Genomic DNA, 144,179 nt, shown 5'->3' with positions numbered 1-144,179 from the left:
GTCTTTGCACCTCTGCAGGCTTGTGTCGGCCGGAAAGAGAGACACCACATAGGCTTTAAACCTAGGATCAAGCACGGTGGCCAAAATGTAGTGGTCTGATTTCAACAGATTGACCACCCTGGAATCCTGGCAAAGCGAATGAAGGGCTTCATCCACAAGTCCCACATGCCGAGCGGAATCGCTCCGTCTTAGCTCCTCCTTCACTTTCTCCAGCTGCTTCTGCAAAAGCCTGATGAGGGGAATGACCTGACTCAAGCTGGCTGTGTCTGAACTGACTTCACGTGTGGCAAGTTCGAAGGGCTGGAGAACCTTGCACAACACGGAAATCATTCTCCACTGCGCTTGAGTCAGGTGCATACCCCCTCCTTTGCCTATGTCATAGGTGGATGTATAGGCTTGTATGGCCTTTTGCTGCTCCTCCATCCTCTGAAGCATATAGAGGGTTGAGTTCCACCGCGTCACAACCTCTTGCTTCAGGTGATGGCGGGGCAGGTTCAAGAGTGTTTGCTGGCGCTCCAGTCTTCGGCACGCAGTCGCTGAATGGCGAAAGTAGCCAGAAATTTTTCGGGCCACCCAAAGCGTCTCCTGCACGCCCCTGTCGCTTTTCAGAAAATTCTGCACCACCAAGTTTATTGTGTGAGCAAAACATGGGACGTGCTGGAATTTGCCCAGATGTAATGCCCGCACAATATTGGTGGCGTTGTCAGATATCACAAATCCCCAGGAGAGTCTAAGTGGGGTAAGCCACTGGGCGATGATTTCCCTCAGTTTCTCTAAGAGGTTGTCGGCGGTGTGCCTCTTACTGAAACCGGTGATACACAGCGTAGCCTGCCTTGTAACGAGCTGGCGTTTCTGAGATGCTGCTACTGGTGACGCTGCTGCTGTTGCTGCGTAAGGTGATACATCTACCCAGTGGGCTGTCACAGTCATATAGTCCTTAGTCTGCCCTGTTCCACTTGTCCACATGTCCGTGGTTAAGTGGACATTGTGTACAACGGCATTTTTCAGGACACTGAGGACACTTTTTCTGACGTTTCTGTACAGTCTCGGTATCGCCTGCCTAGTGAAGTGGAATCTAGACGGGATTTGGAACCGGGGACACACTACCTCCATCAATTGTCTAAATCCCACTGCACTAATGGCGGATACCGGATGCATGTCTAACACCAACATAGCAGTCAAGGCCTCAGTTATACGTTTTGATTCAGGATGACTGCTGTCGTACTTCATCCTCCTCGCTAAGGACTGTTGGAGGGTCAATTGTTTAGTAAAAGTAGTGGTGTTCCTACTTCCTCTCTGGGATGATGAACGACTCCCAGCAGCAGCAACAGCAGCAGCGGCAGCAGTAGGCGTAGCAATGCAGGATCCTCCAGAGGAATCCCGGATAGGAGAGTCAGTCATGCCAGTGACATGGCCTGCAGGACTACTTCCGATACTGACTAAGGAGGAAATTGACGAGGAGGGAGTTGACGGTGTGGTTTGCAGGCGCTTGGATACAACAGGACAACGGGATTTAGGTGTCCCTGGACTGCTTACGGTCTTATCCAAAGTTTCTGAACTTGACAGTAACTTTTTATGAACGCGCTGCAGGTGCCATATAAGGGAGGATGTTCCTAGGTGGTTGACGTCCCTACCCCTACTTATTTCACCTTTACATATGGTACATATGGCAAGACAGTTGTTGTCCGGATTTGGATAGAAATATTGCCAGACCAAAGAGGTGGAATGTTTGGTCTTCTGCCCAGGCATGACTGTGATGGGCTTTTTCATCCCACGGACAACAACTGTCTCCCCCGGAGCCTGATTTAAACAAACCACATCACCATCAGAATCCTCCTCGCCAACTTCCTCCTCAGCGCCAGCTACACCAGTATCCTCATCCTGTTGTACTTCAACAGTGACATCTTCAATTTGCATATCAGCAAGTGGACTGTGGGTGCTCCTTTCAGCACTTGCAGGGGGCGTGCAAATGGTGGAAAGAGCCACCTCTTCCCGTCCAGTGCTGGGAAGGTCAGGCATCGCAACCACCACCACACTTGGACTCTCCTTGGGGATTTGTGATATCTTCTTAGAAAGCACAGTTCTTCGCTGTGCTTTTGCCAGCTTAACTCTTTTGATTTTTTTAGTGGGAGGAGGGCTTCCATCGTCATGTGAAGCTGAACCACTAGTCATGAACATACTAGGGATCGACCTTAGCCGTTCCTTGCCACTCCGTGTCGTAAATGGCATATTGGCAAGTTTACGTTTCTCTTCAGCTGATTTAAATGTCTTTTTCAAGGTCATTTTCCTGAACTTTGCCATTTGGGATTGTATGTGCCCTCTACTATGACATTGGGCATCGGCCTTGGCAGACGACGTTGATGGCATGTTATCGTCTATGTCATGACTAGTGGCAGCAGCTTCAGCACTAGGAGGAAGTGGTTCTTGATCTTTCTCTATTTTATTTTTATCGGAGAAAGTTTGGTCCTCCATTTATGTTATATCGATTTGATATATACGTGCGGCTAAACACAGAAAATAATTTTTTTTTGGTTTGGACTGGAGTGTACTTTGGGGGTTACAGCACCCTTTAATGGTCAAGCCAGAAGGCCCTTTACTTATGACACAGGCGCTACTCTTGGCACTACTTTGTTGATGCACGTGCGGCTACTGCGCACACAATTCACAAACAAAGAAAATAATTTTTTTTTTGGTTTGGACTGGAGTGTACTTTCGGGGGTTACAGCACCCTTTAACGGTCAAGCCAGCCGGCCCTTTACTTATGACACAGGCGCACGCTTGGCACTAATTTGTTGATGCACGTGCGGCTACTGCGCACACAATTCACAAACACAGAAAATAATTTTTTTTTTGGTTTGGACTGGAGTGTACTTTGGGGGTTACAGCACCCTTTAACGGTCAAGCCAGCCGGCCCTTTACTTATGACACAGGCGCACGCTTGGCACTACTTTGTTGATGCACGTGCGGCTACTGCGCACACAATTCACAAACACAGAAAATAATTTTTTTTTTGGTTTGGACTGGAGTGTACTCTCGGGGGTTACAGCACCCTTAACGGTCAAGCCAGCCGGCCCTTTACTTATGACACAGGCGCACGCTTGGCACTACTTTGTTGATGCACGTGCGGCTACTGCGCACACAATTCACAAACACAGAAAATAATTTTTTTTTTGGTTTGGACTGGAGTGTACTTTGGGGGTTACAGCACCCTTTAACGGTCAAGCCAGCCGGCCCTTTACTTATGACACAGGCGCACGCTTGGCACTACTTTGTTGATGCAAGTGCGGCTACTGCGCACACAATTCACAAACACAGAAAATAATTTTTTTTTTGGTTTGGACTGGAGTGTACTTTCGGGGGTTACAGCACCCTTAACGGTCAAGCCAGCCGGCCCTTTACTTATGACACAGGCGCACGCTTGGCACTACTTTGTTGATGCACGTGCGGCTACTGCGCACACAATTCACAAACACACAAAATAATTTTTTTTTTGGTTTGGACTGGAGTGTACTCTCGGAAGTTACAGCACCCTTAACGGTCAAGCCAGCCGGCCCTTTACTTATGACACAGGCGCACGCTTGGCACTACTTTGTTGATGCACGTGCAGCTACTGCGCACACAATTCACAAACACAGAAAATAATTTTTTTTTTGGTTTGGACTGGAGTGTACTTTGGGGGTTACAGCACCCTTTAACAGTCAAGCCAGCCGGCCCTTTACTTATGACACAGGCGCACGCTTGGCACTACTTTGTTGATGCACGTGCGGCTACTGCGCACACAATTCACAAACACAGAAAATAATTTTTTTTTTGGTTTGGACTGGAGTGTACTTTCGGGGGTTACAGCACCCTTAACGGTCAAGCCAGCCGGCCCTTTACTTATGACACAGGCGCACGCTTGGCACTACTTTGTTGATGCACGTGCGGCTACTGCGCACACAATTCACAAACACAGAAAATAATTTTTTTTTTGGTTTGGACTGGAGTGTACTCTCGGGGGTTACAGCACCCTTAACGGTCAAGCCAGCCGGCCCTTTACTTATGACACAGGCGCACGCTTGGCACTACTTTGTTGATGCACGTGCGGCTACTGCGCACACAATTCACAAACACAGAAAATAATTTTTTTTTTGGTTTGGACTGGAGTGTACTTTCGGGGGTTACAGCACCCTTAACGGTCAAGCCAGCCGGCCCTTTACTTATGACACAGGCGCACGCTTGGCACTACTTTGTTGATGCACGTGCGGCTACTGCGCACACAATTCACAAAAACAGAAAATAATTTTTTTTTTGGTTTGGACTGGAGTGTACTCTCGGGGGTTACAGCACCCTTAACGGTCAAGCCAGCCAGCCCTTTACTTATGACACAGGTGCACGCTTGGCACTACTTTGTTGATGCACGTGCAGCTACTGCGCACACAATTCACAAACACAGAAAATAATTTTTTTTTTGGTTTGGACTGGAGTGTACTCTCGGGGGTTACAGCACCCTTAACGGTCAAGCCAGCCGGCCCTTTACTTATGACACAGGCGAATGCTTGGCACTACTTTGTTGATGCACGTGCGGCTACTGCGCACACAATTCACAAACACAGAAAATAATTTTTTTTTGGTTTGGACTGGAGTGTACTTTCGGGGGTTACAGCACCCTTTAACGGTCAAGCCAGCCGGCCCTTTACTTATGACACAGGCGCACGCTTGGCACTACTTTGTTGATGCACGTGCGGCTACTGTGCACACAATTCACAAACACAGAAAATAATTTTTTTTTGGTTTGGACTGGAGTGTACTTTCAGGGGTTACAGCACCCTTTAACGGTCAAGCCAGCCGGCCCTTTACTTATGACACAGGAGCACGCTTGGCACTACTTTGTTGATGCACGTGCGGCTACTGCGCACACAATTCACAAACACAGAAAATAATTTTTTTTTTGGTTTGGACTGGAGTGTACTTTCGGGGGTTACAGCACCCTTAACGGTCAAGCCAGCCGGCCCTTTACTTATGACACAGGCGCACGCTTGGCACTACTTTGTTGATGCACGTGCGGCTACTGCGCACACAATTCACAAACACACAAAATAATTTTTTTTTTGGTTTGGACTGGAGTGTACTCTCGGAAGTTACAGCACCCTTAACGGTCAAGCCAGCCGGCCCTTTACTTATGACACAGGCGCACGCTTGGCACTACTTTGTTGATGCACGTGCGGCTACTGCGCACACAATTCACAAACACAGAAAATAATTTTTTTTTTGGTTTGGACTGGAGTGTACTTTGGGGGTTACAGCACCCTTTAACGGTCAAGCCAGCCGGCCCTTTACTTATGACACAGGCGCACGCTTGGCTCTACTTTGTTGATGCACGTGCGGCTACTGCGCACACAATTCACAAACACAGAAAATAATTTTTTTTTTGGTTTGGACTGGAGTGTACTTTCGGGGGTTACAGCACCCTTAACGGTCAAGCCAGCCGGCCCTTTACTTATGACACAGGCGCACGCTTGGCACTACTTTGTAGATGCACGTGCGGCTACTGCGCACACAATTCACAAACACAGAAAATAATTTTTTTTTTGGTTTGGACTGGAGTGTACTCTCGGGGGTTACAGCACCCTTAACGGTCAAGCCAGCCGGCCCTTTACTTATGACACAGGCGCACGCTTGGCACTACTTTGTTGATGCACGTGCGGCTACTGCGCACACAATTCACAAACACAGAAAATAATTTTTTTTTTGGTTTGGACTGGAGTGTACTTTCGGGGGTTACAGCACCCTTAACGGTCAAGCCAGCCGGCCCTTTACTTATGACACAGGCGCACGCTTGGCACTACTTTGTTGATGCACGTGCGGCTACTGCGCACACAATTCACAAAAACAGAAAATAATTTTTTTTTTGGTTTGGACTGGAGTGTACTCTCGGGGGTTACAGCACCCTTAACGGTCAAGCCAGCCAGCCCTTTACTTATGACACAGGTGCACGCTTGGCACTACTTTGTTGATGCACGTGCAGCTACTGCGCACACAATTCACAAACACAGAAAATAATTTTTTTTTTGGTTTGGACTGGAGAGTACTCTCGGGGGTTACAGCACCCTTAACGGTCAAGCCAGCCGGCCCTTTACTTATGACACAGGCGAATGCATGGCACTACTTTGTTGATGCACGTGCGGCTACTGCGCACACAATTCACAAACACAGAAAATAATTTTTTTTTGGTTTGGACTGGAGTGTACTTTCGGGGGTTACAGCACCCTTTAACGGTCAAGCCAGCCGGCCCTTTACTTATGACACAGGCGCACGCTTGGCACTACTTTGTTGATGCACGTGCGGCTACTGTGCACACAATTCACAAACACAGAAAATATTTTTTTTTTGGTTTGGACTGGAGTGTACTTTCAGGGGTTACAGCACCCTTTAACGGTCGAGCCAGCCGGCCCTTTACTTATGACACAGGAGCACGCTTGGCACTACTTTGTTGATGCACGTGCGGCTACTGCGCACACAATTCACAAACACAGAAAATAATTTTTTTTTTGGTTTGGACTGGAGTGTACTTTGGGGGTTACAGCACCCTTTAACGGTCAAGCCAGCTGGCCCTTTACTTATGACACAGGCGCACGCTTGGCACTACTTTGTTGATGCACATGCGGCTACTGCGCACACAACTCACAAACACAGAAAATAATTTTTTTTTGGCTTGGACTGGAGTGTACTTTTGGGGGCTACAGCACCCTTTAACGGTCAAGCCAGCCGGCCCTTTACTTATGACACAGGCGCACGCTTGGCACTACTTTGTTGATGCACGTGCGGCTACTGCGCACACAATTCACAAACACAGAAAATATTTTTTTTTTTGGTTTGGACTGGAGTGTACTTTGGGGGTTACAGCACCCTTTAACGGTCAAGCCAGCCGGCCCTTTACTTATGACACAGGCACACGCTTGGCACTACTTTGTTGATGCACGTGCGGCTACTGCGCACACAATTCACAAACACAGAAAATAATTTTTTTTTTGGTTTGGACTGGAGTGTACTTTCGGCGGTTACAGCACCCCTAATGGTCAAGCCAGCCGGCCCTTTACTTATGACACAGGCGCACGCTTGGCACTACTTTGTTGATGCACGTACGGCTACTGCGCACACAATTCACAAACACAGAAAATAATTTTTTTTTTGGTTTGGACTGGAGTGTACTTTCGGGGGTTACAGCACCCTTAACGGTCAAGCCAGCCGGCCCTTTACTTATGACACAGGCGCACGCTTGGCACTACTTTGTTGATGCACGTGCGGCTACTGCGCACACAATTCACAAACACAGAAAATAATTTTTTTTTTGGTTTGGACTGGAGTGTACTTTCGGGGGTTACAGTACCCTTAACGGTCAAGCCAGCCGGACCTTTACTTATGACACAGGCGCACGTTTGGCACTACTTTGTTGATGCACGTGCGGCTACTGCGCACACAATTCACAAACACAGAAAATATTTTTTTTTTTGGTTTGGACTGGAGTGTACTTTCGGGGGTTACAGCACCCTTAACGGTCAAGCCAGCCGGACCTTTACTTATGACACAGCCGCATGCTTGGCACTACTTTGTTGATGCACGTGCGGCTACTGCGCACACAATTCACAAACACAGAAAATAATTTTTTTTTTGGTTTGGACTGGAGTGTACTTTCGGGGGTTACAGCACCCTTAACGGTCAAGCCAGCCGGCCCTTTACTTATGACACAGGCGCACGCTTGGCACTACTTTGTTGATGCACGTGCGGCTACTGCGCACACAATTCACAAACACTGAAAATAATTTTTTTTTTGGTTTGGACTGGAGTGTACTTCTGGGGTTACAGCACCCTTAACGGTCAAGCCAGCCGGCCCTTTACTTATGACACAGGCGCACGCTTGGCACTACTTTGTTGATGCACGTGCGGCTACTGCGCACACAATTCACAAACACAGAAAATAATTTTTTTTTGGTTTGGAGTGGAGTGTACTTTCGTTGGTTACAGCACCCTTTAACGGTCAAGCCAGCCGGCCCTTTACTTATGACACAGGCGCACGCTTGGCACTACTTTGTTGATGCACGTGCGGCTACTGCGCACACAATTCACAAACACAGAAAATATATTATTTTTTTAGCACTTGGGGGGAGCACCCCTGATGGACAGAGCACCCCCTGGACAACACTACAGCACTCCTTTAGGACTGGGACACTGCACAGGACTTTGGAGTGGACACAGCCCCTATGGAGAACTGACTGCACAACACAGTCCAGCCAGCCCCTATGGACTTTGAAGTAGTGGACACAGCCCCTATTAACAACAGCAGCACAGCACAACACAGCCAGCCCCTATGGACTTTGAAGTAGTGGACAACAGCAGCACTACACTACACTACACTACACAGCCCTAACTCCCACCCTCCCTCTTCACTGTCCACAGCCGAGTGAGAAAATGGCGCCGACGCGGGTAACTTATATAGGATCCAAAACCCGCGAGACTCGGAAGGCGGGATGATGACGTTTTGCCTCGATTTCAGATCCGAGTCAGGCGGGAAAAGTCGAGCCTGACTCGGATCAGACTCGGATCGGGGGGGCTCGGGGGGGTTCGGATTTCAGAAATCCGAACCCGCTCACCCCTAGTTAGAACACACAGGCATGCCCGCCTTCACACAACCACACCCCTGTTTACATAGACCATCCCCAGACACCACTCACAAACGGCACTATCTGTCACTCAAAGTAGCGCTCAGTCTGTGTACTTCGAGCTCCCGATTGCTAAGACTGGCTTGCACATACGCACTGTGGCATATTCTCATGCGCACAGAGCAAAAATCAGCAAGTTATGAGCGAATGCTGTGTTGCATCTGGGTCTGAATGAGCTCCTAAATGTCTTCATTTACATCTGATGCAAAGTTGACTGAGTGCTGCGCTATTGCCATTTGTAATGTATGTGTATATATATATATATATATATTAGGGGTGAGCGGGTTCGGATTTCTGAAATCCGAACCCCCCCGAGCCCCCCCGATCCGAGTCCGATCCGAATCAGGCTCGACTTTTCCCGCCTGACTCGGATCTGAAATCGAGGCAAAACGTCATCATCCCGCCTTCCGAGTCTCGCGGGTTTTGGATCCTATATAAGGTACCCACGTCGGCGCCATTTTCTCACTCGGCTGTGGACAGTGAAGAGGGAGGGTGGGAGTTAGGGCTGTGTAGTGTAGTGTAGTGTAGTGCTGCTGTTGTCCACTACTTCAAAATCCATAGGGGCTGGCTGTGTTGTGCTGTGCTGCTGTTGTTAATAGGGGCTGTGTCCACTACTTCAAAGTCCATAGGGGCTGGCTGGACTGTGTTGTGCAGTCAGTTCTCCATAGGGGCTGTGTCCACTCCAAAGTCCTGTGCAGTGTCCCAGTCCTAAAGAGGTGCTGTAGTGTTGTCCAGGGGGTGCTCTGTCCATCAGGGGTGCTCCCCCCAAGTGCTAAAAAAATAATATATTTTCTGTGTTTGTGAATTGTGTGCGCAGTAGCCGCACGTGCATCAACAAAGTAGTGCCAAGCGTGCGCCTGTGTCATAAGTAAAGGGCCGGCTGGCTTGACCATTAAAGGGTGCTGTAACCCCCGAAAGTACACTCCAGTCCAAACCAAAAAAAAATTATTTTCTGTGTTTGTGAATTGTGTGCGCAGTAGCCGCACGTGCATCAACAAAGTAGTGCCAAGCGTGCGCCTGTGTCATAAGTAAAGGGCCGGCTGGCTTGACCGTTAAGGGAGCTGTAACCCCCGAAAGTACACTCCAGTCCAAACCAAAAAAAAAATTATTTTCGGTGTTTGTGAATTGTGTGCGCAGTAGCCGCACGTGCATCAACAAAGTAGTGCCAAGCGTGCGCCTGTGTCATAAGTAAAGGGCCGGCTGGCTTGACCGTTAAGGGTGCTGTAACCCCCGAAAGTACACTCCAGTCCAAACCAAAAAAAAAATTATTTTCTGTGTTTGTGAATTGTGTGTGCAGTAGCCGCACGTGCATCAACAAAGTAGTGCCAAGCGTGCGCCTGTGTCATAAGTAAAGGGCCGGCTGGCTTGACCGTTAAGGGTGCTGTAACCCCCGAAAGTACACTCCAGTCCAAACCAAAAAAAAAATTATTTTGTGTGTTTGTGAATTGTGTGCGCAGTAGCCGCACGTGCATCAACAAAGTAGTGCCAAGCGTGCGCCTGTGTCATAAGTAAAGGGCCGGCTGGCTTGACCGTTAAAGGGTGCTGTAACCCCCAAAGTACACTCCAGTCCAAACCAAAAAAAAAATTATTTTCTGTGTTTGTGAATTGTGTGCGCAGTAGCCGCATGTGCATCAACAAAGTAGTGCCAAGCGTGGGCCTGTGTCATAAGTAAAGGGCCAGCTGGCTTGACCGTTAAAGGGTGCTGTAACCCCCAAAGTACACTCCAGTCCAAACCAAAAAAAAAATTATTTTCGGTGTTTGTGAATTGTGTGCGCAGTAGCCGCACGTGCATCAACAAAGTAGTGCCAAGCGTGCGCCTGTGTCATAAGTAAAGGGCCGGCTGGCTTGAACGTTAAAGGGTGCTGTAACCCCCGAAAGTACACTCCAGTCCAAACCAAAAAAAAAATTATTTTCTGTGTTTGTGAATTGTGTGCGCAGTAGCCGCACGTGCATCAACAAAGTAGTGCCAAGCGTGTGCCTGTGTCATAAGTAAAGGGCCGGCTGGCTTGACCGTTAAAGGGTGCTGTAACCCCCAAAGTACACTCCAGTCCAAACCGAAAAAAAATTATTTTCTGTGTTTGTGAATTGTGTGCGCAGTAGCCGCACGTGCATCAACAAAGTAGTGCCAAGCGTGCTCCTGTGTCATAAGTAAAGGGCCGGCTGGCTTGACCATTAAAGGGTTCTGTAACCCCCAAAGTACACTCCAAACCAAAAAAATATATATTTTCTGTGTTTGTGACTTGTGTGCACTGTGGCTGCACGTGCATCAACAAAGGAGCAGCGCCAAGCGTGCGCCTGTGTCCCATAAGTGAAGAGCCGGCTGGCTCATTTCTTAAAGGGTGGTGTAACCCACAAAGTGCACTACTCTCCAGCAAAAATAAAAAAATATTTTCTGTGTTTGTGTGCGCTTTAGCCGCACGTATATATATCAATATAACATAAATGGAGGACCAAACTTTCTCTGATAAAAATAAAATAGGGAAAGATCAAGAACCACTTCCTACTAGTGCTGTTGCTGCTGCTGGGAGTTGTTCATCATCCCAGAGAGGAAGTAGGAACATCACTACTTTTACTAAACAATTGACCCTCCAACAGTCCCTAGCGATGAGGATGAAGTACGACAGCAGTCATCCTGAAGCAAAACATATAACTGAGGCCTTGACTGCTATGTTGGTGTTAGACGTGCGTCCGGTATCCGACATTAGTGCAGTGGGATTTAGACAATTGATGGAGGTAGTGTGTCCTCGGTTCCAAATCCCATCTAGATTCCACCTGCATCCTCAAAGCAGCAGCGACAAGCGTGCGTCTGTCTGTTAAAGGGTGGTGACACCCTCAAAGTGTGCTACACAAACAATTAAAATATTCTTCTTTTTTTTTCTGTCTTTGTGAAATGTGTGGGCTGTAGCTGCACCTGCATCCTTAAAGCAGCAGCGACAAGTGTGCGTCTGTCTGTTAAAGGGTGGTGACACCCTCAAAGTGTGCTACACAAACAATTAAAATATTGTTCTTTTTTTTTCTGTCTTTGTGAATTGTGTGGGCTGTAGCCGCACTTGCATCCTCAAAGCAGCAGCGACAAGCGTGCGTCTGTCTGTTAAAGGGTGTTGTAACTCTCAAAGTGCTCCAAAAAATAAAAAAATTTTTTTTAATGTGTTTGTGACTTTTGTGCGATGTAGCCACACTTGCATCCTCAAAGCAGCAGCGACAAGCGTGCGTCTGTCTGTTAAAGGGTGGTGACACCCTCAAAGTGTGCTACACAAACAATAAAAATATTCTTCTTCTTTTTTCTGTCTTTGTGAATTGTGTGGGCTGTAGCCGCACCTGCATCCTTAAAGCAGCAGCGACAAGCGTGCGTCTGTCTGTTAAAGGGTGGTGTAACTCACGAAGTGCTCCAAAAAATAAAAAACTATTTTTTTAATGTGTTTGTTACTTGTGTGCGATGTAGCCGCACTTGCATCCTCAAAGCAGCAGCGACAAGCGTGCGTCTGTCTGTTAAAGGGTGGTGACACCCTCAAAGTGTGCTACACAAACAATAAAAATATTCTTCTTTTTTCTGTCTTTGTGAATTGTGTGGGCTGTAGCCGCACCTGCATCCTTAAAGCAGCAGCGACAAGCGTGCGTCTGTCTGTTAAAGGGTGGTGACACCCTCAAAGTGTGCTACACAAACAATTAAAATATTGTTCTTTTTTCTGTCTTTGTGAATTGTGTGGGCTGTAGCCGCACCTGCATCCTTAAAGCAGCTGTGACAAGCGTGTGTCTGTCTGTTAAAGGGTGGTGACACCCTCAAAGTGTGCTACACAAACAATTAAAATATTGTTCTTTTTTTTTCGGTCTTTGTGAAATGTGTGGGCTGTAGCCGCACCTGCATCCTTAAAGCAGCAGCGACAAGCGTGCGTCTGTCTGTTAAAGGGTGGTGACACCCTCAAAGTGTGCTACACAAACAATAAAAATATTCTTCTTATTTTATCTATGTGAATTGTGTGGGCTGTAGCCGCACCTGCATCCTTAAAGCAGCAGCGACAAGCGTGCGTCTGTCTGTTAAAGGGTGGTGACACCCTCAAAGTGTTCTACACAAATAATTAAAATATTGTTCTTTTTTTTCGGTCTTTGTGAAATGTGTGGGCTGTAGCCGCACCTGCATCCTTAAAGCAGCAGCGACAAGCGTGCGTCTGTCTGTTAAAGGGTGGTGTAACTCTCAAAGTGCTCCAAAAAATAAAAAACTATTTTTTTTATGTGTTTGTGACTTGTGTGCGATGTAGCCGCACTTGCATCCTCAAAGCAGCAGCAACAAGCGTGCGTCTGTCTGTTAAAGGGTGGTGACACCCTCAAAGTGTGCTACACAAACAATAAAAATATTCTTCTTTTTTCTGTCTTTGTGAATTGTGTGGGCTGTAGCCGCACCTGCATCCTTAAAGCAGCAGCGACAAGCGTGTGTCTGTCTGTTAAAGGGTGGTGACACCCTCAAAGTGTGCTACACAAACAATTAAAATATTGTTCTTTTTTTTTCGGTCTTTGTGAAATGTGTGGGCTGTAGCCGCACCTGCATCCTTAAAGCAGCAGCGACAAGCGTGCGTCTGTCTGTTAAAGGGTGGTGACACCCTCAAAGTGTGCTACACAAAGAATAAAAATATTCTTCTTCTTTTTTCTGTCTTTGTGAATTGTGTGGGCTGTAGCCGCACTTGCATCCTCAAAGCAGCACCGACAAGCGTGCGTCTGTCTGTTAGAGGGTGGTGTAACCCTCAAAGTGTGCTCCACAAACAATAAAAATATTCTTTTTTTTTTTCTGTCTTTGTGAATTGTGTGGGCTGTAGCCGCACTTGAATCCTCAAAGCAGCAGCGACAAGCGTGCGTCTGTCTGTTAAAGGATTACATCGGTGACAGCATCCAAGTAGGCATGTCAGACAGTCCGTACCTGTACTGGCAGGAAAAAGAAGCAATTTGGAGGTCCCTGTACAAACTGGCTCTATTTTACCTGAGTTGCCCCCCCTCCAGTGTGTACTCCGAAAGAGTGTTTAGTGCAGCCGGGAACCTTGTTAGCGAAAGGCGTAGGAGGTTGCTTCCACAAAATGTGGAGAAGATGATGTTCATAAAATGAATGATCAACTCTTCCAGGGAGACCAGCCTCCAGAACGTACAGAGGGACCTGTGGTTCCAGCAGGGACGAATTAATACTCTGTAAGGATGAGGATGTACATAACACTGAAGAGGGTGAGGAATCTGTGGATGAGGAGGATGAGGACGACTTCTTGCCTCCGTAGAGCCAGTTTGTGCAGGGACAGATTAAGTGCCAGCTTGTTTTGTGGGGGCCCAAACGAACCAATCATTTCAGCCACAGTTGTGTGGCAGACCCTGGCGCTGAAATGATTGGTTTGTTAAAGTGTGCATGTCCTGTTTATACAACATAAGGGTGGGTGGGAGGGCCCAAGGACAATTCCATCTTGCACCTCTTTTTTTTCTTTGCATTATGTACAGTTTGGGGCCTAGTTTTTCAATGCCATCCTGTCTGCCACTGCAGTTTCACGCCTAGATGGGTCACGTGTTTGTGCCGCCCACTCGTGTCGCTTAGCATAGTCATCCAGCTACCTCGGTGCAACCTTTTGGACATAAAAACACTATTGTGAGGTGTGAGGTATTCAGAATAGACTGGAAATGAGTGGAAATTAAGGTTATTGAGGTTAATAATAGCATAGGAGCAGAAAAACCTACAAATTCTGTGATTTTAGCTGTTTTTATGCTTTTTTTCAAAAAAATACAGATCCAAAACACAAAACCCAGAACCCAAAACACGGAAGGGTGGTTTTGGCAAAACCAATCCAGATCCAAAACACGAAGAAAGATCCAGATCCAAAACCAAAACACAAAACACGAAAAGTGGCCGGTGCACACCCCTAATATATATATATATATATATATATATATATATATATAGCTGAAACATCAGGTATATGCAGTATATTTATGTGGGCACCGAGCCAAGACAATACCTCTGGATGTATCTGTCTATATATATTTATATATATATATATATATATACTGTATAGAAATATCCAATAGTTGGCACTCTCCCATCTTCACTACATGCCAAGGTGCTTGCTTCAATTATACTATACAAATGGCAATAGCACGGCACTCAGTGGACTTTGCATCAGCTGTAAATGAAGACACTTAGGGACTGATTCACTACGGATTGCAATTCTGCTTATACACATGCAATGCAATTGCTTATATCAGTGATATATAAATGTTATATAAATGTTTGCATTCGCAATGCGATCACAGCCTAATATAAGGATGCCCACTTCCCCTTATTCACATCCATATATTTTGTCAAAATAGCGAAACAATCAGTAACATCGAGTAACATCGGAAGGAAGGTCAACCTCACTCAGGAACTGCTTACTTCAGCACACACTATGAGGCCTCAGACTGATGGTATTGCAGTGGCTAATTTATGCACGGCCCTACAACGCCGCCTCGTCACCACCCGCAAATGGCACTTCCTGTCAATTACTCTGCCATGGGCCTGCAAACACACTGCAATCTCATTCCTGAACGCAGTGGCTAATTCGCACACTGCGATGCATACACATGCGCAATACGCAACAATCGACTGATTGTGTACGTCTTAGCACTTGCAATCCTTGCTGAATCAGGTCCTTAGTTCATAGCTCCTGCAACATTTTGAGGTTTATTCCTCATCTTCAGGAAGTAAATACAAAATGCAAGTAGAAATAAGTTTACCTATTTGTAGACACCCTGTGAATGTGAGACGCTGCTCAGCTACTGGCGCCTTTGATTGTGACTGTCGGACTTCCAGCTGGGAAACCAGCCCCGCCCACATAGCAACAATCCCGTCGTAACCATGGCCACAGAGCATCAACAAAACAAAGTGAAAAACCCACCACTGCTAGACAGGCCCGTCGAGAGCCACGGCGGGCCCGGGTAAAGGGTACGTGGCATAGTTGCGGAGGCATGACCATACCCCCTTTGAGGTAAAAAAAAAACAGTGGGGGGCGCGATCAGCTTGATTGCTCCCCCCACAACTGTCACAACATATCATAGTGTAACAGAATGGTATTGTGCTCAATATTTCAAGGATCAATATAGAGCCATTTACTGTAGACACATCACAATAACAGATCACCACACTCCATATATTACAGGATCAGCATAAGAGAATGAAATCATACAGTCATTAGTGCTGATTCATCTATTCATCATTGTAAACAACAAGTTAATGTACTACCACAATTTATAGAGGTAAATGAATCATATAAGGTTAAAACTATGGTTGTGCGCCGACCCCCGTGTTTTGGTTTGGGTTTTGAATCTGTATCTCCTTCAAGGATTTGGATCTGGATTTGGTTTTGCAAACCACCCTCAAGGGTTTTGGTTTTGTATCTGGATTTTTAAAATAAAAATTAGATAAAAAGTTTTACAAACAGCTAAATTCATGTAATTTATGCAATCCAAAACCCGAAATTCGGATTTAAAATCCGAATTCCGAACCGCAAAAAGATCAGAACCATTTACCCGGATCTCCTCGGGAGATTAGAACCACGACTCAAATTTACCTGGATTTACGAAATTCTGGTGGATTCGGATTTCTGGAGAACCGAACCGCACATCTCTAGTTAAAACTATTATCTATCTTAATGTTGTAACGGTTACTAAAATTTACAGGGCACTTTCGCAGCCGTCAGGGGCAGGGTATGCAAATACAATGATCGCACGGCAAGGCTTAAGGACACCCGCTATGTCTTAGAGAGCGACAGCAGAGTGAACGCACGCCGGTCTAAAGACACCCCCTTTTCCTTCGCAGCACACGTCATCTCCAAGAAGTGTACGTAATATCAGTAACATCAAGAGCCATCGGAGCTGCTCGTAGCCTCGAGGTAGACCTTACCCTGCCGCAAGCACTGCATGCTGAAATACAACTAGATGATGTGTACAATGACGCCTCCATGCTAATTATGCACGCCCATGAAACGCCGTTAGAACACACCGGCATACCCGCATTCACACAACCACACCCCTGTTTACATAGACCTTCCCCAGACACCACTCACAAACGGCACTATCTGTCACTCAAAGTAGCGCTCAGTCTGTGTACTTCGAGCTCCCGATTCCCGATTGCTAAGACTGGCTTGCACATGCGCACTGTGGCATATTCTCATGCGCACAGAGCAAAAATCAGCAAGTTACGAGCGAATGCTGTGTTGCATCTGGGTCTGAATGAGCTCCTAAATGTCTTCATTTACATCTGATGCAAAGTTGACTGAGTGCTGCGCTATTGCCATTTGTAATGTATGTGTATATATATATATAATATATATATACACACGCACAGAGTTGCGGTCCGGCACTCCTTCTTTCTGGAAACAGCTGGCTCCGGTGCCCTCAGCGACTGATGAATGTAAAAGGAAGCAAAAAAGGCTGCTGCACTCAGAGACTAGTTGTAAAGCAAATATATTAAATGGTGTAACATTATCAAAAAAACAACGTTTCAGAGCACTGAGGGTCTCATTCAGAGCCAGACGCTATTTGCGCTCGCTCGTCCAGAAAAAGGGGCTGGCTATTTAAATTGATTGTTCGCTGTTTGCGGTCTGTTGATGCCTCTATGTCTGAACGAGCGAACAAAACATGCGGACGTTTTTTTGTAAAAAACGCCCCCTGGCCGCTCGCATCATACATCATCTCCGCTATTTATTAGATTAATCGAGTACATCGAAAGGCGAATGAACTGCTCGCTATTCTTGTGGTTGCATTTTCCTACCGCAATCATGCGAGCAGTTCTGGATAAAAGACACCCAACTGACGTGGTTGATGACGCTGCTTTGTTAATTATGCACTCCCATTAAACGCCCGTTTTGACCGTTTGGCACGCCTGCGTTCAGATCTCCACTCCCCGTTTTCAAGCACCTTCCCCTGTTACCACCCACAAACGCCTCACCCTGTCACTCAAATTAGCAGGCATTCGCTATATTGCGAGCACACGATTTCTGACGGCACTGACTGGTTCGCGCATGCATACTAAAACCCATACGCATGCGCAGATGTGTGAACATCGCTCGGAACGAACAAGCGGCCGCTTACGAGCGGCTCTGAATCAGTCCCTGAGCTCCTTTGTCAAGTCTCACACATTGACTAAGGAGCTCAGTGCTCGGAAACGTTGTTTTTTTGATAATGTGACACCATTTAATATATTTGCTTTACAACTAGTCTCTGGGTGCCGCAGCCTTTTTTGCTTCAATATATATATATATATATATATATATATATATATATATATATATATATATAATGTAAAACATGTAGCTAGTTTAGACATCAAGTGACAAAAAAGTCCCAAACTAAGGGCCTGCTTCATAAAGGATCACTATAGCTATTTCAGCTCCGTAATCGCACGCAGGTCTGCTGCGAAAATATGCTAATGAATGCTATCGCAATGCTTTCACACTGCCAGCATAGATTTGCCCACTGCCTCCCACTACCACTATCTCACATCCGTAATACCTTGCAAACCTCTATAAACATCGGTAACATCGAGTACCATTGGTCCCTCATGCAGAATTACAGCAGCCCTGACCTTACTTAGAAATTGCTAACCTCGTTGCACGCAGTAAGTACTCAAGCTGCATATGCAATCGCACTGGATAATTTATGCACACCAATGCAACGGCATTGAAATGGACAGGCATGCATGCCTGTGTTTCGCTGCCCACCCCCATCCCCACCTCCAAATGCTCACTGCCTGTAAATCACTCTGCGATGGCTCTCCGTGGTCAATGCGATTACAGTGGTGCCTTCATGCACTGCAACTGCTGTCTGTGTATGCTTTAGCAATAGCAATCCTTAATGAATCAGGCCCTAAGTCTAAATAATAAAGAAATATTATTTTATGCCTACTGGGCTTTTCAAAAAGCGTCAGCATCTTCGTATATGACCCCACAGCCAATCAGTATAAAAATTAGAGATGTGCGCTGACCCCCGGGTTTTGGTTTTGGATCTGGATCTCCCCTGATTTTGGATCTGGATTGGTTTGCCAAAATCTCACCTTCGTGTTTTGTTTTCGTGTTTTGGTTTTGGATCTGGATTTTTTTTTTTTTTTAAAGTAAAAAATACTGCTAAAATCACATAAAATGGGCATTTTTTGTTCCTACAGTATTAATAACCTCAATAACATTTATTTCCACTCGTTTCCAGTCAATTTTGACCACCTCACAGCTCACAATATTGATTTTTTTCATCTAGTTAAAGGGACAAAAGGTTCTATCCAGCTTTCTGGCTCAAAACTGATTGATATAATTATTAATAGAGTTGAGGACTGTGCAAATATGATGGTTGGGATACCCTTGAGGATTGAAGAATTAATAGTTGATAGTTGGAGCAGTTCCTGGCTGTAAAATTGATAATAAATTAATTTAAAAACAATTCATTTGTGCAGCCTCGAGCTGAATAATAAATAATAATTTAATTAAAACAGTAAAAAACAATTCATTGGATGCAGCCCCTGGCTGTAAAATTGATAATAAAAAAATAATTAAAAACTATTCATTGGGTGAAGCCCCTGACTGAATAATTATTAAAAAGAAATTCATTGGTGCAGCCCCTGGCTGTAAAATTGATATTAAATAAATTAAAAAACAATTCATTGGTGCAGCCCTGGGCTGAATAATTAATAACAATTAATTAAAAAATTAAAATACAATTCATTGGGTGCAGCCCCTGGCTGAATAATTAATAAAAATAAATTAATTGGTTTAGCCCCTGGCTGTAAAATTGATAATAATTTAATTTAAAAACAAATCATTGGTTCTTAAACCAACCATAACATTAATTTTAGATGTCAGGCAGTAATGCCCTAACCAGCACATAATGGAATGAAAAAATGTGCAAGATGGAATAGTCCTTGGGCCCTACCACCCACCCTCATGTTGTATACAAAAGAGGACATTCACAGTTTAACAAACCAATCATTTCAGCGACAAGGACTGCCAATTGTGGCTGAAATGATTGGTTTGTTTGGACCCCATAAAACAAGCTGCCAATGTGATATGGACATGGAAATGAAAATGATCCCATACACAAACTGGCTTACATTACTGGTTGTTGTCATCCCCATCAGTGTGTACATCCTCTTCTTCACACAATATTAATTTGTCCCCGCTGTAATCCACCATAGACATCTCTGTAATTTTTTTATGTAATTGTTGGTAGAGGTCTTCCTCGTGGAATTTGTAATTCATTTCAATGAACATCATCTTTTCCACATTTTGAGGTAGTAATCTCCTATGCCGATCACTGACAAGGTTGCCAGCTGCACTGGAAACTCTTTCGGAGTACACACTGGAGGGTGGGCAACTTAAGTAATGCAAAGCCAGTTTGTGTATGGGCCTACAAATTGCCTCTTTTTCCAACCAGTACTGAAAGGGACTGTCTGACATGCCTATTAGGATGTTATCTCTGAAATAGTCCTCCACAATTCTGTGAATGGAGACCACATCACACATAGTCACAGTAGAAGACATGTCACTATTAGGCAGTTCTTTCAGGCCCGACCAGATGTCATTTTTTGGTGAACGATCTGCGTGACTAGCAGGCAATCTGTAAGGAAAATTGAGTCTTTTCCTGGCAGCTGCAGAAACTGAAGGAGAAGATGATGGTGCTTCACGTGCGGCTGCAGCTGACAATTTTTTTACCAACATCTCTTTGCACAGTTTTAGATTTCGGTCTGTTGGAAAGAAACTCACAAGGTAGGACTTAAATGTAGGATCCAGAATGGTCACCAAAATATATTTTTCAGATTTCAATAGATTGATGACTCTTGGATCCTGGTGAAGTGAATCAAGGGCTTGATCCACCAGTCCAACATACTTTGTGCAATCACTCCATTTCACCTCCTCCTTCAGTTTCTCCAGCTGTATTTGCAAAAGTCTGATGAGGGGAATGACCTGACTCAAGCTGGCAGTGTCTGAACTAACTTAATGTGTGGCAAGTTCAAAGGGTTTGAGGACTTTGCACAACACAGAAATTATTCTCCACTGCTCTTGACTAAGGTGCATTCCCCCTCCACGGCCTATGTCATAGGCCGTTGTACAGCCCCTGATGGCCTTTTGCTGTTCCTTCATCCGCTGAAGCATATAGAGAGTAGAATTCCGTCAAGTTACTACCTCTTTCTTCAGCTGATGGGACGGCAAATTTAACTGTACCTGCTGGTCATGCAATCTTCAACAAGCGGTCACCAAATGTCTAAAATGTCCAGATAATTTGCAGGCCACGGAGAGCATCTCCTGCATGCCCCTGTAATTTTTAAAAAATGTTGCACCACCAAATTAAATGTGTGAGCAAAACATGGGACATGTTGGAATTCGCCGAGATTATTATTATTATTATCCTTTATTTATATGGCACCACAAGTGTTCCGCAGTGCCTTACATAGTACATAGACCTAACAAGTGAACAAGAAACAAGTAACTTACAGTACATTACAGTGGAGGACAAGGACACAATATATATACATTGCTGCAATAGCAGTTAGACACTCACAATAAGCAGCAGGGAGTTGGCAGTCATGTTAGGTGCCCTAATGGGGAGAAAAGAGTTGAAGAAAATGTAAAGAGAAGCACATGAGGGAAGAGGTCCCTGCTCATGAGAGCTTACATTTTAAAGGGGAGAGCAGACAGACAGACATGACACAGAAGGGGAAGATAGAGAGGAACGAGCATGAGGTGAGTTAGGATGAGAACTGGAAGGCCTCGATGAAGTAGTGGGTCTTGAGAGCCCGTTTGAAGATTTGTAGAGAGGTGGAGAGTCTGATAGGGAGAGGGAGAGCATTCCAAAGGTAGGGAGCAACATGGGCAAAATCTTGGATACGGTAGTGGGAGGAAGTAATCAGTTGGCAAGAGAGGTGGCATGCATTAGATGAGCGAAGTGGACGGGCGGGAGTGTGAGGGGAGAGAAGATCAGAAATGTATGTGGGAGAGGATTTGGTGAGGGCTTTGTAGGTGAGTGTAAGAACCATGAATTGGTATCTGAAGGGGAAGGGGAGCCAGTGTATTGCTTGAAGGAGAGGGGAAGCAGATGTAGAATGTCTGGAGAGGAAGATGAGCCGAGCAGCAGCATTGAGAACTGATTGTAGTGGAGAGAGGTGAGATACTGGGAGGCCAGCTAGGAGAAGATTGCAGTAGTCCAATCTGGAGATGACCAGTGAGTGGATGAGGGTTTTAGTGGCATCCTGGGTGAGGAAGGGTCTAATCTTGGAGACATTTTTTAGGCGGAGATGGCAGGACTGCGAGAGGTGCTGAATGTGTGGTTTAAATGAGAGGGAGGAGTCTAGGATAACTCCAAAGCAGCGCACTTTGGGGCTAGAGGAGATAGTTGTGCCATCAATAGATAATGAAATTGTGTGAAGTGCGGTAGTGGAAGAGGGTGGGAAGATGATCAGCTCATTCTTAGACATGTTAAGTTTAAGAAAGCGCTGGGGCATCCATGAAGAGACAGCAGAGAGACAATTGGAGATATGGGTAAGGAGCGAGGGGGAGAGCTCAGGGGTGGAAAGGTAAATTTGAGTATCATCAGCATATAGATGATATTGGAGGTCAAAGGAGTTGATGAGTTCACCTAAAGAGGATGTGTATAGGAAGAAAATTAGAGGTCCAAGAACAGAACCTTGGGGAACTCCTACTGTTAGTGGAAGTGGGGGGAAGAGGAGTCATGAGAGGACACAGAGAAGGAATGAACAAGGAGGTAGGAGGAAAGCCAGGAAAGGTCAGTGCCACGTAAACCAAGAGAGTGAAGGATTTGTAGGAGGAGAGGGTGATCTACAGTGTCAAATGCAGCAGAGAGGTCAAGGAGAATGAGCAGAGAGTAGTGGCCCTTGGATTTGGCAGCAAGAAGGTCATTGCTGACTTTTGTGAGGGCAGTTTCAGTGGAGTGGAGAGAATGGAAGCCAGATTGAAATGAGTCAAGGAGGGAGTGGGAGGAAAGGAAAGTGGTAAGGCCATTGTAAACAATACGCTCAAGTAGTTTGGAAGCAAAATGGAGAAGAGAGATGGGTCGGTAGTTGGAAAGTATGTTAGGATCAAGGGTAGGTTTTTAAAGAATGGGGGAGACAAGGGCATGTTTCAATGCAGAAGGGACAGTGCCAGATGATAGGGAGAGGTTAAGTAGGTGAGCAAGATGGGAACAGGCAGAAGGAGACAGGTAACAGAGGACACGGGAAGGGATAGGGTCAAGAGGGGAGGTGAAAGGAGGGGAGGACCTGATTTGGGCCATGACTTCCTCTCCAGAAACAGGGGAGAAGGATGTCAGGGTTGGTGAGGCAGTATTGGAGGGGTGGTTAGGGAAAGGAGGGGGAGGAGTGCTGAGAGTCTGTTGGAATATGATGTCCTTACATATGGAGTCAATTCAAGATGTAAAGTAGGTGGCAAAGTCAAGGGCGGAGAGTGAGGAGGGGAGGCGAGGAGGGGAAGGGCAGAGGAGGGAGTTGAAAGTGGTGCCGGGGGTTTGAGGACTGGGAGGAGATGAGGTTCTTGAAATATGTTTGTTTGGAGAGGGACAGGGCAGCACTGTAGGATGAGAGAATAAATTTGAAATGGAGGAAGTCAGCCTTAGAGCGTGATTTTCTCCACTGATGCTCGGCAATTCTTGAACACTTTTGCAGGTACCTGGTGCATTTGGAATGCCAGAGTTGTGTTGTGGACCTGCGTGGGTGAGTAGTTGTTGCCGGAGCAACAGAGTCAAGAGCAGAAGTAAGGGAGGAATTGTACAGGGAAGTAGCTTGTTCAGGACAGGAGAGAGAAAGGATAGGGGAGTCTAGCAGGGAGGAAAAAGCAACAGTGTCAATAGTCTCAATGTTCCACTTAGTAATGGTGGCCTTAGGAGGTAAAGGAGGGGTAGAAGAGAGGGCTAGGTTAAAAGAGAGAAGGTTATGATCAGAGAGGGGGCATGGGTAATTGGAGTTATCAGAAATATCACAATGGTGAGTAAAGACCAAATCAAGTCCAAATGTAATGCTCTCACAATATTGGTGCCATTGTCCGAAATCACAAATCCTGAGGAGAGTCCAAGTGGGGTATGCCATTTAGCAATGATTTCCCTGAGTTTTTCTAAGAGGATCTCAGCGGTATGCCTCTTAGTGAAACCAGTTATACAAAGAGTAGCCTGCCTCTCTATCACCTGACTTATGGTAGATGTTGCTGCTGCTGTTGCTGTTGTAGGCAATACACCTACCCAGTGGGCTGTCACAGTCATGCAATCCTTAGCTTGCCCTGTCCCACTTGTCCACATATCAGTGGTCAAGTGGACAGTGGGTACAACGGCATTTCTAAGGACATTAATAAGGTTTTTTTTAATGTCCTTGTACATGTGATATTCTGGTTTTGTTGTGGGCACGGGGTGGTGATAGGAGCAAACACAGAAGCAGATTTAAAACAAAACATGGAACTTTTAATGAGTGGTTTGGCAGACATGAACAATGGGAGAAAATAAAGTCCAGGGATGGTACTAAAGTGCAAATGGGAACTGAGGTGAAGCAATGAGTAAAAGTCCAGGTAGTGGCAGATAGGAGCAGTCCAGTAATCCGGGTCTTGTGAGGCTGTAATGAATTGCAGGTTTGAAGTGAATTGCAGACTGTAGTGAATTGCAGACTGAAGTGAATTGCAGGCAGAAGTAAATTGATAATGTCCTGGGGATTAGCAAGTGGAGGCAGGGTGCAGGGCAACAGCTGACACAGGTACCCAGGCAAGGGAGAGGCAATAGGAGGAGGCTGAGGATTCCAGCAGGGTATGAAGCAGGTCAGGTAAGCAGGCTAAGGCAAAGATCCATCAGGCAGTAAGTGAGCACAGGAACTCTCTCTCAGCGGTGGCTGAGAAACACATTGTACTGGCAATGAAAGAGAGCTCTCAACTCCCTTAAATAACCAGTACTCCGCTGTGACAGGCCAGAGAGAGCATGTGACCCACCAGGATTGGGTGATTAGATCACATGGCTAGAGGCAAGATGGCAGTGCCCATTCTGGAGTGGACGGAAACACTGCCAGACCAAACAAGCCCAGAGTGACATTATGCCACGCAAGATCATGCACAACCAATGCTCCCCACTAGGCACAAGCACCACCGCCAAACACCCCCCATCAGTCCTAGCGACCTCACAGGTAACACCCGCTGAGCGCTATGCCGAGAAACCCTGGTAATGACAGTACAGACTTGGAATTGCTGTTCTATCAAAGTGGAATCTAGAAGGGATCTGGTAGCGAGGACACATGACCTCAATTAACTGTTGAAACCCCACTGTGGTAATGGCGGATACTGGATGCACATCTAATACCAGCATAGCTATTTTGGCATCAGTAATCCGCTGTGCAACTGTGTGATTGCTGTCATACTTGTTTGCCCTTGCAAACAATTGTTTGATAGTTAATTGTTTTTGGGAAGATACACTACAAGTAGTCTTCCTCCTGTTCCCCTTCTGGGATGAAGATCCACTGACAGCAACAGCAGCAGCAGCAGCAGCAACAGGCATAGTCATCAAGAATCCTTCTGAAGAATTACAGATAAGAGAGGAGTCAATCATACTTCCAATAACAACACGGGATGCAGCAGGACTAATCCTGATGATGAATGAGGATGTTGATGATGGAGGTGTTGGTGTTGGAGATCAAAGGCACTTGGATACCACAGAGAGGGAGAAGGTAGGTGACACTGGACTTGTTACATTTTGAGTTTTGGAACTTGGCGATGTACACTTTGATATTTGATGAATGCGCTCCAAGTGACGTAACAAGGAAGAGGTACCTAGGTGGTTTAGGTCCCTCCCTCTACTCACTTTTGCTAATCAATGGTTACATATGGCTTGACAACTGTTGTCCGGATTGGGGTGGAAATAATTCCACACGTGAGAAGTGGATTGTTTGTCTTTTGCACCGGCATGACAACAATGGGCTTTGGCTATTTAAATCCATGGGCAACAGCTGTTGCCTTACTTACACAAAGGACATCCTCGGCATCAACATCCTCATCACCACCATCTTCATCATCAACATCCTCCTCATCTTTAGCACCTTCAACTACCAAAATATCCTCCTCCTCCGTGTGCAATTCCACTGAAGCATCCTCAATGACTACATGTGCAAGATGTTGACTGCCCTTCCCCACATTTACTGAAGGCACACAAATGTTGAAACTTGGAGGATCCTCCAGTACACTAGTATTTAGGTCTGGCTCACACATGGCAACCACGGACACACTTGCACTCTCCTCAGGGATTTGTGATTTCAATTTCTCAAGGCACACAGTTGGTTTTTCTATAGCTGTCTTAAAATTTTTTAAATTTTTAATTGGACCACCACCACTACTACTACAAGCAGAAGGGCTATTAGAATCAGCAGTCTTCATAAAGAAAGGCCAAGGCCTTATCCTTTCCTTGCCACTTCGTGTAGTGAATAGCATATTTCCAATTTTTTGTTTATCCAAAGGCAAATTTCCTTTCAATTTATTTTTCTTAACTTCAGTAAAACTTGCTTTACCTTATCGATGGCATGACTTAAGCCCTGGGGCATGGGCGTTCATAGAGGACGAGGAAGTTGACAGCCTTGCACTGCTGGCAACAGCTACAACATGTGGTTCTTGTACTGGCTCTCCTGTAATGTGACAGCCCTCCATATTTTCTCCTGTCTTGAAGCAGTATCACAAGCACCAATAGTGTAGCTGAGGTACGGTTACAAAATTCACACACATGCAGTCGTGCAGCACTAGGTTGCAACTTGCATTGCTGGCTGTATCTTATGCAGTTAAGCCTAACACGCGCACACACACACACACAAAGACCAAAAAAAATACTATTTTTTTTTTCAGCTCCAGAACTTGGGCCCAGAGCACCGATTGATGATGACTGGAGTTGGGCAGCACTAGGTTGCAACTTGCATTGCTGGCTATATCTTGTGTGGTTAAGCCTATCATGCACACACACACAAAGACCAAAAAAAGGGAATTTATTTTTATTTTTTTCAGCTCCAGAACTTGGGCCCAGAGCACCGATTGATGACAACTGGAGTCAGGCAGCACTAAGTTGCAACTTGCATTGCTGGCTCTATCTTATGTGGTTAAGCCTATCACTTACACACAAACAGAAAATAAATTTACAAAAAAATATATATTTTTTTCAGGTCCAGAATTTGGGCCCAGAGCACCAATTGATGATGACTGGAGTTGGGCAGCACTAGGTTGCAACTTGCGTTGCAGGCTGTATCTTGTGCGGTTAAGCCTAACATGCATACACACACAGAAAAAGATTACACATAAACAGACACTTTTAAAAACAAAAATGTTCAGCTCCAGAACTTGGGCCCAGAGCACCGATTGATGACGACTGGAGTCGGGCAGCACTAGCTTGCGTTGCCGACTTGCTTGATCTTGTGCGGCTAAGCCTTACATGCACAGATACACAGACAAGAAAAAAAAAGACAAGATTTAAAAAAAAAATTTCAGCAGCAGAACTTGGGCCCAGAGTACAGATGGATGACGACTGGAGTCGAGCCACGCTAGCTTGCATTGCTGACTTGCTGTATTTTGTGCGGTTAAGCCTAACGTGCACAAAGACAATTATATATTACACAAAAAAATACACTTTATTTGGGTCCAGAACTTGGGCCCAGATGGATGCAACAGACAACACAGCAGACAGCACCAGCCCAGATGGATCAGCAACAGCCCAGATGGACACAGCAGACAGCACAACACCAGCCCAGAATGGATCAGCACCAGCCCAAGACACAGCAAACAGAACAGGACACAGCAAACACAACAGGACACAGCAGACAGAACAGCACAGCACCTCTTCCCAGCCCTACACTACCCACCCTCCCTGTTCAGTCTCCACAGCTGGAGTGAAATGGCGCCCGCCATGTCCCTTATATATAGAGACGAAAGCTCGAGAGCCGTGAGATTTCATCTCTATGGTTTTGACTCGATGTCAGAGAAACGAGTAAGGTGGGAAAATCCGAGCCGGCTTGGATCCGACTTGGATCCCCTTAGTTCGGGTGGGTTTGGATCTCTTAGATCCAAACCCGCTCATCTCTAATAAAAATCTGTATAAAAATATGTTTAATGCCTAACATCACCACCAAGAGTGTATAAATGAAATAGTGAATTGGCCCTCTACCAAAAATTCAAAGAAAATCAAGACATCTGAACTACTGAGTATTAGTTCATCTGTCTCGGTAAATGCCAGGATTTGAAATGTCAAACATTTCTTCTTCACATACATCTCTAAAGAGAAGAATATAACAGAACCATAGTCTAGTACATTCCAAAGCAATTATATTTTATATATTTATTGAAGTAATATAATACACTAACATAAGAACAAATAAAAAGCTCTTACCTGGTAGCAAATCAGAAGACATGCCAGGGAATCTCAGCAAAGAACACTAAATGATTATATAGACAGTACAAGCCCGAAGTGTGCCTGTTGGCTCTTCTCATTCACCTCAGCATGACAAGGTTTATAGTTATAGGCTTGCAATTAATGTGCAGCTTTATACTGTACCTCAGTGGATGATCCATGACCTGTATGCGTCATAAATTGTTGTGAGTGCGTAAGTTAAATGCTTTGTAGCCACTACACACATTTATGCTTTAGCAGAGTAAAAATATAGTCTGTTTTGTATTTCAATAAATGGTTGCCACCAAGTTCATTGAAATGTTTTAAATTTATAGATAACCTATTACAAGTTGAAACAACAAAAGATTTGTCATAAAACTTAAATATATATATATATATATATATATATATATAAATATTATAAGGGCACAGTTGTGACCTTATATTAAGGCTGCATCTAAAAAAATGGATTTCTCCATAGAGAATTCGGAAGGGGGGGGGCATGGTGTTCAAGGGGCTACACGTCAAAAGCTATAGGAGGTACGGATCTGAAATTTGGCAGAACTGTAACTCGGCTCTGCATGCCAAATTTCAGGGCATAAACATAAAAAATGAGGACATGGGAGTAATCTAAAGCTCCAACTGTCAGATTTTTCTAACATTCTCAATTAGGACAACTTCTCTGCGGAAGTCTATGGGGGATTTTTGGGAAGGCAAAACTCAGGGTAGGGATGGAATTTAGACTTAGGGCTTGTTTTATTAGGTAGCTTTTGTGCCAGGGTATGTGCTTTTGGGGTTCAGGTAAATTAGAAAGTGACAGTTTTTAAACTATTAACTCAAGAAGGCGCCATTATAAAGATAGGACTTTTCAACTTGTTGCGCAGCCGCAGTAGGAGCTTCCAGCAGGTGTAGTCATAGTGGCTTCACTTGAGTGCAGCAAGATGGCTGTCGTTTGTGGCTGGTAGCAGGCAAAGCTGCGGCGGGGGACGTGGGTGACGGCGGAGGTCGAGGTGTTGGCGGTGGAGGGTCCGGCGGTGGCGGAGGGTCCGGTGGTGGCGGAGGGTCCAGTGGTGGTGAGGGTGTTGGCAGCAGGCCTGAACCAGAGAGGATTCAGACCCCTACCGCCATTATGCTGAATACAGCAGCGTCCATTTCAAAAATGGCGCCTCAGCGCTGTTTTTGAAATTCAAAGATGGCCACCGCTAGCCAATCACGGCTCGCGGTGGCCATCTTTGATTTTTAAAATGGGTTCTGCTGCCGCCGATGATGACATAGCGATCCGTAATTGGCTCACTGCGAGTCAATCGCGACTCATGACGTAATTGAAGGCGGAAGCACCTGCAGAGGACCATAGATGCCCTAGGGAGGTGGCAGCCACCCCTCATGTGAAGACGCCAGAAGTCCTGGTGGGTGGGTGCCCACCAGGTCAAGATGCTGAAGCCCAGGTGGGTTGGCGCCCACAAGGCAAAGACACCAAAGCCCTGGAGGGTTGCCGCCCGCCGGGCGAAGGCACAGAAAGTCCTAGTGGGTGGCGGCCATGAAAAAGAGCTGACACATGCTGCCGCCCACTAGGTGAAGAAGCCAGAAGCCCTGGCGGGTGGGCGCCCACCAGGCAAAGATGCCGAAGCCCTGGCGGGTTGCCGCCCGCTGGGCAAAGACACCGGAAGTCCTAGAGGGCAGCGGCCATGCAAAAGAGCTAACACAGGCTGCCGCCCACTAGGTGAAGAGGCCAAAGCGCTGGCAGGTTGGCGCCTGAGGCAAAAACGCAGAAGCCCTGGCAGGTTGGCGCCCGGCCAGTGAAGACACCATAAGTCCTAGTGGGCAGTGGCCATGCAAAAGAGCTGACACAGGCTGCCGCCCACTAGTTGAAGATGTGGAAGCCCTGGCGGGTTGCCATCCACTAGGTGAAGAAGCCAGAAGCCCTGGCAGGTGGGCGCCCACCAGGCGAAGACGCCGAAGCCCTGGCAGGTTGCCGCCCGCCGGGCGAAGACACTGGAAGTCCTGGTGGGCGGCAGCCATGCAAAAGAGCTGACACAAGCTGCCACCCACTAGGTGAAGAGGCCAAAGCCCTGGCAGGTTGGCACCTGAGGCAAAAATGCCGAAGCCCTGGCGAGTTGGCGCCCGCCTGGTGAAGACACCGTAAGTCCTAGTGGGTGGCGGCCATGCAAAAGAGCTGACACATGCTGCCGCCCACTAGGTGAAGAAGCCAGAAGCCCTGGCGGGTTGGCGCCTGCCAGGCAAAGATGCTGAAGCCCTGGTGGGTTGGTGCCTGCCGGGTGAAGACACTGGAAGTCCAAGTGGGCGGAGGCCAAGCAAAAGAGCTGACACAGGCTGCCACCCACTAGGTGAAGAGGCCGAAGCCCTGGTGGGTTGGTGCGCACCAGGTGAAAACGCCGTAGCCCTGGCGGGTTGCTGCCCGCTGGGCGAAGACACCGGAAGTCCTAGTGGGTGGCGGCCATGCAAAAGAGCTGACACAGGCTGTTACCCACTAGGTGAAGATGTCAAAGCCCTGGCGGGTTGGTTCCCACCAGGTGAAGACGCCGAAGCCCTGGCGGGTTGGCGCCCACCAGGTGAAGACACCAGAAGTCCTAGTGGGAGGCAGCCACAAAAAAGAGCTATCACAGGCTGCCGCCCACTAGGCGAAGACACCGAAGCCCTGGAGGGTTGGCGCCCACCAGGCGAAGACGCTGGAAGTCCTAGTGGGCGGCAGCCACGAAAAATAGCTATCACAGGCTGCTGCCCACTAGGTAAAGTCGTCATAGCCCTGGCGGGTTGGTGCCCGCCAGGCGAATATGCCGAAGCCCTGGCAGGTTGGCGCCCACCAGGCGAAGATGCCTAAGTCCTGGGGTGGCAGCGGCCATGCAAAAGAGCTTAAAAGCCGCCATCCCCCAGGTGAAGACCTGTAAAATAAAATATCACAATATTAAAGTGTGTAGTGTTATTTTAATAATTTTTTTTACAGGTGGACTAAAGGTGGCAGTGGGCCCTAGTGCCCAGCATGCTGGTACTTGTGGTTTTCCAAGTACGAGCATGCAGGGAGACGTGCTGGGACCTATAGTTCACCTGCAAAAGAAAAAAATCTTTAAAATGCACCACACAACACAATCAACCCAGCACCCACCGCCCAGGGGTGCTGGGGATAGTACTTGTGGCTTTCCAAGTACCAGCATGCAGGGTCCCCCAGCCACAGCATCACCCCTGACCGCTAGTCTGCCCAGGCTGGGGATCCCTGGGAAGTCGGGGACTCCCCCAATAAAGTGGTCCCCCTCCTCAGGGCACCCCAGGCCCAGACTGATCGGGGCTATCCCCGGCACCCCTGGGCGGTGGGTGCCGGGTTAATGATGTATAGTGTGGTGTATAGTGTGGTCTATGCATTTATTCCCCCCAGTATTTCCAGAACCAGGTCCGGCTCAGAGCCCTGTGCTGGTTACACCAAATACGGGGGACCCCTATGTCATTTGTCACCCGTATTTTGGCAACCAGGACAGGATCTCAAAAGCCTGGTGCTGGTTGTGCTTAATACGGGGGACCCCTACGTCGTTTGTCCCCTGTATTTAGCACAACCAGTACGGGGGCTCCAAAGCTCAGGGCTGGTTGTTTTCTGTGGGGGGTGGCTATGCTTTTTTTATTTTTTTACACATTCAATTTTTAACATAAATGCGTAGATCTCACTGCTGCATTTGTCCATCTGTGACTTATTGATTTGATTTTCTCAGATGCATACTCACTACCAGTGAGCCCTCTGTCACCCACTGATGCCCCTTTTGCACTGTACCATTGTCACTGCTCTGCACCACTGCTGCTGCCGCTACCCCATGCGCCTACAGCCATCTCGCACTCTGCACCTCCCAAACCCATATATCCCAAACCCATATATCCCAGCATTTAAAGATGTTGAGGAGGTAGAGGTCGCGCGCCCGAAAAGTGGGCTTGGCTTGCTGTAAAAGGGGCGGATACTTGTGGCTTCCCCTGTTTTCGTCACTTTGGGGGCATGCCCAGCACTCTCCGAGACACTGGCCAGACCCCAGGCTCTCCTACACAAAAGAACAGATGCTGTGTGGATGCGCACAGCATCTGTTCTCCTTCTGCACACCCTCTTGCTGTAAAAGGGGCGGAGCCTCTCAGCTTCCCCATTTTTGTCACTTTGGGGGCCCCCAGGCTCTCCCTACACAAGAGAACAGATGTGCACGGCATGTTCTCCTCCTGCACACCCGTTGGTGAGAGCACACCGGTTTGTGCTCCCACCAACTTCCCCGGCACACAGGCGGGACAGTCCCAGAAAAACAGGACTGTTCTGCTGGAAGCAGGACAGTTGGGGGTATGCAAACCTACAGTTGGGAGGTATGCAAACCAACCTCTCGTCAGCCTTAATGATCATAATTTCATTGCTTTTTAGAGTTTGAGTGGCAGAAAATCAATAGGTTTTGTGAATTTTCAGATCATGTCTAAGCAGCCTTAATGGGACATATGAAACCGTAAGGTTTTTTGTCTATGGAATATATATATATATATATATATATATATATATACTCACACTGTATATATGATTCGTCACCAGGCATTTGATAAGTAACCAAAAAGTTTTCTTTTTCTGCATTTGGTTCCTGTTATTTGATCTACATCTGGTGATTATACTTGTATTGCGGAGCATGGCTATTTTTTAAATAATATATATTATTACCTTTTGAAAAAACTCCTGTTATAATAGAGAAAAGTGTCATGGATCACAGTGGACTGCTTTAAACCTTAATATCCGCTTCCCATCCTTTGTGTGATTGCTAGCAACATTTCAATATCACCTCTACCAGCACATGAACCTGTGTCAGTTGTTACTGAGCCATCAATCGCAGGCGTTCATCTCCCCCACCCTGCTGTAGCGGCGTGAATCTAGGGAGACGATACAATGTTTACCTCACCATTACAGGGGAGATGTGGGATTACGGATTCGGTCAGGAGACCTTCCATTGTTCAGCTCATTGTTCATTGTTCAGCTCATTGCAATTAGCGCTGTGAGCACACACAACCTGGCTATCGGGGAAGCTACCTTCTGCTATTGGGGTTCTAAATGATGACTATAGACCTCTGAAGTTATTGTTTGAAGTCTATACTATATACCATTGTTTTTATTACCCTCAAAAAACACAGAGGGGATCAATCATCCACATTCATTTTCAACACCTGATTGTGTTACATTAGAGACACAATATGTCTTAATTTGAATTATTGCACTAGATTCTAGTTACATTCTGTCAATGTTTATACTCCAGAGATTATCTAATATGTGATGAGTACTCATGCTTTTATGTTGAACTGCAGTTCATTTATTTATATGTGTAATAAATTTATATGATAAAATATTCAACAGCCTTGGTATCTGTGTATTGATACTCGCGCAGACACCTTTCTCTATACATGAACGTTTTTGTGAGGGTATTCTGCAGAAATCTCTCTGGTGTCAGCAGCAAGTGTCTACACTAAACAGTATTTAATTTTTTCCTTCATATGGTATTATATCATATCATAGTATGATATGGTATTATAGCAGCAATAAGCCCGGTCATAGTAAGATTTTGTTGGGTTATAATCATAACGGATTGCGGAGTCATTTGAGTCATTTAAGTCATACTGCACAGCTCAGCCGCAGCGCAGTCCTTACCTTACGGTGGGGGTGGGTCCACCTGTGGTCGGGTCTGGAGTCGCCAGGACAGAGGCAGTGGCTGGCAAAGGAGTATCCTGAGGAGGCTGAGACCGGGACGGGTCCTCTGGGCCCGGGACTCGAGTCTACGTGGCAGCGGCTGAGTGACACATACACCAGCAGCCAGCAGCAGGTCTCAAGGTAAGGCGATGCCCATTCTGCCTGGCCTGGGCAGAGCTGCTGTTGCTCATCAACCAGTCAACAGTCGTCTCTCACATGACAGAGAGACTCTGTCTGACTGGTCTGAAGCCAGCAGATGAAGTGGACCTGGGACTGAGGTGAGTATTCATTACACGGAGGGGGGGAATCAGAACCGCGCCAGTGGCCGGCTTTTAAAATATAAAAAATTTACCAACTGGCCGCGGCTACAGGGGGGCGGGTTGGCGGACCCCTAGAAGCTTCGGGCCCTTGGGCAACTGCCCAACAAGCCCAATGGAAGAGAGAGCCCTGCTTGGAAAGAGTATTCAGCACAGCAAGGAACCTTGTCATCAATTGGTGTAGGAGTCTACTTCCTGTCACAAGCAACCACACTGTGTATGCAGGGCAAGGCGAACGCTGGGCGAGCATTCGCTGAAACTCCTCGTATCTCCTGTGCATCATGCTGGGATCGATCTGGATTGGCTCCTGCTTCTATTTCCTCCTGGTGTGAACACTGCTCCGATGCCGGTGATAGCATTCACGTGTGTACAGGTTCTGGCATTGACTCCTGTTATCCAGTCGAGTATCCAGTCCTCCTGCTTATTCTGTATTTCTGCCATTTGTGTCATCTGGGTGGCATGGTTCACATATCATCTACCTGCCGTTTGTGTCATCCGGGAGGCACGGTCCACACTCCATCATCTGCTGCTAGTGTCAACCCGGCGGCACAAGCCGCACTCCAGCATTCTCAGTGTGCAAGCCAGCATGCTCGTGCTTGTGTCAACCCAGAGGCACATGTCGCACTCCAGTGTACTCACACCTTTGTCAACCCAGCGGCATGGGCTGCACTACAGAGTCAGCTGCTTGTGTCAACCAGGCAGCACAGCTTGCACTCCAGCATCCAACATTCGCAGTCCAGCATGCCACTGCTTGTGTCATTCAGGTGGCACAGGCTGTTCTCCAGCATATCATCGCTTGTGTCAACCCAGCGGCACAGGTCATAGCCTGCCAAAGTTGCTACATGGCCCAAAGGCAGCATCAAATCCTATGGCCCTCAGGCCACAGTCTGCCAAGGCTGCACATGGCCCAGAGGCCACATCTAATTCTTTGACCCTCAGGCCACAGTCTGTCAAGGCTGCTACACGCCCCAAGGCTGCATCTTGTTCTAAGACCCTCAGGCCTCATCCCACCAAGGATGCTACATGTCCCAAAGGTCACATCACATTCTACAGCCCTCAGGCCACAGCCAGCCAAGGCTGCTACATGTCCCAAAGGCCGCATCTTGTTCTACGGCCCTCAGGCCACAGCCTGCAAAGGCTGAGACATGGCCAAAAGGCCGCATCTCCTTCTATGGCCCACAGGCCACTATCAGCCCTCAAGGCAGCTCCACAGCCGCAGCTAGCCAAGTATTCCAGTCCACAAGGCTGTAGCAGGAATTTATTATACTTCGGAGCATAACACCTTTTTGACTAAACTACGATTCGTAACACCTCCTTAAAATGTGGAAAAGATGATGTCCATCAAAATGAACTGTAAATTCCATGAGGATGACCTTTAACATCAATCATACCAAAATAGAAAGACTTCTGTAATGGTTAATTCCAGCGGAGATGAATTAATATTGTGTGAAGATGATGTAAACACTGATGAAGGTGAAGATGGCAATGACGGTGACATCTTGCCACTGTAGAGCTGTTACCTTAAACTGATTGGTAGCTTGGTTTGTGGAGGCCCAAACAAACCAAGCACTTCAGCCACAAAAGTGTCAGTTCCTGTAGCTGAAGTGCTTGGTTTATTAAAGTGTGCATGTTCTTTTTAATATCCACCATAAGATGGGAGGGCCCAAGGACAATTCCATCTTGCATTACCTTTCATTTCTGCCACTGCTGTGTGGGGAATGGGTATGATATACCGCCGGCCGCATGGCCGGCGGTTCGATTCCCGTCAGCGTCAGCCCGACAGGAGCAGAGTTAGAAGCAGCGGAAGCCCGACAGCACTGGATATCCCGATCGTTGATAGGTAAGTATCCACTAACCTAACCCCCCTAACCCTAACCCTCCTTAGGGGTGCCTAACCCTAACTTCCCCCCCAAGTGCCTAATCCTAATCCCCCCTCTAAGTGCCTAACCCTAACCACCCCCTTCCCCGCTGCCTAAACCTAAGTCCCCACCGGGGGTGCCTAACCCTAACCCTCCCTCCCCCTAGCCTAACCCTAACCCTCCCAGGGAGGTGCCTAACCCTAAGTCCCCCCTGGGAGCCCTAAACCTAACCCTCCCCCCCCACGGCTGTCCGCTCGTGGCGCCCGGCATCACTACGATCGTGATGCCGGGTGCCGGTCTCCCGGCATCAGGGAAATGAGGGCGTCTACATCTAGACGCCCGGCATTTCACCCTTGCTGGGATAAGACAGTCGGGAAGCAGGCTGCCGGTATATAGGCAGTCGGGTTCGTGATTGCATCCCCTGTGTGGCCATGTTTTATAGATGTGCTTTAAACTGTGGTGTCTTTGCCGCTGCTCAGTCGTTTGATAACCAGCCAGCTCACTGCAGCCTTTGGACAATAATGGTGAAAACAAGTAGATATGAATTAATATTGTGTGAAGATGATGTAAACACTGATGAGGGTGAGGTTGATAATGATGACATCATTAACAACAACACTGTTAGCTGCTTTAATCCCATCATTAACAACACTGTGAGCTGCCCATTGGTATCTTGATTTGAGGGGGCCCAAACAAACTTTAGCCACGAAAGTGGCAGTTCCTGTCAATAAAGTGATTAGTTTGTTACACTGTGCATACCCTTTTTAATATACAACATAAGGGTGGGTGGGAGGGAGGGCCCAAGGACAATTCCATCTTACACCTATTTTCTTTGCATTTTCCGATGTTTGGGGCATTGATGACTGTCTTTTTGCATAGGCGACAAATATTTTTAACGTTTATTAAACTGCCATCCTGTCTGCCTCTGCTGTGTGGTAATGTTTCATAGATGTCCTATATTCTTTTAACTGCCGTGTGTTTTTGCCGCTGCTCTGTCAATTACTTTAGCGAGCCAGCTCGCTGCGGCCTTTGGCCTATATTGGTGAAAAATGAAAACAATTTTGTAAGCTGTGAGGTGGTCAAACATTACTGGAAATGACTGCAAAATAATGTTATTGAGGTTAATAATACTGGAAATTATGTGATTTTTGTTAAAACCAAAACGCAAACGATGAATTAGAACCAAAAACAACTCCACATCTCTAGTTCTTATTTATAGTCTGCTGCTGTACCTGCCCATACTCTTTGTCCACAATCCCAAATCTGCAGGTCCTTACATTCATTCCCTAAAAAAATGGCAACATCCAGGGTTGAACTGGCCCACAGGGATACAGGAGGAATCCCCAGTGTACCCCCACTGCCTGAGGGCCCCTATCACTGCATTCTCCATTGTGCCCTTCATGCAGTGGTAGCGAACCCTAGCACTTCAGCTGCTGTGGGACTACAAATCCCAGTATGCACTGCCAGAGTTTTGCTATTAGGGAATGCTAAAATTGTGGCAGGGCATGCTGGGATATGTAGTCTCAGAGCAGCTGGAGTGCCAAGGTCCATAACCACTGACTAACAATGGTAGCAGCCATGCAAAGAGAAGGGCACTAGAGATTTGAGATGATCCCATAATAGAAATAACTGTGACCCTTTATATCTAGCACAGTATTAAAAGACAGGTCAAATGTGCACCTTAGCAGATAAACTTAGACTTTGTCACCTAATATGATTATCTCATGCCAGTTGGACTATGGATGCTGAGTTTAATCTATCTCAATTTGAGTATATTAAATTGTCCAGATTTGCGCTGCCTACTAAGAGAAATAATACATATGCTGTATGTAAAATCAGATTTTATTATAGGTTGAGTCTCCCATATCCAAATATTCCGAAATACGGAATATTCCAAATACGGAATATTTTTTGCATGACTGAGAAAGTGAAACCTTTGCTTTCTGATGGTTCAATGTACACAAACTTTGTTTAAAGCAGAAATTATTAAAAATATTGTATAAAATAGCCTTGAGGTAGCGTGTATAAGGTGTATATGAAACATAAATTCATTTCATGTATGTAAACAAACTTTTTTGATGCACAAAATTATTAAAAATATTGTATAAAATGACCTTCAGACTGTGTGTATAAGGTGTATATAACATATAAATGCATTATGTGTTTAGATTTGGGTCCCATTCCCAAACTATTTCATTTTTTTATGCACATATTCCAAAATACGGAATATTCCGAAATCCAAAATACCCCTGATCCCAAACATTTTGGATAGGGGAGACTCAACCTGTATTATTAATTTTATCATCATCATCATCATCATCATCATTTGGCACTTGCACCTTCTTATGTCTGGAGAGCCAGGAATGGGAGTGTAGGGGTGGTGAGACATATACCGAGTACAGTAAGGTAGTGTTCACACCAATGCTGCTTTTGCAGACTTGCAGGTACTGTACACACATGCTGTAGAACAAAGCCTGGTGTATTACGAGGAGTACGTATATTTTGCATCTGCTAGGGGGTAGGTGGAAATACTCACTGATGACTTGTCATAAACTAAGGGCTTATGCTACCACTAATAGCACTGCATATGGGTGCTACAGTATTTTTTAGTGTCATTTACACCCATTTTTCCCTTCAGTTAAGAATGTGGAAGTCCACAACTATCTTTGAGTTTTAGGGTTAATCAGGAAAGTGTTCACCTACAGTACACACTAACTATGAAGACAATGGTTATTTATGAAAGGGCAACAAGCACAGTGCAAATGGCCCTTTGTGACCGATGCACTAATTACTTCATACAAAAATGGAGCCTGGGGTGCTAAAGTTTGCATTAGCTTTGGAGAATTCGGGCAAGTTTAACATTTTCTGACTTGTATATTAGAGCTGGTCAGGCTGTAAAATGAATGTTTACGGATACATTTCCTCCCTGCAAAATGAATTACATTTGCAAATAGGTCAGAGCTAATAGAAACAACACATTGGGGGATATTTAATAAAGCTTGGAGAGAGATAAAATTGGAGATAAATATGAATAACCAATCATCTCCTGTCACTTTACAGGCTGTGTTTGAAAAATGACAGTGAGGAGCTGATTGGTTGGTGCTGTTTATCTCTTATTTCCTCCTTAAGCCCTATCATGTTACATAACTTCCAACTGTCATGATTTTGGATTAAATGGTGTCACACTCAGCATTTAAAAGGAATGGAGCACAATAGAGGCCGTCAAGGGCATTGTAAGAATTGGTCATGCCCCTGTGCTACCTCACCATACCCTTTGATGCAAGGGCATACCCTGTGAAGCAGGACGGTACCCTGTGAAGCAGGACGGTACCCTGTGATGCACGGCAATACCCTGTGAATCAGGATGGTACCCTGTGATGCACGGCAATACCCTGTGAAGCAGGACGGTACCCAGTGAAGCACGGCAATACCCTGTGAAGCAGGACGGTACCCTGTGATGCATGGCAATACCCTGTGAAGCAGGACGGTACCCTGTGATGCACGGCAATACCCTGTGAAGCAGGACGGTACCCTGTGATGCATGGCAATACCCTGTGATAAGCAGCTATGTCCCCTTATCGATCAGGAAATATTAAGACCACATGTCAGGAGGTATGCTTTAATGGGTGCATGTTACACCTACCCAGAAGACTGAACTGTTATACTGTAACTGCCACTGAGTGTATGCAGTTTAAAAATACATATGATTCTCTAAATGGTTACTGTAATGAATCAATCCAGCTGGGCAACTGCCAATTGTTATACAACATAACCAATGTGGTAACAAAGGATTTAATATAATTCTCTAAGGCATATGAGCTTCAGCATGATCAATACTGTTATTTGCACTCTTGTCTGTCTGTGAATAATGATGTGTGTGATCTGGTTAGACAATGTGCTAAAGGGAAAAACATCAATAAGCGCATTCACAGAACCTCTGATTTCCAGAATAATGCTGAGTCACAGAGCAACATGAAATACACAAACACACCATGTAATATCTTCCTACCCGCAGGCAACTAAGTATCTCTGAGTGGAACAGAACACTACTAGAAAAATATTTAATGAATTTGCAGTAACTTCTGTATGGACATGCAGATAACAATACTGCCAAAAAGAAAATGTTTTTAAAAAAATGTAGATTACAATCAGAATGCTTATTGTTAACACACTTTATAGCTAATTGTGTTCAGCTGGAAAGGTTCAAACATCTTTTTTTCACTATATTTCTCTGTACGTCAAGCACCTCCTTAACAGATTAGTTACTGGTGACATGGAGCATACAGTACTATAACTTGTTAAATACTTTCCCCTAAATGAATTGTTCGAAATACACCCCTCCCCTCAGTGGCATGAAAGGGACTAGGAGCCTTATTCAGTAAGGATTGCTATTGCGTTTGCATTTGCAGAGAGGAGCAGATGGCTGCAGTCACAGCAGGAGCGGGGATTAAGGTAAGTTTTTTTTTCTTTGTGTGTAAGGCAGCGCTACAGGGGGCACTACTAATAGGGTCATACTACTATGGGGACTACTAAGAGGGGCACAACTACTGGGGACACTTCTAATGGGGGCATACTGCTAGGGGCACTTCTAATGGGAGCATACTACTAGGGACATACTAGGGGCACTACTGCTGGGGGCATACTACTGGGGGAACTACTAGCAGGGGCATACTACTAGGAACACTACTACTGGGGGCATACTACTGGGGGCATACTACTAGGGGCACTGCTACTGAGGAAATACTACTAGGACACTACTACTGGGGGCATACTACTGGGGGGCATACTACTAGGACACTACTAATGGGGGCATACTACTGAGGGTACAGCATAGGGTGTACTACTACTGAGGGGATTGTGTAAGGGACACCACTGCTGGGGGAATTGTGTAAGGGACACTATTGCTGTGGACATTGTATAAGGGTCACTACTAATGTGGACATTGGGTCTCATTCAGACCCGCTCGCAAGCGCCTGAGCGCTCGCAAGCGGGTCGATGTTTGGCTGTGTGCATGCGCAATCCCCGGAGCAAGAGCAAAATTCTCTTCAGCTCCGGGGCTCACTACAAAAGGGGCGGCTGTCGATGTTGATCGACAGCTCGCCCCATTTTGTAGACATGGCGGGGGGTGGTTTCACAAATGGAGGTGTTCCCAAGCGAACGCTTGCCATTTGTGGGCGGCCCCACTGACATCACCAGTGATGTCAGTGGGAGAGCTTCTGGCTCTATTAGAGCCAAAAGCTCTCTGGGGCTTGCGGCAGACGAGATCCAATCACAAGGGTCTCGTCGCAAGCCCCGATGGTCTTGACCATTGTGACCATCATTCTGATCGCTCGTTAAGGCTGTGGGTGGTAACCCATAGCCTAGCGAAAAGCAAGGAGGCCGGATCATTTTTTAGATACGGCCGCCCTCATTCAGAGCGAGCGCCAAAATTTGGCGAGCGGCTCCTAATGAGGTCCTTTGTGTATAAGGGGCACTATTGTGGTTATTGTGTAAAAGGGGCACTACTGTGTGTTGGAACATAAATAAGAGACACTACTTTATGGTGTAATGTGAATCAGGGGCACTATGTGCGGTGTAATGTGAATAAGATTGTGCACCGGTACTCCTTAGGCTAAAGCCCACTGTGTAAACAAGTACTGTGACTCTGCTGGCCGTACCCCACTGGGTGGGTGGGAGGACCCAAGGACCATTCCATCTAGCACTACCTTTAATTTCTGCCACTGCTGTGTGGCAATGTTTCATAAATGTGCTTTAAACTGTAGGGTCTGCGCCGCTGCTCTGTCGCTTCGTAACCAGTCAGCTCAATGCAACCTTTGGCCAATAATGGTAAAAACAATATTATAAGCTGTGAGGTTTCTAAATTGACTGTAAATGACTGGAAATTAATGTTATTGAGGTTAATAATACTGTTGGAAGAAAAAAAAGCTCAATTTATGATGTGATTTTAGCTTTTTTTTGTAAGTTTTTGTAAAAAATCCAAATCCAGATCCAAAGCCAGTCACTGCAGTTTGCAAATCCAATTCCAAATCCAAAACCAGACGACGAATTAGAACCAAATCCAAATCCGGGCAAACATGGTCCGGCGCACATCCCTACTAATTAGTGGATTAAAATAAGAATTGTGGGCCTGATTCTGATTTGGGAGAGAAGCAAAAAAATTCAAAAAGTCCTGCACCTTGTCAAAACCGTGTTGCACAGCAGGTGGAGCACATGTAAAATGTACAGAGAGATTTAGATGTGAGAGGGGTGTGTCCAAACTCAAATGTAAATTGCAGTGTAACAATAAAGCTGTCCAGTATATTTGGGCTACATGCAAAACCAACCAGTATTCACCCTGCATGCAAAGAAAATAAATGTACCCTCCCCTTCCTCCTTAAAGTGCTGCATGGTTTGTCAAGGTGAAATGTTACTTGCTTTTTTTCAATTACTCTCAAGTCATAAGCAGCACTTTTGTGTCTATTCCCAATTGAGAAGGGAGCTACATATTTTTTCTTGCTCTCATGCCAGCACTGTCAGTCATTATGACACTGCAATATGTATTCTTTGTGTGGACATTCGGAATGTCAACATGGTTATAATGTTGACAGACTGTTGACAGTCCATTTTAGTGTTAGGGTTAAAGTAAGGGTTAGGCTGCAGTTAGGTATAGGGTTAGGCTGCAGGTTATGGATAGGGTTAGGGCTACGTGCAACTGAAAATACCAAGGGGTCTATTTACTAAGCAGTGTTAGGAGACAGAGTGAAAAGTGATAAGGGCCAGCCAATCAGCTCCTAACTGCCATCTCACAGGCTGTGTTTGAAAATGACAGCTGGGAGCTGATTGGCTGGCACCTTATCACTTTTCACTCTGTCTCCTAACACTGCTTAGTAAATAGACCCCTATGTCAACATGCCAACTGTCGACATACAAACCGTCGACATGTCAATATCAACATTGTGATTGTTGACATTTTTGCCGACATTCAGATCATATTGACATTCTGGTGTGAATATTCTGAATGTTAACATTTTGTACTATACCTGACACTGCTGGTTCACAGAAGGGCAAGCACAAGCATACAGTATAATAAGTACATGTATTAAGTAGTGGTTGGGTGGGAAAGAAGCACTGCTAATTTGCTATTTGACATGACAGGACCCATATAACCATTTTTTTACATCATGTGGAAAACACCCACACTTAGGGGTTATGAGTCAAATCAAGCCAGGGCACGGGTTTTCCCACCTTGTTCAGATCTCAAAACGAGGCAAAAGGTCATCGTCCCAGAGTCAGATCTTGCGTGTTTTGGATTGTATATTAAACTCCCTCCCTCACGATCGGGCATCATTTCACACTGGAGAATGGAGGGAGAGGGAGTGGGTAGTATAAGAACCCTTTGTTTGTACTAAATATAAAAATGATTAGGAGCACTGAAGGCAGGTGCGCTGTATACTGTGGATTGACTGCAGCACTTTGTGATGTACAAAAACCAATATAGGAGTAGAGTGCATCAATATGTTGTTGTTGGGTACTTCTGAAAAAAAGATTAGGAGCACTGTGTTTAATGGACACTGTAGAGGTACAGTGGCCCCGATTCATCACAGAACGATACTGTGATTGCAACTGCTAAAACAGCATAGAGACGCCCACTACCACTTTCTCACATCCGTAAGACCTCGCAGTCCTGCATATACATCGGTAACATCGGACCCTCATGCAGAATTACAGCAGGTCTGACCTGTCTCAAAAATTGCTACTGCCATCGCAGTGGCTGATTTATGCCTGCCCAGAAAATGGCGTTCAAATGAACAGGCATGCCTGAGTTTCTCCAACAACTCCCCCATCACCAACCCTCAAATGCTGACATCCCGTCACTCACTCTGTGATGGCTTTGTATCTGCATACAAGATCGCAGTGCAATCGCAAGACTGGCCTGAGCACACATACTGCGCTGCATATGCATGCACCATCGGCCGATCTGCATACGAGATTGCAATTGCAATACCTAATGAGTCAGGCCGTTGCAGCACTGTGAGACACAATAAAACACCATAGGAATGGACTGCAGCACTGTAGGGTAGATGTATGACCCACCGTAGTGCTATCAGCGCACATTAGGTGCGCTGATACTGTTTCCCTCATGTATAATTGAGAGGCTGTGTGGTAAATGACAGGGGCGCTATGCAATCATGGCAGCACTTCAACATCTACTAAAGGTGGTCCAGGGGAAATAAAGATTAAGAAAGGGCACCTGAAATCTAAACAATATTTCACAATGTTAAAGAAAACATCACCCACAGCTTTGCGAGCAGGCTGGAGGAGGTAAACAAAAAACACCCTGATTCAGAGCGAGCGCTCGACAGCAGCAAGTGGCTTTGAATCAGGCCCATAGTCAGGGATCTTCTTCTAATGCAACACCTTTTCACTCTAAAGGCCCCCATACACGGTGCGATATAACAGCCGATTAAACTGATTTGCATGATATTGCTGCTATATCAAACCATGTATGGGCATGATATCGGCCTAGTGTGCTTTCCCGTGGGTGGGGGAAGGGGGTGCCGGCATATCAGGCGGTCGGCCTCCCGATCGCTTTGCGTGTGGGGACCACCCAATACGTCGGCTGTCGGATCCCAAGTCGCATCACAAGGTGCATATTGCAAGGTGCATTTCACATATTGCAAGTCTTCATGTGTCACCTTTGAAACAGGCAAATCAGATCACCAAAACAAAACTAAGGCTGAAGAAAAAAATGTTCACAAACTTCACAAATCCCTGAGGAGAGTCAGTGGCAGCAGTTTTTGTCCTTGATAAAAAGAAGGCCATTGTCATGCCTGGGCAAAAGAACAAATAAATCCACCTCTTTTGTGTGGAATTACTTTTACTCAATTCTGACATTTGTCAAGCCATTTGTACCATTTTTGAAGCCAAAGTAAGTAGAGGTAGGGATGTTAACCATCTTGGAATCTCCACCCTGTTATGTCATTTGCAGCAAGTTCATGCAATGTTTTTTGAAAAATCTGAAAAATCTGGTAAAACAATAACAAACAGTCCAGCATGTTAGTTTCCAGCTGTATCCCAGCTCAGGCAATCTCCACCGCCACCACCTGCATCATCAATCTCTTTAATGATCAGAGGTAGTCCTCTTGCATCCAATTTGACTCCTCCCCTATCCAGGATACCCCAGAATAATCCTTGCATGCTAGGGCTGCTGCTGGGGGTGAATCTTCATCCAAGAAGACGAGTTTCAAACAACAACTGACTGTGAAACAAGCCTTTGCAAGAGGAAGCAAGTATGAAAGTTGCCATGCAGTTGCACATATGTGTCCAATATCCACCATCAATGTATGTGGTTTAAAGCAGTTAATTGAAGTCCCTGTGTCCATGCTACCAAATTCCACCTCAAATATAATTTAAAAAAACAGCACTTCCTCATCTGTATAGGGACATTAAAAAAAACTAGTTCTTGGTCTAGAAAATGCCATAATGCCAACTATCCACTTAACCACAGATATGTGCACATGTGGCACTAGTCAAACAAAACATTGTGACTGCCCTCTGGGTGGGTGTATCACCTACAGCAACAGTAGCATCTAACACACAATGCCAGCTCATTCACAAGCAGGCTAGTCTCTTTATCACCTGCTTCACTAAGAGGTATACCAGTGTCAACCTGTTAGAAAAACTCAGATGTCATAGCAAAACAGCTTACCCCTCCAGGACTCTTCTTAGGATTTGTCATTTCCAATCACGCATGTAACATTGTGAGAGCATTATAATTGGGTGAAATTGAACATGACCCATGTTTTTTCCACACAATAAACTCGGTGGCTCAATTTTTTTTTTAATGAAAGAGGCATGCAGGAGATGCTGTCTTTGGCTCGAAAAATTTCTGGACATTTTTGGCATTCAGCAACTGCATGTAGAAGATTGCAGCAGCTGTAAGAACAGTTCAAATTGCCATACATCAACAGAAGCATGAGGTAGTGACTAGTTTGAATTCCATCCTCTATATGCTTCAGCGAATGGAGGAACAGCTCCAAGCCATCCATACCTACACATCAAGCCATAACCTAGGGAAAGGAGTGGGAATGTACATTAGTCCAGCACATTGGAGAATACTCTCTGTTTTATGAAAGCTACTGAAACTATTTGAACTAGTAACTAATTAAGTGAATTCAGACACTTCCAGCTAGAGTCAGACGATTCCCTTAATAAAACTACTGTGAAAGCAGCTAGACAAACTGAAGGATGAGATGAAACAAAATGATTCCGCTAAGTATGCTTGGCTATATTAACAACAAAATTGTATATTTATATGAGCTTTCTCTTAACAGTTGCTGCAAAACTGATCTCTCAAGGCCACATTTCATGTTCTTAATTAATCAATCAAACAATCAACCAACCAATGCTTTACCTGCCTTCCACTACATACTCCACCTCCATTTCCATGTACTGTCCTTAGGCCTCTGAGAAGGTTCCCCCAATACTCAGACTCTCTGGTACACCTCATTAATGTACTACAGGGTTTGTTACCCAATTAATAAGGATGGAGGGGGGTAGTATGGATAGTTTCTCTTGCAACCCTTATTAGGAATCCACAACAACATTGTATTCTTTTATGACCTTTTTTCTTCTTTGTTGCGGGAAAACAGATCTTGTAAGGACATGTCTCAATTAAATTTTCTTAATTAATCAATCAACCAATGCTTTACCTGCCTTCCACTATATACTCCGCCTTCATTTCCTTGTGCTGCCCTCGGGCCAAAACCAAAACGCGGGGTTCATGCACATGCACATGTTCGAGCATGTGCACTGATGCTTTATGGTGAATTCACTAACTGTAACAGTAACAAACACCTGACAACCTCCATAGTGCCCAATGGTAACAGTGAAATGGTTAATGTAAATATTGCTCAGCTCATCTATTATTATATTGATGCTTTAGTTATTCTTAGGAAAATTCTATTTTTTATTATGGAATAAGTTAAATAAAGCTTGCTGACAATTCACTTCCTCCTAAAAAACTTGTGTACCAGATATTCCCAAAATACATCTTCTAATGTGTCCATTTACTTTTAGCTGACATTAAGCCATGGCATTTTTACAAGCTTTTCTAGTAATGCAAACTCTGCTTTACTTGATTGAACCTTTTTATATTCCTTATGTTGTAATGATTATTGAGGAATATTACTGCAAAAGCATAAGTTCCGAATGGAAATGTAATAGGTTGCAGTTTTAGCTGTTTAACCTAAAATGTAATTATTTCTAGTCTGTGCATAAAACAAAGCATTCATTATTCCAAGCTAATGCTATTTGCCTTCTACAGAAAGTAAGAGGTAATTTAAAGGCTAGGCACACAATACAGACAACGGGCTGGATTATATTACAAAAGATACATTTATCTCAATATCTTTCTGTTTTATTATTAGATTTCACTTAGATTATTCAGATATTTCTTTGAGATAAATAAGTAAAATATATATTATACTATACAGTAATACACATCATTACAGTGATGATTATCTAAATGATAGATGTACAGAATTGGCTCAAACACCTATTTAGTTACTTACTGTCTTAAATTAAGAAATTAATACATGGTCCATTAGCTGTGTATAAATATAATTTATCCAGCTGCGAGGAAAATGTATAAAGTGTTTTGTGCAGCAGCTTAAGAGACACAGTTTTTTGTATCGGCAAAGAAGGAAAAAAAAAGAAGAAAAAAAAAGTTGAATAGTATCTGAATATCTATTAAAATTACAGCTTATCTTATGCTTCTCCAAAATGGGTGTCACTGTTCACCCTGTAACTAAAGAAAAGCAACAAATATAATTAAAGAGCTCATACAACTATTACCAGTGTTATACCAATAAAAATATATTTTTTAATTAAGAGTCTAATAAACACAGAAACAATTTAACCTAATAAAACTTATCACAGAAAAAAATCTGCTACTCATTTCTCAGCATATGTCTGTCCGTGATTTCTCTGCAAAAAGAAATATTAACGCACTATATTGCAACTCTGTTTAAGTTGAAATGCAGTGAAATAAATAAGACATTGTGAATATACTATTTAGGTCAATTAAGTAATATGGTGTTGATATCTACTTTAACTACACCAAGGAACATGCAGCTGATTTGCTGCTTATAATTGTCACCAGGGACCTCTCTGAGGACCAGTAGCTAGATATTGTTTTTATAACCACGGGTTGTATTGGGAATTAATAGACTGAAACCAGATCTGATCACCTTGATAAGGGACATTTTCATTGTTTTGGAATATATAGCAATATGATTTATATTTTCTCAGTCAATTGGTCCACACAAGAGACTGCCAAGCTTCAAGTTATTCACTGCTTATTGTTGCAGCTTTTTGTCATTTTTTGTGACAGGTTTTATTAGTTTAGATGGGTTGTGTTATTATTGGTCTGTCTTAATTAATACATATTTTAATTTTGTATAATATGGGCAGTATTTGGCTCTCCAGCTATTGTGTATCTAAAAATATTACCTATTTTCCATTGTAATCCATGAAAAATCCTAAACTTTCTGCTGGAAGGTGTTTAAATGGCCCAGGGTAGAAGTTGATGATGATGACTGATAGATCCATGGTTTGGATGCATCTATACCATAATTTAAGTTTGAATGTATCTTAAAATATGTGCAACTCACAATACAGAGAAAAGTTGATTATTATGACTTCTGTATTTTTTTCCAGATATACCTTTAATATTGGTTTAAGGCTGCATATACCATAAGATATGTACACAATGAAAAATTTATTTGTTCAAGACAGGGCTCGACAATTTCTTGTAAAATCTAGGAGCCAGCTTAAAAGATTAGGAACCAGACCACTGTCCACTACCAAAATATATGAAAACTTGTATAGACCACCACACATGCCCCTTCAGTGCCCCTCAACCTCCTCACATGCCAGCATGCCTGCACCAATTCATATTATGCCACACACTATGCCCTAAATTTATATTGTGCCACACACAGTTGTAAATTCATAACATGCCACACACTGTCACAAATCACTGAAGCCTATTCACAATACTACACACAGCACAGACCTGTTCCATGAATTAATAAAGTGCCCCCAGCTAGAGGAGCACTAGCAATGGTTTATCTATCAGTCACTGGCTAGCTACAGGGGTAGGCAACATAAGACTTGCTAGCTGCTGTGGAACTACGCAAACCAGCATGCCGTGCAACAATTTGGCTGCTAGGGCATGCTGGGAAGTGTAGTTCCATGTCAGATGGAATGCGACAGGTTCCCTACCACTGGTCTAGCACATCATGGAGATTACACTTTGAGTTAGCTGGATGACAGGTCTCAGTACAAAGGTGGGGGTGGCAGATAGTCCATGTAACCCCCTCCTCCAGATTGAGGCCAGGCTTCTTCATACACAATACTGCAAGACAGAGGGGCATATTGGTGAATAGCATGTATACTGCTGAGGGGGGCAGTTTTTGATGAGTGACGTATATACAGTGGGGGCAGTTATTGGCAAGTGATATATATACCCAATAAAATAATGGGGGCATATATATGGGGGGGCAGTTATTTGTGAGTGGCGTATATACAGTTATTGGCGAGTGATATATATACCTAATAAAAGAATGCCGCCCCACCCTTCAGCAACCTGCAACACAACTCACCCAGCTGCCAATCTGCAGTGGAACTAATGGCAGGTTCCTCCACCACCACCATAGGGACTTTCCCCTTATAGTCAATGCACCAGACTGGGGAAGCCTGTAGTCTACAAGTCTACCATGCACTGTAAGAGCCCCAGGACGGGGTTACAGGCCAATCTACTCTACGATGTGGTAGCTAGGAAGCGGTATCAGACAGCGAACCCTGGCCTCTTACCTTCAAACTCATCCCTGTTGGACCAAGTCTCTCTGTCAAAGTTAACTCTGCAGGTGTGAGGCTGGGGAGCCGCAGTGGCCGGGTCTCCTTCAGGATGGTGAAGTAGTGCACCCTGCCCGACAAACTCCTCCAGGTCCTGAGGCCTCTGACAGAGGCAGGCCCACCAAGAGCCTCGCCAGGCCCCAATAAAAAAAGAGGGCATGATCTAATTGCGGGAGGCATGGCCACGTCTCCTTAGGTTAAAAAAAAAGGTTTTGCAGCAATGCGCTGGTGAGGGGGGCACAGTGAGTCCTCTCAGCCCGGCGCATAAACAGTGGAGGGTGCTATCATCTTGATTGCTCCCCCCACAGGCATAGGAGACCGCTCTGGCTGCCTCTTAGCAGCTGCAAGCAGTCTCCCAGTGCAACCCAGCACACAGCAGCATGTGCTGGGCTGCTGTCATGTAAGAGGGTGGGGAGCAGTGCTGGACCGGGCCCCTCCAGCAAGCCCGGGCCCAGGTGATTAGTACCCACTCCCCCCCTCAGCGCCCTTGGTCAGAGGACCTCGACCATGTAGCCTTGCAGCAATGTCATCAGGCTGGGCGGAATCTTGATACTCCTCTGCGGGTCTCTGTCCCCTCTGGCTGGCACTCACAGCACGGTTATGTGACCCGGGAGAGAGTTATTAGTTTGTCCTTTGATTCCCCCTCTACATGTTGCAGCCACTGCGGGGAAGCAGAGGTGGCTCCGGCTTCTCCAGCACCTCACACAGTCACATGCTGGTAGCACATGGAGCCACACTGATTGAATGTGGTTAGTACGCACTACAACCTACCTATTTGTTCTTTTGTAGTGTACCTGGCTTTAATAAAACCTAATCGACAGGACTAGAATCTTGGTCACCATGGCGACCCGGCCCCCGGGATTTGTCGAGCCCTGGTTCAAGAGCATATTTTTACATTTATTAATTTAGAGTAAGGAGTAGAACCATCTGTAAGGATACATTTTACACCTTGTCAAAACTGTGCCGCACTGCAGGGAGTGGTTGAAATTTTAGCACAACTCTAAATTGCTAAAAATAATGCTGCTTGTTATTTATGGGCTGCAAGGAAAAACAGGCAAATTAACTATATATGTAGAAAATGGATTGACTGGAAGGCGACTAGGTTGCTAAAATGTGCTCATATCATGGCTGTTAACCAATTAATACATATACATACCCATGATTCAATTCATAGAAATAAAGTGCTCGTGCATATAGATGTGTAAATTAATAATAAACAATTTATTGAGAGACACAATTCATAAAAAGGGGAGGGGAGGGGCTATGGGGATGAGGAAATGGGGAATACACAAGATAAACCAATAAAACAGAGTAAAAGCGAATCAGGATAAAAAATATTTAATGCCATTTAAAAAAGGAAACATTCCTTTCTAAAAATTGTAAATAATTTAGCAGCTTATATGAGAGGAGTAAGTGGAGATGAATTGTTTCATATGTCTGGGAGTGACCAGACCTTGCCTCTTGGACATATGAAATGACTGACACCGGGATGTGAGCGTCATCAATGCCAGCCTTACATGCCAGGTGGCATCATGTGCACAGTGATGCTCCGGCCATGCTGATGAAGTCATCCACCCAGGACAGGCAGGATGGGCGAACACAGCACTTCACCTCACGAACGCAGTCCTATAAAGGTATGTACGTTGCATTTCCTCTGTGTTCTTGATAAAAGTCTTCATTGACTGAAACGTTGACTCCACCACACCACTTTGTACTGAAGCCCTGATTCAGAGCCGGACGCTCTGACAGAGCACTCGCTCTGAATCAGGGCTTTTTTTTTTTGTGTGGCCTCCTGGCCACTTGCATAGCTGTGGGTGACCACACACAGCTACAGCGAGCGGTCAGGTTGATGGTTGTGATGGTCAAGACCATCGCGACCATCACGCTTGCGACGAGTCCCTTGTGGTAGGATCTCGTGGCCGCAAGCCCCAGAGAGATTTCGGCTCTAACAGAGCTGGAATCTCTCCACTGACATCACTCATGATGTCAGTGGGGCCACCCCCAAACAGCAGGTGTTCACATGGGAACACCTCAGTTTGGGCAGCCACCCCACCAGCCCACCCACCAAAGAGGGCGAGCTGTCACTCAACATCGACAGCTCTCCCCCTTTGGTGCGAGACCCGGAGCGACGGATTGCCCATTGCTAGCCAGGTCTCGCGCATGCGCGCAACGGAGCCGGCTCCGTCATGCGCATGCGCTGTGGGCCACCATCGACCCGGTTGCGAGCACTCAGCGCTTGCGACCGGGTCTGAATCAGGCCCTGAGTCTACTTTTGGAAGTCACTCGAGTGCCCCTGTTCTTTTTAATATATATATATATATATATACACTGTATATAGGTATAGATATGCAGAGAAGAAATAACAGGGCACTCGCCAGCTATTTTGCACATAAAAACAAATCAGTGTTGTTTTATTTCTTACGTTAATCAACAATCCATTGTCTCAAACATTTTCGGCCCCTACGAGACCATCATCAGGAGACACAGCAATGTAAACAGAGCTCAATATACACCTCACCAAACCCAGCAACAAGTAGGACCATGCGCCCCTGGCCATCTATATACCCATGCCACTAAAATGGTGCCAAAATGCCACTACCATTTGTGACCTCACTTACTGGGCGGATCCTCATAGGTCACACATACAGTTACATATGGGTGACAGCTTGTTTGAGCTGAATAAATCCAATCTTAAAGTGCATGTGCAAAGAAAAGCACAGTACTTAGTACTTAAAAAAAGACTGTACTTAGAAGCTCATTCAAACCCTCTTGCTAAATGCATTCGCTCGCAGCCTGCGTATGCAAATCCAGTGTACGCTCAGCAAGGCAGGGCACTATATGTATGCAGAGGCCCACTTGCGCATGTCATCTCCTGGAAGTGCATGAAAACATTGGTACATCGAGCACCATCAGATGCGATTGGAGCGCTTGAGGTTAACTATACCCTGCTGCAAGCGCTGCGATCACTTCAGTGTGAAATCCCTCCAAGTGACGTGTACTATGATGCTGCCTTTTAATTAGGTATGCCTCTGAAATGGCATTGTAACACACAGGCACGCCTGCGTTTGCATGTCCACTCCCCTGTTTCTAGTGGACTGCGCCTGTCACCAGCCGCAAACGGCCTCTCCTGTTACTCATTCAGATGGATTGTCTATGCTGGGTGAGCAAACGCTTCCCAATCTTTTGCAGTGGTTCGTGCACGTGCATTGCGATGCATATGCATGCGCAGATTGCAAATATAGGCCAGCTATAAGCGTTCGCATCATAGCGAGAGGTTCTGAATGAGTTCCTTAGTCTTAAATAAACATGTGCCACAGCATGTATTTCATATATGAAAAAATGTGAATGTAAACAGTATGTAACACCAAATATGTTTTCTCTAAAAATACTCCACTGCAAAGATGGCAACTTCAGAGACCCATAAAAATAGAATTAAAGAAGTCAAATTTACAAAAAGTTGATTAACCCCAGCGAGTCTTTAAGACCCCTGGGACGCAGAGTGTCCAAGCAAAAAATCCAACATGATTCTAATTGCAATAGTTTCTTTGCTCTATTACCCCCCACTCCCCACAAGGATTCAGGCACATTATCAGTAAATCTAGGGATCCTTGGAGGTAAGTGTATATATATATATATATATATATATATGTCACTGTGTGGTTATATCACTTTTTTCTGTCCTGAAGAAATGGAGCATGGTTCCAAAACATTGACAAAGTAAAGTACACGTTTGGTTTCACCACTACTACAGTCTCGGAGTGCCGCCTGTTTTGAATGTATCTACACTTGGAGTGCTGTCCCATTAGGGAGGCACCAGAGCAATGAACCTCCGGGGACCGAAGTGACAGAGTTTTTTGGATGCAATATAATATCTATAGATATATATATATATATTATATAGATAGATAGATAGATAGATAGATAGATAGGCACTCATTCTAATTAGTTCCACTGCCTAGGTGTCCTCTGTACACCACATAATATAGTCTTCCAATGGCGCAGACACTTATATCAACATCTAAAAAGTCTTAACATAATATGTTTAACCTTCATGAGGGGTGAATTCCCATAGTTCTTTGATTCTGGACTTAATTCCTCCTTTATTGGTATGGTCACTTTTCAAACGTACACTGACTCCACCGTATTTTCCCCAAAATACTGCATAGTATCTCAAAGTAAAATAAAGATGGTGCATAGTGCAATATTGTCACATGTACAAAATCAGGTTTATTTTAAAGTTACACTCACATTTAAAATAATTAAAAGGCATATAGCAACATAATGTGCATCAGGGTTAAAAATCGCCTTGACTCCTTTCAGTTACCCTTCTAGATGGATAGTGGGATGGATAGCCTTGACTCCTTTCAGTTTCCCTCCCAGAGGTCCAGAATTCTCTAAAACCTCCTGGGTAATAAGGTCATGACAGCGTTAATCACAAGTAATAATGATCACCAGCTTAAAGCTTTTAGTACAACAGTCCTTCATCAGAAGCATGATGATCAAATGAACAATCCCAGATACTTATACCCACACTAATTAGCTAATCACTCCCTGATGTCCCGCTCAATTCCCTCCACCTCTGGCTGAACATCCTAACCGGAAGTGATGTCATCGCAGAAGTGCGGAACCAGAAATGTTGTCATCGTGGAGACCCAGAACCGAAAGTTAGCTATGCATTCCAGCTTCCGTTCCACTGCTGCTGAAACTGGAAGTGAGGCCCGGCTGAAACAGGAAGTCATCATTGTATATCAAATCACAGTCCATCAATAATAAACGTCCAGAGGGAAACACATAGCCAGATACTAACTTTCCTTTCTTAATAGTACCAGTAAATAGTCCACATTTATGATACTTAGTCAATAAATGCAAAAAAAAAAAATAGAAACACCAATAAGAAGTATAGAATAAATAAAATACTTAAATACTTAAAATACAATAAAATCTATAAAAAGTATTAAATAGACATACTACACTACAAAAGCCACTTAATTTCAAACTCATGATTCAGGCCATTGGCGACTAAAGTATTTAGTTTATGAATCCATTTCATTTTTGTGTTAGAGAGTCTAATCTCAAGATCCCTATTTTTCCATGTCGAATGGACTATTTGAATCCCCCAAAAGGCTTTTATACAAAAAGGATTATATTTGTGCATATGTTTAAGGTGCATGGAGACAGAGTGGGTTTTTGAGGGTAAACACAACATTTTTAGAATGTCAAGTGATGAAATCCTTTATTTAATAATCTACTCCATCTACCTGAAACTCTTTTATTTTACCTTGACTCTTAACAATACAACACATTGTACACAGGCCACACCTATGAAACCCATGACTTTTAATACTAGTCCTATTTTTCTCCTCAATTGCGCTGTGAACCAGTTGATCTTTTACATGTGTTGTCCTTTTATATATGAAAGAAGGTTTCTCTGGTATGCACTTTCCAATTATTGGATCTTGTTTAAGAAGTCTCCAATGTTTTTTAATTACTGATTCAATGTCCTAATATTAGGAGTTGAATTTACAAATAAAAGACCATTAATGATCCTTAGCAACCTTTTCTCTTTTCCCTTCAAGTAATGTTTTCCTGTCTATTTCTTTCACTTTCTCTTGGGCTATTTTAATACTACCAATATTATATTCCTTATCCAAAAATAGATTGCCCATTTCAATTAATTGTTTATTGCACATCTCCTCCTCAGTACAGTTTCTCTTCACACATAACAATTGCCCATACGGGACTCCATCTAACCAATTTTTGTGGTGTAGACTATTTATCTCGATATAACTATTCAAGTCTGTACTTTTCCTATTACTTTTTGTGTGCAAATTATAATTTTTATTCTAAAGAGAGAAGTCAAGAAAAGTGATTTCTTGTCTATTGATAAAAAATGTAAATTTTATATTAAAATCATTAAAATTCAAAGATTTACAAAAAGAGTGAAGTTCTTCCTCAAAACCTCTCCATATGAACAGGACATCATCAATAAAGCATTTCCAGAGCACCTGGTTCATCCACAGCTGATCATCATGCCATTTCTCGCTATCTTTCCTGTATGCCATATAGAGATTGGCATAGCTGAGGGTGAACCTGGTGCCCATAGCTGTTCCAACATGTGGTATAAAATAATTACCATTAAAATAAAAATAATTATTAGCTAAAATAAATGGGATGTTTTTTAAAATAAACTCTCTGGTCTCATTAGAGAGGTCAGATTTATCTAAAAAATTGGATACAGCTTTTTATTTTGGTATTAATTATAGTATACAAAGTAGATACATACATACAAATTGTCTTGCCAGTCATCTATACTTAAAATATTAAGAACATCACCAGTGTCCTTAACAAAAGCCTTTATATGTCTTACTAAAGGTTGGAAAGTCTATAACCACAAATAAATTTGAAGTCACACTATTAGTTCATTTTATTATATGTCTGCCTGGAGGTCCTTATGAATCTTAGGCAGGGCATATATAGTTGGGACAGAGGGGTGTTTAATATTAATAAATTCAGATTAGGATTCACTTAAGGCCCCACCTTGTAATGCTTCTTCCATTAACTCTTGTAACGCTTTTATAATTCTAGTGGTAGGACCATTCTTCAATATTTTTATAAGTTTCACCACTCTCTAATTGTTTCATTATTTCTGCCATATAATTAGTTTTATCCATAAGGACCACCCCTCCACCCATATATGCAGGCTTGATTATCAGCTCATTATCTTCTCTCAAAGATTTCAAAGCTGAGAATTCTTTTTTAGTGAGGTTACATTTATTATTTTTTTTCTTTTTTAGAATTTGTCCCACCTCTCCATTTACCATCCTACTAAAACATTCAATGAAACTACCTTTTTTATGTATCAGGTAGAACTTTGATTTGTGTTTAAATGATGAGTGGTAATGACCTCCCGTATCATCTTGCCCTCCATCCTCCTCTTTGCTTACTGTCAGTTTTCGGATATACTTATTTAAATCTATAAAAAATCATATGGATCTATTTGACTGGTAGGTGCAAATTTTAATTCTTTCTTTAGAACCATTTCTTCAACCTTACTTAGATGTCTACTACTTAGATTCAATAATTTAGTAGTTTCTGCTTCTCCTGTATTTTTACTAGGATTGAGAATATCAGACTTTCGTTTATTACTATTTTTTCCGAGCCTTTTCCTATCTCTCTTACCCCTTTTTCTTTTTCGGGTTCTTTGTTTTTTACCTATATAATCTAAAACCTCTTTCTGGTTTTGTGTACCAAGTCCAAAAAAGGTTTCATCATACTCTCCTCAAATGTAAAAAAAAATTCTGCTTACTGGTATTTCCCAATTATCTCTATGAATATAATCCCTTTGCCATATCTTGGGTATGAATAACCATAGTTAAAATTATAAGGGGGTCTTTCTGCATTACCACGTTTTCTTTCCACTCTTGTCCACATTGTCTTTATTCTTCTTTATTTCATTTTTTCTCTTATATTCTTATATACATTTGATATAGAATATTTCTAGTTACATTTTCTTTATATAATAAATAAAAACAGTTCTGAAGCAATACTAATAAAATAAATTAAACATCATTTAGTCTCTTAAATATGACATGTCTAGACAGCTAGTATTGACAATAAAAAACATATAAATAAAACTGGTATTCAGGTAAATTAATGCGACCTTGACACTGGGAAGAGATGTGCAATTATGGCATACCAATAAAGTCCAATGGGAAATAATAGCCCAGCAGTTTAAAGTGCTTTACCAGCTCATGGCAGCAATATTGGATGATCCTTATCCTCACAAAAATCCAACACAGAGGAATGGAATTCTTGGTCATGATCCCGGGAATCCTTAGCTGGTGTTTTCTATGTTCCAGACAGTGTCCCAATAAATATAGAGATGCTTCTAATAAAAATCTCCAATTTTAGGTGCAGTCACAAATGCGTTTCGCTGCTGTAGGGCAGCTTTTTCAAAAGTGTCTGGCTATGCCCAAGATGTCCTTTACATAAGGGCACTCATTAATACTAAAACATATCCAGCCATCTCAAACAATACACATTTTAAACTATCACATAAGTAGCATTATATTTAGTAATAGTATACAGTAGGAGGCAGACCTGATATCCCTTGTTAATACAAAATGTATGAAAACTTACTTTAAAAACAGAGATCCCAGAGAGAATATATATAAATAAGAGTTGAGTGTCAGTTATATGACCACTTAGTTACTTGTTCTATTCCTATTGGTCACAATCTAGTAATCTGACTGGAGCTATACTTCATTATACAGCTGTGGAATGCAGCAGAAGATATTAGCTATGCTCCAAGCCTTGATCCAGTTGAGAATGATAGCATATAATATAAGCTGTGCTCCATTTCTTAATCTCATTGGATCACAAGGCAGTAATTAACCAATAAACAGGGCCATGGGATATGTACTAGAAAACAAGATTGGTATTATGTTTACTGTTGCCTAGCAATAAGTAAACAATGAAGATGATTACACTAAACTAATATGTGTTCAATTAGATCCATCATCAGTTACCAAATTTCAGCAATAAAGATAATGCAGACTTTATATGTTAGCGTAAAATTCAATTTAGGGGCACAAATAATACAAAAAAAATAAAAAGTTTATGTTAACCAACACTGCGACCCAAATAATAGGGTAGTGTACCTCAATATTATTGGATGTATCATCCTGAAAAAGTCACACGTAATTTCCACTTAAAATAGGTAACATATCCTTACTGATAACAGGATCATGTAGAAAAAGGAAGAGAAGAGGAAGAGAGGGGAGAGCATGACTGAAACTAAGTTCCAATCATATGATAACATTTAGTTCTAATGCTTCATTAAGTCCACTGTGGTGCAAGGAGTTAAATTGGAAAGTCCAATAAATCTCCTGTCTGCATAATTTTTTTAATCTGTCCCCGCCACGTTGTGTGGGTGGAATACATTCTAGGCCAATGACAGCTAAAGAACTAGGATATCCCCCATGGTATTCAGCAAAGTGCTTTGGGATACTGTGATTATGTAGTTTCTTGAGAATGCTTCTATGGTTCTCCATGTAACGTACCTTCAGAGGTCTTGTAGTTTTTCCAACATACATAAGGTTACCTCCACACTGCAATAAATAAATTATCCAACTAGTGTTACAATTGATGAATCTAGAAATCTTTTGTTTTCTGTCCACCATTTAAATCGGTATTGTCAGAATTGTATTTATGGCATGTGCACAAGTGGTACATTTATTGTTGTCACATTTATAAAAGCCCTCAGGTTTAGCTGATAACCAAGATTTTTGGTCGATCCTTCTACTGCCAGGATGAATTTCAAAAGACTGGGACCAGGATAGTTTTTAATTATCTATTTTTCTTAAAAAAAAAATCCAGGTTGGTTGGAAGACATTACTTTAGGATGGGATCACACTTAAGAATATGATAATTAGATTTAATAATTAATTTTATCTCAGATGAATGGTTATTACATTTCTATATAAATGCCAAATCCCTTGTCTGCAGTTGTGGTTGAGACTTAGGGGCAAATTCAATTGAGCACTAGGTTTAGCAAGGGAAAAAAACTTGTGCCCCTTGTGCTCAATTTTGGAATATTGTAGGTATGCGTGCTCTCGATACCTGCGGTATGCAATTTTTAAAAAATGGTCATGGGGTTTTCAACTCTGAAAATCCAGTGCCATGTTTAAAAAAAAAAAAGAATTTGGCACTTACCTGCCCGGGAGTCTCCACAACTCCTGGTGGCCTTCCCTCTGTCTTCTCACTGGAATGGGGGCTTCTGGGAGTCAGGGGGCTGCTCGAAGTCACGGGGCTGCTGGGAGGCTCCAGAGGCTGGTGGGAGGGGCAGGGGCTGCTGGGAGATGTAGTTCTCCCAGCACCTATTTTGGGGAGGCCACACAGACACTGGGGGGCCACAAAAAATGGGAGTCACACACACACACACTGACATACACACCGTGGTGTAGAAAACCAGGCATCCGACGCTGGATGAAGAAGACATCGCTTTGGAAGGTGAATAATTTAGGACTAATTAAGCTAATTGGTAACTTCCAATTGCTTAATTAGTACCCAGGGGGGGTGCTGTCAGGGTGCCAGAGCAAGTCCTGGTGATTTTTCCTGAAATTACCGATCTTAGGAAAAATCACACTAGCTCAGTTGGTGCATGAAATAAACCTCCTGGCACATAAAAAAAGGAAAAATCCTCAGGTATTTGAATAGCAAAAAACCTGCATCTGCAGGAAAAAGTTTGGTGCGGGTTTTTTGCTATTCTTGCACCCAATTGAATATGTCCCTTAGTCTTTGAAATTAAGAGGGTGTCCCTATCTAAGACAGCTACTTTGTTAAGTGCATTGTCAAAGATATATTTGGGATAGCCTTGACTAATGAAGGATTCCATCAACCCTGTTGCTTGTTTAATAAAAGTGCAAATGAGGAGCAATTTCTCCTAATATATAATAATTGGTCTCTTGGAATGTTGAATTTCCAAGGTGCATAATGTGCGCTCTTGAACTCTAAATAGGAATTACTACCTACTTCTTAATATAGTTTGAAGTCATTATTTCATTTTTTAGTATTTCTAGGGTTGGTGTTGAGAAAATTTACAAAATCAATAGCTGTGTCAGAATCCCCATTCCAAACGATAAACAGGTCATCTATGTTATGGCCATAGAGGGCCAGGAGATTGTTGAGCCCGCCACCCCAAATGAGCTGGTCTTCGACTCGACTCATATATAGGTTGGCGTAGCTCGGCGCATACCTGGTCTCCATGGCCATTCCCATAGTCTGAAGATAGATGGTGTTTGAAAAAATAAAATAATTATGAGTAAGAATTAATTGAAGAGAATCCAGAATAAACAGTCTATGTCTCTCAGTGAGGTCCCAATCCCGATTGAGAATGTCATGCATAATTCTAACTCCCAAGGAGTGTGAAATATTAGTATATAGGCTTTGAACATCAAGAGTAAGGATGGCATAAGATGATTTCCAAGATACTCCTTTGATTAGTTGGAAAAAATTAGTTGTATCTCATATGTGGGACCTCAACTGAGAGACATGGGGTTGTAAATGACTGTCTATATAGGCTGAGAGAGAAGAAGTCAGAGAATTAACACCAGAAATGATGGGACATTCTGGGGGTGAAGTGAGGGACTTGTGAATTTTGGGAAGGTTATAGTAAACTGGAGTAGTAGGAAAGGACGGCAGGAGGAATCTGAACTCATCCCTGGAAATGACCCCATCTTCTAGTGCATTATTGAATAATGCATCCAGTTCAGAGAGATAAGGGGTGGTGGGATCCTTCAATAATACAGTATAAAACTTAGGGTCCTTCAATTGTCTTAGACCTTCTTTAATATAGTCAGCTTGTCCTGTAAAACCAACCACCCATCCTTATTGGCTTCCTTAGTAACAATAGACGTGTCCTTAGTTAGGCTTTTCAGTGATCTCTATTCTTTCTTATTTAAATTATTGGTTCCAATTTTAGTTTTAGAGTCACACGAAGTCCTGAAACTGTCTAGTGTGGCTATGTAAAAAGGTCTCCACACTACTGCTTTTAAAGCTAAAAAGAAGGAAATCAGATTTCAATTTAAATTCACTTTTTTATAGTGAATAGTTTTTTTGTTTCCCCAATGTGGGATTCTATATTACTCTCTTGTTGTAATTCCTCTAGAATATGTACTCTGGGGTCATTCATAGAGACTAAGACAATAGGGGTAAAAAGTTTGCTATTTTGTGGAGCTCCTTTTTTTAGCAAAGAACCTCTTTCTACAGAGGGTGCAAATAAATCTATTTAGGCCTAAATATAGATCAAAGATATTCAGTTCAGTTGTGAGAACTTAAGACATTTACTTAGAAGGGAGATCTCATCACTCGATAGAGTATTGGAGGAGAGATTTAAGAAATTTCTAGTGGTAATTCTCTTTTGTGTCAATCTTAGTTTCTTATATTGTTTTTCCTCTCCCCCCTCTTCTTACTCTATTGTACACATATCTTGGCTTCTTTTTGATGTGTATAATTGTTTTTCAACCTACAAAGACTTTCTTTTGGTTGTTTTTTTGTTCTCCCTAAAAAAACATCAGATGAATCATCCTTATCTGTAAAGTTGTGGTATTCTCTCTGATTGATCTTAGGTCATGCACCCAACAATCTGCTTTCCTTTTGAGGGGAAAGCACGTGCTGGGGGCAGTATTTTTTCTATCTGTGGTAAATCCAATGTCGTGGTGTGGTCGATGACCAGAGAGGACTCTCTGTCTCGTTGACTGATGCCCTGAGACTGGAAATTATCTCAGATTTTCTTTATGTTGAATATCATATTTATGTAATATTCTAGGGTGGTTTGGAGGCAGATTCAGTTTCTTATTCTTATATGAACTCACTTGTCCATAAGTATAGTCTTCCAAAATCCTTTTGAATTTTTTACACTTCATCTCTGTAATGGATTTTTTTACACTTCTGTACCCTTTCTGTTATTTTTTTTATCACTTTAACAATATTCTTCTTAGGATATATGGGGCTCCAATTTAATTTAAATTTCATCAATTTCTTTTGCTAGTTGGTCTACATTTTTATTTCTTTTCTTAACCAAACCCATCAGTGAAAGTGAGCACTTGTTTAAAATGCTCTCCCACTCATTTTGGAACTCCAATTGGTCAGGGAAAATAGATGGATTAAAAATTCTGAATCCCCTGGGTATCATTTTTTTATCTAAATATTTGTAAAGGTTAGTACTATCTAACCAATTTTTAGTTTCTAGTTTGAGTAATTTCTCCAATTTAAAAAAATCCTCCTTCAAAACATTTTCTTTATGAACAGGTTTATTATGCTTGCCTCCTATTGTATCTATCTTCAAAGTTGGAGAAACAACTCATTGCTGCATTCCAAAGAGACTATGGGCCTGATTCAGACCCGCTCGCAAGTGCTATGCGCTCGCAAGCGGGTCGATGGTGGGGCATTGCACATGACCAGAGTGCACAAGTTTCACTTGGGGTGAAGTATGTATTTAAGGTAAGATGATTTTTATTGATTTTGTAATCATGAAGATAGTACATAAAATTACTGAAACGTTGACAACTACACATTGTTGTTATTTGAAATTTTTTGAGAGTGCCGCACCTTTTGGATGGATATATTTTTTATCTTGATGGCATCTCTGAAAGTTATTGTCTGTTGTTGGGAGTGCCGGAAATCTTTCTATATATATATATATATATATATATATATATATAAGCAGCAGCACATAAGCTGCACTCCGGAGTCTCCAACAAAGGTGAAAGCAGGTGTCTTTTATTCTACGTTTCAGGAATTCGGAGTTCAGTGACCCCTTCCTCAAGAACACAAATAATATCAAATACAAACAAACAGGGACTTTAAATACTTTACTTAGTAGTGCCCATCGTGGTGTCACCCCCTGCAGTCCACCGGCACTCTGACTGCACACTTCCGGTCGCGGCATCTGAAAAGTGTGCAGTCAGAGTGCCAGTGGACTGCAGGGGGTGACACTGCAGGGGGTGACACCAGCGTGTGCTGGGCTGCTGTGATGTAGAAGGTGGGTGGTGCCAGACCTGGGCCCCCGGCGGCCCAAGCCCACCCTCTCTGCGCCCCTGACCATGTCCGCGTCTCCAACAAATGAAGGCATGCCTGACACGAGGTACAGTATACAGTACTATTATTTATAGTATATAGTATATAGTGATCTATCTTGTACTGTATATCATTGTATAGTATACTGTACTGTACCATATGTGTGGCTTGGATGGCAAGTGTGCCTTTTTTTTTACCCTGTCAGTGGCAATGGGAGATGGAAACATTTCAAAGACAATTAAGTCATGACCCTCAATTTTAACCAGAAAATAAAATTCCAAAAGTGTCCAAAAATCTTCTGTAAACTTTAGGTGCCTATCACTGCAGTAACACAAGTTGAACCAGGGCCTGTATTTCACTATGCAGCACATGAAAATGTGCATACTGTAAGCCTGGAATTTACAGTATTTTGCCATGTAGGGCATATTTTACCATATCCAAAGCAATGTTTTTGTTTTTTTTTCCCTGCGGGGTCTATTGTGTCTTGGTTATTTTGTTGAATACTGTAATATGTTTACTTAAAAGCAAATAATTATTTTTCTATAAAAATATATTCTATAAAAAGTATTAGTTATGGATATATTGTATATAAAAACTTATTCTGTGTTTATGCGCAAAAACAGATATAATCATGCAGCATATGTATTAATGGGGAGGTTCACACAGCTTCCCACAGCAAAAGTTATAACATACAAAAAAGTATAATACAATGATTGCGCACAAAATCTGTAATCATGTAATCATGAGAAGGATAATCACCCTTTTAAATCCAGCATCATAATAATGAAGATCCTGTATATTTAACATTTTGATATATGTATCAAAACAATGAAGTCCTCCTTTATTCTAGGAAAGTTGGTACATCAGCAGCAACACTCACGATGATATAAAATGAAAAAGAAAAATCCAATAGTGCAAACACCTTTATAATAAAAAGGTTTTTAATATTTAAAAATAAATGCACTCACAAACATAATAAATAGACAAGCATGTAACATAGGGGGATGTATGGAGGATCAGCATATACTCATCAGGCCAGTTGTTCCAAAATGGTAGTGTTTAGAGCTCCAGATTCTCCACACTCCTTAGGCCGAGACAGGTGAGCATCCACTCCAGGGACATCCAATACGTAAATGCTGCCACACCGCTTCACGTGTTTTGAACCGGATTGGTTCTCCCTCAGAAGCGTGTGGCTGTACCTTCTAATACACAATATATACCTCCCTAAATCATAATTATAAGGGACAGCTGAAGGTCCTTAAGTATAGTATTTCCGTGGTGTGCGTTCCACTTCATCAGCTCACGTGACCAGGAAACACATGATCGGATATCCGGTATGCGTTCCACAATACTTCAAGGTCCTAATATTTCCATCACATGTCTTTCGCGTGACTTAATACGCATAACAAAAATGGTCATGTGTGCGTTCCAACAGTAGTTAATTATGCGTGTCACTTCCATCACATGTCTTCCGCGTGACTCAATACGCGTAACCAAATGGTCATGTGTGTGTTCCAACAGTGGTTCATTATGCGTGTCACCACGCTACGTATATCAAAGAATGGAATCATATGCTCTATACTCTGGAAGTATCCTTTACCTAGATATATATAATGGCACATAATAGATATATATAAAACCGTGGTCCATTTTCCTTATTAGGTCATTGTGGTGTCCATAGTCATACAAAACATAAAAGAGAAAATAATACATGAATTAAAACAAGGTATTAGCATAAACATATTAAAACCAATACCACACTAACAAATAAAAAAATTTATTTTAAAAAACATTTCATCTCAAAGTCGGAATTTAGGCCTTTTGGAGCAAGGGTACCTAACTTGTAAATCCAATGCATCTCCATTTTTGAAAGCCTAGTCTCCAGATCCCTATTCCTCCAGGATGGTTTTGCTTGCTCTATACCCCAAAATTTGCTTTTATAACATTCTTTTTGATTATATTTTATTTTAAAGTGTGCAGAAAAAGTATGGGTCTCCAAACCTTTACGGATATTATATATATGCTCAGCGAGATGTGTTTTAAGATTTCTACTAGTCTTTCCTATGTACAGTAAGCCACATGTACATTCCATTGCATATATAATGTTTCTAGTTTGGCAAGTCAAAAAATCCTTTATTTTATAATTAATACCATTGGCATCAAACTTGAAATTTTACTCATTGGGCTTTTCACAGTCCGACACATCAAACATATTCCACAACGGTGGAAACCTTGTGTTCTGATGTTAAATCTGCTCATATTATCTAAAGCACTTTTCACAAGCTTATCTTTTAAAGACGGGCCTTACGATAGATAAAAAGCGGGTTATCTGGAACTTCACCTCCTAAAATGGGATATTTTTTAATTAAATACCAATTCTTTTTAAAAACCTCTTCAATCTTTCTGTAGAGGGGATTGAATTGACTGATAAAGGCCCATTTTAATTTATCATCCCTTACTGAAATTTTATTTTTTCCACTAAGAGATCCTCTCTTTTTATTTGATCTATTTTAACTTTAGCTTTATCTAGGCTTTGTTTGGAATAGCCTTTACTTAAAAATCTATTTGCTGTTTCTGAGATTTGATTTTCACAGATCATGGGCTTGCTACAGTTCCTTTTAACCCTTGTATACTGGCTGAAAGGAATACTTTCTAGCCAATTAAAATGATGTTGACTCTTTTTGTCAATATATCCATTGGAATCTGTAGCCTTCCTAAAGGTTTTGGATTTAAAACACACATGTTCTATGTAAATGCATAAATCCAAGAAAGATATTTCATCTTTACTTATATTAAAGGAAAATGTAATATTAAAATCATTAGCATTGAGTTGTTCTAAAAAAGTTAGGAGAATGGAAGGATCACCCTCCCATATCAGCAGTACATCATCTATGAAGCGATGCCAGGATACCAGACCTGCCCTCAGATCTCCATTATTAAGAATGGTAAGATCTTCCCAGTACCTCATATACAGATTGGCATAACTGGGGGCAAATCTGGTACCCATGGCCATTCCAAACTGCTGTATGTAATAAGAACCATTGAAATAAAAATAATTATCTAAAATAAATCTAATACCTTTTAAAATAAAATCTTTAGTTAATTCATCATAGTTACTTGAATTTAGAAAATAGGATACTGCTAATAATCCTTTATCTATATCTATAATGGTGTATAAAGTGCTAACATCAGCACAAGATAATACACTGGATTCATTACACTGTATCCCCTGCAATTTTCTTAAAATATCTCCTGTATCTTTAAGAAATGCTTTAGTTTGTAGAACTAGGGGCTGGAGAAAATAGTCTATTAATGCAGATAAGTTTGAAGTCAAACTATTGCACCCTGATATTATCGGGCGACCAGGAGAGTGTAGGGGTTCCTTATGAATCTTGGGGAGTATGTACATAGTAGGTATAGATGGTTCCTCTATATTCAGAAAGTTGTATTCTCTCTTACTTATTACTCCTTTCTTTACAGCATCTGTTATTAATTCTAATAAAGCTTTAGTAATTTTTTGTGTGGGATCAGTTTTAAATTTTTTATATGTATCTCCTGTGTTTAACTGTGCCATAATTTCATTAATGTAATCGGACTTATTCATTAGGACCACCCCTCCACCCTCATCTGCAGGTTTTATTATTAATTCTTTATCATCCTGCAATGATTTTATCGCTTCATATTCTTTTTTAGTTAGATTACATTTATTACGTTTCTTGGACTTCTTATTTTTTAATAATTTATTTATTAATATTATTAATATTATCATTTATTTCTTCAGTAATAATCTCATTGAAACAATTAAGAAATTTACCTCTCTCATGTACAAGATTAAAACTGGAATTCCGTTTGAATTTAACTCTATCTGTTGGGTTAGAGTCCTCTATATTATTAACAGATTTGTCTTTATTTAAAAAGAACTTTTTTACAGTTAATTTCCTTATAAATTTTTGTGTATTCTGGCTGGACCAAATTGCAATATATAGCACCTATCCTTGTGTATCAATGCCTATTTCCCTATAGATTGTAAGCTTGCAAGCAGGGCCCTCTTACCTCTATGTCTGTCTGTTATTACCCTGTTTTGTTCTATCAATGTTTCCAATTGTAAAGCGCAACGGTATATGCTGCGCTATATAAGAAACTGTTAATAAATAAATAAAAATATAAGGCAAAATCATCTACATCACTAGTTGGGGCAAACTTAAGTCCCTTCTGCAGAACACTTTCCTCAGCAGGAGTAAGCACCCTACTACTTAAATTAAAAATGTTTCCTACATTTTCAAGAGATTTCTCTGAATGAACAATTTGTTTTTGTTTTTTCTCTTTTAGTTTTTTCTTTGTACATCCTCTCTTCCCACGTTTCCTTTTTTTATTATTTTTATTTACTTTTATTTTTTCCTATGGTCCTGTAGTCCCGCTGAAAAAAAGAAGATGGGGGTGTTGACACTGATTCGTGATCTAATACCTTATATCTATTGAAGTTCTCAGGACACTAAGATCAGTCTCATTACGTTCAGGAAAATAGACAGTCGCATTATTTGGAGGTCTATGTTCTCCCCAATTATTATTATATTTCTCTTTATACCTAGGTGTCCTATAAATGTTTTCAAAACTTTTAAAATCTCTCCTTTTAGTCTTAAACTTTTTTCTCTCCACATAATCCTTTGAAAAATTGGTTTCATACCTATCTTGATAATTACTTTTAGGGCGAATGGTTTTAAATGTATTTTCCTTTCTCCATTCTTTTGTAAAATTCCCTATATCTTTTCTAGTAGGGCCTATTTTGACAACTGGTTGTTCTAACTCATTATTGTCAATATTCTTGATTAACTTGCAATCCCTCTGATACTTCTTGATTTTCTTATCACGTAACTCTTTAGTGCTTCTTTTTATTTTAGCCAATAAATCTCTCTTGGCTCTTTTGAAATCCTCTGATTCCTTATATGGATGTACCATTATTTGTAAAATGTTAATTTCATTATTTAAACCAGTTAATACCTCTCTTCTTTCTGTTAAAATCAAGTCAATTAAAGAAGATGAACAATGTTTGAGGATGGTTTCCCATTACTTTTTAAATGTAACACTGGAGATAGAAAAAGATGGTGGTTTCACAATTTTTAAACCTTTTGGTATCATCTTTGAAGCTTGATATTGCTCCAAAGTGACAATTTCCCAAAAAATTCTATTTTCTTTCAATATAGTAGTCTCTAATTTTCTAAATATTGAGTCTAAATCTTCATCACAAATATTAATATCATTATTCGGTTGAGAGAAAGTATGTTCTATCAATTCTTGTCTCTCTTCTCTATAGGATGTACAAAGAAAAAACTAAAAGAGGAAAAACAAAAACAAATTGTTAATTCAGAGAAATCTCTTGAAAATGTAGGAAACATTTTTAATTTAAGTAGTAGGGTGCTTACTCCAGCTCAGGAAAGAGTTCTGCAGAAGGGACTTAAGTTTGCCCCAACTAGTGATGTAGATGATTTTGCCTTATATATTGATACACAAAAATTTATAAGGAAATTAACTGTAAAAAAAGTTATTTTTAAATAAAGACAAATCTGGTAATAATATAGAGGACTCAAACCCAACAGAGATAAATTCAAATGGAATTCCAGTTTTATCCTGTACATGAGAGAGGTAAATTTCTTGATTGTTTCAATGAGATTATTACTGAAGAAATAGATAAATTATTAAAAATAAAGAAGTCCAAGAAATGTAATAATTGTAATCTAACTAATGAATAAGTCCAATTATATTAATGAAATTATGGCACAGTTAAACACAGGAGATACATATAAAAAATTAAAAACTGATCCCACACAAAAAATTAATAAAGCTTTATTAGAATTAATAACAGATGCTGTAAAGAAAGGAGTAATAAATAAGAGAGAATACAACTTTCAGAATATAGAGGAACCATCTATACCTACTATGTACATACTCCCCAAGATTCATAAGGACCCCCTCCACCCTCCTGGTCACCTGATAATATCAGGGTGTAATAGTTTGACTTCAAATTTATCTGCATTAATAGACTATTTTCTCCAGCCCCTAGTTCTACAAACTAAAGCATTTCTTAAAGATACAGGAGATATTTTAAGAAAATTGCAGGGGATACAGTGTAATGAATCCAGTGTATTATGTAGTGCTGATGTTAGCACTTTATTCACCATTATAGATATAGATAAAGGATTATTAGCAGTATCCTATTTTCTAAATCCAAGTAACTATGATGAATTAACTAAAGATTTTATTTTAAAAGGGATTAGATTTATTTTAGATAATAATTATTTTTATTTCAATGGTTCTTATTACATACAGCAGGTTGGAACTGCAATGGGTACCAGATTTGCCCCCAGTTACGCCAATCTATATATGGCATACTGGGAAGATCTTACCATTTTTAATAATGGAGATCTGAGGGCAGGTCTGGTATCCTGGCATCATTTCATAGATGATGTACTACTGATATGGGAGGGTAATCCTTCCAATCTCCTAACTTTTTTAGAACAACTCAATGCTAATGATTTTAATATTAAATTTTCCTTTAATATAAGTAAAGATGAAATATCTTTCTTGGATTTATGCATTTACATAGAACATGGGTGTTTTAAAACCAAAACCTTTAGGAAGGCTATGGATTCCAATGGATATATTGACAGAAAGAGTCAACATCATTTTAATTGGCTAGAAAGTATTCCTTTCAGCCAGTATACAAGGATTAAAAGGAACTGTAGCGAGCCCATGATCTGTGAAAATCAAATCTCAGAAACAGCAAATAGATTTTTAAGTAAAGGCTATTCCAAACAAAGCCTAGATAAAGCTAAAGTTAAAATAGATCAAATAAAAAGAGAGGATCTCTTAGTGGAAAAAAATAAAATTTCAGTAAGGGATGATAAATTCAAATGGGTCTTTATCAGTCAATTCAATCCCCTCTACACAGAGATTGAATAGGTTTTTAAAAAGAATTGGTATTTAATTAAAAAATATCCCATTTTAGGAAGTGAAGTTTCAGATAACTCTCTTTTTATCTATCGTAAGGCAAGTACTTTAGATGATACGAGCAGATTTAACATCAGAACACAGGGTTTCCACTGTTGTGGAATATATTTGATGTGTCGGACTGTGAAAAGCCCAATGAGTAAAATTTCAAGTTTGATGCCAATGGTATTAATTATAAAATAAAGGATTTTTTGACTTGCCAAACTAGAAATATTATATATGCAATGGAATGTACATGTGGCTTATTGTACATAGGAAAGACTAGTAGAAATCTTAAAACACATCTCGCTGAGCATATATATAATATCCATAAAGGTTTGGAGACCCATTCTTTTTCTGCACACTTTAAAATAAAATATAATCAAAAAGAATGTTATATAAGCAAATTTTTGAATATTGAGCAAGCAAAACCATCCTGGAGGAATAGGGATCTGGAGACTATGCTTTCAAAAATGGAGATGTGTTGGATTTACAAGTTAGGTACCCTTGCTCCAAAAGGCCTAAATTCTGACTTTGAGATGAAATGTTTTTTAAAATAATTTTTTTTATTTGTTAGTGTGGTATTGGTTTTAATATGTTTATGCTAATACCTTGTTTTAATTCATGTATTATTTTCTCTTTTATGTTTTGTATGACTATGGACACCACAATGACCTAATAAGGAAAATGGACCACGGTTTTATATATATCTATTATGTTCCATTATATATATGGAGGTAAAGGATACTTCCGGAGTATAGAGCATATAATTCCATTCTTTGATATATATGTAGCGTGGTGACACGCATAATGAACCACTGTTGGAGCGCACACATGACCATTTGGTTACGCGTATTGAGTCAAGCGGAAGACACGTGACGGAAAGGACACGCATAATGAACTACTGTTGGAACGCACACATGACCATTTTCTTACGTGTATTAAGTCACGCGAAATACATGTGACGGAAATATTAGGACCTTGAAGTATTGTGGAACACATACCGGATATCCGATCATGTGTTTCCTGGTCACGTGAGCTGATGAAGTGGAACGCACACCACGGAAATACTAGACTTAAGGACCTTCAGCTGTCCCTTATTATTATGATTTAGGGAGGTATATATTGTGTATTAGAAGGTACAGCCACACGCTTCTGAGGAAGAACCAATCCGGTTCAAAACACGTTTAGCGGTGTGGCTGCATTTACGTATTGGATGTCCCTAGAGTGGATGCTCACCTGTCTCGGCCTAAGGAGTGTGGAGAATCCGGAGCTCTAAACACTACCTTTTTGGAACAGCTGGCCTGTTGAGTATATGCTGATCCTCCATACACTCCCCTATGTTACATGCTTGTCTATTTATTATGTTTGTGAGTGCATTTATTTTTAAATATTAAAAACCTTTTTATTATAAAAGTGTTTGCATTATTGGATTGTTCTTTTTCATTTTATATCATCGTGAGTGTTGCTGCTGATGTACCAACTTTCCTAGAATAAAGGAGGACTTCATTGTTTTGATACATATATCAAAATGTTAAATATACAGGATCTTCATTATTATGATGCTGGATTTAAAAGGGTGATTATCCTTTTCATGATTACATGATTACAGTTTTTGTGCGCAATCATTGTATTATATTTTTTTGTATGGATATATTGTAGTTTGAATTTTTTTTCCGTCAGCGGGAGCACCAGCACCAAGGGGAGGAGGAGGAGGAAGAGGCTGTGGGCAGGCCCTCTCACCAAGTCAGTGTACTGAACAACAACTCAGAATTTCTATATTTAGGTTTGCCAACCAACCTACAGTACAATTTACAGTACTGCATATTTTATAGACCCACAAATACTGAAATTGGGAAATCATTTAAAAATAACTACTGTACAGTATGTTGACTATTGACTTGTGCTTCTACAGTCTAGTACTGGAATTCACGTGTAATGCACAATCTCTGTGTACAGTATTTTTGTGTTTCAGCTATAGGGGAGTAGGGGTTAATTTTATTTTTCCAATTGGGGTTGAGGCAATCTTACAATACTTTTCTTTTTTCGCCACAGGATCTCCACTACCCCAGCTGCACCAGCAGGAGGAGTAAGAGGCTGCAGTCAGCCCCCCTCTGCAAGCCAGTAAGCACTGTACAGTACATTGTGTTCTACTACTTTACTTCTCTCCATTTTAACAATGTCTATAGTTCCTTCTCAATAGAGTAACCCCTCAATGTACTGTACACAGGGGCGGATTTGGCCACCAGGACACCCGGCTGTGTCCTGCTGGGACGGTCCCTTTTTATGCCTTTTAGGGGCCAGCGGCCGCTCTTCCCTCGCCCTCCCCACTGCTGGCCCAGCTGCAGCATTGCAGCTTCTGCACATTCCCTTAACCACCCCTCAGCTTGCCCAGGGCCAGCTCTCTGCCGTGATCGGAGCTCAGCTCCGATCGGGCAGTATTTTGACCTTAACAAAAATGGCCAATGGGGGAGATCCCCCATAAGCCTTTGCGGAGCCTGCCAGTCATTACTGATGGCTCTGCTAACAAGCCGTCTGCAGCCCACCACGGCACCTCCAGGACTATCATGCATGGGCAGGAATGGACGCTGTCTGTATCAAGCAGCACACATATAGTACTATACACAGAGGAACAGCAGCAGCCAGCACAGAGGAGCCGGCAGCCTACAAATACTGACAGTCAGTAAGTAGACTGTAATCAATGTATGTCTGCCTGCCTGAAATATATATATATATATATATATATATATATATATATATATCTTTCTATCTATATACATATATATCTATATATATATGAAACTTTTATTTACAGATATAACCACATGAATACTATATTCCACAGTGATTATATTTGTACCAGAATAAAAATGATATAAAAGCATATTACCAAATCCATTATATACGACAGCTGCAGGAGGTCCTCTATGTAATATTCACCAGCCTCTCTCGGTGTTCAGCTCTATAGACATATACAGTATTACTATTGCCGTGTGAGCATTGTCCCAACTCTCCTTCATTACTCCATCACACTCTGCTGGCTTGAGAGAAGCTCCACATTACAGGCCATGCCCCAAATGCATTTTATCACAGAACTTTGTCAGCAGGAGGTGGCTATAATTAAACATCCCTTATTCAGAGCTGCCTGCAGCTTGACAATCAGAATGTCACCAAATTTGGTAGGGAGACTAATTAAGACACGCAAAGCAGGATTCAGTGAGAAAAAAACAAATAGTTCAAAAAGGTGCCAATAGGGGAATATGAGGCTGTACAATGTGAAAACAGCATGAAAATAGACAGACAAATAAATAGCAAAACTGAACTGTTATGAATGATTACCTTTATTGTGTTACACTACAGATAACACAGCAATACATTGTGACCTCAATTTGGTGATTGGGACTTTGTTTTCTTTTAACCTCTTTCATCATTTAAGGGGCTTTGTCATAATTTGTTATGTAAACCTTATACCCTTAATACAACAATGTAACAGTAGTACACAATCTTTTTCAAGTGTACCTCATCTTATCTATAAAATATTCTTAAATGCTTGTCTAGCATCTGCACAATATAGATGTGGAGAGCCCCTCCCCCAATAGATCCCAGAGGGATAGAGGGGCAACACCTACGCACACTCATATGCACTGAGGAGAGAGCATCTGGAGCAATGAGGGCAGAATGGTAGCCTGTGCATTCCTGCTAGTGCCTGTATGCAAACCCACACCACCCAAGGGGATGCTCCCAGTCTTCTCTCTTCAGTGCATGTTAGCAGGAGGGGGAGGGGGGACAGAGAAAGAGATGGTGGGTGGGAGACAGAGATGGATGAGGGGAAACACAGATAGAGACAGATAACAGTGGGGTAGGGGGACAAAGATGAGAAAAAGATGGAGGATGGGGGACAGAGATTAGAGAGAGACCAATGGGTTGAGGGGGTCAGATATGAGAGAGAGAAACAGACAGAAGGGACAAAGATGAAAAGAAGAGACTAACATAGGGGTAGATGTACTAAGCCTTGGAGAGAAATAAAGTGGAGTGAGATAAAGTACCAACCCATCAGCTCCTGTCATTTTACAAACACAGCCTGTAATATGGCAGTTAGGAGATGATTGGTTGGTACTTTATCTCTCTCCAAGTCTTAGTAAATCTCCTCCAGGGCGAGATGCACTAACACATGTGCAGAGTGACGCGGCGGCCACTGATCCCTCATAGCAGGCGATGTAGTAGAAGCAAAAGCTGACATTACCCACCGTGTTGGAGCCCGGGGGCCAGGACAATAGTGCATACGGAAAATGTGGTAAAACCCCGGAAACAGGTGCATCCTGTCCAGAGAAAAAAATAGAGGGAGGGGTGACAGAGATGAGAGAAAGATGGATGGTGGGAACAGAGATGTGAGAGAGGCAGACAGTACAGGAGGGACAGAAATGAGAGAGGTAGAGAGAGTATAAGAGAGGGTGAAGATAGAAAAAAAAAACCCCTGCAACGACCGGCTCAAGTGACTGGTCCAAAATCCTAGTATTGTCTTAATTTACCATTCTAGACTAGAGCCTTTTTGGGCTCACTAGAGGTACAGTCAGTATGTATGCAATAATGCCAAAGAACATTCATTTCATTTCCAAAGTCCAGGCATTTTTATACAGTGTCACATAGGTATATTATACAGGGTAGTTTTATACAGTGTCACATAGGTATATTATACAGGGCAGTTTTATACAGTGTCACATAGGCATATTATACAGGGCATTTTTATACAGTGTCACATACTGTAGGCATATTATACAGTGTCACATACTGTAGGCATATTATACAGTGTCACATACTGTAGATATAGAAACTGCCATAATACATAGTGCAGTATTATATCCACTACTCTGCTTTTCAAGCCCATTACAATATTGTCAGAGGCAGTTGCTTTATGTAGAGATTGCTTTGCCAGATACAAGCGAATGCCAGTGAATTGTGGAAGGAATACAAATTTGTTGGCACTTCTCATCTCATTAAGTGAAAATGTTTCCTGAAAGTGATGCTGATTAGATTAATTTAGTAGAACAAATGAAAAGGTAGAATCTCTTGTTGCCAGTTGCATGAAAGGACAATCACCCCCTCTGTCCTTATGCTTACCTCGTTTTCATTTATTTTTATTTCACTCATCTGCTCAATTATCTTTTTTTTATATTGTATATTACAAAAGGAGCAATGGATTAAGCTTATGCACTGTTGCAACATAACTTTAAAAAATCTGCTGAAATTAAACGATTGTGAAATGTGTTGTTTTGCTATTTTTATTTTTTTAATCTTAAGCAGCTCAGAGTGAGCATCATTTAGAGGATCCTAAGCTCAAATATTAAATGCTCCAATATGAACCATAAAGGTAACTAAATTAAGTGTTAAGCTGATATTTCACTGCAGATCTGTCTCAAAGTAACGTTTTAGCATCCTACTCCTTTACATAAAGCTCCCAAATACTTAGGGCGGAGTCCTGAGGGTATCTGCATTTGACAAGCTGAGTCTGATGTAATTTGAACTATGAGGATCACACTGGCCCTGCCTCTGTGTATAAAGCCCGGAATCCACACAGTGCAATTCTGCATAACAAGCTTGTCTAGCTGTCACTCAAACTCAGCCTGCTCAGATAAGAGATCATTTCTCCTACCATGATTGCATGTTGCACAAGAATGAAAGAAATAATTAATTTCATTAATGATTCATTCAACTGATCCAGTCATTTTTGAATAACATACTCTAAAGTAAATCACCATTAATGACAACTTGAGATGGGCTCCAGCTTTCAGGATATCCAGAAGATCCACTCACATTCTACTGTTGCTTTTATTCCTGCATGCTGCCTGTTTTTATGAGAAAACTATGGGCCTGATTCAGACCCTCTCGCAAGCGGCTGTCCGCTCGCAAGTGGGTCGATGGTGTGCACTGCGCATGCGCACGACGGTGGGAGCTCCGTCGTGCGCATGCGCCAGACGCGACGAGTGAAGGACTTTCCTTCGCTCGTTGTGTCTGATCAAAGGGGGCGTGCTGTCGATGTTGATTGACAGCATGCCCCCTTTGGTGGGCGTGCCAGGGGCGTGCCTCCCAGACGGGGGCGTTCCCAAGGGAACGCCTACCGTCAGAAGCCGGCCCACTGACATCACTCATGCAAAATCACTCCAGGCCTTGCGGTTGAGAAACTCAACCGCAGGCTCCGGCTCGCAGTGGCGATGGTCGCGATGGTCAAGACCATCGCGGCCATCAACCTGCACGCTCATATAGGCTGTGGGTGGTGACCCACAGCTATACGAGCGTCCAGGAGGACGCTCCATAATTATGGAGGACGGCCCTCATTCAGAGCGTGCGCTCTACTCAGAGCGTCCGGCTCTGAATGAGGGCCCATGTCTGCTGATCTCCTCACTCCTGGGGGTATATTTACTACAGTACAGGTTTTTAGAAGTGGAGATTCTAGCTGTTAACTTTTAAAAGGTGCCATATAAGTGTTAAGTAGAATCTGATTGGTTGCTATGGGCAACATCTACACTTCTAAAAACCCGCACTTTAGTATATATACCTACCTGCTGACTTGGAGGAAAATATATCAAATATTCTAAAGAGTGTAGAGGTTGCCCATAGCAACTAATCAACTTCTACCTATCACTTTATAGAATGTACTAGATAAATGATAGCTACTGGTTGATTGGTTGTTATTTGTATCTTCTTCACTTTAAAAAGAGAGTCTTTTCTCAGATTGGCAGCATGTTGTCCAGTGTGTTTTCCAGCATATAGGCACAAGATAACAGTGGTAGACATGTTCAGGACAGAATGGAAACCACCAGATATTTTAATGCTGCACCCCAAGTTAGGGGCGTATTCAATTAGCGTCGAAAACGGATGTTTTTCACCAAAAAAACTGAAAGTTTTGCCAAAAAAACAGACGAGAACGGAAAAAGGCGACAAAAAAACCTAGAAAAAGTTTTCTCCATCCCAGACCAGGAGAAAAAAATGCAAAATCCCTATTTTTAGCTAAAAATTTGGGGATTACATTTTCAGAACCCCTTGGACACCAGTTTTTTCTTTCACCAGGTTTTCGCCTGCTTTTTGTCAAAAATGTTGCCTTTTTTTGGTGACAAACTTCCGTTTTCGCTAATGGCGAAAAAAATGTCAGTTTTTGCCACTAATTGAATATGGCCCGTAGGGCGGTATTCATTTAGATTCGCACCCACGAAAAAGTTTCGCCTGCTGGACTTTTTGCCGACATCGCGTCTTTTGGACATGGAAACTTATCGTGTATGTCCCCATATTCACTGTATTAAAATGCAAAACATGCAAAAATGGCAAGCGGCAAATTCAGAATAGGCGGAAAGTGCTGTCAGAATTGGGGAAACCAGCCTGAACCCCCCAAAAAGATGCAGTAACATTGGGGATCAATGTAGATGTGTCTGAATAACCCTAATAAAACTGTTTGGGTACTTAAGTTGTTTCAATAGCTTCTTGTTAGCGTCTTTTCACAAGTGGTAAAGAATGGCATTAAGCAGGTTTTTTTTGTAAAATAAGTAGACATGTCAAATTTGGGGTACTAGTATATTTTAAAGTCTCTAAAGTGAAGTTTTAAAAAATGTGAAAAACGCACCTGCTGCAAGCACCTGCAATCATAAAAACACCTGACCCATCCTTGCAGACCCCCAAGAAGTCTATTTCGCTAATTTTTCTACTTGTCCCCCCACTTTGTGCTTTTTGGCCCCAAACTGAAAGTACTTTTTTGGGGTGTTCTTAAGTTTTTCCCCTGGATTTTTCACACAGTTGACCTTTAGGGGGTTGTCCCAGAGGTTCTGAGAGGTTTCCCCACCTTTGCACCCAAAAATAAAAATTGTACACTTTTTTTCACCTGCGGCTGGAATTGAATATGGAGATAAGTTTCAACTTGGCGAAAAGACGCAATCGGCGATACTTTTTCGCAGAAAATGGCTTTTCGCTTCTAATTGAATATAGTCCTTAGTATGCATTGGGGAGAGTGGTTTTCTTTATCCCTTTACTTGTAGGATGGAGAAAGACACACGCTCCATATATGCATTATGACCACAGATAGTGAGTTCAAACAAATGCACTGGTAAGTGTTCATTCCCTCACCTTTGGGTGGATGGAGACCAGCCAGAGAAGTTGTTGCAGAAGTGTGTGATCAAAGAACATCTGACCCGCATCCAGCACTAGAGGGAAGAATTAGATGAAGAGCCCAGGGATGGGGGAAGGCTCTTCTTGATCATGGCTGCCATTGGAGTGCCTTTTTCAAATAGTCATTTCCCTTATATACCAATATACCAAATACACCACAGAAAATAAAATAAAACCAATGAACATAAAAGTGAATAAATATGTAAAGTGAATATATATATATATATATATATATGGTAAGTATTGGGGTACAGGAGGAGGGTAGCGTTAGGTAGCAGGCATAGGTTTAGGCATTAGGGGGAGGGTTAGGGTTAGGAGCCGGGAGGGAGGGTTAGGATTAGGATGCGGGGAGGGGGAGGTTAGGTTTAGGCACTAGGGGGAGGGGGTCTTAGGTTTAGGGTGTGGGGAGGGGGAGGTTTGGTTTAAGCGCTAGGAATGGGGGAGTAAGTTTAGGCACTGGGGAGGGAGGGGTAGGGTAGGGGTTGGGTAGGGAAAACACACAATTACCTGCTATGGGTGTCAGGATTCTGGCTGTCAAGATGCCGCTGTCGGTATTGTGACCAGCGGCATCCAGACAGCCGGTATCATACCCATTCCATTATAAATATATATATATATATAAATATATTCCAATAAGCGGCACTCTGTGGTCTTGATCAACAAATAACGACACTGCACAGGTCCTTCAAGCAACGTTTTGGTCTTTATTGCCCTTCATCAGGCTACATATATAGAAAATACACCATAAGTGCTTACCTTATATCCCCATGATACTATCCGGCCTGCGTCTGGTCACCGCTGGCTTCCCTCCGCCTCATGAGCTCAGCTTCCGGCAAACACCGGAAATGCGTCACTGCATCACCCGACTAGAGAGTCTCCATGGCAACCCGGCGCCCACTGGACAGTGTTCTATATTAAAGACAAAAAAGTGACACATAAACATATAAACTGACATAGGTTAAAAGCAAATCACTTATGCACTTGAAGCTAATAACATAGAGATAGAAGCCCACATTATATAGATGAGCTACAAGGAATATGTTATATATACATATAGCGCATGTCCCTCAATGTGAAAACATCTTCAAAGAAATATATTATAATTTAACTGGTCATTTAGTCCCTCGGGTCTGACAGTGTCCAAAAGATGGATCCACTTCGCTTCCAATCTCAACAACTTTTTATTCCTTTCACCTCCTCTCCCATCATATGGCACATGACCAATTACCATATGCTTGAGGCTTGATAGGTTATGCTTATATTCGGCAAAGTGCCTAGCTACAGGCTGCTCTGTGATTTTACCATTGATAGCTGACCTAATAACCGATCTATGAAGGGCCATGTGCTCCTTAAATGAGCGCATGGTTTTCCCAACATAGCATAGACCGCATGGACATTTTATAAGATAAACAACAAATTAACTCATACAAGATAATCTATGTCGTATCTCAAATTTTAATCCTGAGTGCAGGTGAAAAAAATGCCTTCCTGTAATCATGTGACTACATGTAGTGCATCCCACACATCTGTAGCATCCATTTTTAGGTTTGCATGAAACACTTGATATTAGATTGTGTTCTGTTACATCAGAGCGTACCACCCAATCTTTAATGTTTTTGCCCCTTTTATAACAAGACCTAATTCTAGATTTCTTGAGTCCGGGTAAATCTCTGTCATTTTGTATGAGTGGCAAAAGCTGGTTATTCACTTTCCTAATTTTCTGATGAGCTGTAGCGTAAGTGTGTACCCAGTTAATCACACCAGCGGCATTCTCCTTCTCCTTATGATGTAAAGTATCTTTTCTTTCAATACATTCAACTTTGTCTTTAGCTGTTCTTAATGTTATAGCAGAATAGCCCCTATCCTGGAACTTTTTCAACATCTTATCCATTTCTTCCTCTAAAATTTCTTCATCACTAGTTATCCTCTTGACTCTCAGTAATTGGGAATACGGAAGACTCTGGATCGTTGATTTCGGATGGAAACTATCAGCTCTCAGGAATGTGTTCCTATCAGTCAGCTTGGAGAAAATCCTAGTTGAAATTTTATTATACTTCACTGAGATGGTCACATCCAAAAAGTGTATAGACTCCAAGCTCATTTGGTAGGTGAACTTGATTGGATGATCCATTGTATTGATGTTATCTATCAGATCAATCAGATCATTACTCGTCCCCCTCCACAAGAGAAAAACGTCATCTATGTATCTTTTAAAGAAAAGGATATGGTCTCTTGTATCTCTATTGAAAAAAAATTCCTTTTCAACTTCTGCCATATAAGCATTAGCGTAAGTTGGAGCCACATGCAAACCCATGGCGCATCCGCTTTTTTGTTGGTAGTAGTGTCCATTGAAGTAGAAATAATTCCTTCTCAGAGAGAGATCTAATAGTGTTATAAAGAAGTCATTGTTGGGTCCTGAGTACAAATTGTTATTGTTAATTAATCTCCTAACAGCTTCTACTCCTTCTATATGCGGTATACTAGTGTACAGGCTGGCTATGTCCAATGTACACAGCCAAGTACCAGATGGAATGATATTTAAATCTGCCAGGCACAGTAAAAATTCTGTAGTATTTTTTAAATAGGTTACACCTGCCTGTACACAAGACTGGAGATGGTGATCCAGATAACAGGAGATATTGCTGTAAAGTGAGTCTCTTGCAGAGACTATAGGACGTCCAGGGGGGTGGGTGAGGCTTTTATGGATATTCGGTAGAGTATAAAGTAATGGTATTCGCGGATGTTCCATCATCAGATATTTACAAATATCTTGCGTGATAATCCCTCCATTACAAGCCACCTCAAGTAGGACATCAATTTCGTTTTTGAATATGTCAGTGGGATCTTTCTTCAATTTCTCATATACGATGTATCGGATAATTGTTTGTAAATCTCTTCACAGTAATCCTTTACATTAAGCACCACCACCCCACCCCCTTGTCTGCTGGTCTTATCACAATGTCTCTGTACATACTCAGATCCTTTAGTGCTGCCCATTCCTGCTTATTCAAGTTGTTTCTGAATCTGACTTCTTCATTCAGGTTACCTCTAATACTGGTGTCCAAGTATTTCAAATAACTATTAATAGCTATATTATTCGTAGGAGGATCAAAATTGGATCTTACTTTGAAAGGATTCACATCCTTTTGGGTTTGTATAAGATTTCTATTGTCAAAATAATCTCTTAATTTCAATTGTCTGGAGAGATATTGATGATCAATTTTCCATTTAAATGTATTGAATTTTTTGGTAGGTACATAACCAAGGCCCTTATTCAGTACTTTGACTTCTACTTCAGTTAAGACCCTGTTAGAGAGATTATATATAAGGTTAATTTCTTCCGGCCTCTCCCCCTGTTGTTTTTATGGTGCCTTTGACCTCCTCTTCTCTTGTGTTTTCTGCCACCCCTCGTCCTGCACGAGTCCTCACCCCTAAAGGGGGTCTTTGTCCAGAGGATCTTACTTGACTATTGACACTCTCATCTCCTGACGTGGAGGGCAAATCACTAGATGAATAGTTGTCTCTCTTCATTCTGGGGGTGTAAGTCTTAGGCCTATGATATCCTTGTGTTTTTATTTCAGAGCCTCCAGATAACCAACGATATACACGTCTCTCCTCATAGTCTTTATTGACCACTTAAAATTTTTGTTTCTTAAAGAGGACAAGTTCTTTTTTATATGTATTCACTTGTTGTTGCAATTTCTCTTGTTCACATTTCATTTTTTCACATAGAAAGACTGTTTTATTGGAGTTAGAAAATTCTGTGATTTTATGTCTGACTGCCATGAGTTCCCTGGCTGACTCTTCTACTACTAAGGTCATGAGATCCAGGGAACATTTATTGAGCACAGCTATCCACCATCTGACAAATTCTTTATTGTGTCACCATATATATATATACTATTGCACAGACACTTATGGTCACAGCATCACATGTAGTACTTGCATCTAGGTTTGTGTTCTGCATGTGATTACACATATGTTTATCTTTTAGTTGGCCTTACTAGTGATTGCATCAGGACTGCAACGTTCTCATCACATAGGGTGGACACGCGCAGTCTTTATTTCTATCCCTACATCCTTGTCATACTGTCTTTTTAATTTTTTTTTAATTTTCTTTATTTGTTTAGTTTGTTGTCATGGTGACAGCATGGGTTTCTGACCACACCCCCCCGGCTGTCTCGAGCGCTGGTGGGTCCCATGTGTGTGTTGTCATCGACAGATGCAGTGGCTGGGGAGCTTGTGGAGGTAATGGACACAGGGTGAGTAGATGTCTATATAAGTTTTGTCTTGTACACTATTTGTACGTCTTGATAAAAGTGTTAGCATGCTGAAACGTTGTCACTTCTTACTGGCTCCGTCTGGTCTGTTATTGATTACGCTGCTGAGTCCTGTTGAGTTCCCTCCAATTCTCTATATCCTTGCATTTACCACATGGATTGGCACCCAGGCATATTGGAAGTATTTGTTTGTGAGTGCCGGACCCACATTTTATGTATATATATATATATATATATATATATATAAAGAGAACTTTAGTGCCATCTTCTGCAGAAGACCTTTGGCAAGGAATGACAATCCATGTTATCTATAACGTTTATTTGGTATTGTGCCACATTCTGCTACTGTGCTTTGAAATCAACAAATTTTTGGGAAATACAAAGTCTGCTGAAAATAAGACAGGGTGTGATTTCCATTCATACTGCACAGATAAACTGCCAGCACTGATGTCGCATTCTTGTGGCCATCACAAAAAGATAAAAAATACTGTAGGCGCAACACATGGTTAAAAATAAAAGGCTCAGTAGTGAAGAGATCAAGGGGCCTATTCATGATGTTAATTATCGGGGTCCGAACGGACCCCGATAATTAACATTCTAACTCATAGTGGCCACCGGAGCAATTCAGCATTGCTACGACGTGGTGGCAGCTGATGTGAAATCAGCTGCCCCCGCGAGTGGCTTCACTGCTTCTTTCAGAGCAGTGAATCTTTTCACTGCTCCTATCGGAGTAGTGACAATGGTGCGCATGTGTGACCTACAGGTCACGCATGCGCACGAGAGCCCCGACATCCGGCGGAAGGAGCCAGACAGGGGCGGAGGAATCCGGATCCCTTCTCGCAACCCGGACCTTCTTCCCATTGGGAAGAGCGACTAGCGATCCACAAGCATGGGTACTCGCCATCGGAAGATGGCGAATGCTCCCGCAGTCAAGCTCTGAAAATATAATATTTTCAGAGCTTGAGGAATTCTATCCCCATACTAGTGTATGGGTATAGCGGGCCATTCCGCAAACAGAAGGTAAGTAGGAGATATCTGTGATATCTCCTGCTTTACCTTCTTAATGAATGGCCCTAATACTTCATTTTCACAATTGCAAGTGAAAATGTACTTTTTCACCTGCTTTTGTGAAAATTAAGTGATGATGAATAGGCCCCTAAGGATATTTGCCAAAGACTGAACATTTCACTTTTTTCTTTCCAGATAAAAGTCAATAACTGCTGTTACACATATAAATACATCCATGTATATACACACAAATCTAGCTACATACAATATATATACTGAACAACTTTAACATATTTAATTTTCAATGTTGAATATGAAATTCATCTGTCTTTGGATGACCTAGCAATCTAGCAAAACTACTGGTGGGATATTTAAATTATTTTCCATATTATTCACAAAGGAAGATAAGTAAAATGTTTGTAACTGTAATTAAGCAGTTAGTTAATTAAAAAAATAATAATAATATTGTGCTTTTTAAAATCTCTACCTGGTATATTTCTTTAGGTTAGGGAATAATTTATCTACAGTATAATTACTAAATAACAATTTCCTACACAAAGTCTATGCACACATCTAAGCTTTATAGAGTCTAATCACATCTCTCAGGAGTGCAGTGAGTGTAAGGGGTGGTACACTAAAGAGGCCAATTAAGATTAGTTCCATTAGTCTAATTTTCCCAAAGCAAATAACCATGCTCGCACTTTCAGCTAATGTCCAACAATAGTAGTGTGAATCCAATGTCAAAGCTCAACGTTCTATAAAGAAAGGGTTGTACAAACATCAATGTGAATCAGGACAGCATTCCCTATGAGAGGGCCTGTGCCTTATATTGGAGACTAATTTCCAGAGTGGCCAATGAGGAAGCAGAGGAGATGGGGGACCTGTGCTGGAGTATATTTATCATTTTACTGATTTATGATCTATTTTAATTTCTTTAACACTGATGCTTTTTTCAACCCTGTGCTGAGCCTATTTTGGCATGTTTTAGAATGATCCCATTTCAACATCTATAACAGTAATATTTTTATGCAGTACCCACAAATAATACCTTATTCTGTCAGAAGATTTTGTTTATTCAGAAAATAGCGATACAGTACAGTAGTTTGCGCATATCTCCTGATATGGCAAATACAATATACCCACATACTGTATTTTTGTATTAATATTGCAAAAAAGTTGACTAAAATAAAATTTTTAGTTTAGTTTTATATTCTGACAACCAATAAATACTGTGCAACAATGAAACTTATGCTGGCACTGGCGCTCACCTGGTACAACCTATATAACTAGAGTGTCACAGTTGGTGCTAGTGAGTTACCTGTCTCAGGTGATGAACTGGAATCACTGGAGGCCAGCTGGACTGGAACCATGGATAACATGAATAGCTCTTTTAATATAAGAAGTGGGTAGCAGTGAGAAATGCCTTTGGTGCTGAGTGACTGGAACAGGAAACTTGAAACGTTGGAGTGAGACCAGAAGGAGCTTAGAGGGACCAGACTGGGACTGGCAGGTAGGCTGACTGAGCTGGTCAGGGTACCAGTAGATGAGCTTGCAGATGGATGGTAGTACGGAAGCTACTTGGTGCAGCGAATGAGCCATGAGGCGAGTGGACTTGGAGGAACCGGACTGGGACTGGCAGGAAGGCTGACTGAGCTGGTCGGGTTACTAGTAGATGGGCTTGCAGATGGATGGTAGCATGGAAGCTACTTGTTGTGACTTGGGAAACTGTGGGTAGATGTTGGTAGCTGGGTGGCTACGTGGAGCGGCTGGATAGCTGTGGGTAGACGCTGGTAGCTGGGTAGCTACGTGGAGCAGCTGGATAGCTGTGGGTAGACGCTGGTAGCTGGGTGGCTACGTGGAGTGGCTGGATAGCTGTGGGTAGACGCTGGTAGCTGGGTGGCTATGTGGAGCGGCTGGTTAGCCGTGTGTAGACGCTGGTAGCTGGGTGGCTTCGTGGAGCAGCTGGATAGCCGTGGGTAGACGCTGGTAACTGGGTGGCTACGTGGAGCACTGGATAGTCATGGGTAGATGCTGGTAGCTGGGTGGCTACATGGAGCGGAGAATCAGGACCACACCTGTGATTCCAGTTAAGACTAGCAATGCTCACAGACAGAGCAGGGTCCAGGTGATTAATCAGTGTGGGTAGGAGAGCAGTCTGCACACACAGAGAGCATGATTCAGCCAGAGCAGATGTCCCAGGAGAATTACAAACACAGATCCATAGAGCAGCTGGCAGAGGTTAGTCACAAAAGGTAAAAACTAGCCAGGATTGTGACAGTACCCCCCTCTTCATGGGTGGACTCCGAACACCCAAATAAATACATAGGAGAACATGAAAAAATGAGACACCCAGGAAACTAAAAAACTTTCTTCCAAACATGACATTACAGGAGCTTCAAACATAGGGACACCATCACTCTAGAAACATCTCTTTAGACATTCTCTTAATTCTTACATTTATTGGGATACCAGGAGTGGAAATTCTTCAAAGGGAATGGTTCAAGACCTTCGTCAATTCTTCTTTCTGCTGCGAGAACATTTTGTGCCAACCAACGGACATGGGATCTCTGGTAACTCCTGTGGAAATACATGACTGGAAAGGACAGGGTCAAATGGCAGATGGTTTTCAGGGAATGGAGAATTATCATATGCAGGATCGAGTTCAGACTCTGAGTCAGTATCTAAATGTAAAATCCAAGGTTTAGTAGGACTTGAACATTGATAGGACACCTGGGAGGAACTAAGCGAAATAACCAATTTTGATGGTGTTTTGTGAGGTACCGCAGTATGAAGAGGACAAGGAGGTGGGCACACATCTCATGTTCAGGGATGCCGATTCTATAGTGCCAGTCTCCTTGGATGCTTTGAATTCTGCACGTTGGCCCTTGAAAACTTGACCTTGTTCGGATTTCAGGGAAGGGGAGGACTCAGCAGAGGATGATTCCTTAGTAGAACTGACAGACTGCTTGGATCGATTTTCAGAACTGAGAATTTCACTAGAATTTCGTTTGACAGGTTTAAGACCAAATTCTTTAATAACAGCTTCACTGAAAGTCTTTATTTTTAGAAGCACTGGATCTTTAGACTCGATGAAAGGATGGGCCCAGTCCAACGCCTTACCTCTAAAGGAAGAGAGAAGGTACTTAGTAAAGTTGGTAGGAGTGATACCTCAAGCTGGATCTTCTTCCATGATTGCAGCATATTGCTCCAGTAATGCAAAGTATTGCGATAAGTCCCCATCAAAATATATGCATCCTGGAGTATCCAATGAAGTTTGTGTGTTCGAGGATTGTGGAGCACATTCAAGTGCAGGGCTGGAAGAGACTTGAGGATGCTCTGATTGTTGAGGAATCAAAACAACTGAAGTTGACAGCTGTTTGGTACTTGGACCAACTAAAGGAACTGGAAGGAGTCCTGAGGAGCCAGAGACAGCAGCTTCAACATTCGAGGCTGAGAACAGGCTACAGAAACTGTCATTCTCTGGAATGATATTTTCAGGAGATGCTGAACAGGATTAGTACTACATGACACTTCTCCCTGGGAACTGGAACCTGGAACCCACTCCTGGGGCATGAGACTTGAGACCACCTCCTGGGGTGTGATACTTGAGGCTCCTTGCTGGAGTGTGAGACTTGAGACCCCTCCTGGGGCATGAGACTTGAAACCCCCTCCTGGGGCATGAGACCTGAGACCCCCTCCTGGGGCACAAGAACTGAGACCCCCTCCTGTGGTACGAGACTTGAGATCCACTTCTGGAATGAGGCACTTGAATTCTCCTCCTGGGGAATAGCACTAGAAACCCCATCCTGTGGTATGAGACTTGAGACCCCCTCCTGGGCTGTGAGACTTGAGACCCCCTCCTGGGGTACAAGACTTGAGATCCCCTTCTGGAATGAGGCACTTGAATTCCCCTCCTGGGGAATAGTACTAGAAACCCCATCCTGGGGTATGAGACTTGAGAACCCCTCCTGGGGTACAAGACTTGAGATCCGCTTCTGGAATGAGGCACTTGAATTCTCCTCCTGGGGAATAGCACTAGAAACCCCATCCTGGGGTATGAGACTTGAGACCCCCTCCTGGGGTGCGAGACTTGAGACCGCCTCCTGGGGTGCGACTTGAGACCCCTCCTGGGGTGTGAGACTTGAGACCCCCTCCTGGGGAGCGAGACATGAGACCCCCTCCTGGGGTACGAGACTTGAGACCCCCTCCTGGGGTACGAGACTTGAGATCCCCTTCTGGAATGAGGCACTTGAATTCCCCTCCTGGGGAATAGTACTAGAAACCCCATCCTGGGGTATGAGACTTGAGACCCCCTCCTGGGGTGCGAGACTTGAGACCCCCTCCTGGGGCGCGAGAGTTGAAACCCCCTCCTGGGATGCGAGACTTGAGACCCCCTCCTGGGGCATAATTCTTGTAACCCTCTCCTGGGGTGAGAGACTTACTGTCCCGTCCTGGAGTACAGAACTTGACACTCCCTGTTGGAGTATGGGACCAAAAATCCCCTTCTGGGGCAGCTGACTCGACTTTTCCTTTTGGGGTATGGAACATGAACCCCCCTTTTGGGATGCAAGGACAGAGACTTCCTCCTGGGGTGAGTGACTCAAAACCCCTTCTTGGGTTAGGAGACTTGAGGACCCTCCTGGGGTTGAGACTCTGGAGACCCCTCCTGGGGTTGCCAACTGGAGTCCCCAACCAGAACAGGCAGAATCTGGGACAGGACTGGAACAGGCAGAATCCGGGACAGGACCGGAACAGGCAGAATCCAGGACAGGACCGGAACAGGCAGAATCCGGGACAGGACCGGAACAGGCAGAATCCGGGATGGGACCGGAACAGGCATTGAGACGTTGACACATTGTTATACTGCTGAAATTGCAAAGGGGACAGCCTTTGATAAAGTGGTCAGAAGCTCCACAATAGCGACAGAGATCTAAATCTTTAAACCGCTGGCGTTCAGCCTCAGAGAGCTTGGAGCACGGGTGACTTCGAAGTCTCACTTTACTTGGCATGGAAGAATCTTTGGTTCTTAGAGATTCCAAGACAGAGTTTTTAGTTGAGACAGAGGTAGCTCTAAGAAATTCAGGAATGATCTGAAAGATTTTGCTGAGTAGAGCCTGTAGCTGTTCCAGCAGTTGATGGAAAGTAGTTAGGGGTTCAGGTAAGATTTGGGTATCATCTAGCCGGTTAGTCAGAATTTGCAGAAGCTGTAGTACTTGATGCTGTACCGCCTCCTGTGAATCCAAGCGAGTTATTAGGTTACGGAAAGTACTTGATCCAGTATTAGGTGCTTGATCCACCACCATCGTTAGGCTTGAACATACTGTCACAGTTGGTGCTAGTGAGTTACCTGTCTCAGGTGATGAACTGGAATCACTGGAGGCTGGCTGGACTGGAACCATGGATAACATGAATAGCTCTTTTAATATAAGAAGTGGGTAGCAGTGAGAACTGACTTTGGTAATGAGTGACTGGAACTGGAAACTTGAAACATTGGAGTGAGACCAGAAGGAACTTGGAGGGACCGGACTGGGACTGGCAGGTAGGCTCACTGAGCTGGTCAGGGTACCAGTGGATGAGCTTGCAGATGGATGGTAGCATGGAAGCTACTTGGTGCAGCTAATGAGCCGTTAGGCAAGTGGACTTGGAGGAACCGGACTGGGACTGGCAGGAAGGCTGACTGAGCTGGTCGGGTTACTAGTAGATGGGCTTGCAGACAGATGGTAGCATGGAAGCTACTTGTTGTGACTTGGGAAGCCATGGGTAGACGTTGGTAGCTGGGTGGCTACGTGGAGCGGCTGGATAGCCGTGGGTAGATGCTGGTAGCTTGGTAGCTACGTGGAGTGGCTGAATAGCCGTGGGTAGACGCTGGTAGCTGGGTGGCTACATGGAGTGGCTGGATAGCCGTGGGTAGATGCTGGTAGCTGGGTGGCTACGTGGAGCGGATGGATAGCCGTGGGTAGATGCTGGTAGCTGGGTAGCTACATGGAGTGGCTGGATAGCCATGGGTAGACTCTGGTAGCTGGGTGGCTATGTGGAGCGGCTGGATAGCCGTGGGTAGATGCTGGTAGCTGGGTGGCTACGTGGAGTGGCTGGATAGCCATGGGTAAACGCTGGTAGCTGGGTGGCTACATGGAGTGGCTGGATAGCCGTGGGTAGATGCTGGTAGCTGGGTGGCTACATGGAGTGGCTGGATAGCCATGGGTAGATGCTGGTAGCTGGGTGGCTACATGGAGTGGCTGGATAGCCGTGGGTAGACGCTGGTAGCTGGGTGGCTATGTGGAGTGGCTTGGGAGCCGTAGGTGAGAGATGGTAGCGTAGAAGCTACTTGGTGTGGCCTGGGAGCCATGTGGAGAAGCTGGTAGCGTGGAGGCTACTTGGAGCGGCCTGGGAGCCGTAGGTGAGAGGCTGGTAGCGTGGATAGCTGAACGTAGCAGGCTTAAAGATAGCACTCATCTAGGAACCAGCAGGAGCCTGGGACACACTGGTACTCAGAAGTACAGCTATAGCACAAGTTGTACACCATGGGATGTAACGAGATGTTCAAGCACTGAGTGCTATTAGAGGAGGATCTATATACCTAGAGTCTGGCAGCATTTGGTGGATACAGACAGGTGGTCTGGCAGTGGCATTCTGAGTGGAGCAAGGCACAACATGCAGAGGGAGTAATCATCTCTACAGCCCTTGAGAATCAGGACCACACCTGTTATTCCAATTAAGACTAGCAATGCTCACAGACAGAGCAGGGTCCAGGTGATTAATCAGTGTGGGGAGGAGAGCAGTCTGCACACACAGAGATGTCACAGCCAGCATGATTCAGCCAGAGCAGATGTCCCAGGAGAATTACAAACACAGATCCATGGAGCAGCTGGCAGAGGTTAGTCACAAAAGGTAAAAACTAGCCAGGATTGTGACATAGAGTATCAAATTACTTGGCTGCAGCTACCGGTTTAAGAAAACTGTGTATTATTTCCAAAAGATTTAAAATTAAAGAAAACCGGCTGCGCACTCCTAATTGAGCCGATTCAACTATAAAAGTAAAAATATATTTATTGCCACAATCCCATACACACATATGCAAATATACATAAAAGACAATAATAAAAAATCCTGAAATAGATACCTTGGAATATATTTGATACTCACTCCCGGCGGATGATATCCTTTGCTACTTGCCGTCCATTCTCCCTTAGAGATACCGGCATGGGACAACCTGATTTATCAGCAGCCACCCTATGGTAACATACTACTCTAATACCAGACACAAGTGGCGTCCCCAGTCTGGTGTTATTCTCAGGAACCATAGTCCATTATATTTGATGGGATCAAAATTGTTACCAGCAAATATCCAGACCAGACATAAGAACGGTGGGTGCTTTGAAACCACATATAACAGCTTTTATTAAGTTTACTGCATGTAAGCCCAATACACGCTGGACATTGGAATCGGAAACCAGGACACTTTATGGGGATCGAAGCAGCAGTAGCCTCTTTACAAACAGGAATGCTACATGGATGTGGTAATTATCCACTACTAATATAATTGAACTCAAAATTTTATTTTTTATTTTTAATACATAGGACTATCCTAAACATCCATAGAGGAGTACATATATTTCCAATATTGAACATACATTCGTTCATCAGTATTATGTTATACACTCTCTCAAATGTCGTTCATATTTTTGTTTTTCAGAGAGATACTTTGCTATTTATTCTGGGACATTGTTTATTTGATACAGTTGCTCATGATAGTGACTTACCATTTATTGTATTACTTGTTTTGTGCAAATTTTTTTCTATTGTCTTTTATGTATATTTGCATATATGTGTATGGGATTGTGGCAATAAATATATTTTTACTTTTATAGTAGCATCGGCTTATTTAGGAGTGCGCAGCTGGTTTTCTTTAATTTTAAGAAATACTTTGTGGTTCTTGCTTCGCTATTGATCCAGTTTTTCAAAACAGTGAAAAGCAGGATTCTACATGTAGATTTTCATAATAAAATTTGCACTTTGAAATGATAATGAATTTATTTAATAGTTTGAAGTAAATGCTAACATATCACATGAAGACACCCCTGAGTTTATTGAAGCTAGGATGAGAGAGATCAGGGCATTAAAACCTGCATATCTCTAGATCACTTATCACTTTCTTTAGCACGGGGTGCTATTTTAATTACTATGGTTGCAAATTGTTTGAAAGAAGGGATTCCCCTCTTTAAAATGAGTTTAGCCTGTCTGTGCTAAGTTATTGCTCTCCTGATTCCTTGACTCTGGGGTCACAGAAGAGCAACAGACAATAACCAATAAGAAGTGACATCATTTGAAAGAGGGGGATGCCTTTTTTATAAATATGTATGCTTCTCCATCTTTGAAGCCATAATACTCCCCCTTTCCTTGGACTTCATAATGATATCTGTAATGAAGAGGGTTATTGTCTAGTGACCAGACTGATCACTAGACAATAGCTACTAAGTTGGCATATAACTTAAAAGAAGGGAGTTCATTCTTGAAAAAACAATGGTGTCCCTGAGTTGTAAATGCAAGGATAAGTTGAATTGGTCCACTTTTAATTCACTTGTGTCGTGCCCTGACTCTAAAAGAGTTTCAGTGTGTAGTGGCTGGAAGGAGATGTTATTGAAAATGTAATTGAACCTTGATGAGATGATGTCATAGAGCATTGATTTGATAGTCACAAAGTCTCTCCTTCTTCTGACAGTAACTACTGGTGGTAGACATGTAAATATGTTTCTGTTCTGTGATATCTTGCAGTGCAGAGGACGAGTCCCAATCATCCTTAGCATTTAAGAAATTAATGTAGTTTTTTAGATTTTACATTAGGTGACTCACATGTTAAGTTTCTCAAAAAAATATACAAAAATAAAGAATGTAAAATAATGACATAGCAAAAAATAAAATACAATCATAGACCACTGGCATAATAACTTTTTTTGCAGCAGTCAAAACATGCCTCCTCATCCTGATGATCAACATATGTATAACTTTACAGATCAGCTTTTCATCCGATAATGAACATTATAACAAACATTCCAAACTAGAGGTCAGAGTTTTATTTTATTATTGTTAAACTTGCTGTAAATGATAAAAAAATAAAATAATGAAGAATTGTTGAGATAAAGGAGAATATATCTAGCACATAACCTTTTGCTGTCCAAGAAATGTCATAAAGACAGCTGTATAGACGGTATAACTACTCACTGACAGACAAAATACTATTAAAAGTTATGAAAGCATCCAATAAGTTACAAAAACTTAGACAAGATTTAACATAAAATTATAAAGGAGAAGGTAACAGTCACTGGAATGGCATCAATAAAAACTCTAGTTTTTCAGTTGTAAAAATTTATATTGTACTATATCTTTAAAAAAAATTATTTTATTGAAGCAGTTCAAACGTACATGTTCATATGACATTACAGAAATTCAGTTAGCAATAAGTCCTCTCATTCAAAATGCAAAAGTTGTTAAGATGGCCACTTGTATCCAGAAAACAATATAGTAACTAATTGCATTGTAGAGGAGTTTCTTCAATGACTCAAATACATTTAACATTAACACTGATTAATCCTGAACATTGATCTTCTTTCAGTTAGAACAGAATATAATTAAACAGAGGTCTAATTTATAATAAAGTATATATGAGGTCATACATTTGTACAAGTACTGTATATCTAAGAAAATGTAGAGTGACTGAATGGATAAAACACTGTGTATTCAGGGCAAGCTTTTACCCAGTCTGATAGCCACTGCTGTGGTTTTGCTTTGGTATGGGATTGAAATACATTCACTAATCAAGATATCTTTAAGGATGGAATCATCTCCGATCTTCGGATGGAAGTTTCGTAGGAATATTATTTTAAATCTATACTTATGTGCTTTTTTTCTTTTTCATTCATTATATTAAAGCCCATTACATTCCTAGAGTTTAGTTTAAGCGTTTGAAGAGCGTGAGTAGGTGCAATGTGTGTTATATTTCTGGACATGACTTGCCCACCCCCAGGGATTCTAAACCATACACAATAAATATCTTCTGCCCCATCAAGCGGGGAGAGATAAGTTTCTTCCATGCCTAGAAAGAATGGATGACAGCGCTAATTAGATCAAAAACATTTTAATTTGATATCATTTAAAATTGAATAAGCACATCACTAATAATGCATATAAACATTAATAATTAGGCATAAAAAAATATCTATAACCGGCCGGTTAGATCAATAACCTATTTCAACCCAAGAGAAAAAAGAGAACTGCAGTAATAAAATATTCCAATATCCGGATTTAATATATCACATATATCAGTATATATGGCGATGCTATGTGTCTTTCAGCATCGATAATAGCAATTTCTCCTTCTGTTAGAGACAAAAAATATATATATACACACGGCTCTTAAAAATAACAGTCAGATTGCCAATTTGTTAAAAAACAAGCAACAAGCCATCAAAAATGAATGGATCAATAATAAAAAGTAGGTCCTGTTTACATATATAGCTGTTTATTAGTTTTTCGGTTGCCTTTGTTAATAGAAGTGTTATTCAGTTGCCTTTGTTAGTAAAAGCGTTATTCAGATAGCATGCAAAAAAGATTTTATTAAAGCAGCATGCAAACTCTAATCCCATTAGATGTTAGTAACAACGCCAATATCACAGCTTGTAGCAGAGAGTTCTCAGAATAGCATGCAGCATGCAGCAGAATTTCCAAATCTCTTAAAGATATATTCACTTGTTATTACACATTTGCATGCACATTAAGGGATTTCCTCTCATGCAAAGAGTAAGGATTCAAAACAAGGTTTACTTTCGATCCACAGCTGTGTATAATCAGGCACCAAGGACATCCAATCCTCATGTATAAGTAAACTTTTACTCACAGTTCTCCCGGGAGAAAAAAAGTTATTACCAGCTGGTTTTGAAACCAAAATGCAGTGTCTTTACGCATTTCACCACCTTCGTGACAGTCAGCGGCTTCTTCAGAAGTATCTGCACAGTTTAGTTTCCCCGGTTTTTATCACAGGGGGGTGGCGCTATGCGCATGCGCCAAAGGCAACAATCCAAGCCTCGTTGTGGGGAGGAATCTCATAACTGTTTTTCACCAAACTTTATACATCGCAGCAGCTTTAGATTAAATTACTATTAATATTACTGTATTATTTTATATATTTTTTTTTTCGTGATTGGGAATAGTGCGCCTGGTTTTTTCTTTACTGTTGTTTTCTCTAGTGGTTTGCTTTGATTGGGCTGCCTTTCCCAGTCATGTCATCACTTAGGTGCATAACAGATCAAATGGAAAGGAGGAATCTTTTTTTGAAGGGTAAAATCCCTGTATGCACAGAAGAAGGGATTAGTGATACAGCCGATATGCACAGGCTGTTTAATAAACTAGAAAACCTGTGCATAGATGAAACTAGACACTGGTGGGATCAGGTCACCCTCCAGAAATATCTTGATAGTGACCTGATCCCACACCCCCTAAGGGTTTTGAAAACCTCCGCATTTAAGGAGGATACTAAGTTCACAGAAAATTGGAATAATATTCTAGATTTGTGTTCCAAAAGTTTAATGAAATTGCTAATTAGACATAGGGAACAATGTGTAGAAAGAATACAGGTTGAGATAGAAAAGACTTATAATATATTAAAAGCTTTTGAAGGTAGTCAGGAATATAAGGAGAGAGATTTGACGGTTAATCAAAAATTAGAAGAATTTGAGCATTTATTAATATCAAGAAAAGAACAGAAAATGGAATTAGATACAAAAGACTATGAGAGAGGAGAGGTTCATAATTATAATAGATTGGGCAGAAATAAAACTGGGCAAAATTTGATGCAAGCCAAGTATAATAAGAAATATATGCCCAGATTTGTAGATAAACCTAGGAGAGAACAAGCTTTTGGTAATAATAGAAATCAAATATGAAGGAACTCAAATTATGAGGAGAGATTAAGAAAGAATAGTAATTATTTAGATTATTCACACAGAAATAGGTTTGAGATGTTGGAACATCACAGACCTTCGAGAGGTAGAAACTTTACAGCACAAGCCAATTCTAGGCGAGTTTCAAAATATTCTGAGACAGAGGAGGAATTTGAACAATCCCCCCAAAATAATGTTTTTTTGGGGACGCGCAGAAATCTCCACAGACCTTTTGGTGTAACACCCAAAAGTCAGAAAAGAGACAGAGTAAGAGATATAGAGGTACAAGAGGAGGCAGAAGAAAACAAAACAAAAAGTCTCCGCTTAAAGTAGGAACAAGGGGAAGGGGTATATATAACCTCTCATCCAAAGTGCTTAATGATAATGAACTGACTCTCTTGGAGAAGGGTCTTCATTTTGCCCCTGTTTCAAAACCAAATCTCTTTAGTCTCTTTGTTGATTTAAACCGCTATGTTAGAACATTATGTCGAAAACGGTACTTTGCCCTGAAAGCACTAAAAGGTAATATACAGGACACCTTGCCAATTTGTCTTGATAAGGAGGATGATATGATTGTAGATATTCTGCACTCCTTACAGAACGAGACAGAAATTGGGAATGAGGAAAATAGAGAAAGTGTGAAAATTTATGATTACCAAAAAGGCTCATTTAAAAATAAATCGGATTTCTATCCGTTGCAATTTAAGGGCCCATATATAGATAGTTTCTACAAAACCACACTGGACCAGTTTAAAGATATGTGTGAGTGGGCAGAAAAGACACATGTAAGAGATAATTTAAATTTTGGAGAGAGAAAGGCTGTGAGGTGTCTGTATGCTGACAGAGTTGTTGTCATCAAACCCGCAGATAAGGGCGGTGGGATTGTCATTCTTAATACCATTGACTATGTAATGGAAGCATTAAGACAACTAAACAACGAACTGGTCTATAGGAAGTTGTGTGACAATCCCACCACCCTTTTCCAAAGACAACTCAGAATGTTGTTGGAGGAAGCTTTGGAACAAAGGGTAATAACTAAGGAAACTTTTCACTTTTTGTATAATTTACACCCTATCACACCCACTTTTTATTTTCTACCTAAAATACACAAGTCACTAGTTGCACCCCCAGGTCATCCTATTATTTTGGGGGTGGGTTCACTCACTAATAATTTATCTTTTTTATAGATCATTTTCTACAGAATCATGTGGTTAAATTGGATTCATATATAAAAGACTCTAGACATTTTCAAAATTTGATAAATGAAATAACGTGGCATCCAGAATATCATCTATTAACATGTGATGTAGAATCTCTTTATTCTAACATTCCACATGATTTAGGCATTAATGCTGTGGATTATCTAAAAAAAGATGGTACATTGTCAGATGATCTGAGAGTCTTTTTACTGCATTCCATTAAATTTATTTTATCACATAATTATTTTTTATTTGATCAACAGTTTTATCTTCAAACACTGGGGACTGCCATGGGGACGAGGTTCGCTCCGAGCTTCGCCAACCTATACATGGGGCTCTTTGAAGAGCAACATGTGTGGGGCAGCGGGTTCGGGGAGAGCCTCGTCCTCTATGGCAGATATATAGATGACCTTTTTATAATTTGGAAAGGGGATTTAGAATCACTGCATGCCTTCACAAATAGTTTAAATCACAATAATTTTGGTCTTAAGTTCACCTTTTCTCACAGCACCAGTTGTATTAGCTATTTGGATGTTGCCATCTCTGTCAGGGATCATACACTGGTTACGGAAACTTTTGTTAAACCAGTGGACTAAAGTAGGTATCTCAATTATAAAAGTTCGCATAAGAAGGGATGGAAAAATAACATCCCAAAGAGTCAACTTTTACGAATCAGGCGTAACTGTTCAACAATGGAAAGTTTTGAGAAACAAGCCGCTGAGCTTATGTTATCTCTGTCAGAACAAGGTTACCTAAAAATATTTTGAAACAGGCATATATTGAAATAAGTAAGGTAGACAGATGTACACTTCTTCAAGAAAAGAAAAGAAGTAATGATACATCTGAGGTTAACGGACACTCCACTTCCTTTTTTACCCAGAATAATAGCCATGCTTGGGAAATTAAGAAAATCATCAGGAGGAATACTTCACTTCATTTGCTTGATGATTTCCTTAAAAAAGACATCAATCTGACAGGACAGGTCATTTTAAGAAGATCAGAAAATTTGAAATCGAAATTAGTCTCCAGTCATTTTAAAAGATAAGCTAACAAAATAGGGGATAACTACTGGCTTCCCAGAAGACCCGCAGGTTTTCATAGATGTGGTAAATCCACCTGTGGCACATGTTTACAGACGGAGAAGAAAAGTACAGAATTTTCCTCTAATGTAAATAAAGAATGTTTCAAAATTAAGGAATTTATGAACTGTTCATCCTCATATGTTGTCTACCTCATCATATGTGGCTGTGGTAGACAATATGTGGGTAGAACTACTAGGACATTACATATAAGATTCATGGAACATCGTAGGAACATTCTTAAAGGTATTAAAACTCATTCACTCTCTAAACATGTGGCACAGTGTCAACAACAAAGTTTGAAAGATCTAAGAGTGAAAGCCATAGAACAGATCAAATCCACGTGTCGTGGAGGTGATAGGTATAGAACTCTCTGCAAAAGAGAAGCCTACTGGATTTATAGATTAGGCACTCTAATACCAGGAGGTTTGCACGATACTGTAGAGTTGAACAATGTATAATTTAAATGAAGACATGTAATATCCTTAGTGAACAACCCACTTGGTTGATATATATATATATTTTGGGTATATGCCATGGTTAACTAGAGGTCCCTTTAGGCCATGGCCTTATTGCCCATATTAAGTCTTACTGTTATGCTGATAGATTATCAGTTAAAATAATCCTGTCCTCAATTTGCTCACATATTAGATGTTAGCTCATATTTACTTAGTCATTTAGATAGTGGCTAATGTTCGTTAATAAACGATTATGGTTGATTTATATGGATTAGGGCCCTAACTTATAGTAATATCTTAGTGGTTTTGTATAGGTTATATTGGAATCATATTAAATTAATATAACCATACCCTGCTCATATTCAGGTTTATGCAATTTGCACAATCTGAGAGTTTATGTAATGAATATGCTTCCTTCATCCTCTCGTTCTTCCTCTTCATTTTTTATTATTATTTTTTCTTTATTTAATTATTTTTTATGATTAATTTTAATTAATTGTTATTATGCTATTATGATTAAAGAAATAATTAATTTTATGAGTTATATATGTATACCAATTGTTTGCATATATAATATTATATAGTAGACATTATATGTTTCTCTATGTAAGGGTATCTATATATATTTTCTTGTGATGATATATCGAGTTTTAGAATATATGAATGTTTTAGATTATAGTGTCCAATTCAATTGGACATACGGCAATGATGAACTTTTATGTATTATTTATATTGTATTGGCTATCTGACTATACTAAACACCTTAGACCTTGGTGTCTCTCGTATATAATGGGCTATTCACATTTGTTTAAAACGCAACCACGAATGAGAAATGGATTGACGTATAAAGTCTTGTGAGAATAGTCATGTGATTCCTTCCCATAAACGAGGCTTGGATTGCTGCCTTTGGTGATGTATAAAGTTTTGTGAGAAACAATCATGTGATTCCTCCCTAAAACGAGGCTTGAATTGCTGCCTTTGGCGATGTATAAAGTTTGGTGAAAAACAGTTATGAGATTCCTCCCCAAAACGAGGCTTGGATTGTTGCCTTTGGTGCATGCACATAGCGCCACCCCCCCGTGATAAAAACCGGGGAAACTAAACTGTGCAGATACTTCTGAAGAAGCCGCTGACTGTCACGAAGGCAGAGAAATGCATAAAGACACTGCATTTTGGTTTCAAAACCAGCTGGTAATAACTTTTTTTCTCCCGGGAGAACTGTGAGTAAAAGTTTACTTATACATGAGGATTGGATGTCCTTGGTGCCTGATTATACACAGCTGTGGATCGAAAGTAAACTTTGTTTGGAATCCTTACTCTTTGCATGAGAGGAAATCCCTTAATGTGCATGCAAATGTGTAATAACAAGTGAATATATCTTTGAGAGATTTGGAAATTCTGCTGCATGCTGCATGCTATTCTGAGAACTCTCTGCTACAAGCTGTGATATTGGTGTTGTTACTAACATCTAATGGGATTAGAGTTTGCATGCTGCTTTAATAAAATCTTTTTTGCATGCTATCTGAATAACGCTTTTACTAACAAAGGCAACTGAATAACACTTCTATTAACAAAGGCAACCGAAAAAATAATAAACAGCTATATATGTAAACAGGACCTACTTTTTATTATTGATCCATTCATTTTTGATGGCTTGTTGCTTGTTTTTTAACATCTGACTGTTATTTTTAAGAGCCGTGTGTATATATATATATATATTTTTTGTCTCTAACAGAAGGAGAAATTGCTATTATCGATGCTGAAAGACACATAGCATCACCATATATACTGATATATGTGATATATTAAATCCGGATATTGGAATATTTTATTACTGCAGTTCTCTTTTTTCTCTTAGGTTGAAATAGGTTATTGATCTGACCGGCCGGTTATAGATATTTTTTTATGCCTAATTATTAATGTTTATATGCATTATTAGTGATGTGCTTATTCAATTTTAAATGATATCAAATTAAAATGTTTTTGATCTAACTAGCGCTGTCATCCATTCTTTCTATTTTTTGTCTGTGTATAGGATTTTGAGCTTACACCTATCCTTGACAGCAGCTTTAGATTAAATTACTATTAATATTACTGTATTATTTATATATATATATTTTCGTGATTGGGAATAGTGCGCCTGGTTTTTTCTTTACTGTTGTTTCTTCCATGCCTGTTCTGGCACTCCAGATACAGTATTAATGTGTTATTCATAAAGTTCAGGAAAAACAAAACAACTAGCTGACCAAACTTCAAACTCAATATTCTATTTTACTTTTACAAACAAAAAACTTGCCAGACTCCGAGCAGAGCACCAGAAGGCACACGTTATTATTTTAACATACTAAACATGTATGGAAAAACAAATATTTAATATATAGGTTGCATGTAACCAATTCCTTAATTATTCTAATGCTATTTGTGCTGGATGGCAACTGAGGGATCATCCTACATCAGCCTTTTACCATTCTTTGTGACCCAAAGATTGGCAGGCTAGAATAAAACAAAACTCCTATTAGAGATGTGCGGTTTGGTACTCCAGAAATTCAAATCCACCAGAATTTTGTGAATTCGGACAGATCTATTGCCACACATCCACTAGCAAACCAAAGAAGAACTGCACGATTAAGACATTGTAATCATCCATTCGTTTCACAGTATGTGCTGTGCCTACATGTGAACATCATCGTTATCGACAGATTGACCAGCATGTTCACCCGATGATTGATGTTGTAAACAACTAGCGGGACCGCGCATCGCTGATCGTTTCTGACATAAAAGTGCACGATATGTGCACGATTACTAAGCGATTGTATGATTACGATGTTGTAATCGTGCAATCGCTGTGTAATATCAGCATGTGGATGTGCGCCTTAAGTCATGGCTCTGATCTCCTCAGGTGATACAGACAGATTCAAGTCACGGTTCTGATCTTCCCGCAGTTCGAAATTCGGATTTAAAATTTTGGGTTTTTGATTGCAAAAATTACATGATTTTAGCTGATTTTCAATAAAAAAAAACTCAGATACAAAACCAAAACATGAAGATTAATCCAAATCCAAAACCAAAACACAAGGGTCAGCTCACATCTCTACCTACTATCCACTAAGTATTTACCTACCACTGAAAATAAGGGTCTCTTTTGTGTCACCAACATCAAGAAGTTTTGGTAAAGTGAGAGCTTACTACACTCAATAATTAACAATGGTGTTATTTATTATTATTTTTTTATAGTATGTATGCTACTAGTTTTTAATTCCACAGTCAAAAAGCATAGTGATTACATGCCTGGGCTTCAACATTCTTCTTTCCATGCATCTAAAACCCCTATAGAACATACAGTATATAGAATAGATAAGGAAGCGCTGTCTGTGTACTTAATCAATCCACATATTTATTTACATAATATATTAAGAGACTGTTCAAATACCAACAGCTACCTCATTGCAGTATTATTGGAAGCTCCTCAAAAATACATCAGTCCATTGTGGATAACTGTATATGGTTAATGCTGGAACTATTCCATAAAAACACCCTTTCTCTATGCAGAAGGATTATGGAAAACAGACTAATGTCTTACATTGTTTCTAAATAACATTAGATACAAGTGCATTCCCTGCAATAATTGTGGCCGAACTTTGTTTCTTTTCATATGATGTGTTGGTAGAATTACCTGTAACAGGTTTATCCATTTTTGCTTTTAATTAGTAGGGATATATTCTGGGCACCATTAATCTGGACTCTTTTAAATGTGGTTTTATATGTATTATGTGAATAAATATTTGGATTGATTAAGTACACAGACAGCGCTTTATTATCTATTCCATATATGTTCTTTTGTCATTTCGTGATAGGTTGTTATAACCTATCTTGATTTTGGAGCAGCAGTCAGATTTTTAATTAATCTAATTATTAACAGCAGTGTGCAGATCCAGCGCCAGATTGTGTGTGTGTGTTTAAAATCCCTAAAGAGTTGCATGGTGCATGCATCCCATTCCTGGGCAGTGAGGTGGCTAAACCAATCCCCAAAGATATTCCATCTGATAGGCATTTTATGGGAGTATTGTGGGCGTGTCACAGGAGTGCAAGCTCAGGTGCTTAATCAAGTACATTGGAGGTCATACTCAGATTCTGCACCTAGCATGGTTCTGGTGTAAGTCCTGATGGTGCTTCTGCCAGTTTCAACTGCAGAGAAGTTTGGGTATTGAGGAATAATGGTAAAAGATTATGTGGTTGACAGAGGGGGAAGTAAAAAATAGCAGTAGAAGGGATCAAAAACTTGAAAAGGGGTACAGAATGGGGGAGGGACACTGATGGGGTCACTGGAACTCAACTGGTGTCAATAATGTCACTTCATCACTTGGGAGAACTATAGTAATGCATGTAATCCATTACCTTCGATTAACTAAGTGTATTATTGCATTTCATTGTGTCGCTATTGGTGGGATGAATCAAGGTTAGCATTTTGGATGCGATGCATTCCGTCACTGATCGCATGCATAGCAGCATTTATTTACACAGCATGCATGTAGATTTAAGCAAAGGATAGCTCTCCCAATTAGAGTTGTCCTTTGCCGTGTGGGGAATTCTGGATTAATGACCTGGCAGCCATCTGGTACCCTGGGAGAGATGGTACTGGATTCCCCTTGGGGAATTCTCCTTCAATTAGTGAATGCCATGTATAGACTGCATTGCCAATCGGATCCAAGTTCTATAAAGTTTCACTTTCCAGAGTTGGTGAAAATGGGGAATGCGTGAAACCTCCGAAAATTATATTTTCAGAGGTTTAATCACATATTTGGTGTTTAAGCATCTCGCCCTATGCATGACATAAAGGAAAGATATCTTGCACTCATTTTGATTTATTCAAAAGATAAATATAAGATGACATTAGGATTCACTTAAAATTTGAATGACTTAGTTCAGAGGTTCCCAAATGTGGTCCTCAAGGCTCCCCAAAAGTCCAGGATTTAGAGATATCCATGGTTTGGCACAGGTGGTTAAATTAAATTGACTGATGTACTAATTAAGCCACCTGTACTCAACCATGGATCTCTCTAAAACCTGATCCTTGAGGACCACGTTTGGGAACCTCTGACTTATTTATTAAAAGTAAATGTGGTGCATTTAGATATTTTAGATATTTAGATATTTTCTCAAAAGTGTCACAATGTACACTACATCATTAGCGGCGTAAATAGGGCAGTTCTGTTCCTGGAAAGATTTATTTAGAAGGTACTTTAATTCTGAAACATTGATGTTAAGTTACAATAAGTAGAGCACACTTCAGAATCAGCACATATCTGTACATGCATTTTTAGCAACTATATCCATTAAAGTAATCTATCTAAAAGGTTATCCATGGTGAGCAATATCAGTCATATATTGCAATAATGCAGTAAACTGCTCCAAATGCAATTGTCTGATATACATACTGTACAGTGACAAATTATAACTGGGATTGTTCGGGATGCAGTTATTACCTAATGCAGACTGTAAGGACTCTTTAAAATAGGTTAATTCAACTTTTTCAGTAATTTAAGCTAAGAAACTTCCTCATCCCATTCTATGCACAAATTGCTTTACTTCACAAAATCCTCCTAAATTTATTGACCCTTGTATAGTCCCCCTTAATATATACTTCCTCTCACAAGTAGACAAAAAGATTTTTGACCTACTGTGACTAGGCCTGTGTGAGAGGGATAGCGCCTAGGGCACATATCTAGGGTATTAAATGAACTTTGTTACAGTTGATGGCAACTGTAACAAAAAAAAATTCTTGACATACTGTGGGGGCTAATTTTTTTTTTGTAACTACACCGGTCGTCTATTATCCTCACGATATTAACCAACATATTATATATATTGAGTCTCCCATATATAAATATTCTGAATTATGGAAAATTCTGAAATAAGGAATTTTTGTTAGCATGACTAAGGCTGGGTGCACACCTAAAGATTTTCTGTCCAACCATTCAACTAGTTGATTGGTTGGAATGAAAATCTGGTAAGGTATGAAAACAAATGACAATCATCAATTTGCTCCCAAACGCCGGAAAGTGGACAAAAACTGTTGTTTGAACAAATTGTTTAGATCAAACATTTAACAAACTTGTCTGAATGACCATTTTCATGTGTTTTCTGGCATTTAGGAGCAAATTGCCGATCATCATTTACTCCCATACGTTACCATATTTTCATTCCAACCAACCAGTTGGATGGTTGGACAGAAAATCTTTAGGTGTGTACCCAGCTTAAGATAGTGAAACCTCTACTTTTTGATGGTTCAATGTACACAACCTTTGTTTAAGGCACAAAATTATTCAAAATATTGTGTAGAAGTTGTATATGATTTTAAAATACATGATGCTCTACTGCATGATCTTATACTGTATATCAAAACTACAATACTTGAGAGAGAGAGAGAGAGAGAGATACCAGACTTGTAATTAGCAGTGTTTAATGAAGCATATGGTAATATCACGGATCATCGTTTCCATCCTCCACAGGTGTCTTAATCATGACCTCTGCACCGCCTTCCTAAATGTTACTTACCTTTCTGGCAACCCCAGTATAATAAGCCCCTAAATTTCCAAATCCCACCTCAGAGATCACATCCACTACAGGCAATCCTTAACCAGCTTCAATATTCTTCTACTATTCCCCTATTGCTGAATTTTGCAAAATAAAGCTTGCTGCCATATACTGAGTAATAATACAATGTCAGTATACAAGAAGGCAGTATATCTTAGCTCACTAGCAGTACAGTAAATACCCTAATTAAAGCACCTAAAATAGGAGTTAATTTTAGTCCACATTAAACCCCCATACTTTGAATTGTTTCCCATAGGCAGGCTAAATATAACCAGGGGTCACCAGCAGGCAAGCCACCAATCCACCCACTGAAAATAATACATACATCTATCTTAATATAGATATATATAAAAATTGGTCAATGCTACAGACCCATATTAAGCACAAACAAAAACAATTATTTTTTATTTAAGTTTTTATGACAATTTTCTTAATTTTTTTAATAAAAAGCTTAGATCATATAAACAATTATCAAGACCACACCCTACCACATTTGTGCTACGTATTCTGCAAAAAAGCATTTGAACAGATTGCCCTTAGTTTTCCATTGGAGCTTATTGTGCATAATCTGTTGATCCATCAGGTTTCATTCTGTAAAACAATTTTTTTCTCTATCGCCCCCACTTAGATTTTTAGGCACATTATCAATTATCATGTAACGCAGGCTAGCCAGGGCATACTTCACAAATACAAAGTGATTTGGCACAGGCTTGTCTGATGTTCCATCCAATACTACCCATCAGTGGCATCACGTACCTTGGTGACACCCCATGCGGCTGTGGCAGGAAACCTGGCACAGTGCACGCAAAGGGACATGGCCTCACTCTGCAAAGCCACGACCCCTTAAATGTGCCAATCTTGGGGGTGTGACCACGTCACGCCCCCATTCTCAGCTCACAATGGGCTTACCCAGTGCTTCGGCAACTGCTGGGGGCAGCCCGCAGCCTCTCCTCTGCCTCTCTCTACAGTGTGGCTGCTTGGTGACACCATTCGACAGGGTGACACCAAAATAGCAGAGCAGCTTTGCTCATTTGGTGTCACCCCCTCGGATGGTGTTACCCGATACAGCCCGCACCCCCCTAGTGATGCCAGTGGTACCTTTCTGATCAAATATCTGTGGTTAGCCTTGATTGAAAGCATCCATGATAGCACTAAGCAAAATTTTGATACAAAACTGAGTTTTGCCTAGTGTTATCATGGCTGCTTCCAATCAAGGCTAGAAATGGCTAAGTTGGGTGTGGCCCACAAGCCAGCCATTGTCTAGGTGGTATACTCTGTATCTGAGAGGTGATTGCATTTAACTGCAATCTAATGGTGAGTTAGGCATATATGCTAGGGTAGGAAATTGCAGAGCATTGGGGTCCATTGACGACAGGCTGAAAGGCTAAATGTTTTAATCAAAATATAAACATTACCATGTTTTTATTTACTAGATACACACAGATGGGCAGTAATATTGCCACGCAGCTGGTACCATGTACACATGGGTAAAACCAAGTGCAGGTATAGTTATTTTCTAAACTGATAAACTGTTTTATGAAATGGGAAATAACCCCTGGTTTAATAAACTGCATTCACACAAACAGTAAGTTGCCTGATATTAATGGCTAAAGGAGCTCTGTGGCAATGATATATCTTAATTAAGCCACAGTCCCCTGTGTGTTTTTATCCCATGAAAATGATTTCACGTTGCAGCACTTACAGAGCAGAAATTGCTGTGTAATCTCATTTCTGTAAAACAAAGAAACTTTACATGTGCTTGATACAAATTACAGTTCTTTTTTACCTTAGTTCACATACATTTATCTATATTGAATAATGTTCTTGTCTGCATAATTTTCAATGAATGTTAATAGCAGTAATTACAAAGCCTAAGTACCTGTATTGCAGAAATTTTAGCAGTGCTGAAGTTGAAATAGACAATCACGGGTATGTGACTAGCAATACATTGTTTCTACTAAGTAAATAGGATTAAATCACTTCAATTGTTTTTAATAGAATAGAAAAGCACATACTATTTATATTTACTGGCACTCTTCCAATGTTTAGTTGTCGGGTAAACTTCTTGGTGGGCAGTTATACAAGTTACACATACAGTAAATGTTGGTGAAGAGTGAGTAGGTCATCAGTCTGCACAGAGTACTGCATCTTGTGTAATTTTGCACTGCACAGGTGATCACAGGCATATGCACCTATGCAGATCTGTACACATTCTGCATGTATCAAACCTTATGTGCAGAAAAGCGTAATGAGAATGGGAAGGGACGCACTCACATAAACTAAGGTCAGTAAACATGTGGGGGCTGCCAGCAGCTGCGGCTTGATTGAGTAAGCCGGGCTTACTCAGTTGTGCAGCAGCTGCTGGGTAGCCCCTGCCTCTAAGCCCATTGAGAGGCGAGAATATGTCACGCCCCCAAGAGTGGCACACATGAGTGGGTGTGGCTTTGTGGCACTAGACCATGACCCCTTGCGGCTTGTGAGGGAATCCTTGTCCACCGCACCAGGTGTCACCATGGTTAGTGACGTCACTGAGGGGGAGCAGGTACTCTCTACCTGGGCCTATAGGAGGGGCCCGGTGGGGCAACACCTCCCGGTGTTGGCCATGCCCTCTCCCAGTATTGGGCTCAGCAGAGCTGTCGGCAGCCCTGTGTGTTCAAGCAAATGGGGCTCATGCAGAACAGCAAGTAAAATCATATACACCTGTTAGGAGGCATATCTTTAGTTCCTAGTATAGGCCAAGTGCAAACACACACTAATGATGACAGCTTGTAGTAAACCAGGCGCATTAACTGCCTATGCAGAGGCCTGCACATCTCAACATATATTCTGGTTTGAATTGGTGTGAAAATACGCTATTTATTCATACATCTTTTTTTAGTTTTAGTCATTTCTGTCCATTTTGCTACCAATGCTGCATCAGTCCCATAGAGTGTCAACTAGAGGGTAATGGCTAGTTACATGAATTTCACATTTACATTCAATTTAACAAGATCTTCAATTATTGTATATTGGTGATACATATGAGCATGGTTATTTTGGATAAACTGTGGGATAAAGCATCTTCTTCTAGGCTTAGAAGACACCTCTGATTGTGCACAGGTTTCCATTGTAATGCAACAAAGTGGGTGGGGCTAGTGTAATGCATCCTCATTAGTTTAGAGGGTTTCACAATTTGCCATTTAAATTATGGTTTATTTGTGGCATTCTCTATATCATGGATGACATGATAATTACTGAGTTTTCTCAGCGACTTTCATGGGTCAATAAGATTGTTCATGTAACAGAACAAAAAAGATACATTTTGCTATCCAGCATAACATGTCCATCTCCATTATACAGTACAGTGTTGTTAGTTGTAAACATTAAAAAACATTTTACAAAAACACCTTTCTAGAATGAAATCAAAATGATATTAGATACAGTACAGTCATTCCACAAAGGCTACTGGTTGAATCACTAAAGAAGCTTGGTTTTATATTTGAAAACCTTACTCAAATTGGATATACTGTATCAAGAAACTGATTTAACTTACATTATCTTTATTCAGTTATATATAGAGAGGTATGACTTCGTATTGATGAAATCACCCAGATCTCACAGGAAGGCAAAAAGTAATTTTCCCAGAAATGTCGGATCATTCGTGTTTTGGATTACATGAAAGAGTCTCTCCCTCATTATCAGGCTCCATGTTACACTGGAGAGTGTAGAAGGAGGGTGTGGGCTGTATGTGCTCATAGAAAAAAAGGCCATTAGGATGCTATAGCGCAGTGGTCGCCAACCTTAATTGGGATGTGAGCTACTCAAGAAAAATGAAATCTCCTAAACAGCTACTAACATTTAAAAAAAAAATCTGGCTAGTAACTGAAAAATGAAAGATCATTTAATTAAACTGAAAAAAATGTTTTTAGAAAACAACAATGGATTTAATTAATACAGTGATATTGTTGCACATTTAACTTTTAATCACCGGCTCCAAGGAGGTAAGTACAGTGGAGGAGCAAAAGATTTAGGCAGGACTGCTGTGTGATTTTTTGGCAGGGCTGGGCAAGAGTCACTTGCCCCAAATGCAATCGACTCCTGTGATGTCCATATGGGGTCCGTCACGTATTGTGCCGCCCTATGGCAATCACCTGATGTGCTTTCCCATCGCTTCACCCACGGTTTTGTCAGCGGTCACTTCCTCCTAGTTGAGTGCAGCTGGATGAGGTACCCAAATTATGACCGAGAGCTACCCGTAGTTCGCGAGCTATGGGTTGGAGACCACTTCTATAGCGTGTAGGAAGATTGACTGCAGGCATCTTTGTACTGTATGTGTTTTTGTTTGACACACTACAGTAGCTAACAACTGCAATCCAGTACTCTGCAAAGTGCAACAGGCTACTGTCTGGTGCTGCAAATAAGCTCTTGTATATGATTGTATTTTAAAAGTGAAATTACACTTTTTTTCCACAAGGATATATATATATCTACACTGCAGTATATTATATATTGTCACTACAGTATGTATAAGGGCAGAAACAGTATGATTTCAAGACTAGGAAAAAAAGAGGGTGAAAAATAGTGGGCGCTACTGAATAATCTTATCACCATACAAGTATTCAAACTAGTGTAAAGCCACTACAGCTGCCCCCACATAGGTGGATCTGGGACTCCACCAAATAAAGAGAGAAAACCACACAACTAAAAAAATGGGAGCGCTTATAGACAGCTGCTGGTTTGAGAAATATTTATAATTTATTGCATGTAATACAATTAAAACCTTTTAATTCATCCAAAGTAGCATATAGGTGAAACAGCTTGTGGCATGCAGGTTAATGGTACTATTACTGCAATTTATATTAGTATTTGTGCTTGGTACATTACCATCCGTCCACTCCTGTTGGTTAAATGGAGTTCAGTATAATAGTCCTGACCTCTACCCCAGAACCAGGGGAAGGAAACTCCGTAGTACTGGCTGAATAAGATAATTGCTGAAAACTTGATGTATAATGTGTCTGCTGTGTGCACCAAGCGGTCCGGGGGTGCTTGTGTCCTCAGGCAGAGGGATCTCTACTGCTGAATCGCGGCTCTCCTCACCGCTCACTGTATATCAAAAAGCTGGAACATGGTGGCTGCCTCGCGCTCCACTTTTTCAAGACAGACTACTTGTTGAAACGCGTTGGTGGCTACACAGCAGGTGCAGACTGAGAAGACACTCCAATATACACTAGGGGCGCCAGATACTCAATCTGTTTACACCCACATAGACCTGCTGAGCCGCCGAATCAGAGTGCATCAGAAAGCCGGCTGTAAGGCTCTTGGTGCAGGAAGAATTACCGGACGCGGGATCCCTGCACTTTTATCATCTGTGATAGCAGTCGGAAAACCAGCGCAAGGCAATAGGGTAAGATAGGGAAAGTAGAAACCCTGCAGTCCTCTATTCACAGGACTTATACACACATTTGTCTCAAAGGAGCAATAAACAATTTATTGAAGGACCTTATCAGGTTCTACTTTTTAACACTTCACTTGTGCTTATTGCTTACTTTATTGTTTGTTATTTTATTAATATTTTTTATAATTTATTTTATGCGGCTGCTATTTCAGTCACATATTATTGCATTTTAATATAGCGCTCTTTCCTTTCTTATGTATTGCACATGCAATCTCCTCAGCAAACACCTTCATCATCAACCTTCTCATTAATAATCAGAGGTAGTCCTCCTGCATCTAATTTGCAATGGCTAACTGACTCCTCCCCTATACACAGGGGTGCCGAAAGGGGGGGGGGGTACAATTTACCCGGGCCTGGGTTTCAAGACGGACCCAGCGGGGGCCCGGGTCTGGCGCCACCTCCCTCCCTCCTCCCTCCCTTTGCAGCAGCCCAGCACACATCGTGTGCTGGGATGCAGTGGGAGATTGCCACAGCAATCTCCTATGCCTGAGGGGGGAAGCAATCACACTGCCCTCACAGCGCCCCCAGCACGCAGCGCCCCCTTCCGGTGCGCAGCGCTGCAAAAGTTTGTATTTGTTGTTTTTTTTATTTCAAGGGGGCTTGGCCATGCCGCCCGCAATTAGGCCATGCCCCCTCTTTACCGGGGCCCGGCAGTGCTCTATAAGCCCCTACCTATAAAGGATTCCCAAGAAGAAAACATGAATGTCTCAGTAAAATACAGTAATATACACTGCATTTTACTGGAGCATTCATGTTCTTTTGTATCTTGCAATGACAACCATCACTAGCTTCTCACCCAGGCGTATAGAGCCCATTTCAGCTTCTCCACAGACACAGAGTAGTATCATGAAATCATATAATTATCAATTATCTACTTTGACTAGGCTATTACTCTGCCTTAAAACACTTGTATTGTCTTGATACCTGTGATTTGCTCTTTGGATTCTACTTTAAAAAACTCATTGGTATATTGGAAGTTTTTTTTTCTTATAGAGTTTTCCATGTCTCTTATTTGTTTTTTTTAAATAGTTATATTAATACTGTAATCAATCAATCATTTACCTTTCTACCACTAATATTCCACCTTCATTTACATGTGCTGGCCTTAGGACTCTGATCTAGATCTTGAAAACATTCTATAGCATCATATAGTTTTCATTAAACTGCCATCTTGTCTGCCACTGCAGGGCCACTATGCATGCATGCAGAGGGTGGCGGGATGCATCGCATTCCGAATGTGAAGTGTCATGCATCCCACCCACAATGATAAAACTCTTTGCATATGATAAATGGTGCTCCAGCCAATCAGCTCCCAACTGTCATTTTTCAAGCAGATGACAGTTGGGAGCTGATTGGCTGGAGCACCATTATCATACGCAACAAGTTTTATCACACATTGTGAGTGCTAAAACTTGTTGATAAATGAGGCCCTAAGTTCCTCCTAAGGGGTGCATTATGAGTCACATTCAGATAGGGAAGCAAATCCAGTGTTATTCCTCACTGATATATTTATTTGCTGTTGTAGAATTGTACATTACTATAAGTACAAACAGTAAAAGCTGAATCCAATCTGCTGCTGTACTATGTTTGCAGAGAGACATTAATACCAATGGAAATAACTGATTGGTTGCTGTGGTTCACTGCAAATTTTGCATCTAAATGCAATGTCAGCTACTGAGTGCTGCTGACCTTATTTTTTTTCAGTTGTATCTGCTATTGTACAAAGGGAACATATGCCAGACATATAGGTGCTTAGTAAGACGCAAAGTGGCGTCTGTTGTGGGGAGCGATGGAAGCCTGACTTACTGCCTTACGCTAATGCCAGTTTCTGTAGGGCTAATTGTAGAATCCGTATGGCTTCAAGCAGGAAGTCACTACACCAGCTATTTTTCCATCCACAGCCACAACTGCCATGATTATTGTCGGCACCAGCCTCATGAGACCTGTCAGACACAGGTTTCCCCTCTCCATACACATGACTATGAATAGCACGGATCTCTAGTTAAATGCAAATGACACTCCCATAAGACACATCTCTTGCAGATGTTCACATGGGTGCTGTCCAGTAATGCCCATTTAACATATAGAGCTCTATTTACTAAACCTTGCATGGAGATAAAGTGAATGGAGATAAAGTACCAACCAATCAGCTCCTGACATTTTTCAAACAGCCTGTGACATGACAGGTAGGAGCTAATTGGTTGGTACTTTATCTCCATTAATTTTACCTCCATGCAAGGCTTAGTAAATAGACCCATAGAGAGATCCCGCCAAGATCCATCCAACTCAGGATCTGCCAGAAACATACTTGCTGACTTTCTATATCTCCTCCCCGGGAGAAGCCTGGAGAGGTGATGTAGCTGGCCACTTTGGGGGACGGGGCTGCGCTCCTATGTCATATGGCCATCATATGGCAGTACAGATCCTGCACGAGTGCAGATCTTCTAACATCGGAGTTGTTCTAATACCATTGGGTTTGTGTACAACTCTGAATCAGCACCAGTGTAGAATTTTGCTCATACAGACCATGGTTTGTTTATTGTGAATGTTTTTACTATCTGCTGCTTATCACTTGTAGAATAATATAAAGGCTTTGTAGCCTGTCAGTTTATGCAGCCAGATTATGTCTCAATATGAACAGTGAATTAATTTGCTGTTTGCTAGCCTACAGTATAAACTGCAGTGTTTCTGTTTTGTATTAGATACTATTTTACTAAGTGTCTAATAAATTGAGCTACTATCCCAGAAAATGTCACATATTGTACTGGATGCACCTAACAGACAAAGTGATTGTTTGTAACTACTGTATACTGTTTTACAGTATAACCATACATGGAAGGAGTGTTAGGTCAGTTATTCACTGGTCTACATTTCATAATGTCCAGTATTTTATAAATGATCTCACGGTCATTCATTGCCCCACAGGACTTATATGATATATATATATATATATATATATATATAACACAGGCAATGTAATTACTTCACCCCATTGCCCTCATCGTAAAATTAAGCCTTGCTGCAAGTATATACATAAAGAAAGATGCGGCACTCAGGGTTTGAAGAAAACACTCAAAAAACTCCCAGCAGTGTCAACGTTTCAATGTCAAAACAACATTTTTATCAGGACAATGTTACATATTGCACTCACCAAATTTATGTGCTCCCCCGCACCATTGAGATGTCCTCCCACATGTCCCGCACCATTGAAATTTATGTCCTCCCACATGTCCAGCCAGTGATCGCGCTTCCAATTACGTCATTCAGTGTGAACCTGTAACCAAGGTTACCAATGCTAGATACAAAGGAAGTAGTTACATGATTTAGAGCCTAAAGAAGGTTCAATCTGGATATATTCTATTGGGTTATGCTCATCAAGCAGTGTGCAATATGCATGACATTGAAACTGCTGGGAGTCATTTGAGTATTATTTTTCAAAGCCCTGAGTGCCGCATGTGTGTGTGTGAGTGTATATATATATATATATATATATATATATATCTATATATATATACATATTTATATTAGATATAGTGACAGGGTCAGCATAATTCCACATGAGGTAAACGTGAAATATCCAGATCTCCCAGGTTTGGCAGAGCAAAGGCATTAGGAATGTTTAATGTCCAGTTCAGGTGTTGCCTCAATCAGCTGGAAATTGCTGTCCAGGGAGCGCAATTACTCAACAGTGGAGCAAGAGTGCTTGGCAATTAAGAGGGCAGTAGACTCGTTAACATATTATTTGTTGGGGAAGTAGTTTTTGTTGGTTAAAGATCATGCCCCTTTACATTGGACGCACATGAACAAATAAGTGAATGCTCATGTAACCCGCTGGTTTTTGTATCTGCAGCCATTTAAGTTTGAGGTGCAGCATCGTCCGGGGAAACAGCACCTCACATCTGATGCCCTTTCCAGAAGGTTTGTTGGGCCCTATCCTCCAAGCAACCCTATGGTGAAGCTAGAGGAGAAATGGGAACAGGGTGAGAATGGCAAACGGTGGAAAATGGTAGAGAGCTGTGTACCCAGACCAGTAGCGCACGCAGGGGGGTTTCTGAGTACCTAGAAACCCCCCCTGTGCACATACCAACAGCCCGAGCCTTCCTCCGCACGGGCTGTCAAAAAACCTAGCACCTCTGCTACTGTAGCTATCGCCGAGGCAGGGAAGGGAACTTCTCTCTGCACTCAGGTTTCTGAACCCTCCCCCTCTACACATGCTGGCTGCTGCATGGAGCTCTTTCTACAACACGACAGTCACAATGGTGAGTTAACTCTTTGAAAACCTTGATGTTTTCTAGAGTATTACCTTATGAATAGCACTTCTACATGGATGCTCTCTCAATACATCAGTTGCCCTGGCATAATTACAAGCATAGGAAGTTTCTAGTTTATATTTTCAATGTTTTTTTGATTTTTTACCTTTGCTAGCTATATACATGTAATTATGTGTGTGTATACATATATATATATATATATATATATATATATGTACAGTATGTAGATATATATATACTGTACATATATATGTATATATATATGTACAGTATATATGCATATATATATATATATATACAAACGAAATCAGCGGCACTCCGGTTCAAACAGCACACAAACGCAGGTTCAGACTTCAACGTTTTGTATATTTGCTGCTACTTGATAGCATGCTTTCAGAGGTCAACCGGGACTTTGTACATTACTAGTGGGAGTGCCATCCTAACGCTGGTGTATTGGAGTCGGTCTGTTGCAGGGAGGACCGTCTTTGGAAATAGGCACCCACAGGTTATTTATTATACATTCATCTTCTGGACTGTGTGCTGTTGTTTGCGCTCATTGAGCACTTTGGCTGAAGGTCACCCGGACCGGATGGGATGGAGAGCGTGTGTGGAGTATTTAATCTGTCTATGCAGACTCAAGGACAGATGTTTTCATACTCTGAGTCAGAAGCTGAATCAATTATTTTTAAAGAACCATTTGATGATTCAGGTAATAAAATGAACAACTGTACCGGGATTTACTAAAATTGCGTCAACGTGAACTTGATTATTATTACCATGGGGTCACATTAAGCGATTATTTTAAGGAAAAGCGGATACCACGAGGCTTTCGGGTGAAAAACTGCCCGACGATTGGCAGATATAACATTAATTTCTGCAAGCGCTGGATAGCCATTTTAAATAAATGCAGCTTTGACTTGATTTTACACATTATCGAAGAGGCTACACGGGAATTAAATACCACCAAGGACAAGATAGCTGCTTTTGAGGTAGCCCACAAAGAGTCTCTGGTGTCCGATAGTGAAGTTAACTGGATTGATAAATTGGATACACAAATCGCTACTTATAGAAGAGACCTTATACAGTTTAAGAAGCATAAATTATCGAAGGTCATCAACTATTATGAACAAAATAAAGTGTATTTATGGAGTAATAATGGTACACAGAACCAAGATGGACCCAGACGTAGACGCTATAGACGTTATTTCCCAGACTCTGATGCAGTTGGTACTACCAGTGACTCTGATAATGCTAATAATATCAATGAAATACCTGTACGTGTCCCTTTAGGGGTATGTACCCGACTTCAAGCCGAAGGCCGAGGAGAAAACATACGCAACGTGGAAAGCAGTGGACGCGGAGGAGTAAAAAGGAGATTTGGCAGACCTCCAATACGGAGGAGGTGATAATATTTAATTTATCCAAATATCAATTAACGGATACTGAGATTAAGGTACTTTCCAGGGGCTTGTCCTTTGTTCCCACTGTATGCCTTGATGGTATGAGTTGGGAGATTGAAAAATATAAACTTAACAGAAAGCTCAAATTACATGAGTATTTTAGAGGGTCTAAATCCAAAAAGGTGGAATCCAGACTAAATGATATACCTCATAATGTAAGAAAACTCACTAACAAATCTTCATTTGATCAAGTATCAACTAATTCATCGATTAAAACGTATATGAACATGTTGGACAAGGATGTTAATAAAATCACATCCCAAGGGGTACATGTCCAGCATAATTTAAGCAGTGATGAATTTCAAGCATTAAAACAACTGTCTTCTAATTCTGAAATTGTAATATGGCCCGCCGATAAGGGCGGGTCAATTGTTATACAAGATATAGGTGATTATCGCAATGAAGTTTTGCGCCAGTTATCTGATAATGCTGTATATGTACTCCTTGATGCTGATCCGACTGTTCAATTTAAAGGTGTATTACAACACTGCCTGGAAGGGGCGGTGTCTGAAGGATTAATTACTCAGGAATTGTGTGATGCCTTGTTACCAAAGTCTCCAATAATGCCTTTATTGTATACCTTTCCCAAGGTGCATAAAAGTCTGGACAACCCCCCTGGCCGACCAATCATCTCGGCAAGGGGGTCACTGTTCCAGCCGACGTCTGTATTTCTTGATTCTTTACTACAACCCTGTGTGGTTGGTCATCCTGATTACTTATTAGACACTACTTCTTTTTTGAAGAAACTTGTAGAAATTGGTCACATCCCGCCACATAGTTTATTGTGCAGTGCCAACGTTTCAAGTCTATACACTGTTATACCAAATGAGGAAGGATTAGATGCTGTATTTCATCTGTTGGATGACAACCCACTGTATAAGGGGCCTGATATTAAATTAGTGATTGAATTATTAAGGATTGTATTGATGCATAATTACTTTATGTTTGACGGGAAGGTATATTTACAATGCAGCGGCTGCGCGATGGGGTCTAATATGGCCCCCGCGTATGACAATGCATATATGTTTATGGCTGAAAAGAAAATATTTTTTTCTACAATCGATGTATCTAGGTGGATTTATTTCTACACTAGATACATCGATGATATTTTCTTTATTTGGACAGGCACTAGGGATCATCTTGAAAGTGTGATTGATAATCACAATGCATCAGATAGCCCTATTAAATTGAGTGTTTATATTAATGATGAACGGGTTACATTCTTGGATGTTGAGATACAAAATAATCATGGCAAGTTAAGTACATCACTTTACCGTAAGCCCACTGATAGGAATATGTTTCTCCATGCGAACAGTTTTCACCCTAAACATTCCAAATATAGTCTGCCATATTCCCAATTTCTGAGAGCAAAACGCATTTGTAGTGATGAGGGCATTGCACAACAGAAAATTAATGAAATGATTGAGAATTTTCGGGCTAGGGAATATGACAGGGAGTTACTGATCAAAGCCAATAATCAAGCTTTGAAAATGTCTAGAGAACAACTACTTAGATCTAAAACTATCAGACCAAAAAAGGAATGTATCCATTGGACTAATCACTTTAATACCTCTAGTGGCAACATTAATTCCATATCTAAACAACATTGGAATATTGTTCAGGAGGATAGTGAGTTGAATTTAACTGACATTGGACTCATGTCTTGCTATTCACGTGGAAAAAACATACGTGATTGGGTTGTCAAGGCTGACATAAGTGGATGTGTGGATAGAGAAGAAAAACATTTTTTAAGAGAAAGAAAGGGACGTTTCAAATGTCTGAACTGTTTGACCTGTAGGTATGTAATCACGGGTGACAGTTTTTCCCGTCCGCATAAAGGAACAAGATATAAGATTTTATATCGTTTAACATGTACCACCAAGTTTGTGATCTATTTGATCACATGTCCATGCGGGTAATATATATACATATTTATATTAGATATAGTGACAGGGTCAGCATAATTCCACATGAGGTAAACGTGATATATCCAGATCTCCCAGGTTTGGCAGAGCAAAGGCATTAGGAATGTTTAATGTCCAGTTCAGGTGTTGCCTCAATCAGCTGGAAATTGCTGTCCAGGGAGCGCAAGTACTCAACAGTGGAGCAAGAGTGCTTGGCAATTAAGTGGGCAGTAGACTCGTTAATATATTATTTGTTGGGGAAGTAGTTTTTGTTGGTTAAAGATCATGCCCCTTTACATTGGACGCACATGAACAAATAAGTGAATGCTCATGTAACCCGCTGGTTTTTGTATTTGCAGCCATTTAAGTTTGAGGTGCAGCATCGTCCGGGGAAACAGCACCTCACATCTTATGCCCTTTCCAGAAGGTTTGTTGGGCCCTATTCTCCAAGCAACCCTATGGTGAAGCTAGAGGAGAAATGGGAACAGGGTGAGAATGGCAAACGGTGGAAAATGGTAGAGAGCTGTGTACCCAGAGCAGTAGCGCACGCAGGGGGGTTTCTGAGTACCTAGAAACCCCCCCCTGTGCACATACCAACAGCCCGAGCCTTCCTCCGCACGGGCTGTCAAAAAACCTAGCACCTCTGCTACTGTAGCTATCGCCGAGGCAGGGAAGGGAACTTCTCTCTGCACTCAGGTTTCTGAACCCTCCCCCTCTACACATGCTGGCTGCTGCATGGAGCTCTTTCTACAACACGACAGTCACAATGGTGAGTTAACTCTTTGAAAACCTTGATGTTTTCTAGAGTATTACCTTATGAATAGCACTTCTACATGGATGCTCTCTCAATACATCAGTTGCCCTGGCATAATTACAAGCATAGGAAGTTTCTAGTTTATATTTTCAATGTTTTTTTGATTTTTTACCTTTGCTAGCTATATACATGTAATTATGTGTGTGTATACATATATATATATATATATATATATATATATGTACAGTATGTAGATATATATATACTGTACATATATATGTATATATATATGTACAGTATATATGCATATATATATATATATATACAAACGAAATCAGCGGCACTCCGGTTCAAACAGCACACAAACGCAGGTTCAGACTTCAACGTTTTGTATATTTGCTGCTACTTGATAGCATGCTTTCAGAGGTCAACCGGGACTTTGTACATTACTAGTGGGAGTGCCATCCTAACGCTGGTGTATTGGAGTCGGTCTGTTGCAGGGAGGACCGTCTTTGGAAATAGGCACCCACAGGTTATTTATTATACATTCATCTTCTGGACTGTGTGCTGTTGTTTGCGCTCATTGAGCACTTTGGCTGAAGGTCACCCGGACCGGATGGGATGGAGAGCGTGTGTGGAGTATTTAATCTGTCTATGCAGACTCAAGGACAGATGTTTTCATACTCTGAGTCAGAAGCTGAATCAATTATTTTTAAAGAACCATTTGATGATTCAGGTAATAAAATGAACAACTGTACCGGGATTTACTAAAATTGCGTCAACGTGAACTTGATTATTATTACCATGGGGTCACATTAAGCGATTATTTTAAGGAAAAGCGGATACCACGAGGCTTTCGGGTGAAAAACTGCCCGACGATTGGCAGATATAACATTAATTTCTGCAAGCGCTGGATAGCCATTTTAAATAAATGCAGCTTTGACTTGATTTTACACATTATCGAAGAGGCTACATGGGAATTAAATACCACCAAGGACAAGATAGCTGCTTTTGAGGTAGCCCACAAAGAGTCTCTGGTGTCCGATAGTGAAGTTAACTGGATTGATAAATTGGATACACAAATCGCTACTTATAGAAGAGACCTTATACAGTTTAAGAAGCATAAATTATCGAAGGTCATCAACTATTATGAACAAAATAAAGTGTATTTATGGAGTAATAATGGTACACAGAACCAAGATGGACCCAGACGTAGACGCTATAGACGTTATTTCCCAGACTCTGATGCAGTTGGTACTACCAGTGACTCTGATAATGCTAATAATATCAATGAAATACCTGTACGTGTCCCTTTAGGGGTATGTACCCGACTTCAAGCCGAAGGCCGAGGAGAAAACATACGCAACGTGGAAAGCAGTGGACGCGGAGGAGTAAAAAGGAGATTTGGCAGACCTCCAATACGGAGGAGGTGATAATATTTAATTTATCCAAATATCAATTAACGGATACTGAGATTAAGGTACTTTCCAGGGGCTTGTCCTTTGTTCCCACTGTATGCCTTGATGGTATGAGTTGGGAGATTGAAAAATATAAACTTAACAGAAAGCTCAAATTACATGAGTATTTTAGAGGGTCTAAATCCAAAAAGGTGGAATCCAGACTAAATGATATACCTCATAATGTAAGAAAACTCACTAACAAATCTTCATTTGATCAAGTATCAACTAATTCATCGATTAAAACGTATATGAACATGTTGGACAAGGATGTTAATAAAATCACATCCCAAGGGGTACATGTCCAGCATAATTTAAGCAGTGATGAATTTCAAGCATTAAAACAACTGTCTTCTAATTCTGAAATTGTAATATGGCCCGCCGATAAGGGCGGGTCAATTGTTATACAAGATATAGGTGATTATCGCAATGAAGTTTTGCGCCAGTTATCTGATAATGCTGTATATGTACTCCTTGATGCTGATCCGACTGTTCAATTTAAAGGTGTATTACAACACTGCCTGGAAGGGGCGGTGTCTGAAGGATTAATTACTCAGGAATTGTGTGATGCCTTGTTACCAAAGTCTCCAATAATGCCTTTATTGTATACCTTTCCCAAGGTGCATAAAAGTCTGGACAACCCCCCTGGCCGACCAATCATCTCGGCAAGGGGGTCACTGTTCCAGCCGACGTCTGTATTTCTTGATTCTTTACTACAACCCTGTGTGGTTGGTCATCCTGATTACTTATTAGACACTACTTCTTTTTTGAAGAAACTTGTAGAAATTGGTCACATCCCGCCACATAGTTTATTGTGCAGTGCCAACGTTTCAAGTCTATACACTGTTATACCAAATGAGGAAGGATTAGATGCTGTATTTCATCTGTTGGATGACAACCCACTGTATAAGGGGCCTGATATTAAATTAGTGATTGAATTATTAAGGATTGTATTGATGCATAATTACTTTATGTTTGACGGGAAGGTATATTTACAATGCAGCGGCTGCGCGATGGGGTCTAATATGGCCCCCGCGTATGACAATGCATATATGTTTATGGCTGAAAAGAAAATATTTTTTTCTACAATCGATGTATCTAGGTGGATTTATTTCTACACTAGATACATCGATGATATTTTCTTTATTTGGACAGGCACTAGGGATCATCTTGAAAGTGTGATTGATAATCACAATGCATCAGATAGCCCTATTAAATTGAGTGTTTATATTAATGATGAACGGGTTACATTCTTGGATGTTGAGATACAAAATAATCATGGCAAGTTAAGTACATCACTTTACCGTAAGCCCACTGATAGGAATATGTTTCTCCATGCGAACAGTTTTCACCCTAAACATTCCAAATATAGTCTGCCATATTCCCAATTTCTGAGAGCAAAACGCATTTGTAGTGATGAGGGCATTGCACAACAGAAAATTAATGAAATGATTGAGAATTTTCGGGCTAGGGAATATGACAGGGAGTTACTGATCAAAGCCAATAATCAAGCTTTGAAAATGTCTAGAGAACAACTACTTAGATCTAAAACTATCAGACCAAAAAAGGAATGTATCCATTGGACTAATCACTTTAATACCTCTAGTGGCAACATTAATTCCATATCTAAACAACATTGGAATATTGTTCAGGAGGATAGTGAGTTGAATTTAACTGACATTGGACTCATGTCTTGCTATTCACGTGGAAAAAACATACGTGATTGGGTTGTCAAGGCTGACATAAGTGGATGTGTGGATAGAGAAGAAAAACATTTTTTAAGAGAAAGAAAGGGACGTTTCAAATGTCTGAACTGTTTGACCTGTAGGTATGTAATCACGGGTGACAGTTTTTCCCGTCCGCATAAAGGAACAAGATATAAGATTTTATATCGTTTAACATGTACCACCAAGTTTGTGATCTATTTGATCACATGTCCATGCGGGTAATATATATACATATTTATATTAGATATAGTGACAGGGTCAGCATAATTCCACATGAGGTAAACGTGATATATCCAGATCTCCCAGGTTTGGCAGAGCAAAGGCATTAGGAATGTTTAATGTCCAGTTCAGGTGTTGCCTCAATCAGCTGGAAATTGCTGTCCAGGGAGCGCAAGTACTCAACAGTGGAGCAAGAGTGCTTGGCAATTAAGTGGGCAGTAGACTCGTTAATATATTATTTGTTGGGGAAGTAGTTTTTGTTGGTTAAAGATCATGCCCCTTTACATTGGACGCACATGAACAAATAAGTGAATGCTCATGTAACCCGCTGGTTTTTGTATTTGCAGCCATTTAAGTTTGAGGTGCAGCATCGTCCGGGGAAACAGCACCTCACATCTTATGCCCTTTCCAGAAGGTTTGTTGGGCCCTATTCTCCAAGCAACCCTATGGTGAAGCTAGAGGAGAAATGGGAACAGGGTGAGAATGGCAAACGGTGGAAAATGGTAGAGAGCTGTGTACCCAGAGCAGTAGCGCACGCAGGGGGGTTTCTGAGTACCTAGAAACCCCCCCCTGTGCACATACCAACAGCCCGAGCCTTCCTCCGCACGGGCTGTCAAAAAACCTAGCACCTCTGCTACTGTAGCTATCGCCGAGGCAGGGAAGGGAACTTCTCTCTGCACTCAGGTTTCTGAACCCTCCCCCTCTACACATGCTGGCTGCTGCATGGAGCTCTCTCTACAACACAACAGTCACAATGGTGAGTTAACTCTTTGAAAACCTTGATGTTTTCTAGAGTATTTCCTTATGAATAGCACTTCTACATGGATGCTCTCTCAATACATCAGTTGCCCTGGCATAATTACAAGCATAGGAAGTTTCTAGTTTATATTTTCAATGTTTTTTTGTTTTTTTACCTTTGCTAGCTATATACATGTAATTATGTGTGTGTATACATATATATATATATATATATATATATATATGTACAGTATGTAGATATATATATACTGTACATATATATGTATATATATATGTACAGTATATATGCATATATATATATATATATATATATATATACAAACGAAATCAGCGGCACTCCGGTTCAAACAGCACACAAACGCAGGTTCAGACTTCAACATTTTGTATATTTGCTGCTACTTGATAGCATGCTATCAGAGGGCAACCGGGACTTTGTACATTACTAGTGGGAGTGCCATCCTAACGCTGGTGTATTGGAGTCGGTCTGTTGCAGGGAGGACCGTCTTTGGAAATAGGCACCCACAGGTTATTTATTATACATTCATCTTCTGGACTGTGTGCTGTTGTTTGCGCTCATTGAGCACTTTGGCTGAAGGTCAACCGGATGGGATGGAGAGCGTGTGTGGAGTATTTAATCTGTCTATGCAGACTCAAGGACAGATGTTTTCATACTCTGAGTCAGAAGCTGAATCAATTATTTTTAAAGAACCATTTGATGATTCAGGTAATAAAACCAATGAACAACTGTACCGGGATTTACTAAAATTGCGTCAACGTGAACTTGATTATTATTACCATGGGGTCACATTAAGCGATTATTTTAAGGAAAAGCGGATACCACGAGGCTTTCGGGTGAAAAACTGCCCGACGATTGGCAGATATAACATTAATTTCTGCAAGCGCTGGATTGCCATTTTAAATAAATGCAGCTTTGACTTGATTTTACACATTATCGAAGAGGCTACACGGGAATTAGATACCACCAAGGACAAGATAGCTGCTTTTGAGGTAGCCCACAAAGAGTCTCTGGTGTCCGATAGTGAAGTTAACTGGATTGATAAATTGGATACACAAATCGCTACTTATAGAAGAGACCTTATACAGTTTAAGAAGCATAAATTATCGAAGGTCATCAACTATTATGAACAAAATAAAGTGTATTTATGGAGTAATAATGGTACACAGAACCAAGATGGACCCAGACGTAGACGCTATAGATGTTATTTCCCAGACTCTGATGCAGTTGGTACTACCAGTGACTCTGATAATGCTAATAATATCAATGAAATACCTGTACGTGTCCCTTTAGGGGTATGTACCCGACTTCAAGCCGAAGGCCGAGGAGAAAACATACGCAACGTGGAAAGCAGTGGACGCGGAGGAGTAAAAAGGAGATTTGGCAGACCTCCAATACGGAGGAGGTGATAATATTTAATTTATCCAAATATCAATTAACGGATACTGAGATTAAGGTACTTTCCAGGGGCTTGTCCTTTGTTCCCACTGTATGCCTTGATGGTATGAGTTGGGAGATTGAAAAATATAAACTTAACAGAAAGCTCAAATTACATGAGTATTTTAGAGGGTCTAAATCCAAAAAGGTGGAATCCAGACTAAATGATATACCTCATAATGTAAGAAAACTCACTAACAAATCTTCATTTGATCAAGTATCAACTAATTCATCGATTAAAACGTATATGAACATGTTGGACAAGGATGTTAATAAAATCACATCCCAAGGGGTACATGTCCAGCATAATTTAAGCAGTGATGAATTTCAAGCATTAAAACAACTGTCTTCTAATTCTGAAATTGTAATATGGCCCGCCGATAAGGGCGGGTCAATTGTTATACAAGATATAGGTGATTATCGCAATGAAGTTTTGCGCCAGTTATCTGATAATGCTGTATATGTACTCCTTGATGCTGATCCGACTGTTCAATTTAAAGGTGTATTACAACACTGCCTGGAAGGGGCGGTGTCTGAAGGATTAATTACTCAGGAATTGTGTGATGCCTTGTTACCAAAGTCTCCAATAATGCCTTTATTGTATACCTTTCCCAAGGTGCATAAAAGTCTGGACAACCCCCCTGGCCGACCAATCATCTCGGCAAGGGGGTCACTGTTCCAGCCGACGTCTGTATTTCTTGATTCTTTACTACAACCCTGTGTGGTTGGTCATCCTGATTACTTATTAGACACTACTTCTTTTTTGAAGAAACTTGTAGAAATTGGTCACATCCCGCCACATAGTTTATTGTGCAGTGCCAACGTTTCAAGTCTATACACTGTTATACCAAATGAGGAAGGATTAGATGCTGTATTTCATCTGTTGGATGACAACCCACTGTATAAGGGGCCTGATATTAAATTAGTGATTGAATTATTAAGGATTGTATTGATGCATAATTACTTTATGTTTGACGGGAAGGTATATTTACAATGCAGCGGCTGCGCGATGGGGTCTAATATGGCCCCCGCGTATGACAATGCATATATGTTTATGGCTGAAAAGAAAATATTTTTTTCTACAATCGATGTATCTAGGTGGATTTATTTCTACACTAGATACATCGATGATATTTTCTTTATTTGGACAGGCACTAGGGATCATCTTGAAAGTGTGATTGATAATCACAATGCATCAGATAGCCCTATTAAATTGAGTGTTTATATTAATGATGAACGGGTTACATTCTTGGATGTTGAGATACAAAATAATCATGGCAAGTTAAGTACATCACTTTACCGTAAGCCCACTGATAGGAATACGTTTCTCCATGCGAACAGTTTTCACCCTAAACATTCCAAATATAGTCTGCCATATTCCCAATTTCTGAGAGCAAAACGCATTTGTAGTGATGAGGGCATTGCACAACAGAAAATTAATGAAATGATTGAGAATTTTCGGGCTAGGGAATATGACAGGGAGTTACTGATCAAAGCCAATAATCAAGCTTTGAAAATGTCTAGAGAACAACTACTTAGATCTAAAACTATCAGACCAAAAAAGGAATGTATCCATTGGACTAATCACTTTAATACCTCTAGTGGCAACATTAATTCCATATCTAAACAACATTGGAATATTGTTCAGGAGGATAGTGAGTTGAATTTAACTGACATTGGACTCATGTCTTGCTATTCACGTGGAAAAAACATACGTGATTGGGTTGTCAAGGCTGACATAAGTGGATGTGTGGATAGAGAAGAAAAACATTTTTTAAGAGAAAGAAAGGGACGTTTCAAATGTCTGAACTGTTTGACCTGTAGGTATGTAATCACGGGTGACAGTTTTTCCCGTCCGCATAAAGGAACAAGATATAAGATTTTATATCGTTTAACATGTACCACCAAGTTTGTGATCTATTTGATCACATGTCCATGCGGGTAATATATATACATATTTATATTAGATATAGTGACAGGGTCAGCATAATTCCACATGAGGTAAACGTGATATATCCAGATCTCCCAGGTTTGGCAGAGCAAAGGCATTAGGAATGTTTAATGTCCAGTTCAGGTGTTGCCTCAATCAGCTGGAAATTGCTGTCCAGGGAGCGCAAGTACTCAACAGTGGAGCAAGAGTGCTTGGCAATTAAGTGGGCAGTAGACTCGTTAATATATTATTTGTTGGGGAAGTAGTTTTTGTTGGTTAAAGATCATGCCCCTTTACATTGGACGCACATGAACAAATAAGTGAATGCTCATGTAACCCGCTGGTTTTTGTATTTGCAGCCATTTAAGTTTGAGGTGCAGCATCGTCCGGGGAAACAGCACCTCACATCTTATGCCCTTTCCAGAAGGTTTGTTGGGCCCTATTCTCCAAGCAACCCTATGGTGAAGCTAGAGGAGAAATGGGAACAGGGTGAGAATGGCAAACGGTGGAAAATGGTAGAGAGCTGTGTACCCAGAGCAGTAGCGCACGCAGGGGGGTTTCTGAGTACCTAGAAACCCCCCCTGTGCACATACCAACAGCCCGAGCCTTCCTCCGCACGGGCTGTCAAAAAACCTAGCACCTCTGCTACTGTAGCTATCGCCGAGGCAGGGAAGGGAACTTCTCTCTGCACTCAGGTTTCTGAACCCTCCCCCTCTACACATGCTGGCTGCTGCATGGAGCTCTCTCTACAACACGACAGTCACAATGGTGAGTTAACTCTTTGAAAACCTTGATGTTTTCTAGAGTATTTCCTTATGAATAGCACTTCTACATGGATGCTCTCTCAATACATCAGTTGCCCTGGCATAATTACAAGCATAGGAAGTTTCTAGTTTATATTTTCAATGTTTTTTTGTTTTTTTACCTTTGCTAGCTATATACATGTAATTATGTGTGTGTATACATATATATATATATATATATATATATATATGTACAGTATGTAGATATATATATACTGTACATATATATGTATATATATATGTACAGTATATATGCATATATATATATATATATATATATACAAACGAAATCAGCGGCACTCCGGTTCAAACAGCACACAAACGCAGGTTCAGACTTCAACATTTTGTATATTTGCTGCTACTTGATAGCATGCTATCAGAGGGCAACCGGGACTTTGTACATTACTAGTGGGAGTGCCATCCTAACGCTGGTGTATTGGAGTCGGTCTGTTGCAGGGAGGACCGTCTTTGGAAATAGGCACCCACAGGTTATTTATTATACATTCATCTTCTGGACTGTGTGCTGTTGTTTGCGCTCATTGAGCACTTTGGCTGAAGGTCAACCGGATGGGATGGAGAGCGTGTGTGGAGTATTTAATCTGTCTATGCAGACTCAAGGACAGATGTTTTCATACTCTGAGTCAGAAGCTGAATCAATTATTTTTAAAGAACCATTTGATGATTCAGGTAATAAAACCAATGAACAACTGTACCGGGATTTACTAAAATTGCGTCAACGTGAACTTGATTATTATTACCATGGGGTCACATTAAGCGATTATTTTAAGGAAAAGCGGATACCACGAGGCTTTCGGGTGAAAAACTGCCCGACGATTGGCAGATATAACATTAATTTCTGCAAGCGCTGGATTGCCATTTTAAATAAATGCAGCTTTGACTTGATTTTACACATTATCGAAGAGGCTACACGGGAATTAAATACCACCAAGGACAAGATAGCTGCTTTTGAGGTAGCCCACAAAGAGTCTCTGGTGTCCGATAGTGAAGTTAACTGGATTGATAAATTGGATACACAAATCGCTACTTATAGAAGAGACCTTATACAGTTTAAGAAGCATAAATTATCGAAGGTCATCAACTATTATGAACAAAATAAAGTGTATTTATGGAGTAATAATGGTACACAGAACCAAGATGGACCCAGACGTAGACGCTATAGATGTTATTTCCCAGACTCTGATGCAGTTGGTACTACCAGTGACTCTGATAATGCTAATAATATCAATGAAATACCTGTACGTGTCCCTTTAGGGGTATGTACCCGACTTCAAGCCGAAGGCCGAGGAGAAAACATACGCAACGTGGAAAGCAGTGGACGCGGAGGAGTAAAAAGGAGATTTGGCAGACCTCCAATACGGAGGAGGTGATAATATTTAATTTATCCAAATATCAATTAACGGATACTGAGATTAAGGTACTTTCCAGGGGCTTGTCCTTTGTTCCCACTGTATGCCTTGATGGTATGAGTTGGGAGATTGAAAAATATAAACTTAACAGAAAGCTCAAATTACATGAGTATTTTAGAGGGTCTAAATCCAAAAAGGTGGAATCCAGACTAAATGATATACCTCATAATGTAAGAAAACTCACTAACAAATCTTCATTTGATCAAGTATCAACTAATTCATCGATTAAAACGTATATGAACATGTTGGACAAGGATGTTAATAAAATCACATCCCAAGGGGTACATGTCCAGCATAATTTAAGCAGTGATGAATTTCAAGCATTAAAACAACTGTCTTCTAATTCTGAAATTGTAATATGGCCCGCCGATAAGGGCGGGTCAATTGTTATACAAGATATAGGTGATTATCGCAATGAAGTTTTGCGCCAGTTATCTGATAATGCTGTATATGTACTCCTTGATGCTGATCCGACTGTTCAATTTAAAGGTGTATTACAACACTGCCTGGAAGGGGCGGTGTCTGAAGGATTAATTACTCAGGAATTGTGTGATGCCTTGTTACCAAAGTCTCCAATAATGCCTTTATTGTATACCTTTCCCAAGGTGCATAAAAGTCTGGACAACCCCCCTGGCCGACCAATCATCTCGGCAAGGGGGTCACTGTTCCAGCCGACGTCTGTATTTCTTGATTCTTTACTACAACCCTGTGTGGTTGGTCATCCTGATTACTTATTAGACACTACTTCTTTTTTGAAGAAACTTGTAGAAATTGGTCACATCCCGCCACATAGTTTATTGTGCAGTGCCAACGTTTCAAGTCTATACACTGTTATACCAAATGAGGAAGGATTAGATGCTGTATTTCATCTGTTGGATGACAACCCACTGTATAAGGGGCCTGATATTAAATTAGTGATTGAATTATTAAGGATTGTATTGATGCATAATTACTTTATGTTTGACGGGAAGGTATATTTACAATGCAGCGGCTGCGCGATGGGGTCTAATATGGCCCCCGCGTATGACAATGCATATATGTTTATGGCTGAAAAGAAAATATTTTTTTCTACAATCGATGTATCTAGGTGGATTTATTTCTACACTAGATACATCGATGATATTTTCTTTATTTGGACAGGCACTAGGGATCATCTTGACAGTGTGATTGATAATCACAATGCATCAGATAGCCCTATTAAATTGAGTATTTATATTAATGATGAACGGGTTACATTCTTGGATGTTGAGATACAAAATAATCATGGCAAGTTAAGTACATCACTTTACCGTAAGCCCACTGATAGGAATACGTTTCTCCATGCGAACAGTTTTCACCCTAAACATTCCAAATATAGTCTGCCATATTCCCAATTTCTGAGAGCAAAACGCATTTGTAGTGATGAGGGCATTGCACAACAGAAAATTAATGAAATGATTGAGAATTTTCGGGCTAGGGAATATGACAGGGAGTTACTGATCAAAGCCAATAATCAAGCTTTGAAAATGTCTAGAGAACAACTACTTAGATCTAAAACTATCAGACCAAAAAAGGAATGTATCCATTGGACTAATCACTTTAATACCTCTAGTGGCAACATTAATTCCATATCTAAACAACATTGGAATATTGTTCAGGAGGATAGTGAGTTGAATTTAACTGACATTGGACTCATGTCTTGCTATTCACGTGGAAAAAACATACGTGATTGGGTTGTCAAGGCTGACATAAGTGGATGTGTGGATAGAGAAGAAAAACATTTTTTAAGAGAAAGAAAGGGACATTTCAAATGTCTGAACTGTTTGACCTGTAGGTATGTAATCACGGGTGACAGTTTTTCCCGTCCGCATAAAGGAACAAGATATAAGATTTTATATCGTTTAACATGTACCACCAAGTTTGTGATCTATTTGATCACATGTCCATGCGGGTAATATATATACATATTTATATTAGATATAGTGACAGGGTCAGCATAATTCCACATGAGGTAAACGTGATATATCCAGATCTCCCAGGTTTGGCAGAGCAAAGGCATTAGGAATGTTTAATGTCCAGTTCAGGTGTTGCCTCAATCAGCTGGAAATTGCTGTCCAGGGAGCGCAAGTACTCAACAGTGGAGCAAGAGTGCTTGGCAATTAAGTGGGCAGTAGACTCGTTAATATATTATTTGTTGGGGAAGTAGTTTTTGTTGGTTAAAGATCATGCCCCTTTACATTGGACGCACATGAACAAATAAGTGAATGCTCATGTAACCCGCTGGTTTTTGTATTTGCAGCCATTTAAGTTTGAGGTGCAGCATCGTCCGGGGAAACAGCACCTCACATCTTATGCCCTTTCCAGAAGGTTTGTTGGGCCCTATTCTCCAAGCAACCCTATGGTGAAGCTAGAGGAGAAATGGGAACAGGGTGAGAATGGCAAACGGTGGAAAATGGTAGAGAGCTGTGTACCCAGAGCAGTAGCGCACGCAGGGGGGTTTCTGAGTACCTAGAAACCCCCCCTGTGCACATACCAACAGCCCGAGCCTTCCTCCGCACGGGCTGTCAAAAAACCTAGCACCTCTGCTACTGTAGCTATCGCCGAGGCAGGGAAGGGAACTTCTCTCTGCACTCAGGTTTCTGAACCCTCCCCCTCTACACATGCTGGCTGCTGCATGGAGCTCTCTCTACAACACGACAGTCACAATGGTGAGTTAACTCTTTGAAAACCTTGATGTTTTCTAGAGTATTTCCTTATGAATAGCACTTCTACATGGATGCTCTCTCAATACATCAGTTGCCCTGGCATAATTACAAGCATAGGAAGTTTCTAGTTTATATTTTCAATGTTTTTTTGTTTTTTTACCTTTGCTAGCTATATACATGTAATTATGTGTGTGTATACATATATATATATATATATATATATATATATATATGTACAGTATGTAGATATATATATACTGTACATATATATGTATATATATATATGTACAGTATATATGCATATATATATATATATATATATATATATATATATACAAACGAAATCAGCGGCACTCCGGTTCAAACAGCACACAAACGCAGGTTCAGACTTCAACATTTTGTATATTTGCTGCTACTTGATAGCATGCTTTCAGAGGGCAACCGGGACTTTGTACATTACTAGTGGGAGTGCCATCCTAACGCTGGTGTATTGGAGTCGGTCTGTTGCAGGGAGGACCGTCTTTGGAAATAGGCACCCACAGGTTATTTATTATACATTCATCTTCTGGACTGTGTGCTGTTGTTTGCGCTCATTGAGCACTTTGGCTGAAGGTCAACCGGATGGGATGGAGAGCGTGTGTGGAGTATTTAATCTGTCTATGCAGACTCAAGGACAGATGTTTTCATACTCTGAGTCAGAAGCTGAATCAATTATTTTTAAAGAACCATTTGATGATTCAGGTAATAAAACCAATGAACAACTGTACCGGGTTTTACTAAAATTGCGTCAACGTGAACTTGATTATTATTACCATGGGGTCACATTAAGCGATTATTTTAAGGAAAAGCGGATACCACGAGGCTTTCGGGTGAAAAACTGCCCGACGATTGGCAGATATAACATTAATTTCTGCAAGCGCTGGATTGCCATTTTAAATAAATGCAGCTTTGACTTGATTTTACACATTATCGAAGAGGCTACACGGGAATTAAATACCACCAAGGACAAGATAGCTGCTTTTGAGGTAGCCCACAAAGAGTCTCTGGTGTCCGATAGTGAAGTTAACTGGATTGATAAATTGGATACACAAATCGCTACTTATAGAAGAGACCTTATACAGTTTAAGAAGCATAAATTATCGAAGGTCATCAACTATTATGAACAAAATAAAGTGTATTTATGGAGTAATAATGGTACACAGAACCAAGATGGACCCAGACGTAGACGCTATAGACGTTATTTCCCAGACTCTGATGCAGTTGGTACTACCAGTGACTCTGATAATGCTAATAATATCAATGAAATACCTGTACGTGTCCCTTTAGGGGTATGTACCCGACTTCAAGCCGAAGGCCGAGGAGAAAACATACGCAACGTGGAAAGCAGTGGACGCGGAGGAGTAAAAAGGAGATTTGGCAGACCTCCAATACGGAGGAGGTGATAATATTTAATTTATCCAAATATCAATTAACGGATACTGAGATTAAGGTACTTTCCAGGGGCTTGTCCTTTGTTCCCACTGTATGCCTTGATGGTATGAGTTGGGAGATTGAAAAATATAAACTTAACAGAAAGCTCAAATTACATGAGTATTTTAGAGGGTCTAAATCCAAAAAGGTGGAATCCAGACTAAATGATATACCTCATAATGTAAGAAAACTCACTAACAAATCTTCATTTGATCAAGTATCAACTAATTCATCGATTAAAACGTATATGAACATGTTGGACAAGGATGTTAATAAAATCACATCCCAAGGGGTACATGTCCAGCATAATTTAAGCAGTGATGAATTTCAAGCATTAAAACAACTGTCTTCTAATTCTGAAATTGTAATATGGCCCGCCGATAAGGGCGGGTCAATTGTTATACAAGATATAGGTGATTATCGCAATGAAGTTTTGCGCCAGTTATCTGATAATGCTGTATATGTACTCCTTGATGCTGATCCGACTGTTCAATTTAAAGGTGTATAACAACACTGCCTGGAAGGGGCGGTGTCTGAAGGATTAATTACTCAGGAATTGTGTGATGCCTTGTTACCAAAGTCTCCAATAATGCCTTTATTGTATACCTTTCCCAAGGTGCATAAAAGTCTGGACAACCCCCCTGGCCGACCAATCATCTCGGCAAGGGGGTCACTGTTCCAGCCGACGTCTGTATTTCTTGATTCTTTACTACAACCCTGTGTGGTTGGTCATCCTGATTACTTATTAGACACTACTTCTTTTTTGAAGAAACTTGTAGAAATTGGTCACATCCCGCCACATAGTTTATTGTGCAGTGCCGACGTTTCAAGTCTATACACTGTTATACCAAATGAGGAAGGATTAGATGCTGTATTTCATCTGTTGGATGACAACCCACTGTATAAGGGGCCTGATATTAAATTAGTGATTGAATTATTAAGGATTGTATTGATGCATAATTACTTTATGTTTGACGGGAAGGTATATTTACAATGCAGCGGCTGCGCGATGGGGTCTAATATGGCCCCCGCGTATGACAATGCATATATGTTTATGGCTGAAAAGAAAATATTTTTTTCTACAATCGATGTATCTAGGTGGATTTATTTCTACACTAGATACATCGATGATATTTTCTTTATTTGGACAGGCACTAGGGATCATCTTGACAGTGTGATTGATAATCACAATGCATCAGATAGCCCTATTAAATTGAGTATTTATATTAATGATGAACGGGTTACATTCTTGGATGTTGAGATACAAAATAATCATGGCAAGTTAAGTACATCACTTTACCGTAAGCCCACTGATAGGAATACGTTTCTCCATGCGAACAGTTTTCACCCTAAACATTCCAAATATAGTCTGCCATATTCCCAATTTCTGAGAGCAAAACGCATTTGTAGTGATGAGGGCATTGCACAACAGAAAATTAATGAAATGATTGAGAATTTTCGGGCTAGGGGATATGACAGGGAGTTACTGATCAAAGCCAATAATCAAGCTTTGAAAATGTCTAGAGAACAACTACTTAGATCTAAAACTATCAGACCAAAAAAGGAATGTATCCATTGGACTAATCACTTTAATACCTCTAGTGGCAACATTAATTCCATATCTAAACAACATTGGAATATTGTTCAGGAGGATAGTGAGTTGAATTTAACTGACATTGGACTCATGTCTTGCTATTCACGTGGAAAAAACATACGTGATTGGGTTGTCAAGGCTGACATAAGTGGATGTGTGGATAGAGAAGAAAAACATTTTTTAAGAGAAAGAAAGGGATGTTTCAAATGTCTGAACTGTTTGACCTGTAGGTATGTAATCACGGGTGACAGTTTTTCCCGTCCGCATAAAGGAACAAGATATAAGATTTTATATCATTTAACATGTACCACCAAGTTTGTGATCTATTTGATCACATGTCCATGCTGGTTGAGTTACGTTGGAAAAACTGAACGGACACTCCGTGAACGCATGGCAGTTCAGCGTTCTGCGATTAGGGCGGCTATTGCCACGGTCTAGTGATCAACCTGTGGCACGACACTTTGCTGTAGCAGGCCATGGTTTATCCACACTCTGGTACATGATTATTGATCATGTGCCACCAATGGTGAGGGGTGGTAACAGATCACGTAGGTTACTACAATGTGAGTCATGGTGGATACATAGACTAGGCACATTAAATCCTAGAGGTTTAAATGATAGCCTTGGTCTATTTTGTTTTATATAACATGTATGAATTTGTGTCTCATGACTATTGATGGTTTTGTACCATATTAATAGGGGAATCGTGTTCAAGCTAAAAATATGATTGGGTTCTATATGCATATGAGGTGTTTGGTTGCCTTTAAGAGATATGTTTGTCCAGTATAATGACTATAATGACTTTCAGTATGTTATTGATAGGATTTTTCTGTGTGCATTGGATATTTAACATGTTATAATGCATTCAGTATATGGAATGTACATATGTGTACTTATTGATGATTATGTACTATATTATCGAGGGAATCCTGCTTATGATAACATTGGATTTTATTTAAGCATAATGCTGCCTACTAGGGTCATGTTTGTTTAGTATAATGATTCCTATTACTTTGTGTCTGCTGCCAATTAGATTCTGCTGCTCATATTAGATTTGTAATATGCCGCACGTTCACACACGCTCTTTGCTTTGTTTTTACCTTTAGTGTTAATTGTTACCAAGGCAACGGGCCGTACATGATGATATAATTTGTGGGCGTCTTCAGTGACCGGAACCCGGAAGCTGTGAGGATTCACGTGGTGTTTGGTGATGGTGTATAAGTAAGTGTATTTTTTGTAATCATTTGTATCCTGATGACGATGTGAATAAATGCATCGAAACCTTGGAGTCTGAACCTGCGTTTGTGTGCTGTTTGAACCGGAGTTCCGCTGATTTTGTTTGTATATTTGCTGCTACTTGATAGCATGCTTTCAGAGGGCAACCGGGACTTTGTACATTACTAGCGGGAGTGCCATCCTAACGCTGGTATATATATATATATATATATATATATATATGTGTGTATATATATATATATATATATATATAATGTTTATTAACAAAAAAAAGAGATTGGTGATTCGGAAACCCCCCTTTAAATATCCTGCGTTTGCCCCTGCGGACGGATGGAACAAATAGACAAATAGATGTGGTTGAAGCAGATAGCTTGCCTGAAAGTGTTTTAGCTTCACCACGGTGGTTGAAGCTAAGGGGGGAGGAGTGTGACAGGGTCAGCATAATTCCACATGACGTAAATGTGGAATATCCAGATCTCCCAGGTTTGGCAGACCAAAGGCATTAGGAATGTGTAATGTCCAGTTCAGGTGTTGCCTCAATCAGAATCTGGAAGGCAGCTGATTACAGACACCTGTGTGTGGCTGGTTTTAGAACTGCAGAGACACTGGGGAAACTGAGACTGATGGTGAGATAGTCGCCCAGCTTATAGGCCCGGGGGGTGACTAGTTTTAGGAATCCTGGACCTACAAGTCCACTGAAGAAAATACTGCTGTTTGGAAGACTGTGGTGAGCAATAAAGCTACTGTTAGATTTTACCCGGTCTATGTGATTATTGTCACTATATATATATATATATATATATATATCTTTCATACAGTGCTCTGCAGTCACCTAACTATACTGTATTGCATTTGTGTTTACTGAGTTTTTCTTTCAAGACATTGCAATAAATTGTTAATATAGCCAATTATGTCAAAGTCTTCCCTTCTGGCCAGTCCCTACACTGACTCGCAAAAGCATGAAAACTGCTCTACATCCATTGCCACAGATATTATACATACTCTATGCTTTTTCATGGGTTAGGGTCTGTTAGCTCATAGGCATATCAAATTTTGTTTTTATAAAATATTGTGGTCCTTTTCTCTCACACCCTATTTTCCCATTAGTAAGCCAATTCTTAATTAAGATAATTCATATGCTTGGGGATGGTCCTGTCTCTTTAAACTATAATCTACAGTATCTATCTATCCTTGCCATATCATCCCTTTAATTCAGCACACATATGAATTACACAGGTTATGTGGCTGGCTGACTTCAAGTCTCTCTCTATTTCACCTAGATTTAATTGGCCACAGAACCTGTGTAATTCACATGTATTACAAATGATAGAGTTGGTTTTCTATATATATATATATATATCTCAGACAATGGGGTAGATGTATGATAGCGGCACTTAACGTGCCGCTATAACGCTTCCCGCTTCGCCTCTTTACTGAGGCAAAGCAAAAAGCACTACCGATGAGATATAAGAACATCTCATCAGCCGGCACTACCCGCTAGAGACAGCAGCGCATCAGCCTAGTGCTGATGCGCTCTGTCTCTGTCCCGGCCGGCTCCACTGAGCATGCGTGGGATCTCGCAAGTATCGCGAGATCCCCGCGTGCAGCCCTGGAGCCGGCAGCAGCCCCAGCAGGAACAGCACTGTCCCTGCTGTGGGGATAGGCTAGCGCCAGGCTGTAGCTGTCAATAATGACAGCTACAGGCGGCCGAACAGTCATGCGGTATGACCTTTCATACATGGCCCTGCCGCTCGGTGCTGCTATCTTGTAGATAGCGCTGATAATGACAGGGGTGCATAGCAGCCAGACCCCCGATCATACATTGGGGAGAAGCGGTATCAGCACACATAACGTGCGCTGATACAGCTTCTAGGCTTCGTACATCTACCCCAGTATATATATCAGACAATATATAGGGTTGACAATGAGCGACTTCCGTGCTTAAAAGATAATCTTAGTTTAACTAGAATAAATAAAAAAGTATACGCATGTGTGGTCAAATATAAAATCGTTTCAAATTTGTGCAACACTTTCAATAAAAATTATATATATATATATATATATATATATACAGTCAGGTGCATAAATATTGGGATGTTGACAGAATTTTCATATTTTGGCCACTATTCACCACCACAATGGCTTTGAAATAAAACAAACAATATGTGCTTTAACTGCAGACTTTCAGACTTAATTTGAGGGTAATTATATCCAAATTAGGTGAACGGTGTAGGATTTACAATGGTTTCTATATGTGCCTCCCACTTTTTAAGGGGCCAAAAGTAATGGGACTATCAACTCAAAAGCTATTTCATGGACAGGTGTGGGCTATTCCCTCGTTATTTCATTATCAATTAAGAAGGTAAAAGGTCTGGAGTTGATTCTAGGTATGACATTTGCATTTGGAATCAGTTGCTGTCGACTCTCAATATGAGATCCTAAGAGCTGTCACTATCAGTGAAGCAAGCCATCATTAGGCTGAAAAATCAAAACAAACTCATCAGAGAGATAGCAAAAACATTAGGTGTGGCCAAATCAACTGTTTGGAACATTCTTAAAAAGAAAGAACGCACCGGAGAGCTCAGCAACACCAAAAGACCGGGAAGATGACGGAAAACAACTGTGGTGGATGACAGAAGAATTATTTCCCTGGTGAAGAAAAACCCTTTCACAACAGTTGGCCAAATCAAGAACACTTTCCAGGAGGTAGGTGTATATGTGTCAAAGTCAACAATCAAGAGAAGACTTCACAAGAGTGAATATAGAGGGTTCACCACAAGATGTAAACCATTGGTGAGCCACAAAAACAGGAAGACCAGATTAGAGTTTGCCAAACAACATCTAAAAAAGCCATTACAGTTCTGGAACAAATATCAACTTGTACCAGAGTGATGGGAAGAGAAGAGTATGGAGAAGGAAAGGAACTGCTCATGATCCAAAACATACCACCTCATCAGTGAAGCATGGTGGTGGTAGTGTCATGAGGTGGGCATGTATGGCTGCCAATGGAACTGGTTCCATTGTATTTATTGATGATGTGACTGCTGACAAAATCAGCAGAATGAATTCTGAAGTGTTTCGAGCAATATTATATGCTCATATTCAGTCAAATGCTTCAGAACTCATTGGACGGCGCTTCACAGTGCAGATGGACAATGACCCGAAGCATACTGCAAATGCAACCAAAGAGTTTTTTAAGGCTAAAAAGTGGAATATTATGCAATGGCCAAGTCAATCCCCTGACCTGAATCCAATTGAGCATGCATTTCACTTGATGAAGTCAAAACTGAAAGGAAAATGCCCCAAGAACAAGCAGGAACTGAAGACATTTGCAGTAGAGGTCTGGCAGAGCATCAACAGGGATGAAACCCAGCGTCTGGTGATGTCTATGCGTTCCAGACTTCAGGCTGTAATTGCCTGCAAAGGATTTGCAACAAAGTATTAAAAAGTGAAAGTTTAATTTAGGATTGTTTAGTTTGTCCCATTACTTTTGGCCCCTTAAAAAGTGGGAGGCACATATAGAAACCATTGTAATTCCTAGACCGTTCTACTGATTTGGATGTAATTAACCTCAAATTAAATCTGAAAGTCTGCAGTTAAAGCACATCTTGTTTGTTTCATTTCAAAGCCATTGTGGTGGTGAATAGAGGCCAAAATATGAAAATTCTGTCAATGTCCCAATATTTATGCACCTGACTGTATATATATATATATATATATATATATATATATATAGATAGATAAATGGATAAAAGTGCATAATGCCTAGGTAAACTTGATCCCTATTGAGGCCAAAGTGCTATGTGTGCTTATTATAGAATTCCATCAAAGTGCAAAAAGTACACAAGGTGGCAATACCTACATAAAATGTAAAAAATCATTCAATTGAGGAATAACATATACAGGTGTATCCAAATATAAGTTGATATTTATTTAGATAAAAAACAATACATAAGAACAATTAATTTGATAAAAAAGCAAAACTACAATATATAGTAAAAATATAAGGAAATGGATAAAAAATTGGGGACATAGGATGAGGATCAAAGTGCTTATCGGAAAAGGATGTTCAAAAGTTCATGAAGGTAAGTGGATAGAGCCACCCAACATGTTTTGTCTGCTTCAGGACTTCATCAAAGGGATGTGGCTCTGTTGTGGTGTTCAAGCTTATAAACCCCATTTGGACAGACTGGAGCTCATCAGCCCTCATTATGACATCACAAAAAAAAGGTCTTTAAAACCTGGCTATGGGCTTATGTCCTTTGGTAGAATCGCTATTAATGTTATTAGTTCAGAAAAGTACAAAATCACATCTTTCTTTTCTCTTTCGGGCTTCACTTCCGCCCTCACTGTACACCACGGGTGTCACTTCCGCCCTGCGCTGGATTGCCTGGGGATTTGCTGCTTCCGCCCTCTTAGTGTTTTTGCCGAGTCCGGGTTCCCCCACTCCTTATCGGGTGTGCATCACTTCTGCCCGTCCTCACCAAGTGTTGTTAATGCGTCATCGCTTCAAGTGGTCCATGCTTTGCGAATGCTCACTGTGTCATTCTAAGCAGTGGCGGCCATGTTTAAGTTCCCAGATAATTAAACAGTCATCCATTGTTTTCGGGCAGCATTATTGAGACATTTTCACTACGCATGAAGTATCCATTTTACTAAGAGAACACATAAGAATAAAAAAAGGTTTTATCATTAATATTATTTGTTATGTCCTGTTATTTATTGTATAATGGAAGCCACTGTTATTAAAAAAAATTGTTTATACTTCATCCATACATATATTATACAGTATATAGTATTTCACATTGATGGATCTGCCATCTCTAAACCATAAAATAGAATTCAATTCTATTTATGACCAAAGCATCGTTAAGGGGTGAAGGATCATTTTATCAGCTATAGGTTATTTTACAACTTCCTATAGAGGTTAACGAAACCAGTAAGAAATTTCCATATTCACAGCAGCCAGCTGTCGTAATGAGGGCTAATGAGCTCCAGTCTGTCCCAATTAGTGGGGTTTATAAGCTGGAACACCACATCAAAGCCACATCCCTTTGATGAAGTCCCGAAGCAGACAAAACACGTTGGGCGCCTCTATCCACTTACCTTCATGAACTTTTGAACATCCTTTTCAGATAAGCACTTTGATCCTCATCCTATGTCCCCAATTTGTTATCCATTTGCTTATATTTTTACTATATATTGTAGTTTTGCCTTCTTATCATTTGAATTGTTCTTATGTATTGTCTTTTATCAAATTAAATATAATTTTTTATTTCGATACACCTGTATATGTTATTCATTAATTGAATGATTTTCTAAATTTTATGTAGGTATTGCCACTTTTGTGTACTTTTTCCACTTTGTTGGAATTCTATAATAAGCACACGTAGCACTTTGGCCTCAATTGGTATCATTATGCACTTTGTTTCCATTATATATATATATATATATATATATATATAATGTCTAGAAATAGGCGTCACTCACAGCGTCTTAGTAAATCAAACATCACATGCTCATTGTGTATGAATCAATGTTTCAGGACTCTTTAATGGTCCCTTCGTCAGGATACAAAAAATTAAATTACAAATTCTTACCTTAAATACAAACACACACCCAGTGAAAAGCCCGCTGGATTTCGCTCTCGGACGCCACTAATATGACGTCACTATGGAAGTGATCCGCATCACCATGGTAACATAGAAAGCTAAGGCTATGGAAGCCTACAAGTGTAAAAATACAAAATATGTCACAATGATTTGCCAAGCAATAGGTAAAGTACTCTATGGTAATACATGTATTATACAAATGGCATCCCTGCAAAAATATGACAATTTGACTATAACCACAAAATGATTAATGTGGAAAAAATATGATATAATAATACTTATAATAGTAAATGGTTAAATCTTATAACATTATTAGCGCATGTATTCACACAATGTAATAAATATCCTAAGAAAGTATCTATAATACTATCTCCAATACATATATGCCCTGAGTGTAAACTCTTGACTTAATATACTTTAAACAATAAACAGTAATACAAATACATAATGTCACAGGAAACATTGAAAATTGATTTGCTCGTTAAGTCCCTTTGGTGACATTGTTTCTAGTTTAAAAATCCAGCTGGATTCTAACTGAAGCAGTTTCTTAGCTCTATCACCACCACGTATAATTGGTGGAACATGATCTATAATTCTATAACGTAGGCTCGAAAGATTATGCTTCGCCTCCATGAAGTGCTTGGCAACTGGTTGGTCACTTTGGCCTTTGTTTAAAGCACTTCTAATAGTGCTTCTATGTAGCCATGCGCTCTTTGAACATCCATTCCATTTTGCCCACATAGCATTTACTACATGGGCACGTGATTATATAGATCACACATTTTGTTGAGCATGTAAGATAATATAGGATGTTATATTTTCTACCTGTATGCGGATGATGGAAACTACTGCCGCTAATCATATAATTGCATGTCGTGCAATTGGGGCATCTAAAACATCCCAGTTTCTTAGTACTGAGAAAATTACCACCTGAGATTGTTGCATTCTTAGAAGTTACGTCTGGTTTCACTAAAATATCCTTGAGGCTGCATCCCCTTTTATAGCTGTGCATAATCGATTTATGATGTAATGATGTTAGTTCAGAATCACTACTGATTATGGGCCAATATTTTTTGGTGGTTTGAGATACCAGCCGACTGCCAGAACTGAAATGGTTAACCCAAGGGATCCTATCACCTTTTGCAGTTTTACTCTTGGGTGATAACAGAGAAGCTCTAGATTGTTTTAAAGCTTTATCTCTTTGTTTAATTAAGTCTGTTCTTTTATAACCCCTCTGCAAAAATTTCTATACGTCCTATTTAAATCATGCTTAAGGGAGAATTCATTATTAGTGATCCTACAGATGCGTAGGAATTGAGAATAGGGTAAACTTTTTTTTAGACTTGTAGGATGAAAACTTGTGTAATGTAATAGATTATTACGATCAGTGGGTTTGTTGAAAACCGAAGTATATAATTTACTACATACTAAAGAAATATTGACATCCAAATAGTTGATTGAATTACAATTCAGCTCAAATGTAAATTTTACAGGATGTGCTAAGTTGTTATGTTTATCAAAGACACTTTTTAAGGCGTCCATTGAGCCCGTCCACAAAACAAGCAGGTCATCTATGTACCTAAGAAATACATGTATGTGCTTAGCGATTTCCAAATCAATAAACAATATTTCTCTTTCTACATAAAACAAATAACTATTTGTGTAGCTTGGAGCCACTGCTGAGCCCTTGGCACATCCCGATACCTGCAAGAAGAAATGACCATCAAAGAAGAAATAATTTTTAGTTAAAATAAATTTGAGTAGATCAATGAAAAAGTTAATCTCGGGACCAGTATAAGCAGAGTTATTTGTGATGAGCTGTCTAACAGCCCACTAGCCTTCCTTGTGTGGGATACACATATATAGGCTTTGCACGTCTGCCGTACACATAATTAAATTTTCCGGAATAAATTTAAGGGAATCCAAAGTATTTAACAATGAGTGTCTTTAAGCCAAGTACGTTCTTTTTTTATACACGGCTGCAAATGGCAATCTAAATAAACTGCCACAGGTTGCGTTAGTGACCCCTGGCCGAATTAATCGGTCTACCTGGGGGTTTCACTAACGATTTATGTATCTTTGGTATGGAATACATCAATGGTACTTTAGGATGATCTACTGTTAGGGCACGCTGTAAAGTTGATGATATAATGCCCCCTATAACAGCTTGTGTCAAAATGGAGTCCAATTCTTTCTTGAATGATGTTGTAGGATCACCTTGTAATGGTAAGTAGATTTCTTGATCCTGTAATTGATTATAAATTTCCTCTTTATAGTCCTGTATGTTTTGAATAGTAATCGAACCACCTTTGTCTGATGATCGAACTGTTATGTCCTCATAGCTCTGAAGATCCCTTAACACTTGACGTTCTTCTTGGTTTAAATTAGAATATGTCCGAGGTTGAGATTTAATTTCCTCTTGTACCGTATTTTTTAATAAGCGCGTAAACGTCTTCAAAGAGCTGTTCGATATTTGCGGATCAAAGGTGGAGCCAGGTTGTAAGGGTTTAAGTTTAGCTGGAATTCCATCCAATCTGTGAGTAAAATTTTGAGGTGATGATTTAAAATATTCCTTTAATTTTAAGGATCTATTTAATTTATAATTTTCCACCTGCCATGTAAAATGGTTAAAGCTGGTTGTAGGTACAAACGAGAGTCCCTTGTATAGGACCCTACATTCATGGGTCGTTAGGGTCCTATTCGAGAGGTTGAAAATTAAGTTCTCTGATTCTGAGGTGGGCGCCTGTTTGCCCCTCTCCCTTTCATTTTGCTGCAACCTCCGTGTACGGTGTCTCTTAACTCCAAAGGGAAAGCTCTTGATGCCACACCTAAAGGGTGCTGTTGTATCGTTTGATTGCTCTCCTGATCACTC

General features: G+C 41.2%; 1 long non-coding RNA gene across 1 annotated transcript; it reads left to right on the top strand.

Moving 5' to 3' along the window:
* The first annotated feature begins 40,223 nt into the window (after nt 1-40,223).
* On the top strand, nt 40,224-135,710 carry LOC148538922 (uncharacterized). Its single transcript, XR_015871254.1, has 3 exons — nt 40,224-40,402; nt 82,693-82,824; nt 135,566-135,710. It is a non-coding gene; the product is annotated as an uncharacterized LOC148538922 (long non-coding RNA).
* The last annotated feature ends 8,469 nt before the right edge of the window (nt 135,711-144,179 follow it).

Source organism: Taudactylus pleione, unplaced genomic scaffold (assembly GCF_031769625.1).
Source record: "Taudactylus pleione unplaced genomic scaffold, aTauple2 ptg000032l, whole genome shotgun sequence".
Lineage (NCBI taxonomy): Eukaryota > Metazoa > Chordata > Amphibia > Anura > Myobatrachidae > Taudactylus > Taudactylus pleione.
Note: the sequence above shows the minus strand (reverse complement) of the source record. Positions and strands in the feature narration are given on the sequence as shown.